General features: G+C 40.0%; 1 long non-coding RNA gene across 1 annotated transcript; it reads right to left on the bottom strand.

The window, feature by feature from the left end:
- Positions 1 to 128,494: 128,494 nt before the first annotated feature.
- Positions 128,495 to 130,728, bottom strand: LOC140526382 (uncharacterized). The gene is made up of 2 exons (XR_011974348.1): positions 130,603 to 130,728; positions 128,495 to 128,732 (listed from the first exon to the last, which is right to left on the bottom strand). It is a non-coding gene; the product is annotated as an uncharacterized lncRNA (long non-coding RNA).
- Between the last annotated feature and the right edge of the window lie 13,451 nt (positions 130,729 to 144,179).

Consider the following 144,179-nt stretch of genomic DNA (forward strand, 5'->3'; position numbering starts at 1 on the left):
TATCTGTATAATCCTAGGCAAGTCATTTCTCTGGGCTCTAGGCCAGAGATATCAAACATGCTGCCTATAGACCACATGCCACCAACACTCTCAAGTACATTCAGAATAAAATTTAAGTATAATTGGGAAATATTTAACAAAAGAGAAATTCAATAAAACATAGATAACATTTGATTTAAAAAACTAAGTCAATATACCGTCTGCCAGGATTCTTACATATGGATTTGTTGTTCAGTCATATCTAACTCTTTGTGACCCCCATGGACTACAGAGTCCATGGGATTTTCTTGGCAAGGCTATCAGAGTGTTTTCCTTCTCCAGTGGATTAAGGCAAAAGGAGGTTAAGTTGTTTGTTTAGGGTCATACAACTAGTAAATGTCTAAGACTGAATTTGAACTCAGGTCTTGACTTTAGGTCCAATACTCTATCCACTGAGTCACTTAACTGCCTCCTAGGCAAAGAGGTTAAGTGACTTGCTTAGGGTCACACAGCTAGGAAGTATTTGAGGCTGGATTTGAACTCAAGTCTTCCTGATTCCAGGCCCAGTGTACTATCCATTGTGCTATCTAGCTGCCTCTTTATGTATGGATTAATGAACCCCGTGTCTATTTGAGTGTGACACCACTATTTTAGGTAACTCTCTTAGAGACTAAAAGTTTCAGAGGTCCTGACAGAAGCAATTTTCTTACCTGGGAGTTGCCTATACCCTTCAAATCACAAGCTGGTTTCTATCCCTATTCCTGGAAGCACAATGCACAGGTTGTATCCTGATGTGGATGTCTGGGTGGTATTTTCATTTACAGTGTCTTTGGGGCAAGGTAGAACTGTCTTTTTCATTTTCAATAGAAAAAGTAAACCAGGGAGGATCTGTGGTTTTCATAGGCTTTCATCAAGTCAATGAGCATTTATCAAGCGCTTACTATGCTGGGGATGCCAGGAAAGGTAAAAGCAGCTGCTCCTCTCAAGGGACAGCCTAACAAGGGAACTAACATGCAAACCACTCTACCCAAGCATGATACACACAGGATAAATTGGAGATAATCACAGAGGGAAGGCATCAGTGTAAGGAGGAATGGAACAGGCTTTTTACAGATGTGAATCTTTAGATGAGACTTGAAGGAAGCCAGGGAAGCTAGGAGGTGTAGATGGGGAGGGAGAACATTCTAGGCATGGGGAATAGCCAGTGAAGACACCTGGAGTTGATCATGTGCTAGTAATAGCAAGGAAGCCGGTGTCACTGGAATGGAGAGAACTTGAAAATGAATAAAGTATAAGAAAAGTGAAAAAAGTTAAGGAGGGACTAGATTTGGCTTTTAAAGTCAAAGAAAGGATTTCATGTTTGATCTTAAAGACGATAGGGAATTTATTGAATAGGGGGGCAGCATGATCAGACCTGATCACTTTGACAACTGAGTGGAGGATGGACTGTGATGGGGAGAGAACTGAGGAGACCGGTCACCAAGCTATTGCAGATAGTCTAGGTAGGAGAGGAAGAGTATCTGCAAAAGGGTGGTGGTAGTGTCAGAGGAGGGAAGGAGGCATATACAAGAAATGTTATGATGGTAGAATAGACAAGACATAGATTGGAAATGAAAATAGAAATTAACTAATCTTACTCTTTAATTTTACCAAAGAGGAAACTGAGACTCACAGAGGAAAAGAGGCCTGGCTGAAGTCACTGAGGTAGTAAATAGTTGTAAAAGGGTATAAGATGCTAGAACTGGACCATTTTTGAATTTTCAGTCCACACTGCTTTTCCAAAGTTGAAAAATGTATTTGAAGAAAGTTATAAAGTTGTAAAATATTTAGAGGTATCAGGTCACAGGAGAATTTTTGAAATCTTTTATGGTTTATTCTGGTTGAAGTGGGTTTGCATTCTCTGAACATTTCTTTGAACTTCAAGCTTGCACCAGGCCAAAGGCTCAGGGGAGCACTTGAATTGACCTGCTGGATTTGACTTGGCTTAGAGAAGTCTTTGCAGGTTGCATCTTAAATATCCTTCAATAAAATCCCAAAATATAGTAACGTACTTGAGTTACACTTCTATGGCGAAGAACTGTTATCTGACACAGAATGCTTCCTTTGTGATCCTAGGGGAAGTTGTGTTCCTTTTCGAGGCCTCAGTTTCCTTCTGTTAGATGAGGTGATTGATCTCTAAGGTCCCTTCCATCCAGACACACTCTAATACTCTTGGTTTTTGTCATTACAAAAAACTTCAATATGGCAACCAAGCAGCTACACTGTCAACACACTTTGAAAGAAAGCCAAGTTACCACTGACTGATCATTTATCTAAGAAAGATTAACCTTGGAGGAAAATTATGATTTTTTTCCCATCTGAAGCTTCGCACAGGTGGAAGGTAGAAGAGTTTCCAAAGTCCATGGGAAATTATAGTTTATTTCATAAATAAAGTTGATTAGAAGTGTAAGGTGAGTCTCAAAAACAGTGAGGCAATGAAAAGGTATTTTAAAGTAATCAGGCTTATGGTGGGAGGGATAGAAATACAAATCAGAGTTTGCCTCAGGATCATTTAGCCACTAGAATAAGCATAGGCTAGGAATGCTATCAACTTCCTTCTCATAGAATCATGGAATCTTAGAAGTCAATTTAATTCAGTTCAACAAACATGAAATGCTTACTTTCTTGTAGAGTCCTGTGTGAGGCAATGGGTGGGACATGTAGATTAGAGAAAAATAATGATAATAACAATAACATATGTCCACATAAGAGAAGGGCATGCTTTACATAGGTACTAAGGTTTACAAATAGTTTGGGACATGTTGTGTTTGAGATGATGAAGAGAAATTCATGAGGAGATATCCAAGCAGTTAATGGAGTTCGAGAGAGATTTGAGTTAGTTGTATAGATCTAAGAGATGGTAATTGAACCCTGGCAATATGAGAAGTTCAAGGAAGGTGTAGAAGAAGAGAATAGAGCGAGTACAGGGCCTTGAAAAATGCAAACAGTTAGGTAGATGAATGATGAACGAACAAAAGAATGACCAGACTAGTGGGAAGAGAAGTGAGAGAGAGAGAGAGAGAGAGAGAGAGAGAGAGAGAGAGAGAGAGAGAGAGAGAGAGAGAGAGAGGGAGAGAAAGAGAGAGAGAAAGGGAGAGACACAGAGACAGAGACAGAGAGAGACAGAGAGAGAATGAAGAAAGCTAAAGGAAAAAAGAGTGTTTAGAAGGAGTATCCAGAATCCTCACAGGGGGCAGTGTGGCTAAGCGGCTAGACTTCTGGACTTAGTAGTTAGAAAGGCCTGGTTTTGAATCCCACCTGACATTTATTGAGGAAGTCACTCAGTCTCTCTCACATTCCTCATGTGTAACATGGGGAAAGAAATAACTGTATTCGTATTAATCTATATCCAGAGTTAATTGTTTTACGGCTCAAAGATGATAATGAATATAGAGCAAACAGTAAAACTCCCTATAAATGTCAACTTTTATCAGTCAACAGTACTGAAAGTCTTAGAGGCCTCAAGAAAGATGGGTTCTGAGAAAAGGCTTTTGAATGTGGTGGTTAAAAGATATTGGTAACCATGGGAAGCACCATTTCAGAGACAAAAGACAATGCTTTCTGGGAATCTGGCATTAAAAGGGGGGAGAGATATAGGGGATGAGAGGGTCAAGTGAATTTTCTAAAGATGGGGAGGATCTGAGATGTTTTAGACAGCAGAGAAGGATCCATGATGTGGGGAGAAATTGAAGATGAAAGAGATGGAAGGAATGATCACTGGAGCAAGCTCCCAGAAGAGATGAGAGGGGAGAGACTCAACAACTAAAGGGGCGAGCTTCAACAGGACTTGTCACCTCTTCTTTGGAGACAAGGAATTGCCAGGGATGAGGGTCTCCTTTGGCATGATCCCTCTAGCACTTATGGCTACCTCATGGCCTCTGGGTTACCAGTCATTTTGATTCAGTAAGGAGGGGAGGGACATAACAAAGTTGGTAAGCAAAAGCACAAGTGTAGGGGACAGAGAGTAATTCAGTGGGCCTGGAGTACAAGCACAAACTAATGCTGGAAAGGTAGTAAGGCACCTCATCAGCAAATGGCCTTAACTGCCAAGCAAAGGATTTTGAATTTTTTTTTTAGGCAACAGAGAGCTGCTGCTGATTTTTGGGCAGAGGAGTGATATGACCAGATTTCTTTATAAAAAAAAAAAGATTATTCTGGCCATGGTATGAAGATTGAACTGGAGGAGAGAAAATGAAAGCAGAAAGGAAGAGAAAGTAGAGACAATGGCAATAATGCAGGATAATAATATTGTGACAAAAATTGAGGATCTGTCGATAGGTACTAGGGCCAATTATACAGATCAACAACTCTGGGACATGGAAAAACCAGCGTATTATTCTCAAAGCATAGATATCACTCTATACAAAAAATAGTGAGCTCTGAGCAGCAGTGGTTTTAAGTACATTAGATAGATTTTGGTTACATAGGCAGGATGGGTACAATGGAATTTTACAAAAAACAGAAGGAGAAGATAATGATTTTCACATCAAAGAACAGTTGTTGGCAGAATGGAAAGATCTGCATTGAGTAAAACAGGAAACTCTCCAGTTGACACCCGGACTATAGCTGACATCTCAAGCTGGAATTTGCAAATAGACAGAGCAAAAACTAACCAGGTAACCCAGGAGCTATATTTAAAGTCTCAGCTTGATTTTGCAGGCTCTAGCTAGCTACGTAACTCTCATCTTAAGTGAAAAGTGGCAATAAAATTGCAACAGAATTCTCTTATCACCGTAATAAGGGCCTATCCTAGAGTGGTGGCAGTGAAGAAATGAGAGATGTGAAAAAATGTTGCACAGATGAGGACTTGGAATGAATGAATTAAAAAGCACTTATTATGTACCTACTGTGTGCCAGGCACTGGGGATAAAAAGTAAGCAAGCAAGATAGCCCTTGTCCTTTAAGAGGTTATGGTTACAAAAAGGGAAGGTAATACATAAAAAGAATCTAGAAAGAGAGGAATGGTTTTATGCTGCGGTGTTATGGTTTGAAAATGGCTGGACAGTGGTGTTGTGACACTGGGCATATAAATGAAGGAGAGGGAAAAGTTCAAGAAAGCGAAGATGGTTTGCATTCACCCCTTTCTATAGTTGTGGCTTCCCTGTGAGACTGCTAGTACATATAGCCTACTTAAAAAATATAATTAAAGTCCTACTCATGTTTCTTTAAGATTAAACTTCCTTGTAAACATGTAACACAATCAGCTGGTGTATGCTGTGTATTTATTACTTTTATTTCATATATTTCCCTTGAAAATCCCCTGTGGGTCTATCAGGGCCTGGATTTCCACTTCTAATCCAGCCAAAAATATTACTAGGACTGTCTCACAAATAGGGAAAAGGGATAGTGACCAGCCAGCTATTTCACAAATAAGAGTGGAGAATAGACAAATATTTATTTAAACTGACTTTTGACTCTCTTGGCTTCCATCTGTCAAATGGGAATAACGAAGCCTTCCTTGGCTCTTGTGAGGATTAAATGAAATAATTTACAAGAACACATTGAAAAGTACAAAGTGAAGAGACATTTTCTGGGAAAAGAGATCTCTTGAGCCAAGGACGGTCACGCACATCTATATTTTTAACCAATTCTAATCCTACACTATGCCATAAGCAGATACTCTGGTATTTCAGAGAAATCCTTTTATACATTCTTATATATGTCCACATACATATTCTATCTATCTATCTATGTGTAGATACACACATACATATAGAATATATATACTAATCACAGTATATACTTATATTCATATGTACAGGTGTTTGTGTGTGTATACACACACACACACACATATGAAAAATGTGTGCAAGTTGTGGAGGTGTGATGTTGTCCCTGAGGCAGGGAGGTCATAGCCTGAGGTGACTGTGACTTTTCTGCCTGGGGGATGATCTCACAGCTCTACAATTTGCATAATGGCTCGAACATAATTCAGTACAATTGTCCAGTCAGATTATTGTTATTAGAAAGATGGCAAGAACATCTTAAGAATGTCCTTTCTTATAAAGAAGGTTTAAAATTGTTGATTAGAGTCTCTCTAGTAAGAGAGGGTTCTTAACATTTCATTTCTCTTTTGAAGTAGCCAATCACTGCCACCTCCAATTGGCCCAGGGGTGATTGAGTCAGCTTTGAAGATGACTTCTGTCTGAAGTGGGCCATCTGTAGCTACTGCTGTGGAGAGGGACCTGATTTTCCAGGACCTGCTCCCTCTTCCTTTTTCCCTAGGAGTGAAGGTATATGGGAGGGCATGTCCAGGAGAGGGATCTAGAATCAGAGCTTTCAGCACAGGGTCTAACACAGACTCTGCTCTGTAAATGTTGCAAATAATATTTGACATCTGTATAGCTTTAAAGTTTGTGAAGTGGTCATAAATATTGAGGAAAGCTTGAATACCAATTCTGCCTCAGAAAATTTCTATCTTTGTGACTCTGGGCAAGTCGCTTCATCTCTGTCAGCCTCAGTTTCCTCATTTGTAAAATGAATGACCTCTAAGATTCCTTCTAACTCTAACTCTTTATTAACGTTGCACGATGAATTAGTGGGGGAGAAAGGAATAGAACTCAGATCCCCTGACTCCTAATCTAATGTTCCTTTCATTATACACACAAAGTTTTCCCTTACCTAGAGGTACCCAACAAACATCTGCTACTTGCTTGATCAAGGGACTGTGATCTGTGATTATGGAACAAGTGCCCACACCAATATAATCATGAATTCTTGAAATATTCATCAAATCCATTCACAGCCCTCAACCCTGCTGGATGTTTCCACAGCACTCTATCAGGTGAGCAGTCACTCTTTGGCAGGAGTCTCACTCTTTGTCTGCATTTCTAACCAAAGCTCAGAGGGAGCCTCACAGGGAACATGCATGAAACCTTACAAAAAGTGATGTTTCAAACATAAAGTGTCATTGGGCCTCAGACCTCTCAGAATCCTGCTGCGGCTTGCTAAGACCCAGGCCCAACTCTGGCTTCTTTAAAAGATTCCATCTCAGTGCCTTCCTCCACTCACTGGACCCCTCTAGTGAGGCCCTCAGGCACTTCTGTAGTTACCAGATAGCTAATGATATGGCTTCTGGTCTCAAGGGGAGCACCAACTGCCCTTCCACTCTATAGCCCCTGAGGTTTGCCCTCAGGTTTGCCAGAAGTTACCATAATTCAGCATGTCACCAGTCTTTCCTCATTTCTTCCTAGCTTTGCCCCAGGAATCATTTTCTTGAATCTTTCCTGGTGCCAAAGTAGCCACATTTCTGACATTTTGTGAACTATCATATGATATGTGTTTTGATCACTCAGTTATAAACCGATAATAATTACTTTCATTTCTAGAACTCTTTATAATATGCCCCACTGTATAAAATGCTCTAGCTCAAATGAGATAATGTTTGTAAAACACTTCACATAATGCTTGGCACGTAACACATGCCTTATAAATACTTGTTTCTGTCCTTCATACCTCCCAAATGCTTCCACTCCTCGAGCTTTGTTTTAATGGAGCTTCAAAACCAGTTCCTTTTCTAGAATATTTTAAAGTAACCATCATTTCTAGAACATCAGTGGGATGTTCTCCTGATGAACCTTGCCACACATGCATATAAAGCTTTCTTTCACAATGTGGTCAAGTGATACAATTTCCCTCTCTTCTTTCTCTCTGCCTCCTTCCTTCCCTTCCTTCCTTCCTTCCTTCCTTCCTTCCTTCCTTCCTTCCTTCCTTCCTTCCTTCCTTCCCTCCTTATTGAAGTGATAGAAGCAGTCAGGACCATGGCCAGCATCAAAGTACTATGGAGAATAAAAGACACGTTCTCTGATTATTGTGTAGCTGCTGTAGATTGGAGGCATTGACCTGTCATTACATCCTTGTGTGGGGTCTGGGAAATAGCATTACTGGGAAATATTTTTAAGTTAAAATTTATTTTTTCTTCATTAACAAGCATGTATTTTCTATCCCTATAACTCCTCTTTCCACATTGAGAAAGAACAAAAGAAAAATAAAAAATAAAACCTTTATAACAAATGATGAATGAATGGGGATGGGTTCAGAGAAACCTGTGCAGACTTGTATGAACTAATGCAGAAGGAAGTGAGAAGAGGTAGGGGTACAACTTACATAACAATATTGTAGAGACAAACAACTTTGAAAGACTTAATTATTGGGGAATATTTAAGGAGGAGAAAGAGAGGCTATCAGTGTTGTTAGATTTAATTAGGCTAGCTGACATTTATATATACCTTTTGGTGTTTTGGATTACTTATAGAGTGAGATTAAAAACTAAATGAGCTTTTGAGGTATAGGAACAGTGCTCCTGAATCCCGGCTCTGTCACTAACTCATTGTATGATCTTGAGCAGGTCTCTTCCCATCTCTGGACTTCAGTTTTATAAAATAAAAGGTTTGGACTATATGATCTCTAAGGTTGCTTCCAGCTTTGATATGCTATGATTCTATGAGTTTCAGGTTTCTTTACTTTTTCTGTCTTGTCTTATTGGGATTCTTGTGCTTCTGGGTGACCAAGTTGTCAGGTTGAGTTCATGAACTTGATGCTGCCTTTGTGAATTTCATGAGTGGACACCAGTTGGTTCTCCTTCATCCCAGATTTTCTATTTGGGAATCCAACCAATCTATTTCTATTCCCACAATAGGGAAATTCACTTAAAGCAATAAAATCGACCTGAAAAATTTATAAAGGGAGAAAGCTTCTATGTATCCCCCACTGAGATCCCCAATAGCAGCATTTCTTGGATCCTGGTGTTTTCAAAGGAAATCTAAGAGCATCTGAACAGAGGCTAAGTGCTTATTGTAGTTTTTGGTTTTTTTCCAATGGGACCTTAGAGGTCATCTAGTTCAACACCCTCATTATAAAAGATGAGGAAACTGAGGCTCAGAAATGGAAGAGACATGCCAAAATCAAATAGCAGGTTAATGGTGACCTAGGAATAGAACCCATATCTTCTAACTCCCACCCCAAGATTCTTGACTCAAGGTCTTTAAGTAGAAAAGGTGGACTCCTTGTTCAGCTCCAGCTTTGTCTCAGGTCAATCTGGACTTAGCTTGACACTGAAAGAATTCCTCAGTTCCTTTGCATGGCCAGACAACTTGAAAAATCCATGTGAGTGATTTCTGCTCTGAGGTGATGGTTTGTTTTGATGAGAATCCATGTCAAATGCATTGTTGAAAATTGTTGGGACTGGAAGCTCAATTCCGTGTGGACAGTCTCGGGCGGGTAAAAGTGGGACTTCTAAATCTTAGAGCTCTCACGAGACCCCCCCAGGAAACGGCAGGGGATCGAGGTGAACTGAGCTAGCTCGGGTATTTCCGCCTCTCCCTGGGAGAAACGTGATGGGAGAGAGACCTCCCCGCCCTCGAGATTGTCCCGGATTGGAGCACACCTAGTTACCTAACAGCACGGTATTGAGATGCAAACTGTGCGGCTGAAGGTTAAGTAGGATTGAGGAAGCCTGAAAGCTCTCTCTTAGCACGTGTGGAGCCAAGAGGACAGTAGGCTCCGCTCCTCTTCTTTCCTCTCTCCCCTCCCCCTCTCTCCCCGCTTGTACTTCTACTTCCAACCCCTTAAGATCTTAGCCTCCTTAGGAAATCTCCCCCTCTTCCTCCTAAGGAAGACCCCTCTGCACTTGTAACTAGACCCTGAAATAAAGCTCAACCCTTGTTCGACTCTGGAACGTCCTTTCTCTCATATGTGCATCTGGTTTTGGCCAACCGAAGACCTCGGAGGTGAGGTAAGAAAGACTCGGGTAGCCCAATACAGGCCTCTAGGCCTGGCAGTTGGCGCCCCAACAGGGATTGGGAGTGCAGATAGTCCTGGGTGCTTTTGGGGTACACCCGGAAGGGGCTGTGAAAGAAGCGAGTCCCGAATCCTAGATTCGGAAGGAGAGAAAGTGGAGAGAAGCTTCCCAAACCCCTGGGAAAAGGGCGGAGATGGGGAATCTATTGCCAGTAATAAAGCCAGAGGAACAGGAGGTCTGGGCTGAGAAACTTCACAGGGAATGCAGGAAGGCGGGGGTCACAATAGAGTTAGATGACCTCCGAGAATTTTGTAAAAGGATTTGGAAAGTTTCTCCTTGGCTCAAGCAGGCAGGAATATCAAGAGAAAAATGGGGAGCGGTCGGAGAGCAAATGACCGCTTATGAGCAACAATACCCTGGGGAGCTGGAGGATTTAGATTTCCTGATATTCGGTGTAATTAAAAGCCTGCTGGAAGGGCCGGAGAGGCCAGGGCGGGATTGGAATGAGAGTGGAAGCAGAGAGAGGGGAGGGGAGAACACGGGAGGGACGGAGAGTCCAGGCAAGCAGAAAGTTAAGCTGAAAGTTAAGGAGCATAAAGAAAAAATAGGTTCGGAGCTCCATCTAGCGGATGGGAAAGGCGAGGCAGGGGAGAATGTACCGTGTTTTCCCTTTGCGCCTCCTTATAGCACGCTCCGTACTGGAGCGGATAGGACCTGCCTTAGTGGTCGCTCAGTACCCCGGCACTGGAAGCTCAAAGAAAGCCAAAGACCAGTGTGGGGAATAGGAGGGTGCCAAAATACCTTAGAGACAATGCACCCAGTAAAGTGGGAGGCAGAGGATCGCCAAGGGACCGTATGGCCGTTGGTGATTCCAGGACTTAGTTTTAACATCTGGGGCAGAGACATTATGAGCCGCCTCGGTATGAGGTTATCAAATTTTTAGTAAGGGCCATTGCTGTTGCTCTGGAGTCCCCACCCTTGAATTGGAAGTCAGACACCCCGATTTGGGTGGAGCAATTGCCCCTGACTCCAGAAAAACTCCAGGCACTACAACTATTGGTTAAGGAGCAATTAGAAAAAGGAAATATAGAACCATCAAAGTCACCCTGGAATGCTCCTGTGTTTGTTATAAAGAAAAAATCCTTAAAATTCAGGTTCCTTACAGATGTTAATCAAGCATTTGTGAGCACCTGGCAGCAGCTATACCAAAACAAACAGCCACTATGCATTCTTATCAATTTTACCTTAAAGGCGATCCTCGCTAAACAAAGAAGGGGAGATAGAGATCGCCTAACACAATCAGAGCTAAGATCAAGAGATCGCCTAATACAATCAGAGCTTGATACAGCTGTCTCAAAAAGCGCACATACTACTCCAGCTATGAGACATTTTAAGATACTAATATGGGGTCCAGGGTATGTTTGTGTCTCCACAGGAAAAGGTGATGCGTGGATTCCCATTAGAAGGATCCGTAAGTGGGAACCGATGTCGGAGACGGCGGAGACGCAGGAGGCGGAGAGCCCGCAGACCCCGGAGAAGGATCATACACCACCTGAGCCTGCTGCTGACAGCTTTAACCTTGCTGCCCAGAGAGGAGGCAGCACTCATCACAACCGCAGACACTGCTGCTGACAGCTTCCCATCTAGGCATCTCTTTCCACCGGCTGAAGGAGGACTTTGATATCACAAACCCAGGACATTGGGTGGGGAGGAGGTGACCAATTTTCCACCTGTATAGATCCATTTGCAAGATTAAGGGGGGTGGTGACGTGTAAGGCGCCTACACCAGCTGCTCCTCTTAAAATATGCTTTGGGATTAGTTGATTGCACTTCCCCTGTTGTAACTCAGCCATTTAGTTTCATCTTTGTTTTATTTGATGCCTCCCTTTGTCAGTTGTGCTAGCTGCAGATTTCTGTGTGAATGAAGTCTTGTTGTAGGGTACTCATATGCTAAAGGCCTTCCTAATCTACTCAGCCTCCAGCCACTGTTTGCTCTAGAGCCAGGTGCGCTCCGCGCATAACAAAGAAGGGGATATGTTGGGATTGGAAGCTCAATTCTGTGTGGACGGTCTTGGGCGGGTAAAAGTGGGACTTCTAAATCTTAGAGCTCTCACGAGACCCCCCCAGGAAACGGCAGGGGATCGAGGTGAACTGAGCTAGCTCGGGTATTTCCGCCTCTCCCCGGGAGAAACGTGATGGGAGAGAGATCTCCCCGCCCTCGAGATTGTCCCGGATTGGAGCACACCTAGTTACCTAACAGCACGGTATTGAGATGCAAACTGTGCGGCTGAAGGTTAAGTAGGATTGAGGAAGCCTGAAAGCTCTCTCTTAGCACGTGTGGAGCCAAGAGGACAGTAGGCTCCGCTCCTCTTCTTTCCTCTCTCCCCTCCCCCTCTCTCCCCGCTTGTACTTCTACTTCCAACCCCTTAAGATCTTAGCCTCCTTAGGAAATCTCCCCCTCTTCCTCCTAAGGAAGACCCCTCTGCACTTGTAACTAGACCCTGAAATAAAGCTCAACCCTTGTTCGACTCTGGAACGTCCTTTCTCTCATATGTGCATCCGGTTTTGGCCAACCGAAGACCTCGGAGGTGAGGTAAGAAAGACTCGGGTAGCCCACACAGGCCTCTAGGCTTGGCAGAAAATCAGATATATCATGAATACACTATATCTAATGATGTTCAAGGACCTTTACTCTTTGACCCTAATCTCTGTTTTTAATCGTATCTTTAACATTGTCTCTCCTCTGTTCCCTACACAGAACTTCAACTCAGCCACATTTTTGGCTCCCTAACACCTGTGCAAACCTTGTACATTAGGGGTTCTTTTTGCTTACTCTATAGCCACCACCTGGAAAGTGTTCTTTTTTCTTCTGTACTTCTCTACATCCTATTCATACTCCAGAGCTCATCTCAAATCCCATCTCATTCATTCAACAAATATTTATAGAACACCTATTATGTACAAAAAGGTAGATAATAGATGTACGGTGGATACAGTACTGGGTCTGAAGTCAAAAAGACTTGAATTCAAGTGTGACCTTGGGCAAGTCACTTACCCTGTTTGCCTCAGTTTTCTCATCTGTAAAATAAACTGGAGAAGTAAATGGTAAATCACTCTAGTATCTTTGCCAGGAAAACCCCAAATCAGGTCCTGAAGAGTGAGACACAACTGAGCAACAACAATGACAAAATTACGTCCAAATCCCTGGACCTGTGCTGAACATTGGAGATATAAAGATAAACAAGACATGGTGTCTTCCCTCAAGTGAATTGTCTAGCTTAGCTGTAGAAAGGGAGGTATGTGTCATAGAATAGTGGGAGGTAATCCTGGTAAGGTAAGTAAAAAATAGATTGTATAGGGTTTCAAGTGGAAGATTAAGGAGTCTCAATATGGGGAACAGTGGGGAGCCATTGAATATTTTTTGGTGGGGAAGTGATACAGCCAGAATTGTAGAGTAAGAAGATTATCTTGGATGTGTGTTCAGGCTGAACTGGAGGAGATGGGTCTGGAGATAAGAAGAGTAGTTAAAATGTTATTAGAATTAGTTTGCTAGAGTCAAAAATAGAGGAAGAGATTCTGGGTTCTCAAAGGCTATGTCAGAAAGGCATAAGTTCTGGCATTTTTTAAGCTGGAGTATTTAAGCTTTGAGTATTATTCTAATGTAGATTATATCTGTTATCTGAGGCCAAATCTAGCTAAATCAAGCATACCTGTCACCAGAATGTTGTCTACCAGAAGATAAGTATTTTTTGGAGGGACCTCAGAAACTCAGCCTTATCTACTCAGGAAGGTATAAAGAAAAGAACCATGGATTTGGAAGTTAAAGGACCTGGGTTTCAATCATGGCCCTACCTCTGTGACCCTGGGAAAATAATTGAACATCTATGGAACTGTTTCCTCATCTGTAAAATGAGGAGTTGAGATGCAATGAAGCCTAGGGTTCTTTTCAACTCTGAAATTTATGATTCCACAGTCATGGTGGGTGGAGGTGAAGCTGACTTGTTAGAATCTACATTGCTGGAGGGAGCATCATACAGATGCAATCAGATAGAATCAGATGGACAGTGCTGCAGTTCCAATGTCTTTCCCCTACCTTCTAATACTAACAAAAAGCCAGAGAAAAATTTAATGAGCAGAAACCTAATGAATGAGATGACAAATTCAGAGGTATAACAAAGTGTCAGGAACACAAGACTTGGAGGTGGTGGGTGTGCCCCAGGACTGTGTGACACAGTCCTTCAGTCATAGGACTATAGCTATTGCCGTTTCATTTTTCTGAGGCTTGATTTCTTCATCCGTACAATGGGGTTCATAATACTTACTCTCCTTGTCTTACAGAGTTGCGGTGAGTGCTCAGCACTATGGAAATTTAGATTATTTATTATTTTAAACGTTGCTTATTTATGAGCTTCCCAAGTTGGCTTGGGCTTCAGCAAACACATTTGATTCCATCTTGCATTGATTCTAGGTCATCTCTAGATTCGTTTAGTCACTTAATCTCAAGCACTATTCTTCTATATTTATTTTGTAGTTGTTTCCAATTTCTGACAATTAGTTTCCTGATCATTAAGCTCCATGTTAGCAGGAATACTTTAGTGCACTTATTTATGTTTTACTCATTACATCAATCTCCCTGTAAGTAAATTCTAGTGCTCAGGAAGAGGTCTACATGCAAGATCCAACTGGCATATCAATTTACTTCCCCCTTGAAGATCAATCCTAAAGCAAAAAGTGCATTTCACTACAAATCTCCTGGCACTTCTAATATCTGTCCTAGTTCCTGATGCTCAAGAACTTAGAATTTAGAATCATAGCCTGAGAGTCTTTCAACCTTGCAGTCATAAGTTCTCAGAGTGCCAAAAGGATTTTGGGGCCATCTAGTTCCACTTCCTACCCCATACAGAAAGCTCCTCTACCGTATTCCCAGGAAGTATTCAGATACTCGGATTGAAAGTCTTCAAGAATGGGAGAGCTCTCTACCTCATAAAATGGACCAGCACATTGTGGGACAGCTTTAGTCTGTTAGCTAATTTTATGATTTAGAAATAACCTGTATACTTTGGTGTGGTGGATTAGACTCTTACCTCTATTAGCTATGTGATTCCATGAACAAGTCTTGGGATCATAGATTTAGAGTTGGAAGGGACCTCAGAAGCCATCCAGTTGCACAGTTTTACAGATGAAGAAACAGAAGACCAGAAAGGTTAGGCTGATTTATCCAAAGTCACACAGCTGGTGATGCAGAGCTGGAATATAAACCTAGAACCTATGACTTCAAAATTCAAGACTATTTCCACTATATTACTGAATCCTCAGTTTCCATATTTGTAAAGTGGAGACAGTAAAGCCTAGAGCAAGTACCTTACAGGGTTATTGTGAGACTCAGATCAAATAATTCATGTAAAGCATTTTGCAAATTTTAAAGGGCTATTTGTATGTTATTATTATCATGCTTGCTAGCTGAGTAGTTTATTCTCAGGTCATTTTCATATTAAAGAGCATTTATAGATTTCCTCAAGGTGATTTCTTTGGTTTCTTATCTTCGTTCTCATCTACTCATCCTCATTGAGCTGTTCTGCATCAGGTTGCTCTGAACCTTTTCAGTCAAGAGATAATTAACTAAGGAAAAGTCATTTTGAGGCACAGAGAGATGTTGTCCACAAATAAAAAAACCAAGGAAGTTTTTTTTAAATTGAGAAATAGGAAATATTCCACTTTCTTTTCCAGGGTGATGACTGAAACTGTATCCCCTTGGTAAACCTGCTCAATGTCCATAGCACTTAGGTTGTTTCTCCTCACAATCCAGCTTATTCCATGCCTGCATATGTCAGTCACACACATGCCTTTTTATAAGAGAAGGCTTTGAAGAATTTTCAGGGTGTGTGTGTGTGTGTGTGTGTGTGTGTGTGTGTGTGTGTGTGTGTGTGTGTACTCAAGTCTGCACCAAATACCATGTGACATCTAAATGAGGTTGTCATGAAGATTCTTGTTACTTTGAAGGTCCATGACTTCAGAGAATCCTTGAACCTCCGAACTGGATGAGACGTTAGAGACTACATCATCCAACTACTAGTGGTGTTGACTGGTCCCTCAGTGGTCCTCCACATCTGGACAGAGTTGGCCAGTCCATGTGCAGATGGGCCTACCTAGTTGAAAATGGGTCAGAGAAACAGTATAGTATAATAGAAAAAATGTTAGACTTAGAGTCAGTAGGGATCTGGATTCATTTCCTGCTTCTGACGCTTATTAATTATGTGGCTATGAGAAAGTTACTGAACTTCTATGAACCTCAGCTTCCTTACCTGCAAAAAGGGAATAATGTGTGTAGTACCTATTTAAAAAAAAAAAAGAGATGAATTTAATTAGAATAAATGTAGTCTTAGCCTTGTGAAATCAGTATTCAGGGCTTCTTAATTTTTTGTTTGTACCATTTCTGTAGTGAAGTTGTACACATGGGCAAGCCCTGCCAGAAACACCTCAGATTCATTACGTGTTTGATTTTGAATTAAATTTTGGTCATTGCCCATTCAGAAACCTTTTACTGTTGCCGAACCCACAGTTTAAGAAGTGCTGATCACAGTTTGGAGGCTGGGGCAAGATCACTAGTTTGTCTGGAAAAAATGGGGGAGAGGTTGGAAAAGGAGTAGTTCGGCCTACAAACTCAATATGAATCACCTGGAGTAGACCACAGGATTTGTGATAAAGATCAAAACCAACAATTCAACAAACATTTATTAAGCACCTCTTATGTGCTAGTTAAAAGGCAGCTGGATGTAGTGGAGAGAATGCTGACTGAGAGGCAGGCAGACATTGATTCGAGTTCCACCCCTGACATACTGGCTGTATGACCAAGGACAAGTCAACCTCTCTGTCCTCCCAGGCAACTCCCTAACGTTCCAAACTACAAAGTAGTTTTAGATTTGCATTCTTAGAGGGAGTTTCCTCAGTGGTAGTTCCCTGTACCGAAGAAATCACAAGTGTTTGTGGTGGTGGTGGTGGGGAATATGTGAGGTGTTTGGGATTAAATCTGAAATAATTCCTGCCCTCAGAGAGCTTATTTTTTATTGGTGAGGGAGTGAGATGAATTCCATAAAGAGCTTTGTAAATCTTAAAGAATGAAGCTAACGACAGCCATTGTTAGGATTCTGTATGACAGGCCCATGACCATCATGGAGATTAGTAGGTTTATAGAGATTGACAGAGCTCTGGAGAAGTTAGAGTAGGTGTGAGGGCTACATTCTGTTTCTAAGTCTCCATCCCACTTTGTTACTTTTTTGGTGCTTATAATTAATTTATGCCCTCTGTAGTGTGTGCCAAAGTTAATTGACATGTTAATATTAAGTTATTGTGACAAGAAGAGTCTCTGCTAAGTAATTTGTTTCAGTCTGAGGAAAGTTGTTAAGTTATGGAAAAATTTCATGAAACATTAAAGTTTGCAGGAGAATATAAATATCATATATGTATTTATATATATGTAGATATATTTGGTTAGACTTGATATTCTACTTAATTCAATAATAGTCAGAAAGCATTTATTAAGTACCTATTGCATGCAGAGCACTGCTCTAAACATTAGGGGAGATTCAAGGTATGGACAAGATACCATCTTGCCCTTATGGAGTTTGTCTAGAAAGGAGATGTGATAGAAATAGAATTGTCCAGTCCCCAATCCCCCCCCCCCCTTTTTTTTTTTACCATACAAAGACAATTTCATTTGGAGAGAAGGTAGTACCAATTTGGGAGGTGAGAATTAGGAAAGGCTTTGTCAGAAGTAATCCTTGAAATGACCCTTGAATTCCAAGGGATGGAGGTGAGGAAGAAGAACATTCTAGGCATGGGGATATAGTCTGTCCAAAGTTATGGAGACAGAAGATAGAATGTCAAGTATGGGGAACCAGCAGATAGGGCCCTGGGCCAAGAGTACTGAGGTGGGAGTCAGGAGACATGGGTTGTAATCCTGACTTTGCCTCTGGCTTGCTTTCCTCTATCTGCACCTGTTTCCTTATCTATCAAATGAGGGATCAGACTAGGTAATCTCTAAGTTCCCTTCGGGTTCTAAAATTCTTCAATCTATGTTTCATTAGCAAGTAAAATAATAACCATGGTTCAAGGAGAAAGAGGGTAAGGTTTGGTGTCAAAAGACCTGGGTTCACTTCCTGGTTTTCTCCCTTCTTAATTTTGAATAAATAAATGTGTGTGTGTGTGTGTGTGTGTGTGTGTGTGTGTGTGTGTTCATCCTTCGTTGCCAAAGAAGACCATGCCATCAGAGAAATGATGACATGACTTGCACTTGACTTTGTTTTGAGTGAGGTAGGGCTGTGCAGGTCACCAGCGTCACTTCTCCTCCAGAGCCATCTGGATCCAGTGACCAGATATTCATCAGGATGACTGGAGATGACCCAGGATGAGGCAATTGGGGTTAAGTGACTTGCCCAAGGTCACACAGCTAGTGAGTGTCAAGTGTCTGAGGTGAGATTTGAACTCAGATCCTCCTGACTCCTGCACTGGTGCTCTATACACTGTGCCACCTAGCTGCCCCATAAATAAATGAATTAATGAATGGAAAACATTTATTAAGCAGTTACCATGTGCCAAGAACCCTGCCTAGTTCTGGAAACGGAAAAGTGATGTAGTCCCAGTTGTTAGGGAGCTAATATGTTAATTGGGAGAATAATTTGTGTAGGAGAATTTGGCTGCAGGATGGATGAGAGGACCTGGTGATTCTAAGGGTATAGCCACATAGAGGATGGCACAAACCAGGGGTCTGTAGAGTAAACTGGTTGGACAGATGGTAAGGCCCAGTGATCCTCCATCTTACTGTACAGTACATAGTAATTGGCTCCCTGCTCAGCCAAGCAATGTGAGTGGCCATGTCATTTCCCTTTTCTGAGCTTCCCTATAAAATGAGAGGATTATAACTCATCATCTCTAAGTTCCCTGACAGCTCTAATACTCTATGAATTCATATTTCTACAGTCCTATAGCATCTAAAATGCTTTTCTTACAGCCTTCTCTCAAACTTCCCCCCTCCAAAAAAACCCCAAACTTGTGGAGTAGGTTGTACAAGTATTGTTATATCTATTTTTACCTAAGTGGAAATTGAGACCAGAGAGGTGAAAGAGCTTGTCTGAGCTCATCCAGCTAGTCAGCACAGTGGTAGGGTTGGGGGCCCAGGCCTTTCAGTTGCAAGTCTGGCTTTCTTTCCCCAACATTGGGAAGAGAGAGTCTGCAGAGAACTGTTGTTGCCTCCTTTGAGACTCTCCGGGGCCTCATCTGCTCAGATGTATGAAGATTTGCATCATCCTGCTTCAAAGGGGGATGAGAATACAGCTCCCCAGGCCTTCAAGGAGGAGGCATGCCTGAGTATTACTGCTTGAGAAAGATCAGCTTTGTGTTTGACTTATACCCCTGCTGGGTTCCCGTCAATACCTGCAGTTAAAGCCATTATTTCTTGGCTTCTAGCTTGATGGGGGATGAGCAATTAGAAATAAGCTGTCTCTGGTAAATCAACATGAGCCTTCAAGAATTATGATTTAAATAAAAATTGAAAGTTGGGGGAGGGGAAGGAAGCAGGAGAAAGCTGTTAGTGATTTCTGAAGGCTGTCAGAACTTGCCAATATGAGAAGGCAATATGTCATAGTGTAAACTTGGAAACAGGAGACCCTGGGATTAGGTACTGATTCTACTACTAACTAGCTTTGGGTTATTAGACAAGACATTTGGCCTCTCTGGGTTTTGGTTGCCTCAACTAGAGAGACAGAGAAGTGCTGAACTAGCAGAGTTGGTCCCTTCTAACTCTTAGAGTCTATGGCATTTATGAATCTAAAAAGCCCACTTCTTTTCTGGTGGTTGGTCCTTCCCAGACCCAATCACAGGTGCTTCTGTCATTGAGTTCAGATCTATAGGAATAATACTGCTCAAAAACTGAAGACTAATGACACAGACTTCTTCTGTCTTGTGCTCTTCTCTTGAACATCTCAACAGGCTAGAATGGATGGGCCAAACTGAGTAAGATGAGATTTCATTGAGACAAATGTCAAGTTAAAAATTTAGGTTAAAAAAATCATCTACATAAGTAGGTGGGGGAGCCTTGACTGGGCAACGACTCCTGTGAAAGGGTCCTGGGATTTGGGAAGGACTTCAATATGTATTAACATACTGAATATTGAGAGGTTCAATATGTATTAACAGTGTGAATAGACAATTGAATATTATTCTCTGCTGCATTAAGAGAGGCCTTATCAATCAAGAAACAAAAATTTATTAAGTGCTTTTGTCCTGAGCATTATGCTATGCAGAGATAAAAGGAAAATAGTCCCTGACCTCAAGGAACTTATATTCTAATGGGGGATGTAGCAGCTACATAAACAGGTAAATAAATACAAGATAAATACTGAGTTGGTACAAGGTAACCTTAGAGGGGAAGGTTGTGTTGTATTCAACCCTAGTGGGATCATGTTTGGGGTACTGTTTTCAGTTCTGAATGCTGCATTTCAGGAAGAACATAGAAAAGACAGAACATACATTTAGGAGGGGTTTGAATATGGTGAGAGGATTGGAGATCATGCTGTATAAGGAACAGCTGGAGGACCTTGAGCTTGGAGAGAAGAAAAGAGGGGACAGGGTAGCATCCTTCAACTATCTGAACGGAAGATGGATTAGTTTTGTTGGACTTGAACCCAGAGGACAAAACTAGGAGCCATGAGTAGAAGTTGTAGGGAGGGAGATTTAGGCTCAATACAAGGAAGGGCTTCCTAACCATTACAGCTCTACTCATTAATAGAACCACCTGCTTCAGGATGCACTGGGTTTCCCTTCACTGGAAGTCTTTAAATAGAGGTTGAGATGACCATTTGTTGGCAGCGTTGTAGAAGGGATTCTAGTTGAAATGCATGTTGTAATAAATTGTCTCTGAAGTCCCTTGCATGTCTGAGTGCCTATGATTTTGTAAAATTGCTAACAAAAAACTCCAGAGCAAAGGATTTTAGAATTATCTCTACTGAAATCCTTTTTTCTAGATCCAGTTCATAAATTCTAGCCTATTAGAGTCTTTTTGGATTCTGATTCTGCCACCCAGAGTGCTGGCATCCCTTCCAGCTCTGTCATTTGCAAATCTGATAAGCATGCTATCTATGCCTTTATCTAACTCATTGATAAAGATGTTACACTAGACCAAGGACAGACCCTTAGGCTATTCCCCTGGAGAAACTGGTGTCCAATTTAACAGTGATACATTTATGAGGAGTCCAGCCATTTGTTCATCCTGAAGGGACTGCTGCCTAGCCCACATTTTTCCACCTTGTCCAAGGAGTAGCAAGCAAGCTAAGCTCTTGGGCTGGAAGATCAAAATCAGATAGCAGAGCAAAGACTTTGTTAAATGTTTGCTGAAATTTAGGTAAAATAACACCTACAACATTCCCCTGATCTAGAGTCTAGAAAACCTGTCCAAAAAGGAAAGAAGTCTCCTTTGCTACTACCCGTTATTAATGAAGACATAGCTCTTTGTAATCATGAGGCTCTTTTCTAGATGTTCACTAATCCCTGTTGTTAATGATATGTTCTAAAATTTGACAGTAATCAAAGTCAAGCTCATTGATCTTTAGTTTGCAGACAGCACTCTCTTTTTCTTTTTTTGAAAATCAGGAAATTTGCCCTTCTGTAGTCTTTCTGTAGCTCTTTTGTTCTCCACAATTTTTCAAAGATCCTTGACAATGACTTAGCAGACACGTACAAAAGATCTTGCAGTATCTTGAGATGTAGTTTAGGACAGGTGACTTGAATTCATTTAGGTCTGCTAGGGCTTCTTTGACAATCTCTTTACTTATCCTGAGTATCAACTTCCTATTACTAACTATTTTTATTCTATTCTGTCAAGTCTAAAGATCTTTCTGTTTGTTGGAGAAAACAGAAATGAAGTAAAAGTTGATTAGTTCTGCCTTCTCTCAATCATTCAGTTCCATTGTTCAACCCAGGGATGAGAGAAGAGGAAGGAATAAACGTTTATATAGCACCCCACTATGTGCCAGGCACTGTGCTAAGTGTTTTTTTCCCAAATATCATCATCTTATCCTCTCTCTGCTCCTCCTTCCTGCCCACACCAATATATCTAAAAATGTCCCATTCACTCTCTGTATAAGAAAGTTGCAGCTGAATGAAAGGATGATTCACAGGTTTTCCCTGGAGAAGCAAATGAAGGAGATACTGGCCTTGGTTTTATCCTGCGTCCAAAGGCAACAAGAAACATAATTTTCTGAGATACTTGTGATTGCAGTGGTTATGATAAACATAAGCAGAAAGACCACCATGAAGATAATTGCAACTTATATACCAACATCTGTTGCAGAGGATGACATAGAGAAATTATATGAAAAACTTGAGAAGACTCAGAATTAAATCAACATATATTTTAGTAATCAGTGACTTCCATGCAAAGGTGGTTATAGGAGAGGAGAGAAAGAAAAAAATTTAACTCAAGGTAAGAAACAAAAGTGACCAAAGGGGTGTAGGCTATATAGCATTCTCAAGCTTCTGTATCATGAATACTTTGTTCCAGGAAGAAGTCAAAAGGTGTTGACTGTGGGGAGCACTTAACAGCATCACAAAAAAAGAAATTTTTGCCAGTGGTGCTCTGCCATTCTCTTGGTCACTGCTAGAGATTGCTATGCTGAGCATGTGGTCCCTAAGCTTCTCTTAGATACAGCTTCAGGATTCAGCTGGAGTCCCCAGCTGAGGTGCTGTCTCTTCTCTATAAAATGGGAAATGTGCTCTACTATTTCTCTTTTAGCTGAGAGTCCAGGGGCCTAAGCTTCAGCTGTTTTAGTGATGGAGGCAAGTCTTCCATGTGTCCAGTCATCTGGCTAGGAAGGGATACTTAGTTGTTTTCTCTCACCAAGAGAGAAATATGGTTTTTTCCAGAATCTTAGGGGTGTGTGTGTGTGTGTGTGTGTGTGTGTGTGTGTGTGTCCACAAGAGTTTGCCTGCAGGGGCCAAGTTATTGTAGACTGGAAAACATCCAATCTATGGGTATTTAATCTGTCTTTGAACCTTGACCTCCTGTACTACTGGGACAATGTCTTCCCCAAGCCTGTATATGATTTAGGAATACATATTCCTTTATGGGGATCCTCTATTGTCAGATTCACTTTGGGGATGGGTGTTCTGCCAATAAAAACACATAAGGATTTTTTTCTGAAGCCTTAGCCTCTGCAGGTGGAAGAAGTAAGATATAAGTCCTCTGCCTCAATCCTTTGTTCCAAAATCCCACCTTTGTAATGTATATGTGACTCATAACAATCCTCCCGGGCTTTGAGCTGTCTTACGCAGAAAGGGAGACACATTCACATGAATTTTCACCATTCCTAAAGAAGCTTAACCAATGACGTGAAACAATTGCCACAAGGTGAGGCTAAAAGAACCTAGAAACTGCTTTGCCAACAAACTTTTGATCTACTTACCAAGGAGAGAGACATGGGAGCCAAGGGCAATGCTGGTTTAGAAGAGGGGTTGGCAAATCACCTGTTTTGGTATGACTCGAGCTAAGAATGATTTTTACATTTTAAAACAAAGTTTTGTTCTTAAAAACCCTTCTTAGCTTAATAGCCATACAAAAGTAGGCAGTGAGATGCATTTGGCTGTCACTGATTTGCAAAATTTTCTGGAGGAATCAGATGGAAGATCATGAGCAGTATTATCTCTTACAAGAATGCAAAGTGGTACAGGAAAATTAATTTCTAGAAAGGTTGGGATGACACCTAGTTCAAGTGTGGCACCCCTCTGGGCTGATTCCTCAACTCCCACTCACATTAGCATACCAGGTCCCCAGCAAAGCTGGCAGTTTCCAGAGTCTTAGGCATACTGCAAGATTTGCCCTGTAAGACAGTTACTTTTCCTTTGTAGGTCTCAATTTGCTCATCTGTAAGGAAAGAAGGAAAGAAAGAAATAAACATCTGTTAAATACCTACTGGGTGCTAGGCACAACGTTGGGAAGTAGATGCTATTATTAAACCCATTTTACATTTGAGGAAACAGAGGCAAACATAGTTCAATTGACTTGCTTGGGGTCACAGAGATAGTAAGTGTTTGAGGCCAGATTTGTTGGAATCTTCCTGATTCTAGGTCCAGTGCTCTATTCGCTGCTCTGCCTAGCTTACAATGAAAGGCTTGGATTAGATGGCCTTTAAGGTCTCTTTCAGCTCTTTATCTATGACTCTATGTATACCTGGAAAGGAACACAGGCAGATCATATAGCAAGAGTGTGGGATAACAGATGGACATCCAGTGTGCTATCCTAATGCCCACCTCATGTTAGAAGACCCCAGCACTCTAGACTTCTGAGGAGAGGATTTATGGGAAGGTATGGATGAGGACTGTATAGTATGAGAAGGTGGGGATGGGTCGCAAGTTGTACCTTTTGGGGAAATATCCACATTGATGAGTTCGTAGACCCATTCATCATTTTGTCCTTTGTCCTTTCTATTCTATGATAAAAATAATCATAGAATTTAGAGTGCAAAGGGACTTCAGAGATTACCTAGTGACCCATTTCCCTTATTTTATAGGGATCTAATTCAGAACCTCCCCCCAAGTGCCTTATCATGACTGCCTTCATTTTTTGAAAGCTATGCTCTTAGAGGGCAAGCTCTGTAGCTTCTACCATAACTGAACCCAGTATGAACCCAGCAAGAAACTGTGGAAAGGATAATTCTTTGTTTGGGATTTTACTCTGATTAATGAAGCAAAATGCAGGAAAAGAGAATTAAAAAGAGTTTTGATTAATATATTGCCTGGGACAATGGCTTCAAAGTGAGACCACTTTTTTTCCTATGAGAGAAAGACAATTCAGATAGGTCAAAGTGAGCAAAAGAGATTGGGCCCTTGTATCTCAGTTCCTCCCCAAGGTGGCAGGTATGTAACAATTTGCAGCTAGGGATACAAACATCATAGGTAGTGGTACGTGACAGAGAGCAGGTAATGAAAAAGCTGCAGACTTGGTGTGCCTTCCCCAACAGAACCTCCCCCACCCATACTGATTGACAATCAGAGCTGGGAATAATGAGTCACTGAGTTAATAATATAGCTTTCTTTTTTTTAAAAATCATATTTTATTTTTCCCAATTACACATAAAACAATTTTTAACATTCATTCATTCATTTAAAAAGTTTTCAGTCCCTAATTCTCTCCCTTTCTCTCTCTCTCCCCCTCTTCCTCCTTGAGATGGTAAGCAATTTGATATAGGTTATATATGTGCAGTCATGCAGAACATATTTCTTTATTAGTTAATATAACTTTCAATGAAGCTATGATAACTTTTCTAGGACCACCTAGCTAAATATGAAGAAGCTCATCATCAATTCTGATTGGCTGCTTGGATGTGAATGATTTTACCATTGTAACTCATGAAACAAAGAAATATACAAAATAGCCTCAGTCCTATGCTAATGGCATGAAGTCTTTGAACACTGTAGAGCCTCCTAATCTATAACTACTCAAGAGTTTGACTTTGGTATTTACACAGGAAAAAGAAAGTGAATAAAAAATGTCTATCATCCAAAAAGTCTCATTGAGATGTATATATAAGTATATATGTACGTATATGTAGGTCATCAATATATGGGTATACATACATACACATCTATCTACATATAATGTAAATGAAAGACAGCAGATGAGCAGTGATATGGGAAGAATAGAACAGGAGGAGGAGGGCAGTGTAGATTACCTTTGGGTAATTGTGTAGCACTTTTATTTGAAATGACTTGGAAAAAAGTCATTGATTTTTAGATCAACCATTTCTGTTTATATTCTTCTTTCTCTTCCCCTCTCTCAGGTGAAACCCCACCTTGTAACAAAGACAAAAAATAATTAAGTACAACCATTGGTAACATCGGTCACATCTTGACAGTATGTGCAAAATCCATTTCTTATGCTTCTTTCCTCTTGAGCTAAGACTGATCATTATAATTATAGAGTAGTTCAGTTTTGTTTTATGCTCTAGTCATTTTGTATATTATTTTTCTATTACAGCTTACTTCATTGTGCATCAATTTGTACTAGTTCTCTCAAGATTCTCTGAATTCCTCATATTCATTTCTTCTTTAGGCACAATAAAGTACAACAACAATATGCCACAATTTATTTAACCATTCACCAACTAATGGACACTTACTTTGTTTACAATTCTTGGAAACCCCCAAAGTTGTTATGCAACATTTTTAATGACCCTAAACTTCTCTCTGGAACAAAGACCAATCTTTTTTTTTTAAACACTAACATTCTTTTGGTAACGCCTGTTAAAATTGATTATCTGAAATGTAAAGGAAACTGAGGACAAAGTTACCCAGTCATCTATGATTTAATTTGCAAACCTGGCGTTTGCATATCAAACCAGATCACTTGACTCCTTAGAAGTTAGAGACAAGGAATGATTTGCAGAGATAGTTTTTAATAACAAAAAAGAGGCATTGGAAAAATTACAGAAACTTGTTTTGAACACGATTCTGTTGGATAAGGCAGGTCACCTGACTAGTTAGCTTGTCCCAAACTTTCTTATCCTATGCCAGAAGTCCTTTTCTATAGGTGGTACCTTTTGTAAGCAGAAAGTGTACTAGGGAAGAAGAACTTGTGGTCAGTGATTAGTAGTCACCCCTTCCCCGTATCTTCCTTAGAAGGGTCCATTACTCAACTCAGACTCTGGCTCAAGAAAAAAATGGATCTTATACACTAAAACTGAAAGATGAACTTAACCTTTGGCTAACCTTTCTCTAGCTGCCCAAAAGGGGGACTTTCTGCTAGAAGGGGAAACCTAACCTTTTACAAGAATAATTCTATGATTATCTGCTGGTAAATGATAAGGGCTTGTCAATCTATTTACTAAATCTATAAGTAATCTAAATTTAAGAGACAATCTATGTTAGTCTGGCTTAGCTATTAGGGCTAGCTTTTCCTAAAGAAGGGAATTTAATCCTATAATCAAACTAAAAATAAATCAAAGTAATCAAAAATAGCTGATTTCTTTTTCATGCCATATGGCTGTGAATCACAAACCACCCCAGTCTATAAAAAATCAATGAGAAGGTGGGTTATCCAGAGGGCAATGGAGAGATATGGTGCATAGAAGGTGTGAACAAGCTGTTTACAAATAAAGAGTTATGCAGGAGGAATTGTATATAAGTTGTCACTGGAGAAATATATAATTGGAAGAAAGAGGGTCTGGTTAGGTAGAAAAATTGAGGGAAAACCAATGGATAGCCTGGGTGCTCCACTGATATTCATATAATGTCAAAGAAGAAAAGGAAGGGCCCCCAATGTGTTGGATGGACTTCATGTGGTGAATTTACCAGAGGGCATAGATAAATATCAGCGTGGAGAGGCATGGAGAGGATATCACCTGCATCACTGGAGAGAGTATTCACATGAATAAGACCACAGAACCACTGGAATATTGGAGCCCTTTCTGTTGTCTTATGATTAGTGATGACCTAGAAGGCACTGTAGGTATTGCCTCATCCAACCCTTCATATTATAGCCCAAGGTCAATTGAGTAGTAACTAGGAGAGATGGAATTTGAATTTCATTCAATGTTCTTGATTCAGCCAGGAAGGCAGAGTAGCCTGCTGCCAGTAAACTTAAGGAAGATATTAGCATTCCTCTCACTCTGTGGCTGCTTAGAGGTAACTTCTAAAGACAGTGAGAGCCAGATGCTCTAACCTGGTGCATCTAACACTGATGCTTGTACTGCGATTGTGGGGTGGAGGACTTTGCAAGGAAGGAAAACGAGAGTATGGAAGCAGCTAAGGGGGATAGTTGATAGAACACTGAGCATGGAGTGAGGAAGACCCATATTTAAATTTTGCCTCAGATAATAGCTGTGTAACCCTGGGCAAGTTATTTAACCCTCTTTGCTTCAGTTTCCTCAACTATAAAATGATGATAATAACACTTACCTTGTAGGATAGTTATGAACATTGAACGGCATAACATTTGTAAAAATCCCTTAGCACAGTGCCTGGTACACAGTAGATACTATATAAATGCTTATTTCCCCCCTTCCTAGAGCAATATAGCTTTGGGGGAGTCTGATCACTTGGATACTTTCCCCTGTGTATCTGATTTTGAGTTCCCTTGTTTTATGGGTGTCCACCATCTACTTGAGGAAAGTAGGATGTAACTGCTGAGGTGTCCACTGGAGAGCTGGCTAGTTATGATTCTGTGCCACAGGAGCAAGGATAGCTGTATCCTTGATAATACTTTCTGAATTCTGTCCTATTCTTTTGGGTGTTACTGGGTCAGAAGTCATAGGATCTTGGAAAGGAGAGGTCATCCTGCTTGGGCTTTGTTTTCCTCCCATCACAATCTTGATCCTGTTGTTAACCACTTTAAGCTTGTGCTGTTCTCTACCACTGAATTCCTTGACCTCTTGTCCCACAGTGCCATTCATCCTGACCTGGCCTCACCATCCACCTTCTCCTGATCTACAAAAGTGCTGTCTGCCATTCTGCTGACTGGTTCCACTACAGCTTTGTTATCTAGTCTTAACCAGTACCTCACTACTACAAGTAAATCCTTTCACTCTCTCCAGATGGAATCTCTGTTGCAATGGTCCATAGCATCTATTCTAAGCCTTTTTCCTTCTTAAACCATCTATATCAGTAGCGTCAAACTCAAGTAGAAAAAGCTCCTAACTATTACATAAGGATCTCTGGGATGGATATTGACTTAAAAAATAGCATCTTAACATTACCTGTGTTCTATTGATTTCTTATTTATTTTGTCATATATTTCGCAGTTCCATTTAATCTGGTTCAGACCTCATCTAAGGACTGCATGCCTGACTCCAACGTCCAGTGGAGAACTTTGCCTCATATTTTACTGAGAAATTTTATCTCAGATCTCCTCAATACTCCCTTCTCCTCCCCCCTTTTCCCTTGCTTTTAGTCTCAAAGAGAGAAATGGTCCTTCTCCTTACCAAAGCCAACCTTTTTATCTGTACCACCTTAGTACCACTCCCTCCTATCTTTTCTAGGAAGTTGCCTCTCCAATCATTCTCTACCCTGTCTTTTTCATTGTTCAGGTATATACCTGTATTTATTTTGCTTCAGCTGGCTTAAATTCCTGTTACAAAACATTATATAAATATAGGCTGCTTCATCAAGTAAAGCAAAAGCAGTCTACCACATGTACTCTTTTTTCACAAATCTATCCAAGTTTTCTCTCTGCTTTAGATTTCCAGATGAATCTTTGAAGACAAACTTAGATCATTTTTATATGATTTTAATGCATTTTCAAATATATCTATTTATCTAGTATATTTTTTATTTTGTTAATTAGCAAATATTAATTTCTCTCTCTCTCATCTCTCCCTATTGAAAAATAAAAACAAATGCATATAGACAAGCAAATCATTTAAAAAACAGTCTTATTTTTAATTGTTATATAGCATGCAGAAAGCCAATGTGTAGAATTTTCATGAAGTTACTCATTACCGTGGGTTGGTAAAATTGATAAAAATAGGAATATTAAACAACGCTGAAACAAATAGTAACCTTGTGGAAGAGCTTAGAATTCTAACAACCACTCAGTAGGGTTGATTAAAATAAAATATGGCCAAAATAAAAGTTAAAACATAGTCTGTGATAGAAGTTAGAAAAGCTTATATTTATTCTGTTGTTTTGATGGCATATCTATCCTTTTTATTTTAAAGAAATTGTGGCCTTAGCACTAGCAAGTTTAGCTTACAAATACAAACGATTTTGAAAAACTATCATAAAAATGAACAAGTAAAAGCAGCAATAGGTCCGCTAGGTGGTGCAGTGGATAGAGTGCCAGGCCTGGAGTCAGGAAGACCTGGATTCAAATCCAGCCTTAGACATTTACTAGCCATGTGACCCTGATCAAGTCACTCAACCTTATTTAGCTCAGTGTCTTCATCTATAAAATGAGCTAGAGGAGGAAATGGCAAACATGCAAGTATTTTTGCCAAGAAAACCCCAAATGGGGTCATGGAGAGTCAGATACAACTAAAACCGCTGAATGGCAGCAACAAAGTAACAAAAATCATGACTTGTTATTCGTTACTTTGGTGCTATTGCTTTTATGCTGTTTTGTATTCATGAATAATTTCTTGTACTTTTTGCTGCATTTTCTCTAATTTTTCAAGAGTCAGAGATTTTAGTGGCAAAAGTTTGAGTTTATAGAGCACCGTGGTGGCTATACCTTCCATAAACAACTGCCCTAGAGTGGGAAGGACTTTCTGGAGCACTAATTTCACTCCTGTTACATCTGAATTGCTATATACAGCATTTTATTTTCCTTTGGGTCCCCTGCTTTGGTCTGGACACCCCTTAGGGGTTGGCAGCTGAGACCCTCTCCCATTTTTTAAACCAGTGTTCCAACTTGCTCACAGAACCCCTTGAGACCATGTCCTGGATGATTTAATACACTCAACTTTGGTCCTGGGCTGTGTTGTCCTGATGGGTGAGTCACCAGTGCAACTTTAAATAATCTACTATATTTAGCTACTTCCTCTGGACCTGGTCATTTTAAGACCATGCCTTGGTGACTAACCTTAATCTTAATTTCCTACCCTCCCACTTTTCCACTTATTGATCAAATCAGTACTGTTATTGCTTCAAGAAAAGAGCAAATCAATTGATTCCTTTATGGTTCCATTCCCCATCTCTGTTCCCAAACCAAAATACTCTTCCCTGACCACCCCTTTCTTATACATATGATCTATTCTTACTAGAATGTAAGGTCCTTGGGGGCAGGGACTGTCTTGTTTTTCTATTTGTACTTTCAGCATTTATTTAGCATAGTGCTAGTTACACAGCTTTTAATATAGACCTTTCAGATAATCATTTATTCATTCATTCTTAATATACACTGACTTCTCGGGAAGCTAGGTGGTGCAGTGGATAGAGCACCAGTGCAGGAGTCAGGAGGATCTTAGTTCAAATCTCACCTCAGACAGTTGATACTCACTGGCTGTGTGACCTTGGGCAAGTCACTTAACCCCCAACTGTCTCATCCTGGATCATCTCCAGTCATCCTGATGAATATCAGGTCACTGGATTCAGATGGCTCTGGAGGAGAAGTGAGGCTGGTGACCTGCACAGCCCTCCCTCCCTCAAAACAAAGCAAGTGCAAGTCCTGTCATTATTTCTCTGATGGCATGGTCTTCTTTGGCAATGAAGGATGAACACACACACACACTGACTTCCTCCCTGCTAGGTATACACATGTTCACATCTTTTCCATCCTTAAAACAAAAACAAAAATTGACTTTACCTAACCATCTTCTGAGTCTATCAGTTTATTTGTCTCCTCCATTTCACAACCAAGCCCTTAGAAAACAGCTATTTACACTCATAGCCTCTACTTCACATTCCACTCACTTCCCTACCCCTTGAGGCCTGACTTCTGCCCCTACCACTTAAATGAAACTATTCTCTCCAAGGTTACCAACGATCTCTTAATTGTGAAATCTATGGTCTTTTCTCTATCCTCTTCTTTATTTATTCAATAAATAATTGCCAATTGATTTCCAAGTAATAAGCACTTAGATTTATTCAGGTTCTTTCTTCTAAAGAATGTTATTTGTAACACTTTTTTTAAAACAAAAAAAGGTTTTCTTTATTTCTTTTACCTTGATGAAACATTGAAAGGCAGTCTTCTAGCTCCTGCTCACTCTCCCCTGAGATTCTAGTCTCCAGTAGTATAGACCATGGTTAGATTCCTTCTTGGCCTTTTTCCAGTGAGTAACACTGTCGACCACATTCTCACCTAGATTTCCTTCCTCCCTATTGATGACACTGCCTTCTCCTAGCTCTCCTCCCACTTATTTGTCTTTTCCTCAGTCTCCTTTGCTGTATTTTCATCCATGACCTGCTCCATCTCTGGAGGTATATCCCATAGCTCTGTCTTGAGCTAACTCTTGGGCTGAACTTTGACATAAAGTGGGGAAAAGCAAAGCATGGAATGTGAGAAATGGCAAAAAAAAGCTAATTTGTCTTGACTGTATAGGGTGTGAAGCAGAGTAATAGAGCTAGAAAGGTAGATTGGGGCCAGGTTGTGAATGGCCTTATGTGTCTAGCAGAGTTGTTTGTATCTGACCCAATAGGGAGCCATTGAAGCTTCTTGAGTAGGAGAATGATGGAGTCAGAATTGTACTTGAGAAACTCGTTTTGGCAATTGTGAGGAGGATACATTAGAGAGGGGAGAGATCTGAGGCCAGAAAACCAATTAGGAGGCTTGTGCAATAGTGCAGGTAAGAGGGAGTGAACTAAGGTATTATGGCATGATTGGAGAGAAGGGGATGGGTTCAAGAGTGGTTGTGGTAGAAACGATAAGACTTGGTTATATGTCTGAGTTGAGGACAAACAAGGAGTTGAGGGTGATTCTGAGGTTGTAAACCTTGTGACTAGGAAAGATGATAGAATTCTCAACAGTAACAGAGAAGTGGGTTGTGTATATGTGTATGGACGGGCAGCATGAGCAGTTCTGTTTTGGATTTGCCGAATTTGACATGTCTATGGGACATTCAGTTTGTATTTTCAATAGACAGTGATGTGGAACTAAAAATAATTATATGTTAGCTGGCATTTATATACATATGTTATCTCATTGAATACTCAGCATGGCCCTGTAAGGTAGTTGCTATTATCATCCCTATTTTATAGATAAGGAAACTGAGGCGGAGGGGTTAGCTGATTTGCTCAGGGTCACACTCATAGTAAGTGATTGAGGTAGGATTGAAACTCAGATTTTTTTTTGTCTCCAAATCTAGCTCTCCATCTACGACTCTAGCTTTTATTTTGAATTCAGGAGAGAGGCTAGGGGCCAGATATATGGTTCTGGAAAATGTTCACACAGAGATGCTATTTAAATATATGAAAAGTGCTTGAGGCTTGAGCATCTTGGAGTCTTTTGAGTTATCTTGATGGAGAAGCTTCTCCAATGCTTGAATTTATTGATAGGTAGAGCCCTTTCTGTCTGTGCCTGGGCCAGGCTATGGTCAAGGCTGCTATTTCCCTAAATTTCAAAACTCACTGGGCTCTGCTGAAAAGTATAAGACTGGGAAGAGGGAAGACACCAAAAATGGACTGAAAACAAATCTTGTGACATCAGAAAAAGGATGCACTCCAGGGGAATTTATCCCAACTCCTGAACCTAATGAAACAGACATTAGAAGGCATCGATGAAAACCAAATTAAAACAACGGAGCTTTGGTTAATGCCCAGGCACAGCTGCCTCATTTTTTTCTGTTCAATTTCAGATGCACATAATTAATTGTTGTCTTTAATCAGCATTCTGCCTCCAGCTGCTGGCAGACTGACCACCTTCTAATGGAACAATAGAAGGGATGGAATTTATATGGGTTCCTGCTCTGTGGTGACAGCCATTCCCCCCAAAGCCTGACCTCTGCCAGGGTTAGTAATTAAGGGGCAATTGAAATGAAATTAATTGCAATAGGGGTGTAATTAGCACAGCCATCGATTAGAAGCATTTGAAATCATCGCCTCTACCTGGAACATTAATGGTCATTCCTTTTTGGTAAATGCTATGGTGAGTCTAATTGGTACCTCCAATTTCCTAGGATCATAAACTTCTCAGTCATCTTGGTCTCCTCTCTCACTCCTCTTGCTCTTCTCATCTCCGCCCTCCCTATCCATTTTAGTTTCCAAGTCCTATTGCTTCTATTGCCTGGATCAATATAGTTCATCTTTCTCTTCTCCACTGTGTTTTGGATTGTTGTAATGGTCTCCCAGCTGGTCTCCCTGCTTCCTATCTCTAGCACAAATATCAGAGTCAGAAGGGACCTTAGTGGCCATAAAATCTAGCTCGTATCTGAAAAGAAATTACCTTTATGACTAAATGTAAAAAACCTACGTTGAATCACTACCCACCTAGATAGCCCATTTCAGTTTGTGGATCATTCTAATCCTTAGGAAAATTTTCCATACTTCCATCCTAAATTTCCTTCTTTGAAACTTTCCCTTATTTCCCTTTGTTCTACTTTCTGAATATAGAACAAACAACCTAATTTTTTGTCTGTATGGAGAGCCTTTCAGATACTTAAAGACAGTTATCACATTTTTCTGTCCCTTTCCCTTTCCCTTTCCATCCCTGGTTCCTGCAAGTAATCCTCATAGGACATGGATTCAAGGTCTTTCACTATCCTTGTTACCATCTTCTGGTTGCTCTTCAGCTTTTTAATGTCCTTCTTATTATATAATCCTTCAAAATGAGCACAAAATTTCAGATGTGGTATGATCAGGACATACTACAACAAGACTTTCATCTCCTTCCTCATGCAAACAATTCCTCTCTTATCATAGTTTAAGACAGATTTCGGGGTTTTTTTTGGCCATCGTATCATACTGTTGATTTATATTGAGCCTGCATTCCTCTAAAACACTGATATCCTTTTTCTGATAAAATGTTATCAAATCATGTCTCTCTTATTTCATACTTGTGAAGATTATTTTTTGAATCCTAGTGTAAGATTTTATATTTATGCCTACTAAATTTCATTCAATTCGATTTAGCCTCATAGTCTAGCCTGCCAAGATCTTTTTGGATCCTGAATCTTTCATTCAGTGTGTTAGCTTTCCTTTCCAGCTCTGTATCATCTGCAAATTTGATAACTATGACATCCATACCTTTACCAAAGATACATTTGTTTAGTTTATCAATGGCTTTAGGAGGTCATTGGTAAAAAAGCCAAATAGCATGGGGCCAAGAATAGATCCCTGAGACACATTCGATTTTGTGCCAAGTTGATATTTAACTATTGTAGTCAACATATACTTTTTGGATACAACTTTTTCACCAGTTCAATCAGTCAATAATAAGCATTTATTAAGCATTTACTGTGTGCTGGGAGCTGCGCTAAGCATTCAGGATACAAAAGAGGCAAAAAGATAGTTCCTACCTTAAAGGAGCTTACAATCTAATGTTCTGAATCCATCTACTTGTATGGCCCAGAACACGCTTAAGAAGAATTTGAACCAGATTTAAAATGTAGTTGGGAAATAATGAAATAAATAAAAATGCAATAAACATAGATAATATTACATTTTAAAACTAAGTCAACATGTCATCTGCAGGGATACTTAGTAAGGATTAGTGTCCTTGAGTTTGACATCACCAATCTAATCCACCTCTTGTCATCTTTTTCCACAAGAATAGTGTGAGATATTTTGTCAAATCCTTTGAAAAAATCTCAGTGAACTATATCTTCAGCATTGTCTTGATCTGTCATTTTAGTAAGCCCATCAAAAAATGAAAACAAAGTTAGTCTAGTATAATCTGTTCTCAATGAAGACATGAGGACTCTAGAGGGAATGCCTCTTTTGTTTGAATTCTATATAGGACCAAATCCATGTCAGTGACCAGTCATCCATATAGAATATATACCTCCCTGTTTCATGCCTCATTTAACATTGATAACTAGAGAATTGTTATTTCTTCAGCTCCATTCATATTTATTAAACACCTACTATGTGTAGACCCTTTCTCAAGGTCACACAGGTAAATGAAGTCAGGATTTGAATCCAGGTCCTGAGAATTATGTATGAAGGATCCAAAGAAGAAAATAACACTTCTAGTTGCAGATGCATTAAAATAATCTACATGCTTGGAATATTTCCCAGTGACTGTGAAGGAGGTTGTCACATAGTTATGGTGAACAGACAAGGATTTATTTTTCATCTGATCATCCCTATTTGGTTTGATTCAGTTCAATAAAAATTTATTAAACACCTACTATGCGGAGGATCCTATACTTCAACTTGGGAATAAAAAAATAGTCCTTGCCCTCAAGATCTTTACAGTGTAATTGTGGGGAGAATATTGACAAAAGGCATGTTACAGGAGATGGTGTGATTAATGCAAAGGAGAGGTCTAAAGAATGAGGGGTAGAGGACGTGAATAAACATTTATATAATCTTTATTTTGTGCCATGCACTGTCCTAAGTGCTTTATGAATATTATCTCATTTGATCATTACAATAAGCCTTGGAGATAAGTGCCCTTGTTATCTCCATTTTATAGTTGAGGAAACTGAGAATTAGAGACATTAGGTGACTTCCCAGGGTCACCCAGCTAGTAAGGGTCAAAGGCTTGCTGAGGAAAGTCATAAAAGGAATTGAGAAAGAAGAGAACACTTTTCATCAGTGGGGTGGGGGATTCAGGGAAATTTTTGTGGAGAAGGACTCTGAGTTAGACATTGAAGGAAGGGAGGGATTTCAATGGATTGACATGAGGAAGAGGAAAGGGGATTCAATCCAAACCTGAGAAATGGTACAAACAGGGTCTCAGAGGTGAGACAAGAATGGGTCAAAGCTAGTCTAGTTTAGCTGGAAGATAGAGTATATGGAAAAGGATAATGTGATAATGGTGGACAGGTACATTGGAATCACAGAAAGCCTTGACAGTCAGAGTCTGGAATTTAAACCAATAGGCAATGGGGAGTTACTGAATGTTTTTGAGTAATATGACCATATAAGTGCCTTAATATAATGTTAATGGAAGGTTAAAGGTGGTAGGGAGAAGAGTTAAAGATTTTCCCTGCCCATTAATAGACCTCAATACCTTTTGTTAATTTCTGCTGAGGCACTGGATCAGAGGGTCGTGCCCTCCGGCTCTGAAAAGTATATAAATACTCTGAGGTGAGGTTTTACTTTGAGGCTTACTCAATGGAAGTGTTCCAGATGTTGGTGCTTCTCTCTCTGGTAACTATGTATGTACATAATGGTCAGACAGTTGGATCTGTCTGTTGACCTGTGATGTTTGTAGTGCTTACGATCAGACAGGTGGAAGCCCTGTCCATTGGTCTTTATTTATCTGCTTGTGTTTTCTCTGTTGGTATATGTATTTGATTAAAGTGATTGTTGACCTTTCAAAAATTGCTTTCCTTTTAGAAAAGCAGATCTGAGAACCTGCACAGAAGGCCCTCCTATGTATGCTGGGGTCCTTGTGTTTACACTTAACAAGATTACTTAGCAGTGTGTACAGAATAAGAGGTAAGGGGAGAGCTGGGGAGAGACATTCTCAACCTTTCCCAGAACTCTGGACTTATTCCATGGGTACATTACCATCTTGCATCACACCTGCCACATTTCATTAAAGCCTGGACTGGTTCTGGAGCTTCTCTTACATTGTGTTCACTAATGATTCTTAAAATTGTCACATCATCAATTTCAGCTCAGTATTTCACTAAGATATTTTATTTTATACCACCCCTTTCCACTAATCCTTATCTATAAATGATCTCCTTGATCTTAAAAAAACAAAAACAGTTGTGTCTTCTGCACATTATTATCAGCTATGACTACAATGATGGTAATCACAGCAATTCCTTTCAATTCAAGAAATATTATTCAACTTCTACAGGCTCTGTGTTCTACAATGATGATACAGAAATAGATATGAAACAGACTGCTTTAAGTAAAGGAGATAACTCTGATAGGAGGGACAGTCCCTAGGAGAGGTCCAGGAAAATGCTCTAAGAAATTTGAAGAGGAAGAGGTCTCTTCTTCCTAGGGAGTGGGAAGGGTGGAGTCATGAATGATGCATTTATAACTTTTTATAGTTACAAAGCTCTGTAAGATACACAGGGCTAGTAGTATTATTATATTCATTTTTAGAAATGATATTTACATTGTTACAGGATGAATAAAGACTAGCCCCTAGCCCTGAGTTTATTTTTGTTAGGTTGGGATTCTTCCTTTATGTTGATACCAAGCAAAACACATTTGCCTACACATAGTTGTAACAAACAGTATTCTTTTGTGCCTCCTTTGGGATTGGGCTGGAATAGCTACTTAAGGTGAAATCTCTGCCTAAGCCGCCAGAGGGCACTGGGTCACTAGCTCCTCCAGCTCCTTCCTTTTGTGTATGTGCAAATGCACAAATAGGACCTAACTGCTCCAACTTCATCTTTTTCAGTTTCTGCACATGCCCAAATGGGACTTGCCTGAGGTCCAGTGCCTCATCCCAAGTTCAGTCTTATCTAGTTTAGGTATGAAAATTCCTGATAAAATTTCATTACATATTTGGGTCATTTTGCCACCATCCCATTTGAGATTTGAATCTCCTTTCTAAATTCATATGACTTGAAATTATTACTCATATTACATATTGGAAAAGTACATTTACTGGATGGAATCAAAAGTGAAAGGTATAGTATTAAAACTTGTGTGTCTAAACCTAGTTGTTCCTAATAAAGATCAAATTCTTAACTCTACCACCAATTTTCTGTATTGGTATAGTAGTGTATCTTTCAAGAATTTTGGTTTCAAAGGTAGAGGGTTCACGGTGATGTTAGCTTGGCTCGCTCCATTTGTCTGCCATATTTTACCTAGACCTGTAAAGATTGCCATTCAAACTCTTTATGGGTTCTTCAATGTCTTTCTAGTTGGCAGCTAGATGAGACCCTTAGGAGGCAGGTACAGGTCTCGACATGATTCTTATATATTCTCTTATGGTATCCTCTGACTTCTGTTCCCCTTTCTATAAAGCATACAGATTCTCTTTCAACTGTTTCCTTATTGGTGTAACATAGAATGACTTGAAGCAACTGATTTTAGGCAAAAATAACTTTAGGCAAACTGACTTTAGCCCCTGAGGCTACTTAGCCCCTTGTTGCCCAATCCTTTGGATGCCTTCAACATGGGAACAATTCATTGGAACATAGAGAAAAAGAAAACCAGGTCAAGAAATGGGTGGATGGTGGTTGTATAAGTTTTACTGAAGTCTTTAGTTTTCCATGCCATGCTCATTTCCTGATAAAACTGATCCTCTCTTTTTCTTCCTCCCGTGTAAAGATTCTTCCTTATTACAAAGGAAAATGTGCAAATATAGTGAGAAGCTTTGAGTTAGGCTGTTTACATTTCCCTTCAGGATTCTAGAATTCCTTGAGAGATTGGTGTGTCTTTTCTCTAAAACCAATAAATTGAGCTCCCACCGGTTGACATCTTCTTCATGATGATACCTTTTGCAAACGGACCTTTGCTTCAAAGATTAAACAAAAACAAACATACAATCATTTCCCTCAGCCCCTCCAGGGCATAATCTTTTTTCATTGGCCTCAGTCTCTGGGGAAGGAGGTTCACAATTTAGCTTGACTCCTTTATAGCCTTGGTCTTGTCAGGTGTGGCATGACTGCTGGGTGAATCCTTCTTCTGGATGGGGGGTTTGAAGGTCATCTCTGAAGACAACTCCTTGGGGCATTGATGCTACACTGGTTATAATGCCTAGCCCAGATTCTGACTCCCAGATTCAGTGGTTTGCTCTCCTGACCTTTGAAACTCCCATTCTTGGAGTCTTCCTTCCCTTCATGCAGAATGAAGGGAAAAGAATGAAGAAGGCATCAGTATCTTGGTCTCAGAGGGAAAGAAGGCTCTAAGACCTTTTAGCAACATGGTCTTCTGCAGAGCACCATCAGCAGAGAACTCACAGAACTCTCCTAGTTGCAAATGGAACAAAGAGGCCAGAGTTGGGGTTGACAGGCCTTTTTAAATGCCTCTCAAGAGAACCAAAGACCCTCCCTTTCAACATGTGGTTAGGCAACTGTAATGTTAATTAGAGAATTAAAGATCTTCCCCATCCATTGATGGGCCTGCCCATTAAGGGAAGCTTGATTAGGGGAGGTCTACACCTTTTGTTAATTTCTAATGAGGCACTGATTCTCAAAGGTTGTGATGCCATCTGCCTCTGAAAAGGGTATAAATACTCTGAGGTGAAGTTTTACTTTGAGGCTTACTCATTGGAAGTGTTTGTTTGGTCAGCCAAGACTCTGGGCAGCCTCTAAGGAGTTCCTAGGCTTTGAAAACACAGATGTTGGTGTTATGGTCAGACAGTCTGTTGATCTGTGATGTATGTATTGCTTACAGTCAGACAGTTAGATCTGTCTGTTGATCTGTGATGTATGTATTCAGATAGCTCTGGAGGAGAAGTGAGGCTGGAGATCAGCACAGCCCTCCCTCACTCAAAACAAAGTCAAGTGCAAGTCATGTCATTATTTCTCTGATGGCATGGTCTTCTTTGGCAACAGACAAACACATACACAAATTGCTTATGGTCAGACATTTGGAAGCCCTGTCTGTTAGTTGATCTTTGTTTCTCTGTATTTTCTCTGAAGTTTAGGGTGCTAACTTTTCTCCCTGAACTAAATAAATGATATATGTGGTTGATTAAAGTGATTGTTGACCCCTCAAAAGTTACTTTCCTTTTAGAAAAGCAAATCTAAGAACCTGTACAGCAGGCCCTCCTGTGTATGTCAGGGTCCTTACTGTTATACCAACTAGAGCAAGTTATAGAATATCTACGTGTGCTATGCACAATCTCACCATAAGCAACTCTCTAGTGTCCTCCACATGGAAAGGATACATCAACCATGGAAGCCAATGGTATGTGTGTGTGCACCAGACCCATTATGTAAGTAAAACCAACCTATGTAGCAACCATATCCAGCAGCATATGTATCATTCTGCACCCACAGTCCTCATCCTTTCCTGAACCTGGAGGAAGGAAGTATTTTTCATGGCTTGCCCTCTGGAATCAAGATTGGCTATTATACTCAGTCTGATTTTACTGTTGCTTTCAGTTTTATCACTGTGGACATTATATGTGCTGTTCTCTTAGTCCTACCTTCTTCACTATGCATTAGTTCATGCCATCCTGCCCACATTTTTCTGAATTCCTCATATCTGTCATTTCTTGAAACATGATAATATTCTATTGCATTCATGTACTATAATTTGTTCAGCCTTTTCTCAAGAGATGAGCACCTATTTTTGTTTCTAGGTTTTTGCTTCACTAAAAAGAGCTACTCTGAATATTTTGGTATATGGGGAGCCTGTCTTACTCTGTGGAGCTGTTGTATTAACCCTTGCCCCTTGTCACTGAAAATGCTCCCAATTCCCCGATTCCCCATTAAGCCCCTTCCCCTTAATTCCAGAAGCATTGAATGTGCTATCACTGATAGTCCCATTGGGCTCTGGGCCACACTTCCTAGGAATGCCTCTGACAATGCTCAGTCCATACCTGTACCCTGGTTCATCTCAGAATATTTCCTTTCGGGAAAGAAAAAAAAAAAGAAACTTATTTTGGCAAAAAGAGTCATTCCGGCTGATTATATAATCCTCTACATTTAGAATGCCTCCTCGGTAACTATGGCAACTCACTGAGGGGAATGTGTTAAGTTCAAACTTTGTTCTAAATTTGCTGATGAGGGTGAAGACTCGGTTTCAGGAACTCATTCCCCCCCCCCCCAAACCCCAAACAATGTCTCTTCTGGCGAATTATTCTTGGCATTTCTAGTTCAGTTACATCTGGACTGATGACATCCTGATCAGAAGAAGGACTATCTTTCTGCATTGAAGCCTTGGCCTTGGGTCCTGGCTCTTTCATTGACTAGCTGTGTGATATTGGGAAAAATCACTTAACCTTTCTGAGCCTCAGTAGCTTTAAGTAGCTTTACCTGTAAAACAGGGCTAATAATACTTGCCCTGATTACCTCATAGAACTGTTGTGAAACTCAAATGAGATAATGTATGTGAAATCATTTTGTAACCTTCCGATGATGAGTTTTTCCAAAATTGTCTAACTTGGTCCTTAGCACAAAAATACACAATTAAAGAGGAAGCAATATGGTGTAGTAGAAAGAAGACTAGACTTAAAGCCAGCAGAGGCCTGGGTTCAAATCTTTCTTCTGCCACTTACTAGTTTGTGAACACAGGTAATTCACAGTCTCAGTTTCTTAAACTGTAAAATTGTTGTTGTCGCCGTTTGTCCTTTGTTCTTGAAAAGGACTGTGACATCAGGGAGGTGATGGCATGACATGCAAGTGAATTGGATTTAAGTGAGGGAGGGCTGTGCAAAGTCACCAGCCTCACTTTCTCCTCCAAAGCCAAATATAAAATTAGTGTGTATTGTACCCACCTCATAAAGTTGTTGTGAAGCTCAAAGGAAGTTACATTAGCAGAATACTTTGCAAACCTTAAAATGCTTTATAAATATCATTCATCATTTTCATCTTATTTTTGATGGAATTCGGATAGAAATGGTTCTAGGACAAGTTGCTATCCAGCTACTCTTCTTTCATGTTTAATATTCAGTAGACTATTCTGTGGGGAGATAAAATGATGACTCTTGGTAACTGGGATGTTAGCTCATTTTCTGTAGTTTCACTGAAAACATTTTTGGGACTGTTCCAGTGTTAACAGGATGATGAAGTTGGTATGTATTTTACTCTAGCCTCACATGGTTGAGATTTTTTCTGCCTTGTCTCTATATTTTGATTTTTCATTCAATGTAGTTTGAAAGTTAGCAGTATTTGTTATGACAATATCTATTAAAAACTATATTCTTCAAATTTTATGGGTCAGTGTTACATCTGTGATGCTGCTCTGATTCTAGTATAGTTTTTTTGTTAAATTCTTCAGGAGGTTTGCATTTGTAGTATAGAGACTTGTCATTTGTTAGCTTATGAAGGGTAGGTAGTGAAATTTTAGGTTATAATTCTGGTCACTTGGTTGAGTCTTTCTAGGTACTCTATAATACTAAATTTTTGCAGCTCACAGTCATATGTTTTTTAGTTTCTACCATTTCTTTGCAAAATCATTAAGTCTCAATTCCTTAAGGTTATCCCATCTGTAATTTCTGGTGGCAACAACCTGTTCTTGTAATGATCATCAACCCCTCCATTTAAAAAAAAATGAATTAATCACTTGCTTGACACTTTTTTTTGGTCAACATATTGTTCATTGTGTTCATGTGGATGTTGCCCATGGATAGCTTTTTGGTTCTTCCCTTAGATCTTAGGCATTTCATAGTCTCAACTCAGAGGTAAACATATCAGTTATACCCCATAATTCCAGAGTGTGTTGTTTATTTTCAGCCTTTTCTATTTTTCTGTGAAGTGGTATCTCTTTGTTCTAGAGATATTTCTATAAATACTTAACCTGATTCTTTTTTAAAAAAATATTTTTAATTTATGGAATAAAACAAACATTTCCATAACATAGTATAATAAAAAAGATGATTACTCATGAAACTGCAAATCTATTATGTACAACTAGCTGTTTCTTTTAAATATGTAGTAAAGTTATCATGTAAATTTCTTTTTTTTCTTCCCCTAACTCCATCCTAGAGATGGCTACCATTAAACACAAATATGTATATATATGTAAAATCATTCTTTATATACTTCTGTTTGTCAGTTCCTTTCTGGATGCAGGTAGTGTCTTCCTTCACATGACCTTTATTGTTAATTTGGGTATTTATAAGTCAGAATGACTTATTTGCTCAAAGTTGTTCTTAAAATAGTATTGATGTTACTGTATATAATGTTTTCTTGGTTCTGTTAATTTCTCTCTTCTTTATTTCATGCAAGTCTATCCATGCTCTTCTAAGATCACTGAGCTCATCTTTTCTTATAGCATAGGGGTATTCCATCACAATCATATACCACCACTTGTTCAGCCATTCCTCAACTGACAGCCATCCCCACAGCTTTCAGTTCTTTGACACCATAAAGAGATGCTATAAATATTTTAGAACATATCAGTTCTTTTCCTTTATCCCTAATCATCTTCGAAAATAGATCTAGTGGTAGTGATGCTGGATCAAAGGGTATAGGCAGTTTAATAACTCTTTGGACATAAATCCAGATTGCTCTCCAAAATGGTTGAATCAAGTCACAATTGTACCTACAATGAATTAGTGTCCCAATTTTTCTACCTCCTCTCCACCATTTATCAGTTTTCTCTTCAGTCATTTTAGTCACTTTAATGGGTGTAGAATGATATCTCAAGTTTATTTTAATTTGCCTTTCTCTAATCAGTAGTGATTTAGAATATTTTTTATATGACAATAAATTGTTTTGATTTCTTTGTCAGAAAACTACCTGTTCATATACTTTAACCATTTATCAACTAGGGAATGACTTGTATCTTATAGATTTGATAGAGCTCTTTATATATTTGAGATATGAGACTTTTATATAAGAATATGTCCATAAAATGTTTTTCTCAATTTTCTGTTTTCCTTCTGATCTTGGCTATATATATTTTGTTTGTATAAACCCTTTTTAATTTAATGTAATAAAAATTATCCGTTTTACTACACCTCACGCTGCCCTCTATCTGTTGTTTATTCATAAATTATTTGCCCATCCACAAATCTGATAAGCAATATGTTCCATGTTTTTCAGATTTTCTTGTAATATCTTTCTTTATACCCAGGTCATATATCCATTTTGGTCTGATCTTGATAAATGGTGTAAGATATTGGTCTATGTCCAGTTTCTGCCATATTGCTTTCCAGTTTTCCTAATAATGAATTATTATCCCCAAATCTTAAATCTTTATAATTGTCAAATACAATGTTCCTATATTTATTCACTGCTGTGAATTGTATGTCAGCTTTGTCCCATTGATCTACCTTTCTATTTCCCAGTCAGTGCTGGATAGTATTGATAATTTCTGCCTTATAATATAGTTTAAGATCTAGTACTGTTACACCTCTTGACATTTTTTCATTTTTTCCTTTGATATACTTGACTTTTTGTTCTTCTAAATAAATTTTGTTATTTTTTTTCTAATTCAGTAAGATATTTTTTGGTAATTTAATTGGAATGGAATTGAATGTACAAATTAGTTTAGATAAAATTGTCATTTTTATTATGTTGGCCCTGCCTACTCATGGACAATTAGTATTTCTCTATTTAAATCTGATTTTATTTGTGTAAAAGTTTTTTTTTGTATAATTTTGTTCTTACAGTTCATGGGTTTCTAAATATGTGTGAGTCTTATTCCTCCTTTTTTGGTGAGAAAGTGTTAATACTGCTACAGTTGCCGTGGAATGATGAACTCTGAAATTTTTTGCTTATTTGTTAATATTGCATAGGCTTTTGTTTGGATAGCTTCTGATCTTTGTCCATTTACTGTGCCAAAAGTATACATGAAGAGTGATATTATATAGGCATTAGTGGCTTCAAATGGGATCTTCCTTTAAACTTTGACTACGGGATGCTAGTCAGTCTCTTTAACAAACAGTGTGCTTAATGTGCCTTACCTGGAGAAGTCCAAAGTATTTGTCACTTCATTCATTGATTCAATTTGATCTCCACATCAAAGTTTTAGTTTCTCTTTTCCCTTGGTGCTCAATACGAATTTTACCTTTGTTTGATCCAGGTGACATTTTGATATGGTGGGAGAAAGTCTCCACAAGATGAAGTAACTGTTTAATGTGCTTTTCAGTGGATCCACAAACCTTGATGCTATCCATGTATATCAAGTAATTAATATAATGTTTTGGTATGATTCTTTCTTTGATTTAAAAGCCATATTCAGTTCTATCCAGGAGAGATGATAATGGATTGAGTACCAGGAAAAATCATAGTGGGCTTCCACTATCTCCCTGGAAGATGATGTTTACATTGATTATTCTTTAAATTTTTGTTGGTGGCATGTTTTAAATAGAGAACTTTTTTTCATATAAACAACAAATACTTAAGCATTTTCACTATGCTTGGATCTCTTTAATATATTTGATTAAAACTATAAGTACAAAACTAAATTAAAGATTTTCGATAATTAATAATGGTGGTATAAATGCAGTGACACTTTTGGGTGGCTTACTCAATAATCACCTAATTGATAATTGATATTTATACTAGGACTTTTTGGCACCTCAGCCAATATATTGGTTTCCCATATTCATAGATTTTTTGAGTGCTACAAGCTGTAAATACTTTATATAAGGTACATAAACATGTAGTTGGCTTACAATTGGAGTGATTACCAGAGTTCTCATTTTTTGGCAATAAGTAGATGAAGCCTTGTGTATAAAAAAATTAGATCAGGTTTTCATCAACTTCTGCTAAGTTCTATATCAGTGGGATCAAACTCCAATAGGAACAGGGGCCACTAAACCATATATAAGGAATCTTATGAACCTCATATAGTTTTAAAATGTAATGTTATCCATGCTTTATTGCATTTTTATTTCTTTTTTTGAATATTTCCAAAATATATTTTAATCTTATTTGGGGTGTGATCTGGAGTGTTGCAAGTTACAGCCCAGGAGCCACACGCTTAATACCTCTGTTCTACATAATAGAGATTTGCAGCTTCATGGCATTCCTTTCCTGATCTACAGTGCATACTAACATGTTAATAAATTGGGAAAACAGAAAAAGACAAATTGATATCATATTCACTGCCAGATCGATAAAGATATATATTGATTTACTAAGTAAATACTTGCTAATGGATATTACCTGTTTCCTAAGAAAAGTACTTTGCTAGTAATTCATGCATCACTGCGAAGCATTTTTATCATGTTATGGATCTTTTCTGTACCTGTTGCTTTCTAGCTTTGCAGAGAACCCAGATTCAGTCACCTTCTTTGTTTTATCATTCATTATATTAATGGTACACAAGTTTTTGGTTTTTTATAATTGCTCCATCATTTTTTGGCCATAGAATTGACCAGAAATTTTCTACACTTTCCTTCTTTGGGTGTTCTCTTTTCTAATTTTTTCACTTAAAAAATTGATGTTGAATTATTGTGTTCTTTGTGCTGCTTTAACTTTTTGTATTACATTAACCTTTTGGTTGCCATTTTTAATTGTTGAATAAGCATATCAAGAATTCTTGATATGTTTCTGTTTTTTTATGATTTCTATTCTTCATATTTCATTGCCTTTGAGTCTGACAATATGGCATTCAAGTTCACCATTGCCTGTGGTAGCTAGATTTTGATGTCATCTTCCTTCTTTTTCTGCAGGTCTTCAGTAGTTTTCTTAGATCACTTCAGCAAGGGTGGTATTGGATGCCTCTTCTTAGAAATATTCCTAGACAGCTCCACCTTTCCTCTAATGATCCTTATCATGGCAATGGCTAGAGGAAGCAAGTAAGCATTTATTAAGTACCTATTATGTGCCAGACACAGTGTTAAGCACACAGTACTTTCTCATTTAATCTTCATGACAATTTTGGGAGGTTATTATCCCCATGTTCAAGTTGAGGAAACTGAGGGAGACAGAGATTAATTGACTTATCCAGGTCCACAAAGCTAATAAATGCCTGAGGCTAGATTTGAACTCAGATCCTCCTGACTGTAGGCCAGATGTTCCCAAACTTATTTGGCCTACTGCCCTCTTTTAAAACAAAATTTACCCAGTACTCCCCCACACCAAATCTACTCTTTTTAGCCCTTTAATTTTTTTTAAAATTGTGCATCAGTTCAAAAAATACAATTTCAAAAAAGACATCTTAAAATTCAATAATTTATTACAAATTTGTTTTGTCTTGCATTAAAATTTTGATGATGTGATATTGTGTCATACAATCTTATAGTATTATATTGTAAACAAGTCATTACATACACATATTCCTTCTGATGCATGCTAGACTTCCCTACAGTGGGTGACATGCTTGCCTGTCAACACTTGTTTGTTAAGACCTGTCAGTGGACTTGACCACTGACTGGTTACAACTTGTATTTTGTGTGTTTATTTGGAAAAATAATGTAATTCACTATGACTTGAACTCTGTTACACAACAGATAAGACATGTACAAATGGTTTTTCAAAATTTTAGTATTTCTCTTCTTTCCTTATGCTTTTACCACTCCCTTATTTTTATTCAACACTCCCCCTCACGCCAGTTGTACCAGAGGCTATTACCTCTCTCCTGAATCATTCTAGCATGTCTCAGGGGACAATATCAACCATTTTGGGAACCTCTGAGTCTAGGCCCTGCACTCTATTATGCCTCATAGCTGTCTATTCTGTTTGTTTTTTTTTAAGACCTTGGAATATTTTAAAATTTACCATGAAATATGGTTATATCAACTTTTGGGGACTGCTCTACTTTAATGTAGTTGATTTATTAGTTGGATTCATGTCATCCATCTCTAACAATGCTCTTCAAAATTCCATTCTAAGTATGCCCATCTCCCTTTGAAAATCGTTCAAGGCATTGGCATTATTTTTGTTGTCCATTCATTATAAGGTAGGAGCTCTGGAGATTGTGTTAGGTGTAGATTTTCAATATTCTTCAGCTTTTCTTTTTTTAGATTAAGTAAGTCCTCAAGTTCTCCTCTTATTTTGTGTAAAAAAGGTTTAGGAAAAAAGTAATTTTTTTTACACTTCCCCTGCATTGATCTTGCAATATACTGTTGTGTAGCAGAGGATGTTGTTGACAAAAAACAGCATGAACCTTAAACTTGATAAGATCTGTTGCCAATTTTGTTATGAGGTAGAACTTGCGCGTAATAAATGCACTCTTTTGATCCATTTCCTGCACATCTGTGTTTTGCTTGCTTTAATGGTTTGCATTCCCAGCATTTCTGATTTGTTCTGATGTAGCTTGCCTTCTAGTGACAGGTCTTGGAATGTCTTGAAACTTTGTGGTAAGAGTTGAAACACAGGCTTCTGTCTCTGTGTTCTCTATAGTAGCTACTGTAGTGGTCACAAGACACACAAAGTCTTTGTTGACACACTACTCTGGTTGGCCTTCTCTTCCACAAATCAGAAATGCTGGAAATGCAAACCATTAAAGCAGTTTAGGAAATTTTGAAGTAGATAATCTCCAAGTCTCCTTTCAGATCCAAAGCTCTATTACTGATAAGAAGTTCTCCTTGACCTGAAATGGCAGACATTACTTGGGAGATGTAGCCAAGGTGTGTTGACTGATGGACAAAACCTTGAAAAAAGTTTTTGGATATTTTATTTTTTTACCAGTTATGTAAAAATGTAAAAACAATTTTAAACACTAAAAAAAATTTGACTTTCTAATTCTCTCTTTCCCTCCTTCCCTTCTCCCTTCCTTGAGATAGTGAGCAATTTGGTATAAGTTATACATGTTCAATCATAGAAACCATATTTCTATATTAGTCATGTTGTGAAAGAAAACACAGATCAAAAAAAAGCTCAAGAAAAAATAAAGTGAAACATAGTATGCTTTCATCTTCCTTCAGACTCCATCAGTTCTTTCTCTGGGGGTGGATAGCATTTTTCGTTATGAACGCTTTGGAATTGTCTTAGATCATTGGATTGCTGACAATAACTAAGTCATTCACAGTTGATCATTGTTCAGTGTTGCTGTTACTGTGTACCATGCTCTTCTGGTTCTACTGACTTCACTCTGCATCAGTTCATGTAAGTCTTTCCAGATTTTTATGAAATCATGGTGGTTGAAACTTGTGATAGATAAATTTATGGAGGTGACATCATATGGACTGCAGAACAGTATTAGAATGGTGGATTATCTTTAAACAACAAAATTATCTGGAAGTACACTTCCAAATTAGACTAATGGCCACCCCACATATTTATCCTGTCCTTACCTATCTCTTATCACCTTTGCTTACACTGTGTTCTGTGCCTGGAGTGGAACATCCCTTTCCATTATTTCTGACTATCTTTAAGCAGTGACTCAGGTTCCCCGTTTTCCATGATGCCTTCCTTGATCTCCCAAGGTGAAAGTGATCTCCCTACCCAATCCCCAATTTCCCATAGTACTATGCTTGGGTCTCTCCTTTGCTCTTATCTCATTGTTCCTTTGTAGTATAGTTTTTTTGTGTGTATGACTCTTCCTTTTCTCCCTCTCCCATTAGTCTTTAAGCTTCTTTCAGTCCCTGAAACTAGGCATAGAGCCTTAGACATAGCAAATGATTGACAAATTTTTATTTGTCATATTGAAAGGAATTAATAAAGTGCTGTATGTGAGCTATAGCTATAGATCCATATCAAGAGCTAAGATAGAATCTTAGGTATAGTAAGTACTTAAATATTTGTTGAATATCTCTCTGGAGATAAAAGTCTTTCCCACACTATTTTAGGGAAAATTTTAGACTCATGAAATTCTAGAACTGGAGGAGAACTTAGAAATGTAATAGATCATAAGCTCCCTTTAAAAAAAATTAGCTTTATTTTTTTAATGAACATAAATCTATTTTCTCTCCATCCACACCTGTCCCCTCATCCTCCTACTGAACAAAAAGCAAAAAACAGAGCCATCATAACAGATATACATAGTCAAACAAAACAAACCTCTGCATTTTGTTGTATTAAAAAAAAAATACGTCCTACTCTGCACACTGAATCTCTCACCTTCTGTCAGGAGGAGGGCAGTATGCTTCATTATGGGTCCTCTGGTATTATGGTTGCAAGATATTGCATTCATTCGAGTTATTCAGTGCTCAAACTCCTTTCAAGTATATTTACCTTTTTATACATGCCCATGCCCCCTCTTCCCCCCATTAAGTGCTGTGCACAGAGCACTTAAATGTTTGTTGAATTGAGTGCAATATCATCAGATTGCTAAGAAGAAAGCTGAGACTCAGAAAAGGGAAGGCATATGTTGAACATCACGTAGCAAATAAGTGAAGGCAGGGTTAGACTCCAAATAGCCTGATTCCTAGTTCAGTTCCATGGTCATCACATACCAAAACAGAATGCTCCTTAAGATAAGAAATTGATAAAAATATCCAATCCAAGTCACTGCATTTGTTAGTGCCTATTATATGCAGCCTATTGTGCCGGGTTTTAGGGATGCCAGGACAAACTGAAAACTGGTTCTTGCCCACAAATGTAAATGTGGAATTGAAATGAATTATATTATTGGAGAAGGAGGTGGAGGGAAGGAGAGAATTTGGAACTGAAAATAAAATAAAAGTGAAAAAAATGAATCAAATTAACTCTAGTCAATGAAAGGGTACGCTATGTAATCATTTAAGTATATACATGATAATTTAAAGAGGGAAAGAACACTTGCTCCTCCCTAGGGGAACAAGAAAGGCTTACAGTATGAGGTAGTAAATGAGCCAAGCTTTGAAACAAGATAGAGATTTTTATAGCAATGTGATGATTAGAAAGGTTCAAGAGACATAGTTTCTGGGTAATTTACTCATTTCATTAATAAGGCCAACAGGTTATTAATAAAAAGATTGTCATTTGGCTGTCTCCCTTAGACTAAAGGTTGTGGTTTTTGCACTTTGTTCTCAAAGACGACCATGACATCAGGAATATGATGCTGTGACTTGCAGTGAATTGGATTTGAGTGAGGGAGGGCTGTGCAAAGTTACCAGCCTCACTTTCTCCTCTGGAGCCATCTGGATCCAGTCGCCAGATATAGATCCGGGCTACTGGAGTTGGCCCCTCTGAGACCAAAGACCAAATGCTCACAGTTTATATATCCTTCCAATAGGGTCTAATGTTATCCCATCATCATGTTACCCTTGGATAAGAAAATATCCCTATATGTGACCATTTCCAGAGTTGAGCTATCTAGACCAAAGGATTTGTCTCCACCTATGCTGGAGTAGAACACAATGAACTTCCCCTCCTTAGATTAAATTCCTTGCAAGGGTAGATGGGGTCTGATCAAGATGGAGGAGAGTTAATACAGTCTTATTACCAGTAATGTCCTTCAAAAAAGCTGAACTTTTAGAAGACTTCAGAAGGGGAAAACTCTGAATCTCTCCCCCCTCCTCAATGATCGGCTATTAATAATAACCTCTCGCAGTACAATATAAGCTACTTGAGAACGAGGACGGCTTCACTTTTTTATTTGTATCCAAATGCCTAGCATATTGCCTGGCACATAGAAGACACTTAATAAATGCTTTTTATTGATTGAGTGGTAGGTATAATGGAGAGGGACTCTGTCTGTACAAAGTCAAAGAGGTGGGAAACAGAATGGTGGTGATTTAGGGAAAAGCAAGTAGATCAGTTTGGTTGGAATGTAGCACTTGTGAAGGAAAGTAATACATGGTCATCCTGACAAGATAAGCTGGTGTCAGATTGTGAAGGGCTCTAAATGTCAAGCTGAAGAGTTTGTATTTGATCCTAGGGGGAATAAGGAGGCAGAGAGAAATGGAGCATGGTAATGTTGAATCATCACTGGATTTGGAATCCAAGAACCTGGACTTAAATCCTGGTTCTGCTATTAATTATTGTAAGCTTTGTTAAAATTCAACTAGGCCTGGGTAACTGCGGTCTTACTCCATGGTACCAAAAGTTAGTGGGCACTGAGTACTTTTTACTGAGTACTTTTTAGCAAGCAGAAATATCTGGACTTAGAGCCTGCTTAGTAAGAATAATCAGTTTAGATAGCACTGTTCCAGAAAGCTGCAGTGCAGGTAAGCCCATCCATGCTTCTTTCTTTCCTGGTAGAAGCTTCACCAGCAGAGGCTTCTCAGTATCATAGGGTGTCCGTCCACTCATAGGAATGTACCAGGGTCTCTTCCCTCATGGAATCTTGTGTTCTGAAGCCCTGAGTTCTCCCTAAAATCTCTCTCCTCTCACTTCCCCTGGGGATGTATTTTGGTACTTGCTTTAGGCGTCAGGATGGTTAGTTACAGTTATTCCTTGTTGCCTGATGGCTGTAGAGTACCTGTGGGACTTAGAAAGTAAGTCATAAAGACAGCTAGGTGCAGTGGATAGAAGTGGACTAGGGAGCAGGAAAACCTGATTTCAAATCTTGCTTCAAATTTACTACTTGTGTGACCTTAGGCAAGTAACTTATCCTCTGCTTCCTCAGTTTGCTCATCTGAAAAAGGAAAGGAATAAGCATTTATCTAACACCTACTGCATGCCAGGAAGTATACCAACCACTTCTCACTTGATTCTACCAACAATCTTATGAGGTAGATGCTGTTATTATCCCTATTTTTACAGTTGAGGAAACAGGCAATTGGAGGTTAAATGACTTGCCCAGGGACACAAAGCTATTAAGTGTCTGAGGTCAGATTTAAACTTGTTTCTTTCTGACTCTACAGATCTTCTGCTGTGCCACCCAATGTAAAAGGGGGAAAATGTCTCCCAGAGTTGTTGTGGGGATCCGACAAGATGATATCTGTAAAGCACTTTGCAAATTTGGAAACTCTATATAGATGCATGCAATTATTAATATTTTCCCTGTCTAGGTCTCTTAAACTCAAAACCCTATGCCTAAAAGGGTCACATAGATTTGCTCAATAAAAAATGAATGTGATGGGAATTTCTGTCTCTCTCCATTATTCCCTCTGTTCTAATCATAGTTACTGAGGTAAGGGATGGGGTAAGATATCATAGGCGCTCAGAACTTTCTTAAAACCTCTTTGTGGTGAAAATGTCCCCAGGGTTTTCTTTGGAGGGGCTGAAGACTAGTAGTGTTTTCAGTCTCCTTTTCTCTTTGCTTCAGGCTCCAGCAGCATATCCGTCAGTCAGTAGGTATTTATTAAGCATTCACTATATGCTAGGTGGCACAGAAGATAGGAGTGCTGGGCCTGGAGTCAGGAAGATCTGGTTTCAAATCTGATCTTAGACACTTCCTAGCCCTTTCTGGGTAAGTCACTTAACCCTGTTTGCCCCACTTTCCTCATCTGTCAAATGAGCTGGAGAAGGCAAACCACTCCAGTGTCTTTGCCAAGAAAACTCCAAATGGGGTCATGAAGAGTAGGACAGACTGTACAATAACAGGAACAACACTGTGCAGAACTGGGTAAAGTCCTGGGCTGGGGTTGGGGTTGGAAGTGGTACAAAAGAAAGGCAAAAACAGCCCCTCTGCTCCAGGAGTTTACATTCCGCTGGAAGACCATATGTAAATAACTAGTTGTGTAGGAGCCACAGTACAAAAGGAAATCTTAGAGGAGAAGTCCTTAGCACCTGAGAGATGCTTAGTTATGCGTCCTTACTGAGGGCAGCATTTATTCGGGAACCTGCAGGCTTCCCAAAAAGTCATTTCAGCTAGAAAATAGGGAACGTTTCTGAGTACCTGCAGCCTCCGTGGCTTCTTTTCCCTTTGATATCCTCCCTGCCACCCTCCTGGGTTATGACCCCCACAGTTCCCTTTCAAAATAGAACTTGCTGCCCATCTGATGAAAAGGGAGGGATATGGTTACTGAATGGATTTCTATTGGAGTCTTAACAGTTTCCTTTGAAAGAGAATAAAAGAAAAAAAAGACAAAGCCATTGCTCTTTCCCTTCAGGAAAACAATTGAAAAATGGTCCAGAGAGTCTGTGAACTGCAGGAGTCAAGAATCTCTATTGAGGTCTTAGCACAGTCATACTGCTTTTGCCAGAGGAAGATGTCAGCCAGGAGTGACTATTAAGTGGATTGACCTGGAAGGATCAGGTACGGATGGACAATAGATGGCAAGTTTAAAGAGATGCAGACTATAGGCTCAGGCAGCCTCACAACCTTGCAGGGACCTTGGAAGGTTGAAGTTCTAAAGGAGGAAGCTTATGATTCATCTTGTCTCCCCAAAGGTTCATTAGATTAGTGGGCCCTACAAGTCTCCTCCTTGGCTTCTGTTGGATTAAAAGGGAAAACTTGAGGTTTCCTAAGTTTTAAAGTTCTATCAGTATATTGTACAGAGGCGGTGAGATATGGTGGAAATAGCAATGTTTTCTCATCTCCCTTCTCACCTCCAACTCAGCAGAATCCTGTGTGTGGTAGTAACAATATTTCCTGAGGCCCTGACATGTTAACTGGGCTAGTGTTTCCTATGGTTGTACTCCATGTAGGCTAGCTTGTTTTTTTTTGGAAAAAATACTGAAACTGTGCTTGAGAGTTGGTCTAGCACATAGCCCTTTGAATCACTGACAAAGTTTTCTAGTGCCTAAGTACAAAAAGCCAGCCTTCTCTCAGACTTCTGACCTGCAGACCAGCACGGCTAACACAAAAGCAAGGAAGCACTCAACTGAAACAATGTTGCATCTGCTGAATATTCCATCCCTCCTTTGAGTTTTTTTCTTTTTTTTCTTAACTGTTAAATGGTCTAAAAGCATTTTATTTAATTCCAGTCCTGAACCTGAAGCATCAGACTGGCCCTGAGCCTATTTCAATAAGATTTTTTTCAGAGCACAGTTTAGGTGCTACCTCCTACATGAAGCCTTTCATGATCTCTCCAGATATTAGTTCTCTCTCCTTTTTGAAATTATTTTGTGCTTTTTAAATGAAACTTTATTGCAATTTTTTTCAATGAACAAAAATCTATTTTATTTCCCCTGAGAAAAGCATATATGCATAGTTGGGGGTTACAAATTCTTGCATTGACCATATTTGAAAGAAAATATATCTTGATTTGTACTCTGAGACTATATCATCTCTCTGTCAGAAGGTGGGTAGTTTGTTTGACCATGCGTCCTCCGGAGTTGTGATTGGTCGTTGTGTCGAGCAGATCTTAAGTCTTTCAAAGTATTTACCTTTACATTATTGTTGTTATTCTAGAAATTGTTCTCCTGTTTATGCTCATTTTACTTTACTCATTTTTACTTATTTACTTAGGCCACTCTGCATCAGTTCAAACACATCTCTCCAGGTTTCTCTGAAACCACCCCACTCACAATTTATTACAGCATAATAATATTCTGTTACTTTCATATGCCATAATTTGTTCAACCCCCTTTGATTGATGGTCATCTTAGATTCCAGTTCTTTACCACCATGAGATATTTGCTATAAATATTTTTGTACATAGGAGTCCTCTTTCTCTTCCTTTGATCTCTTTATAGTATAGAATTAGTGGTAGCACCACTATGGCAAAGGGTATGCACCGTTTAGTAACATTTTAGGCTGCTTTTCAGAATGGTTGGACTAGTTTAGAGCTTTACATTACGTTAACGTATCTGTTTCCCCGAAGCCGCACCAGCATTTGCCATTTTCCATTTCTTGGTCAACGTTACCAATCTGATGGTTGTGAGCAATCAGAATTGCTTTAGTTTGTATTTTTTTATTTATTAGTGACTTGGTACTTTTAAAAAAATATGACTATCAATAACTTGGATTTCTACTACCTATTCATATCCTTTGAACATTTATTATTTGGGAAAATGGCCTATTTTTAAAATTTGAATCAGTTCCCTAAATCTAAAATTACTTTGTGTAAGTTCATATTTGCTTTGAATTTACTTATTTTTGTGTCCCCCATTAGAATGTAAGGTCATTGAGGACAGGGAAGGTTTCATTTTTTTGGTTGTGTATTCTCAATGCCTTGTAGGTAATAGGCACTTCATAAATGTTTGTTGAACTGAAGAATGAAGGACTTTAAGTCAGGAGATACCTGGTTCCGTTTGGAGCTCCATCATGTGTTTTCTCTGTAATCTTAGAAAAGTTACTTGACCTTTCCTTTCCAGTCTCTTCATCTGTAAAAGGGGGTTAATATAACTTGCAATGCTTATCTCATGAAGTTGTTCTAACACAAACACTCTATAAACCTTACTATTTTGTTTTGGGGTTTTCTTGGCAAAGACACTGGAGTGGCTTGACATTGCCTTCACCAGTTCATTTTACAGATGAGGAAACTGAGTCAAACAAAGTTAAGTGACTTGCCCAGAGTTACACATTTAGGAAGTGTCTGTGGCCAGATTTGAACATGAATCTTCATGATTCCAAGTCTAGTGCTCTATCCACTGCACCACCTAGCTGCCAAAACTTACTGTGCTATGTGTAAATATGAAAGATGCTCAGATAAATTGGTGAGCCCTTGAAGAGGATACCAATGGAGCTCATGGGCTTTCCTTTGCTATTTCCTCACTCTCTTAGAATGTTAACTCCTTGAGGACAGGGATTGCTTTCCTCTTGTATGGGCTGTCTTGCATGCCTGGATCCTTCCTCACCTCTATTTTTAGGATCCTTAGCTTCATTCAAGGATCCACTCATGTGCCATTTCCTGCCAGAAACCTTTCCACACTCAGCAGGTTGTTAGTACTTGCTGTCATTCTGCAAATATTCATGCAACTGTTTACCTGGTGTGCCAGCCTCCCTCCCCTGCCACCCCAGTAGAGGTATACTCCTTGAAGACAGGTTCTGACTTTTTTTTCATTTTGTCTTTGTTTCTCCAATGCCTGACACATTTTTGGAGGAGTCGAATTTCACTGTGATCTCACTGGCATGTTGAGTTTGAAATGCCTATGGAACACCCTGGTGGGAATGTCCCCCCAAAAAGTTATTGATGTGAGCTGAGGAGAGAGAATAGGGATCTGGGAGTCATTGGTATGGAGATGATAACTGAATCTATAAAAGATAATTAAAAAAGAAAGTATAGCAAGGTAAGAGAAAAGTGCTGGGATGGAGCCTCATGTAAAGGTGCACAGGATATGGGTGATACAGTGAAGATGAAAGATGGAGAGGGTTAGCATAACCCAGTCTTCTGAGGATGAAGCTAAGCACTGGAGCTGAAGCCACATGCTCAAACTGGAGAGAAATTTCCTAACATCATGCCTAGTACAGCTGTGTAGGGGATCAGTGGAGCATTGTCAAGTACTGACCATGAGAGAGCAGCAGGGGGTAGTGCCCAGCAGAATTTGCATGCCATGTGCACATGCCAGGCATGCACCTAAAGTCCAGCAGATAGGGCACTCCTTGCAGAGACTGCAAGCCATGTGAGAGCAGTAGGGAACAAGTTCAAGGGGAGCTGTACAATGACATAACCTGAAATACCATTTCTCATGTGTTTTCTGGGATTCATGTGTTTTAGGTGGGTCCATTCTTCCTACCATGCTGTATCTATTCATGGGTAATGTGTCCTAGATTTATAGGATTATGTTTCATCACTACTTTTCTTAGTATGCAATTTCATTGAAAGCCTCTGTTTTTAAGCACTACCTTCCACATGAAGCCTTTCCTGATGTGCCCTACCTACTAATGCCCTCCTTACATAGTCTTGAATTTTGAATATACTTGTTTTTATATATGTTCTCTTCCTCAATAAAACATAAGCCTTGAAAGCAGTGATTATTTCATTTTTGTTTTAATATCTTCTGCCTTACACAGGGCTTGGTACGTAGTAGTCCCATAAATACTTGTTGGTTGTTCTAGTTGGTAAACACATTGGTGGGGGCTTGTAAGATGTCATTTTGAGTGAATATGGTTCCTGATGGTACATTGAACTTGGGGTAGCTTACTGTGGGAAACACTGTGGGAGTTGGAACATGTCCCTTTTGTTATACCCTGCTGCTGTGAATGCAAGATTCCATAAAAATTTAAGAGCTATATTTTTAGTAGATTATCTCCATGCTGAATACACATAATCTCTAAACTACATGGAATGAAAAGTGTTCAAAGTATAGAGACCAAATGGTTGAAATGAAAACCGTGTGGGAGTAGATTGAGGTATATATCATCTTTGAGTTCCTCTTGGTTCCCTGGGTTGTCTGAAAGATGCTTCCAGTGAGATGAATTTATATACAATATTCTTATGGAATTACAAAAAGCAATCATTCTGGCCACCCGTACAGTGGTCTGCAGAACATAGGATATACAGGAATGATAAGAGCAGGACAGAGACTTGTCCTTCAGCCATTTTGATCAGACCTTCCCTGACAATAAAAGATGAGGATGAGATAGCTGATAATAGTGACTGTAGCCAGAATGACATCGCGCTTTGAGGTTTGAAAAAACGCTTTATTTACATGATCTCAGTGAACCCTTCTCTAACCTTCCTTTCCAACCTTAATGACATTTCTCTACATTCCAGACAGTCCTTCTTGCTGTTTCTCACAGATGACACTCAGCTTTCCTCGTTCTGTGTCTAGAGTGCACGTCTCCCTCCCCTCTGTCTCATAGGATCTTCAGCTCAAAACTAAACTCACATGTCACCTCCTCCTTGACACCTCCCCAATTGCTAGGGATTTCTCAACCCTGTCCCATTGCCTTGCACTTATATTGTATATATTTTGCACATCTATCTCTCTATCTTATCTATTCATTTTATCTTATTTATCTATCTAGTCATCCATCTCTTATTTATGTGTTTATTTCTTACTTTCTATCTATCTACCTATTGGCAACTGGGTGATACAGTGGACAGAGCGCTGGACCTAGAGTCAGGAAGACTCATCTTCCTGGGTTCAAATCTGGCTTCAGACACTTACTAGCTGTATGACCCTGGGCAAGTCACTTAACCCTGTCTGCCTCAGTTACTTATCTGTAAAATAAACTAGAGGAGGGAATCGCAGGCCACTCCAGTATCTTTGCCAAGAAAACCCCAAATGGGGTTACAAAGAGTTGGACACTACTGAAATGACTAAACAACAACAAAATCAATCTTTCTCTCTCTCTCTGTCTCTCTCTCTCTCCCCCTTTCTCTCCCCCCTTGAGGGAAGGGACTGCTTCATTTTTATTTTTGCATCTGTAGCACCTAGCACAAGGATTTGCATATAGTAGAAACTTAATAAATGTTTGTTGAATGATTAATTCTCATAATATTCCTGTGATGTAGGTACTCTTATTATCTTCATTTTATTAATGAGGAAATTAAAGCCTAGAGAGTTTAAGACTGGAAACGTTCCCTCCGGTTGTAAATCTATGATCCTCTCATCCTAAGCGATGTACTCTCATCACACAGATATAAGTCATACAGCTAGGATCTGAATCCAGGCCCTCAGGCTCCAGTGCTGATCTCTCCTTAGGGTTTCTCCCCTGCACTGGCCAGGTTATAGGTCACATCTGGACACCAATGGTTACATGTAAGCTTCCAGATATACTGAGGAGAAGCCACAGAGAGGAAAGGCAGCCAGAGACTGGCCCACAGTGCACCTTTTCCATGAAGAATGTCTGTGCTCAGCACCATAAATCCCATGTTTATCCATATTTATATCTGCTATTGCTGAGTGAATACCTGATTAAGGGATGCAGCTGCCGAATGAATATGTTTGTTGCTCATCAAACAGCCCCATAAAAGCCTGTGATCATCAGGCCTATTAAAAGCCTTCATTCACTCAGCGGAGAAATCTCCCACATGGACCAGTCTCTCTCAATATCGCATCTAATGAAATGAGTAGCCGATAGACAAAGGAACGTATTCAAGAGTAAATTAACTGTCTCAGGAATATGCACTGGGAAGATTGCAGCCTGCAAGCTATGGAGACAGCACATTTGGCAAATCGGTGTAGCATTTAACTCTTGGTAAGTTGTATGTGCTGATTTGGTTTCTGGGTGCGAGAGGGTAGGAGTCATTCAAACTGCCAGATGTCAACACAGAGTGGCATGGTGGGTGGACCAAGCACTGGGCTAAGATTCAGGGGTCCTGAATTCTAATTCTGACCCCACCACTGACTTACTGGTGACCACTGACTGAACAAGTTACTTACCACCCCCTTCGCCGCTGTGGGTCTTACTTTCTTCATCTGATCAAAGACAAAAACTACATGGGCTTATAACATGGGAAGAGACTAGAGTTTGGTGACCTACAAAGAGTGGGTCTAAGTCAGGAACTTGAAAGGCCCTTGAGATCTGATTGTTAAGTTTTCAGTGTGAGGGTTTACACTTTGGAAATTAGGAAACTATAAATCAGGTCTTGATTTATTGTTTCCTTGATGTGATGAAGAAGACAATAATACAGATTAAACTTAAAAGTTTATTTTTTTTTCAGAAAGCCAGTTGTTAAACATTTACTAGCATACTGTCGAAATCCACACCCTTCTAGTGCTTTTTCTCTCAGAGACCCAGCTTTGCAAAGTTTTTCACCATGTGGCCAACAATTTCAGGTTTCTGTAATCAACAATGAAAGGCAAGGGGAATTAGTTGCAACGTTAGATGTTAGGCATGGGGACTTTGAGCAGGTCCTGGCTAGGTAGATGTGGTCCCTGTGTGGAGTGTTAGTGAGATCCTCCCTTGACTGTTCTCAGACACTCAAATCTCCTTCATGTCTGTCTGAAGTTCTTCCATGGAGATAGCAGCTCCATCCTCCAGTCAGCCACCTTCATGACTTTCCCTCCGCTGTCACCCATTGTTTGCCATCCTGTGGATTCCATTGAGGCTAATGAAGCAGTGGTGTGGGTAGCTGTACAGATGGACAATTTAGAGGGAGAGCTGTCTAGTACTTAAGTCAACCAGTAAGTGTATATTAAGCACCTCCTTTGTTCCAGGCAATGTACTAGGCCAACTCACACAAATACAAAAGTGGGACAGTTCCTGCCTTCAGAGAGCTTATGTTCTGCTATATATGTTCACAGATAAATAAATACCAGATATGTACCCCCCCCAAAATACATAGTGATGAGAGGAATAGTCTTCTAATGGGGAAAGGAAGGGTAAAATCAGGAAAGGTAGATGAAGCAGATGGCATTTGAGCCTCAGAACACTGAAGGATACTAGGGTTTCCAAATGGGCAGCTAGATGGTGCAGTAGACAGAGTGTCAGTCCTGGAGCCAGGAAGACTCTTCTTCCTGAGTTTAAATCTGGCCTCGGACACTTACTAGCTGTGTGACCCTGGGCAAGTCACTTACCCCTGTTTGCCTCAGTTTCCTCATCTGTAAAATGAGTTGGAGAAGGAAATGACAAACCACTCTAATATTTTTGACAAGAAAACCCTAAATGGGGTCACAGAGAGTCAGGTGCAACTCAAAATGACTAAACAACAGGGCTTCCAAGAAGAGGAGAAGAAGGAGAGTCTTCTGGGAGGCCTGGAGCTGAATAGGATAAACTGAGTCCCTTGAATAAGATAAACTAAATTCCTTGCTCTTTGCCTTCTTTGATGCCTTCACTATATTATTGGGCATTCTTCATCTCAGTAATATTCCAGTTTTTCAAGAAGAAGGACAATCTTGTTTTTGCCTTTGTCTTCTCAACAGCTAGCATGTTGCTGGCACATAGTAGGACCATAGTCCTGCCTTGTGTTGCCCAGTTATTTCAGAATATACTATCAATGAATATTTTGGTATAGGGATTCCTTGGGAAGTCTCTCTGAAGGTGTCTGGAATGATTCGAAGATACCCTACCAAGGTAATCCTGTTATATGTTATTACATGTAGGTATTTTTATTACTTAGTATATTCCTTTTTAGGAGGCAGCTAGGTAGTTCAGTGATTAGAATTGGGCCTGGAGTCTGAAAGATCTGAGTTCAAATCCAGCCTCAGACACTTACTAGCTGTGTGACCCTGGGCAAGTCCCCACTGGAGAAGGAAATGGCAAACCAGTTCAGTATCTTTGCCAAGAAAACCCCATGGACAGCATTGGTGAGCTATGGTCCACAGGGTCATGAAGAGTTGGACATGAATGAATGAATAAGGAACAAAAATAACCCTTCTTACATGTGGAGTAAGATTTATTCGTTATTACTGATGCTTAATAACTGCTTACTGACTTGGGTTGGACAGAAGTCTTACTTTCTGAAACCTGGCTGGACTTTGCCCTCTACTAATTCCATTCTCAATCCTTGTTCTGAATTTCTTTTTTGAACTGACTTCTGCTTCCATCACTTGTCCCTGGCTCTTTTTAGCTCACTGATTTGTTCTCTTGGTTGCTGGTACTGTCTTATATTGCTTTCTTGGTCCCCAATAATTCTGGGACTTCAGTGCTCTTTCCCCTGTTCCCTAAGTGCTTCCTTGTAACCTCACTGTGCGCATGCATGCATGCATGCACACACACACACACACACACACACACACACACACAAACACTTCCCCATGGGAATTTTTTTTTTTTTAGTTGTTTGCCCTAGTTCCAACAGTACCACATACCGGGTCAAGCCAGGCTGTTCTCCAATTAGGTGGAGAGCATCATGTGACAATATGCAGGTACTGAGCTTGGAGTCAGAGCTGGATTCAAATCCTGGCTCTTACTTGCTGTGAAATGCCAAACAAGTCACTTCCCCTCAGTTTCCTGATCCATAAAATGGAGATAATGATACTTGCATTACCGATTTCCCAGGATTATTGTCAGGAAAACACCTTGCCACTCCCAATGCTACCTGCCTTCTAGAAAGGTGGAGTGAAGCTGCATCTCAGGGTCTTTTTGTTTCTTAGTGTCTGTTGTCAGGAAGGAAGGAAAATGTTTCAGCTCTGCAGCGTTTGTGGCAAATTTATCCGAGTGGCAAAGCTCCCTGCTGGGTGTGTTTGTATCTGCCAAGCAGGAGAAAAACAACAGCAGAAACCAGAAGAAAACAATTTGGGTTCCCAAAGCCCTGGGTCCTGACTCACCGTTATGGGCCTTTGTGTTTCACTCTGTCCCCATGGCTCTCTCCCTAAGGAGGCCAGAAGATAGCCCCCTTGCTTGCCAGAAATATCCACGGACTGTCAGCAGCGTGCTGCTATTCCACCGTTTTAAAAGACACATATTAACTACCTTCTACTATTTTGAATAGTAAGGCCCCATATTCATGGTTCTATGGTCCACTCTGGGGGCTGTGACACAATCCTAGTTCTTAACACTTGGAAAAATGTTAAACATTCTATTCAAGGAAGTTGAACTAATACTATGGGCAGAAAGAAGTTGTTCTCTGAGTACTGCAGTAATATTGGATGATGTGATGAGCTTCCCAGAAGAGGAGTGTGAGAGCTGCCATTTGACCGTACTTCTGCCTACCAAGGTGTCAGCCATAGTGAATGTGTGTGTGTGTGTGTGTGTGTGTGTGTGTGTAATCAGTTCATTAGTAGTTCAATATGCGAGTTCTCCTTTCCTCCCTCAGAACCACCTCTCAGTGACCCCATTTCTTGGCAGAGATACTGGAGTGTTTTGCCATTTTCTTCTCCAGCTCATTTTAGAGATGAGGAAACCGAGGCAAACAGCATTAAGTGACTTGCCTGAGGTCATACAGTTAGTGAGTGTCTGAGGTCAGATTGGAACTCAGGAAGATGAGTCTTTCTGACTCCACCTCAAGCACCTTTCAAAACTTGTCACCTACTGCAGGCCCTTCCTGACACTCTCAGCTTCTAATGCCCTTCCCTCTTGAAATTACTTTATTTGTCTTTGCAGGTGTTTTGTATTTCTTTGTGTTCATAGTCCCCACACTCCATGCCAACAGAATGTAAATTTCCTGAGGGCAGGGGCTGCTTTGTTTTTTGTCTCTGTATCCCTAATATCTAGTGAACTGCTTGGTATATAGTTGGTGCTTAATAAATGCTTGCTGAATTAGAAGTTGGGGGCAATCCTTTCCTTATTTCTTCTTAATCTGGGATGAGGTTTTTATGAGTGGAATGGGGGTTGGGGGAGGAGCAGGGTGGGTGAAGGGGGGAAAGAGATAGCAAAGGGGAGGAAGTATGTGTTCCATTTGGACACCTATTAGCCCCAAGGTGTTGATGAGAGAGGAGTGAAGGCCCTCAATAAGCTTGTGCCAAAGCACTCACTCATTCCCATCATTCAAATCTAGCCTCTGCTGTTTACTTCCTGTGTTACTTGAGTCATCAATTGCCATCTCTGGGCCTCAGTTTTCTCATTTTTAAATGAGAGATTTGGAGTAGGTGGCCTCTGAAATTCCTCCAAGCCCTAAGACTATGATCTCATGATCCCATCAAAAATAACAGTTATTAATGAGAGCAGTAAATCACCTCTCATTTTACACAGACTGTTACAAGTTACAAAGCAATTTACATCCATCATTTTATTCAATCCTCTTAACAGTCTTGATCTATAGGCAAGGTAGAAATTATTGTTCTCATTTTACAGATGGGGAGATTGAGACCCAGTTAAGAGAAAGTGTCTGACTTAAGGTGATACGGCTAGTAAGCAACAGGAACAATCTAGAGCAGGTTTCTGACTGTCAGGTCAGGCCCTTTTTGCTGTAATTTTAATATTTTAATTCTTTATAGGTCTGTGATTTCATTGGTGAGAGCACCCTTTCTACCAGTCAATCTGTGAATCAATGAGCATTTATTGAATGCCAACTTTACGCCAGGCACCAAAACAAATCACTTCTTCTTCATATCTTAGGATCAGAGACTTTAAGCTGGAATAAACCACAAAGAGATGATCTTTTAGAGATGCCATGGCCAAAAAAATTCATCCTGTGACCATCAGATATTGGGCCTCTTTGAACTTAGCTGATCCCAGTTCTCAGAAAAGAGCTACACTGTGTTTTTAGGCCACATGGACATGACTTTTTAACTTGGTCTTTATTGGCAGAGCCATAGAGATTCAGCATTCAGATCCTGCCTCAGTCGCTCATTAGTTATATGGCCATGGGCAAGTCTCTCAACCTCTCTAAGCCTTAGTTTCCTCATTTGGAAAAAAAAGTAATAACGACATCAATTGGACCTCTCTTTTAGGGCCCTTCAGAGGTTCTGTGGGATAATGTATATAAAATGCTTGGCAAACCTTAGAGTGATATCTATATAGATAAATATACATATATATTCATAGATAGATAGATAGATAGATAGATAGATAGATAGATAGATAGATAGATAGATAGATAGATTGAGGTGTCTTTGGAGTTCTTCCTTCTTCCACCTCCATGACCCAATGGAACATTGCAAGACGATTTCAATAGGGGCGTCCCAGCAATAGCACCTATTTATTGTGCCCCTCCTTTCCTAACTGATTGATTGCTATTAAGCTGTAGGCTTAATATTAAGCTGAGGCAACTAGGAGGTGCAGTAGAGCATTGGGCATGGAGTCAGGAAGACCTAAGTTGAAATCTATCCTTAGATACTAGTTGTGTGACTTTGGGCAAGTCACTTAACCTCTGTCTTCCTCAGTTTCCTCATCTGTAAAATGAGGTTAATAATATCACTTACCTTCCAGGGTTGCTGTGAAGATCAAATGAGATAATATTGGTTTTTCTTTTCTTTCTTTCTTTCTTTCTTTCTTTCTTTCTTTATTTTTTTAATTTATTTTTAGATTTCAACATTCATTTCCACAAAATTTTGAGTTCCAATTTTTCTCCCCATCTCTCCCCTCCCCCCACCCCATAACACCTTGCATTCTGATTACCCCTTCCCTCAATGTGCCCTCCCTTCTATCACACCCCACCCTTCCCTTATCCCCATCTTCTCTCTTTTTTTGTAGGGCAAAATAAATTTCTATACTCCATTACCTGTATTTCTTATTTCCCAGTTATATGCAATAACAATTCTCAACATTCATTTCTAATGCTTTGAATTCCAACTTCTCTCCCTCCCTCTCTCCCTCCTCACCCATCCCCACTGAGCAGGCAAACAATTCAATACAGGCTATTTATGTATCATTTTGCAAAAAGACTTTCATAATAGCCATGTTGTGTAAGACTAACTATATTACCCTCCATCCTGCCCTGTTCCCACTTTTTTCTATTCTCTCATTTGACCTTGTCTCTTTCCAAAAGTGTTTCCTTCTAGTTACTCCCTTCTCCCATTTGCCCTCCCTTCTATCATCCCCCTCACCCCACTTGTCCCCTTCTCCCCTACTTTCCTGTAGTGTGAGATAGATTTTCATACCAAATTTAGTGAGCATGTTATTCCCTCCATAAGCCATATGTGAAGAGAGTAAGCTTCATTTTCCCCCTCTCCCCTCTTTCCCTTTCTCCTCCATTGAGATTTTTCTTATCTCTTTTATGAGTGATAGTCTGTCCCATTCCATTTCTCCCTTTCTCCTCCCAATATTTTCCTCTCTCACCCCTTAATTTAATTTAATTTTTTTTTATGGATATCATCTCTTCTGATTCAACTCAACCTGTACTCTCTGTCTATATATGTATACGTGTGTGTGTGTGTGTGTGTGTGTGTGTGTAATCTCTCCACCTAACCAAATACTGAGAAAAGTCTCAAGAGTTACAAATATTATCTTTCCATGTAGGAATATAAACAGTTCAGCTTTAGAAAGTCCTTTATGATTTCTCTTTTCTGTTTACCTCTTCATGCTTCTCTTGATTCTTGTGTTTGAAAGTCAAATTTTCTATTCAGTTCTGGTCTTTTCATCATGAATGCTTGAAAGTCCTCTATATCATTGAATGACCATTTTTTTCCCTTGAAGTATTATGCTCAGTTTTTCCAGGTAGGTGATTCTTGGTTTTAGTCCCAGTTCCTCCAACTTCTGGAATATTCTATTCCAAGCCCTTAGATCCCTTAATGTATAAGCTGCCAGATCCTGTGTTATCTTGATTGTATTTCCACAATACTCAAATTGTTTCTTTCTAGTTGCTTGCAATATTTTCTCCTTGATTTGGAAACTCTGAAATTTGACCACAATATTCCTAGGAGTCTCTCTTTTTGGGTTACTTTCAGGAGGTGATTAGTGGATTCTTTCAATATTTATTTTGCCCTCTGGTTCTAGAATATCAAGGCAATTTTCCTTGATAATTTCATGAAAGATAATGTCTAAGCTCTTTTTTTGATCATGACTTTCAGGTAGTCCCATAATTTTTAAATTGTCTTTCCTGGATCTGTTTTCCAGGTCAGTTGTTTTTCCAATGAGATGTTTCACATTATCTTCTACTTTTTCAATCTTTTGGTTTTGTTTTGTAACTTCTTGGTTTATTGTATAGTCATTAGTTTCCCTGAACTCTATCCTCAGTTTTAAAGAACTATTTTGTTCAGTGAGCTTTTGAACCTCTTTTTGCATTTGGCTAATTCTGCTTTTTAAAGCCTCCTTCTCCTCATTGGCTTTTTGGACCTCTTTTTCCAATTGAGTTAGCCTATTTTTAAAAGTGTTATTTTTCTCAGCATTTTTTTGGTTCTCCTTTAGCAAACTGCTGACTTGCTTTTCAAGCTCTTCTATGGCCTGAGCTCATTTCATATTCATTTTGGAGGTACTGGAGGCAGAAGTCTTGACTTCCTCTGACAGTATGCATTGTTCTTCCTCACCTGAAAGGATGGAAGGAGATATCTGTCCACCAAGAAAGTAACCTTCTATGGTCTTATTTTTTTCCCTTTTAAGGGCATTTTCCCAGTCAGTTACTTGACTTCTGAATCCTTTGTCAAGAGGAAGGTCCTAGTGCTCCTCCTCCCCCCAAGACCGTGCTTATGGCTAAGGTTCAGATCCCCTGCTCAATTCCCCCAGAGGCTTTAAGCTGAGTGGTTTGGACAATAGACCCAGGCTGCTTGCATAGCCACCATAGCCACCTGCTGCCTACTGCTGCTGCTGCTGCTGAGGCCTCCTCTGCTGCTGCCTGGGGCCAGTGCTGGGGGGACACTGCTTTCCTCTTGCCTAGCTGGGAAAGCCCTCCCACACTGACCTTTGAAACTTTCTTTGTTGGCTGTGGGTTGAGGGATCTGGGACCCTCCCTGGTGGGGATTCTGCCCCAAGGCCTGTTCTAGTCCTGTTCCTCCTCATGTTGCATAACCAGGAGTAGGCTCCGCTCTACTCAGCATCCCGTGGGATAGACATTTCCTGTCGGCCTTCCAGGTTACCTTTGGCTGGAAATTTCTTTCCCTCCGTTGTTCTGTGGCTTCTACTACTCTAGAATTTGTTGAGAGTCATTTTTTACAGGTATTTTGTGGACTGTGGGGGAAGCACTAGAGTATATGCATCTTTCTACTCCACCATCTTGGCTCTGCCCCTGAGATTATATTGTTGAAGTGTTTAGCACAATGCCTGGCATATGGTAGAGGCTGAATAAATGACTATTTCCTTCCTTTTCCAATAAGGAAATCATAGATTCACAGAGTCTCAGAGTTGGAAGTGACCTCAGAGGTCATGAAAGCCAAATCTTACCTAATCAAGAGTCTTTTCTCTAGAATCCCTGAAAATGGTCATTTAGCTTCTACTTTAAGACCTCTAGGTAGTGGGAACCCATTCCCTCTGGGATTGTCCATGCTGTTGTTGGACAGTTTTGATTATAAGGAAGTATTTTTGCTTTTGTTTTCTTTTGACACCTGTCATAGACTGCACAGGTAAAGGCATGTGTCTCTGGTAGGAGTGTCTTAGAGCAACTACTGTATATTTGCAATAATATGATGGGAAGGAAAAGCTAACTGGCCAAGATAAGGCTCAATGGTACTCTCTAGATCTGAGGCAGAACTATATCACATCCTCTACTCCCTGCACCCACAAAGGAACTTTATTCCTGAATTCCAAAGAGAATTTTACCTCTAGATTTCAAATACCTCATGTGTAATCTCTTTCTCTCTCTCTCTTTCTCTGTCTTCCTCTCCCTCCCACCCTCTCTTTCTCCCTCCCTTTCTCTCTTTCTTCTCTCTCTGTCTGTCCCCTTCTCTTTATATATATATATGTATGTATACACACCTATACACATATATATGTATAAAATAATATATTTTCATTTTTCCATCAAGATGAGTCATGCCACCTAAAGGCTAAATAATATATAAATGCTTCTTCTTGTTCCTCTGGTTCTTGTTTTTTTTTTTTTTTGTTCTTGTTCTTCCTTTTATCCCCCTTTCTCTTTTCTCTTGTATCTATATCCCTGTAATATATGGGCCAGACAGCTTGACTGCTACATGTAAATTTATTTAGGTTTCATCATCATTTATATTAGACTAATATGGCTCAACCACGGGCAATGAACCTATCCATTTTTTTGTACACCTTTATTTCTATAAAGAGTGTTGCTTATTTTTTCTTATATAAGTCTCAAGTGTAATTTGGTAGTTTGATTCCCAGATTTTTTTTTTGCATTTTGTTGTTATTTTGAATAAGATTTTTTGTGTAATTTCTCCTTCTTTTTCCTATTGCTATTAGAAATGTTTTTCATTGTATCCTATCACTTCAATAAAAAGTATTAATCTTCTCAATTTCTTTTATTCTCCAGTATTTTTAAAGTAAACTATCACAACATCAGGGATATTTTTGTCTCTTATTTGCCAATAATATTTATGTCTTTAATTTTTCTTTTGCCTTAGTTTTACCATCAATATTTTTAGAACTGTATCAAAATAGCACAGAGATGAAGCATCCCTGCTTTACTCCTGTACTTATTAAGAAAGATTCCAATATTTTTCTGTTGCAAATAATGCTAGCTTTTGTTTACATAAATTATTTATATTTATTGATCATAATTAAAAGCATCTTTACATGCCTTTACTTTTTGGCTTTTAGCACAAATAAGTTTCCCTTTACAAGAATAGGACAAGAACTTTTATATAAATAGGCCTTTTCCTTTCTGAAGCTACATTTTTTTTGCATAAGTATGGCATTTATCTCTCTTGAGTTTCTTCTTATTTGGTTTGGCTTATAATTCTAGATGGTTGAGATTTTTTCTTTTAATCGTGACTTTGTTATTCATTGTATTACCTACACCTCTTACTTTTGCCATAAGCATTCCATCTCTGCTGTCATTAAATGTTAAACCACATAATACCTAACACAAATCCCTGGGCCTCTCACTAAAGACGTTATTCTGAGTTGATATTGAACTATTAATGACTTCTCCTGGAGTCTGGTTGTTTAGTTGGGTTCAGATCCACCTAAACATATTATCATCTGTCCCACATTTCTCTTTTTCATGAGTAGCAAGAATGTCTTTATCAAATGCATTGTTAAAATCTAGGCAAATTATGTTTACCTCATCTTTCTGGTATACTAGCCTAATAATCCTGTTCTTGATGAAATCGAGCTCTTTGCAGTCACTCCGTTCTTTTCTAGATGCTATTTGTTGTTAGTGTTTAGTCATGTCCAACTCTGTGACCACAAACAGAGTTGAGGTCTTCTTGACAGAGATGCTGGAATGGTTTACCATTTCCTTCTTCAGCTCATTTTACAGATGAGGAAACTGAGGCAAGCAGTTTGCCCAGGGTCACACAGCTAGTAAGTGTCTGAGGCCAGAATTGAACTCATGAAGGTTGAGTCTCATTCCAAGCCCACAGTGCTCTATCCACCGTGCCACCTAGGCACCCAGATGCTGAGTGTCTCTCCCTTTAATAACAATCATGCATTTATTATATATTACATATTAATAAACATTATGCATAATAATAAAATAATAATTTAATAATACATTCTGGCATTTTGCCCTTGTTTGGGGCCAAATTGACTTGCCTATACTTTCTCAAATTCATTCTCTTTCTATTCAGTAAAACTGGGACATTTGTCAATCTCTGGTCCTGTAATACCTTTCTCATCCTCCATAATATTTCAAAGTTCCCAGACAATGGTTTATCAGTAGTATCCTGGCATATAATTCATCAGTGCCTAGTGTCTTGAGCTCATCAAAGGCAGCTAAATGCTCTCTGATTTTCTTATTTATCTTAGGTATCAGCTCTCTAATAGGCATCCTTGTCCTGTCCTTTGCAATGCAAAGATTGTTCTCTTTGGCATAGAGTTAAATAAGAGATGGCTGACTTTATTTTTTCTCCCTTGCCTCATCATTTCTTCCATGCAAGCAGTGGGTGCATCCCTTCTTTCTTATTCTACTTTTCCCTAACACAGATAAACCAATACTTTTTTTTGGTCCTTGTCTTTCCATACCAGTCTCAGCTTCCTATTAAGCATTTAAAAATTTTAAACTCCCCACTCCCTTTATGTTTTTTCTTTTAGTATCTTGAGCAGGAAATAAATACTTCTTTCCCAGATTCATCCAACTATTTAAAGATACAGATTTTCCAAATGATTGGCAGATGCTACAGATTCTTTGACCAATTATCTTTTTTCCTTTAAGAACCAAGATTCACAAATCACAGAAACCAGCGCTTCCATGGAGTGACAATATGGTTTCATCCTTCTGATTTACAAGTTTAACTGTTAGGGGTACTGATAGCCACTTACTTGTTTTTTTTTTTTTTTAAGCAATGAGGATCAGAATCCTGAGGATACTCATTACCCTGACAGTATATTCATATCCTATTGGACAGAAATGCCGAATAAGTCAAACTCTCTCTAATTCTCAGAGTCCTTCAGAGAAGACTCACACCTCTGGTGTGAGGGCTTACTGAACTTTTTAAGGGCTGTTCATCCATCTTTAGTGTCCATCTGCCACCCAACTCTCACCTATGGCTCCAAGAAGTTGTAGCATGTATAGTGGCCACACCCTGGTTGCCTATCTCTGCAGACAGGCTAACCTAGGTTGAAGGCAAATGAAAGGCCTCACACCCTCCAATAAGTTAGGGTAAGTCTATCCCAAGCATGTGAAGACATCCCTGGTAGCATGGCTAGATTAGAACAATTTGTTCCAATGTTCATGAAGGCACTGGGGAGTACTTAGAGCTTGGTCAGACATTGAAAACACCATTCTGCATCCTGGGCTATAGCCAGCCATCCTGACTTTTGTCTTGCCAATGGACTTTGACGACTCTGGAAGAGACAGTGAGGCTGAGGACTTCATATAACTCTGCTTCACTTATATCCAATTTAAATGTGAGTCAAGATTTCATCCCCATGATGTCTTTGGTCCTCTTTGAAAATGAAGGTCAAACAATGACAGTTCTCACACCTTATCTTCTCTTTTAAAAAAATTAATTCATTACTTATGTATTTTTAGTTTTCAACATTCAGTTCCATAAGTTTTTGAGTTTTCAATTTTCTCCCCCTCTCTCCTCTCCCACCTCCCAAAAATGCCATGCAATTTGATATAGGTTCTATGTATACATTCATGTTAAATATATTTTCACGTTAGATTGACCCTATCTTCTCCCTCTGAGCTCCACCTCTTTCTATGGGGTAGGGCCAGTGGTCATCAAGAGGTCTGTGGATTTGTGGATTTATCCAGTCAGAATGAACTAGGGGCACTGATCTATTAGCTAAACCACAAACCTTTCTTGTCTCTGGTAGCCAAACTTGGAAGCTATGCAGCATTTACTCTTAGCACAGATCTGAAGTAAGTGGACAGTACATAATAACAAAGTATAAAAAATTAATTACATGTTACTTAATGATAAACAAAATCTAAGAAAAAAATGTTTAATAAGGGTCCAGGAGTCCACAACTTTCCTGGATCTCAGAAGTTCCCCAGATATAGGATCGATTTGGATCCAGGAATCTAGGAAATGAACAGTTTGAGTCTGTTTAGGTCCCTAGGGCTGCATTCTTTGTGAGTAGGCAAAGGAGTGTAAATGATATTGGTTTCATATGAGGTTCTACTCAGTTTTAGCAGAGCTAGTCATCAGATGCTGATGTAGAAACTCTGGAGAGACTTTGTACCTAGAACTCATGGTGTAGGAAAAGAACTCATGAGAAGATAAAAGCTTTTCTCTGTCTTGATTGTCTCATTTTGATAGGAATTTCCAGCCTCTTCTAGTCACACCTAACCCATGCCGTAGTGTGGTTAGTGGTCTTGTGGCTAGCCTTGGCAATGGTAGCTGCTACCATTGCCATGCTGCCCCATTCTGACTGACCTTCAATACTATACTCCTTCCTTGAAGCTGCTTTATGTCACTTTCTGTAACTACCTTCTCTCTTATTATCCACCATGGCATAGGAAGGAAACAAGCATTTATGAAACATCTACTATGTGCCAGACCCCATGCTAAGTATTTTACCAGTACTATCTCATTTGATCCTCACAACAACCCTGGGAAATAGGTGCTAATATGACCCCCATTTTACAGTTGAGGAAACTGAGGCAGGCAGAGGTTAAGTTATTTACCTAGGGTCACATAACTAGTAAATGCCTGAGGATAGATTTGCACTCAGGTCTTCTTGATTCCAGACCCAGTGCTACACTGTGCCACTTAGCTATAGAGAGAGCTATGGAAAGCTTTCCTCCCATTCTGCTTCCATCTTGTTCAGATAGAATTTTATATGTATCCCTGTTGCATTTCTTCTTACTTGGTTTGGTCTATAATTCTAGATGTTTGAGATTTTTTGGATTATTATTTTGTTCAACATAATTTGGATTGAGTTGTCTCTCAAGAACCATCTGTGCCCCACTGTCCCTCACTCTTTTCCTGTCTCTGCCCCCGAGCTCCCCAGCAGATGATGACTAACAGTTCAGTTTCACCAACAAGTCTCTCTGGAGAGTGTTTGTATACTTGATTTTAGGATTCTATGCTTTACATACTGACAAGCCTCTGTCATCACCCTTGAGATGTATGGTTTATCTGGTTTCCCTCTCTGACTACCTTTCACTTGATACCTTCAGATATAATAATAATAATAATATAATTAATACCATATAATATGATAACATAATATAGGTAATAATTATAGTTCACATTTCTATAGCACTTTAAGGTTTCTAGAATGCTTTATTCGCAACCACCCATGTTTGTATTATTACTTTTATTTTATAGATGAGGAAGCTGAAACCAAAAATGATTAAACGATCTACCCAAGGATGGGCAGCTGATCTAGGATTCCAATCTCCTGTCCTGAAGTTCCTGTTCTTTTCTGTGATATTGCCCCTCTAATATCACCTTTGGAGAATGCCCAGCATTTCCTCCCTGATGGCCCATCTCCTGCTGTGTGCTAGAGGGGGCAGGACACACAACCAATGAGGGTCAGAGTGGGTCCTTGTTTCCAGTGAAGTCTCCTGGCTCCAAGTTGGCTCTCCTTCCACTTCGCTGAATCATTCATTGAAATGACCTGTTTGATGCTACAGGGCTCTATGGAAGGACCATGAGATATGAAAACCCAGAGGCCAAAGATACTGAGAATTCAGCACTACTAATCTTTTTTGCCTTTCCTCCTTGGTGAGATAGGTCACCCCTGCCTTCCATCCCACTAAGAGGGTTTCTGGAACAGTGTGAGCCTCAGAAAAGTTCAAAGAAGAACAAAAACATTTTACCTTTACATTTTGATGTATCAATTGTACTTACTTTGGGGTGAGAAGCATTTGAAGCTGTTACCATCCACACACTTAAGCTCTTACCTGAGTAAAATGGATGGAGTTATTAAGTGAACTTTTCCTCCCTCTTTTGAAATTTCTCCAAGGGTTGGAAAGGTCTACCATTTCCCTTGGAAGAGATGTGAGTCCAAGAGATATTAGTCATAACTTGATGAAAATGTCCAGCCCAAAGTGAGGGGGGCACTGATACCTTCAGGGCCTGGCAGGCAGCTGGGCAAACAGCAATGCAGCATCTGAACAGTGCTCCTTGGAAGCTAAAACCTTCATTTGACTCCAGCCCTCCAGGCCGATGTGGGTGGTTGGAAAACAGAGGACTGTGATGGAAATAAGAACTCCATTCTCCATTCTAGAAATCTCCAGACAGAGGCCAGGCATGAGGCCTGACATGGTGACATTAATTTGAGCTGTTGTAGCTGCTTTCTTTGGGAATATTTGGTAATAAGAACTAAGGGAAGGCAACCATTTCTCTACAGAGAACCAGTTGCTGAGCAATCACAGTTTCCAGAGGTTGTCAATAAAACTGGTTTCCCTGTGTCCCCCTGCAAAAATTTTCAGATACCATGTGACTCTGGGAAGACCCCTATATGTAGGGAAATTTTGGCAGGGCTTCTAAAGTCACTAAATGCTTTAGTGGCTGGGCAGAACTTAAAAGAACCATAGACATATGGGGGAATGGCTATGGAGAAGCTTTTCCCCTCTACTTTTAAAAAATAGATTTTTATTGATATCTTTCATTTATTTTTACATCACTCCATTTCCTCCTGTATCATTTACTCCTACTCTGGGAATGAGAAAAGGCTCTCCCAAAGCATCTTCTCTGATAACAAAGCATTTTTTTTAAAGAGATAAAGAGGAAGAAGAGAAAAAAAACAGGAAAAAGCTGTCAATACATTTAACCAAAACCTGTCATTCTATGCAATATTCCACCTTTATCCAATTTTTGATACAGTTTAGATCTTGGGACAAAGTGGTTTTCTTCCTCCTCACTGGTATGTACTGATCCAGGGAAGTCAGTGTCTAAAGGAGGCAGGAAGATACAGGGCAGTTTGTTAGAAGCTGTGGAGTCCTCTAATTGATTTGTGACCCTGACAATATGTTTTTCACTTTCAAAAGTCATGATTGTTTTTCATTGGCTATACTCTTATAATAATAATAATAGTATGATAAAGTAATATTAGTAATAATAATAGCTCACATTTCTGTAGCACTTTAAGATTTCTAGAGTATTTTATTCAAAACCCCCCTTGTTTGCAGTATTATTTTTATTTTATAACTTCATTATGCTCCAAAAACTCCTCAACTTGAAAGAAAGCATCAATCTGAAACACACTTCCTCAGTACCCCTGCTCCTGACTCCCTCCCTCCCACTGACTGGAGAGTGGACATTGGAGAGCTCCTCTGGTGCCCAGGGTAGCCATCTCATCATTTCCCACCTGGATGCTCTCCTCTGGATTTCATCATCCCCCTTTCCCCTAGCTGGGAATACTCCTCACCCTGCCAATTTTCAGGTTCTTTTTAATGTGTTGTCTTTCCTAATTAGATTGTGAGCTCTCTAAAGGCAGGACTGTCTTTTGTCTTTCTTTGTACCCCAGAGCTTAGCATAGTAGGTACTTAATAAATGTGTATTGACTGACTTTCACCATGACTGATATTAATTTCACCATGGGGAAAGTGTACTGGGTCTGAGTCTGAGAAATTGGATTTAGATTATGGTTCTGCTACAAAAACCATCCATGTAACCTTAGGTGAGTCAGTTAACTACTCTTAGCCTCTGTCTCTTCATCTTTCTATGTGGAGACTGGATTAGATGATGTCAAAGTTTCTTTCACCATAAAATTCTAGGATTGCACATGTACTTGAGAGGCAACATGGAGCATGACTTGGATTCAAGTCCAGACTCTGATGCTGATTGGTCGTATGACCCTGGACAAATCACCTTGACTCAGGGCTTTGAGCAACTCACTAACAAGTTTAATTAGGGGAGTTGCTGATCTGCATCAATGTAGGAGTTTTCTTGACATATAAAGGCCCAGCTGTCACTTGTTCCCTGAAACCCTCTCTTTCCCCCATTCCATGGTTCTATTTCCTGTGCACTGAATTCCCACACCTCTGTAAGTAGATATCCCATGAGTAGAAACCAGCTTGTTTGTCAGTAGCTGTGCTTTCGAGTACCAAGAGTAGAACAAAGGAACCCATTTACAGACACTCCTGAAACATTTAGACTTTGAGAGCTTTGCTTTGATAAGTTAGGAAGACTTGTTCTCGCTTAGCCAGGGGGTTGTTTATTCTGCGGATTGTAAACCAGAAACAATTGTCTTCCTGGTTTTTTAATGGTTCTAAATGACTCCAAATGAAAGCGAGGGCTATCACCATTTTGAAGATGAACACGTTTCTCTGCAAATGCACCACTTTGCACATTTGGGCAATATGTCAGCATCACACCCTCATTGCCCGGGGTGGTTGCCTTGGAATCCTTCTTGAGTAGATCTGCAGATACAATGTTTGTGTGTGTGTGTGTGTGTGTGTGTGTGTGTGTGTGTGTGTGTGTGTGTATGTGTGGTTGTTTGTATGTGCAAGTGTGTTTGTGCTGTTTTCCTGACCAGCTCTGCAAGCCCTCTTGAGAGTGGGGATCATGTCAGCAAATGTGTTGTTCATACACAGAATAGGTCTTCACATGTTGACTCAACGAATAGGTCACATCTTTGTCTTTGAAGATGACTCAAAGCAATTTAATTCAACTAACATTTATCAAGCGCCTACTTTTTTTAGGGCCTTATGTTAAGTCCTGGCCTCAAGAATGTAGTAGCTTATGATGGAGGATATGACCTTTATATAAATCAGCATAATACAGAGCTGGACATAAATGAGGTGGAGGAAGGACCCAGATAAAGTGTTCTAGGAAAATTTGAGGGGAGAGAGAACATGTAGCCCAGGCATTCTCAAAATAGGTGATTTAGCTAAAGAAAATATTATTGTGCCCAGATGTGACTTTCAAGCACTATTAGGCTATCTAAAAAAGTCCATCAGACAAATATACTTGAAGATAATCATACTGACCCACAGAAAACTGAGAGGTGATCAGTTGCAGGGCTGCTGTCCCCCTTTGCTGCTCTTTATGAGTAGAGATGGTGTTTTAGTCATATATGGAATCGAAGAAAGAGAGACACAGTTCATACTTTCAGGGGACTTTATTAGTATAATTCATTGGCATTAAAACAACAATTAATAACAGCTGATATTTATATAACGCTTTAAGATTTCCAAGGTGGTTTTTAGCTTGTGAGGATCTCTCTATTTTATAGAAACTAGGTTCAGATAAATTAAGTGGTTTGCTTGTGGTCCCATAGCCAGTAATCATCAGAAGTAATACTCCAACCCAGGTGTCCTCTGGAGGTGGTCGCTGAATCTACTGGGACCAGTTGCAGTGACTGTTGGAGCTATAGTAGCCAATGACAAGGGCAGCTAGGTGACATCATAGTGCACAGACTATCAGATCTAGAGTCAAACTTGGCCTTAGACACTTACTAGCTATGTGACTCTGGGCAAGTCACTTAACTCTGTTTACCTCAGTTTCCTCATCTGTGAAATGAGCTGTAGAAGAAAATGGCCAACTACTCCACTACCTTTGACAAGAAAACCCCAAATAGGGTCACAAAGAGTAGGATGTGACTGAATAACAATAGCCAATGGTAGAGGAAGCACCTATAGATGGGTATAGAAAGACATTTCTTTGAGGATTGTGGCCACATCAGAGATTATGACCCTTACTGACAGGAAAAATGGCCAGCTAAGGACCCTCCAAAGGGACTGAGAGCCAAGAGCTACACTGAAACAGAACTTCAGAAGGACTCCACAACAGCAGAAGAGGACTCCATGGGACCAGGAGCTGTGAGCTACCTCATTGCTCTATGTGTCCTCTACATGCTTTCCATTGAATCTACCATCCCCAGGGAACTGATGTGTGCAAAGGGGAGAGCACACTCCATTACAATTTGTAACTTTTGTTCTGTCTATACCTTCTCAGTAAATATCCTTTTCCAAAAGCTAATTCAAGCTACTGGTTGATAATCAATAGAAATCACACTGGTGGAGGTTTGTGAAGGATAATTCCCTAGGCCCTCAGGATTACCTCCTAGAACTCTGGGAGGGAAAAGTAGCAAGTACTCTCTTTTGACCAAGCCTGCCAATTCAAGTGAAGCTGGGTGATTGAGCCTAGAGGAGGTGCTATGCATAGGGTCAACATTCTGCTCTCATTCTGCATGTCCTTTTCCTTCTATAAACCTTGCTTTATGTACATGTTTTCCCCTCAGTAGAATGTAATCTTGCCCCATTTTTATTTGTGTCTTTGTTTTCCCACATACCTACCAGAGTGCCTGGTACACAGTAGAGAGGTGCTTAATACAGGCTTGTCAAATGCCACCGCTCCCCCCCAAATGCCAAGAATGGATTCCTCTTACGTCCATAGAAAGTACTAAAACCCAAATAAAATTAAATTTGTTTCAATTTAATAAGTATGTTTAAATTGTCTTTTATGTAGTAGACATTTCAATGTGGGGGGGGGGGAAGAAGAGAACAAACATTTATTAAGCACCTACTATGTGCCAGGCACTATGCTAAGTACTTTACAGATTTTATCTCATTTGAAAGAGTGATAAATTAGGAGTCAGAGGACCTGGGTTCAGATTCTGATATGTTACTATGTGACCTTGGTCAAATCCCTTCCCCTCTACCAGCTTCAGAAGGGGTTAGGCTAGATTAAAATACTCACTAGATGACCTTTAAAGTCCCTTCCATTCTAAATCTATGATCTAACGTAATGTTTTCTTTCCTTACTATGATGTAGAGGTGATGCTGGGCTCTTGAAGTCTAGGCCAGCAGATTGTAGGTTCAGGTAGTTCTGAACAGTTTTGAAAGACTTTGAGAACTGGTCCAGGGATGGACTGTGTCTGTCATCTGAAGACCAGCCCAACTAAGGGCTCATCACTAGGAGGTTAGCCACTGGTGATGGATTATTTGTCCAAAGGTACTCATGAAGAAAGAGCTCTTAAGAAAGGGACCTATTTGTACAAAAATATTTATGGCAGCTTTTTTTTCGGTGGTGACACAGAATTGGAATTGAGGGGATGCTTACCAATTAGGGAATGACTGAACAAGTTGTGGCATATGATTATGATGGAATGGAGACAAGGAACAGGAAAAACCTGGAAAGACACATGAACTGATGCAAAATGAAGCAAGGTTGTACACAATAGTAACAATATTGTAACAATTACCAATTGGGAAAGACTTAGCTATTCTGATCAAGGCAGTGATGGAAGGTCCCAGGATGAAAAATGCTGTCCACTTCCAGAGAGAGCACTGATGAACTCTGAGTGCAGATTGAAACATTTTTTTCTTCACTTTCATGATTTTTTTTTTTGCTTTTTTGCAACATGGTTAATATGGAAATATATTTTGCATGAATTCACATGTATAATCAATATCATATTGCTTGCTTTATCAAGGAGGGAAAGAAAGAATTAGGAACTCATAATTTTAAAAAGTAAACATTAAAATTTTTTTATGTGTAATTGGGAAATATTGAATAAAATAATTTTATTTTATTTTATTTTTGTTACAAAAGAAGGGTTCCTAAGAGTCACAGAGTAAGTACATACAAGAGAGGATATTGTACTTAGCCCTTCAGATGCAAATGTAGTTGTGCCTCTTGGTTTACTCTTCCAATTGCCATTAGTACTGGCAGGTTGGGTTCCCAGAATGTATCTAATTATTTCTCTTCTCTCAGGTTTCTAGGGGTAACCATGAAGAATTAGGTGTGGTTCTCTAATAATTTTCCTCAAAAAGGAAGGGAATAAGCATTTGTTAAGCTCCTACCATAATATCAGGCCTTATGCTAAGTGGTTTAATTTACCTTCTCATTTGATCCTCACAACTACCCTGGGAGGTAGGAGCTAATTATTATCTTCATCAGGGTTACCCAGCTAGTAAGTGTCTGTGGTCAGATTTGAACATATGTCTTCCTGATTACAGGCCTAGTGCTCCATCCACTATGACTCCTAGCTGCCTCACAAACTCTCATTTAGTGTGTTTCTCAATATCATTTTACATTTAATATTTCCCCAATATCAATTAACCAATTCATATCAATTGGCTTCTGCAAAGGGATATTTTACTGAGTGAACAGCTAGATAGTGCAGTGGATAAGAGTGATGGACTTGGAGTCAGGGAGACCTGAGTTCAAATCTAGCTTCAGACACTTACTAGCTATGTGACCCTGGGCAAGACATTGAATTTTGTTTGCTTCAGTTTCCCAACCCAAGTTTCCTTACCCATAAAATGAGCTGGAGAAGGAAATGGCAAACCACTCCAGTATCTTTGCCAAGAAAACTCTAAATGGGGTCATGAAGCGTTGGACGCAACTGAAACGACTGAATAACAACAAAGTTATTGAGGATCTTGTTAGTCACATTTGTTAGTTACGAACTTCACACACAAAAGGGTATCAAGAAGTTCAGAGAAGGGAGGGCCCTCTATGTTCATGCCCTTGAATGAATGGGTAGTTTCCAAGGCGGCTACAGGAAGACTACAACATGTTCAGAATAATGGAAGCTTCTTATAGTGTTCCAAATTTTGGACTCACTGTTCCACCATCCCCTGGCCATGTGGCTTCATGTTCTCCTCTCTGATAGACTTTCCTTCAAACAGCTTATTAAGCCTGCACACAAGTTTCTGACCTTTACCTTACTGTGCTAGGTCATAACTCTGTGGAAACAGAACTTCCTTATTTCCCACACATTAATTTGGATGGGAATGAATGGTTTGTTCTTTGAGAAGCCTAGGTCTTTTGCTTTTGATTGGAGTGGGGTAAACTCCCCCCCATTCCCCTATCCTACCTTAAACAAAGGTGGATTCTGGCACAGATCTGGAAGGAAGAAAGGAAATTAGCACTTCTTAAGTGCCCACTATGTGCTAAGCACTTTACAAATATCTTATTTGATCCTCACAAGATAGGGAGGTGGGTGCTATTATTATCTTCATTTTGAAGTTAAGGAAACTGTCTGAAGCAGACAGAGATTAAATGACTTGCTCAGGGCCACACAGCTAGTAAGTAAAACTTGAGTTGGGTCTTCTTGAATCTAGGCCCAGGGCTTGATCTATTCTGACATTTAGCTGCCTCATTTGCCCCCTGGCCCTTGGGCAGTCAACTTCTCTACTCTTTTCTGACTCTACCTTTTAGAAGGTTAATACCCTGCTTGAAAAGCATAACCTCTGAGGAATCTCCAGTTCTCTTTAAGGCTTCTCAGTCATTGTCCCTCAGTCATCCCAGATTACTTTGTATTTCCCTTGTATATATTTTATATTTGGTTATCAATGCACAGGTTGCTTCCTCCCTGTAAAATGTAAACTCCTTTTAAGTAGGGGCGGTTTCCTTTCTGTCTGTATCCCCAGTGCCTGACATGTAGTAGGAATTTAATAAATGCCCATTGAATTTAATCAACTTGCTCTATCCCTGCTTTAAATGACTCACAGACATAAAGTAACTTAATTATCTTGTTTCATATTAATATAAAACTATTGGATCCTGATTCGTTTATATGCAGTAGAAGGGTTATTGGTATCATAAAAACAGCTCTCAATCAGGAGTATGGAGAGGTAAGTTATAGGCTGATTTTACTTCTGGGGCTTCAGGCAAGTCCCTTCTATCTGGGCCTGTTTCCTCATCTGAAAAATCAAACTGAATGGCCTCAGAGATCCCTTCCAGGACTGAAATTGTGTTTATCTGCCCCTATTCCTCTAATTTTGCAGCTCCTCTCACTCTTTACCAATTTGTTTCCTCATCACCTAAAAGGATGTTGTAACAGATGTCTCGGCCTCAATGTCCTGGAGACAGAGGTGTTTCCAGCAGTTTGCCCTTTCTTCTTTTAACCAGAGAATAGCCACCCCTTTCCTGCCTGGAAAACTAAGTCCACCAGACTAGGAGGTGGTAGAGGAAGAAGAGATAGATACAAAACAGATTGCCAGAGAACAACTTTGAATATACACTGACACCCTGGTCTCTCCAAAGATGCTGGCCCCTTAAATAACAGTTTTCTCTCCAGCTATCGTTCTTGACTTGTTCCTGACAGTTTTACTGCATATAAACAGGCACATTATGAAGAGAGAAGTAAATAGGTCTGTGAAATCAGCCCCTTGATTCATTCTTGGGGAGAGGAAGCAAGTGGGGGGTTCTCCATGTCTGGAAGGGAGCTGGTTTGCTAGTTCTCTCTCCCACTTTTTGGCCAGCCCCCCTCCCTCCATCCTGAAACAGGCTGGCTTTGTTTGGCTTGTATAATTAGGCATCAGCAGCTGATGGGGCTTGAATCAGCTGCTTTATATCTTCCAGAAGCTGCCTCAATTGATGGACAAGGAGGGTGGGAGATGACAGCCTATTTATCCATGGGAGCTATAAAATAGTCTGCTTAGGAAAAGCACAGCAAAAAGTACATTAGTCGGGGCTCTGTTTTTTTAATATATGTAATTCTTTGTGAGTAGATACATGATGAAGGCACTTGTACTCTATTATCACATCAAGCTTCTGTTATTTTCTCTTCTCCTTGAGACAAAAGAAAAAAGGAATGACTCTTATGGTCTCTGAAATGCGGGCCTTCCTAGAAAAGAAACATACCCATTACCCAAAGCATATGGCAGAGAGGCAGCCATAGCATAGTGTGCCTTGGGCTTGGAGTCAAAAAGTATGTTTTTTTTTAAGTACATGTTTTATTGATTCATTTATCAATGACACTTGTCATCAAATAGAACCTTCCCTTATAACGGAGGTGCAGTTAAACAAACCCAATAAACCCACTGGTTGTGTCTGGAACTGTATGCCTCTTTCCACACCTAGAGTCCACCATGTCTACTGAGGGCCTCCTGACCCTTAAATACCCCTCTGCTATGTTGGACAGTGTCTCCCATTTATGAATTTCTTCTAAGGGGCCCAATTTTGGGAATAGAACCAGGTCAGACATGCTTCATTTTATTCTAAGCTGTTTTTCTCGTTATATAGACTTTGCCACCACAAAATCAGCTGCCTGTCATCCTGGAACTTCCTTAAGTGCCTACCCTGGACCATCCCTCTGCTGTGCTGGCTCCCTTCTTCCATTGGTGAATAGTTCATGGAGGAGCGAGGTCTCCATTTTGGAGATAGTAGGTCACGCTTCATTCCTTTAAATCCTGACTGTGTTCCTACTATATGGACTTTGCTGCCATGACTGTTTGCCCTCCTCCTCTTCCCCTACTTCAGGTCCCATTAAGTGTCTTCCTCCATTAGAAGATGAGCTCCTTGAAGGTAGGGATTTTTTGCTTTCTTTTTGCTTACATTTGTATCCCCAGTGGCTGGAACATAGGAAACACAACAAATGCTTGTTGCCTTCATTGTGTTACCATCAGCCCTCTGAGAATGTCCAGAGTGCTGAAGTGTTTTAAGGTTTTTTCAGACTTTTCTCCTGGTTTTGCTTACCTCACTTTGCATCAGATCATACAGGTCTTCCTACATTTCTCCAGATTCTTCATATTTGTCATATCTTATGTGTAGTAATAACAATAAATAGCACATATGTAGCACTTTAAGATTTACAAAGAATTTTAATTCAAGTCAATAAACATTTATCAAGTGCCTACTATATACCAGGAGCTGTTCAAAGCATAAGGGATACGAATAAGCAGAATGAAGTCCCTGTTCTCCAGGAGCTCATAGTTAAACTGGGGAAGATGCACAAAAGGAACCTGCTTACAAATTTTATCTCATTTTATTCCAATAACAACTCTGGGAGGGAGGCACTGTTATCATTCCCATTTTACAGGCAGGGAAACTGAGGCAGAAAGCAATTAAGTGACTTGCCCAGGGTCACAGAACTAGTAGGGATCTCAGTCTGATTTTGAACTCTAGTCTTCTGGAGCTCCACGTCCACCACTATATCCACCACACCACTCTAGCTGCCGTTCTTCAATTAACCAGCACTTAAACTTTGTTTTTAGTCCTTTGCTAAATAGTGGAAATCTTTGATTTCCTTGGGGTTAAATGCCTAGCAGTGGTATTGCTGGGTCAAGGATTGTATGCAGTTTGACGGGTTTTCTAGTATGGTTCCAAATAGCTTTATTCCAGAAGAGCTGACTCTATTGACATTGTGTTGATGAGCCCCTCTTTCCATACTCTCTCCAACATTTGCCATTTTAACCTTTCGTGATCTGTGCCAATCTAATGGATGTGAGGTGAAACCTCAGGATTGTTTTAATTTGCTTTTTTTCTTCCTATTAGTGATATTGAATAATGAGAAAGTTGTTGAATAGTTCATATCTGACATTTCTTGCTCTTCTTGGCAGAGAGCCAGAGGATTACTAAGGTAGAATGTTGCATACACTGTCAAATGTGTTGGCTATTTTACTTGATATTTTTCTGTGGGTTCCAGAAGTGACTGTGATATAAAAACCAAAAGTAGCAGGAAAATTTCTTTTTGGTAAGAGCTGGAATTTGAGTTCCTTCTCTATTGTATGACCTTGGACAAGTTAATTCCTCTCTTGGACTCTCAAAGCCATAATTAGCACAGGGCTACTGGGGTTTTGCATTAGAGTATGCTAACAGTACTTTTACCTCTTTGGCAGTATAAACAGGGAAGTTCAGGACCAGTTAGCAAGAATAATTAGGGGAAGTTACCAGATGGCATTCCTCTCCATCCCACCTCTGTGGCCTCCTCAGTATAATCCTATTGTTGTCTTGGAGTTCTCCAGTCTTAGGGTCTTGTTTTCTCAATTTCTCTCTGCCACAGAATGATGTTTTAGGGTTCTCTCCCTCCTACCGCCACACTCTACTGAATTGCCCTGGTTGTCAAATGTCCTATTTACAGTTCTGGTCAGTTTCTTTATCTGTAAAATAGGCATAAAAATACTTGTATTATGTGTGGAACATGGTGGTTTGATCAAATGAAATAGTGAACATGAAGTTGTATATGTGTGACCCAATGACCATCAATGAAAGGGAAAATTCTAGAGAGGTTTAATATGGAGGAAATTGAACAGGATTGTGAACCAAGGCCATGGGCTCTAGTCTCAGCCTCTCCACTTCTCTTTTATGTGACTTTGGTCAAGTCGACCTCTTTGGGTCTTAGTTTTCTAATTTGTAAAATGATAGATGACTTCTAAGGACCCTTTGAGTTCTATCATTTTGGGTCATGCTTGAATATCTCTAGTGGTGGACAGCTTACTGTCTCATATTAACTGTCCTTCATACTTGTATATTGCTTTAAAATTTACAAAGAGTTTCCATATCCATTGTCTCATTTGATCCTCACAACAATGGTTTTTAGCTAGAGCAAAGATAATAATATCTATTTTACTTGTAAGAAAATTGAGGCTCTGTGGAATGAAGTGATTCTTTCAAGGTCACATTGCTAATAGTGGTAGAATGGAAACTCTAACCCAAGTCTTTTGACTCCATTGCCACACTGTTGTCCCAAAACTCTATACTCTAATGTGATCTTATTATCATAGTGAGTAATTCATGGATCAATCAAAATCTCACAGGTAACAAGAAACTCATTGATGGTAATGGATTCTTTGTTGACATCACTCTGGTCTTTCTGAGTCATTCCCTTGAGTGCCTAAAGTCTGAGCAACACAGGTCAGGTAGAAAGGCAGATTTATTTGAGTTGCATAGATGAGCATGATGCTTATTAGTTGTATGACTTTGGACAAGTCATTTATCCTCTTTGGGACTCAGTTTTGTCTCCTTGAAAATGAGGGAGTTGGCTTCAATGATCTCTGAGGTCTCTTTGAGTTTACTGCCATCTCTCCCTTCCCTATCCCTCTTGCCAGTTTTTCCTTCATACTGCTATATAATAATTTTTCTTGCACATACACTTGGCCATACTATTTGTTTAATGATATTTGGTGGCTTCCTATCCCATTAAGTAAAGTTTGAACTCCCTTGATTAGCATTTAAGGGAATCCACAATCTGGCAACATCCAACCTTTTCAGATTGATCTCATGCTATTTCTTGCCATCCACTTGGTATCTGTAGCCAAATTGGACTACTCTCCGCTCCTTGAGCTAAACTGACCTCCATGTCTGAACTCACACTATTTCCTATGATTAGGATGTTATCCTTGCACCTCTTCCCTCATTTAATACCTAGCTGTTCTTTATATGGGTAGCGTGCCAGGTCTAGAGTCAGGAAAACCTGAGATGAAATCCAGCCTCAGACACCTACTAGCTGTGTGACCCTAAGCAGGATGGTTAGATGGTTCAGTGGATAGAGTGCCAATCATGGACTCAGGAGCAACTGAGTTCTAATCTGGTCTGATACACTTACTAGCTGTGTGACCCTGAGCAAGTCACTTAACCCTATTTGCCTCAGTTTCCTCATCATTAAAATAAGCCTGAGAAGAACATGACAAACCATTCCAGCATCTTTGCCAAGAAAACCCCAAATGGAGTCATGAAGAGTCAGACATCACTGAACAACATTAATTCTTTATGTCCTGACTCAATTAGCATCTTTTTTACGGTGCTTTCCTTGATTCTCACTTTGTTTGGTGACCTTCTTCCTCATAGTGAACAAAATAATACTTCATACGTTTCTGGTGGACTTACTGAGTATCGTGAATTAGAGTTACAGGTGCTATGTGTCTCCTCCCCCACTAAACTGAGAGTTCTTTACGCAGATGGATGGTATTTTCCCTAAATTTTACATCTCACCCTGCATGAGGCCTTGCACACAGCAGGGACTTAGTTAATGACTTATACTTCCAAGCTTCCTTTCTCCTCATTACCATTTCCCAGAAGCATTTATTGGGGACCTAGGGGTAAGGTCCTATGCTGGTCTCCTAATATGCATAGGTAGAAGACATAATCCCTGTCCTTAAGAAGAACAAGATTTAAGCTCCGTCTGAATCTCCTAGCATCATTTGATGCTAGGACATCTAATCGCTGTTGAGAATCTCTAATATTGGAGAGTACACTACCTCAGAAGGTAGTTCATCCCATTTTTGGACTGCTCTGATTATTAGCAAATGAGAGCCTAGACCAAAGCTTGTAGTCTAGTTGGGGAATAACATCATGCTTACAGAGATAAAAAGGGATACTGGGTCATTTTGGAAAAAGGTTGCCTCCTGACTCCACTTTCTCTCCTTGGTGAGTCCTACCCAAACTTCCATTTTGGGGAGGGACCCAGACCATCCATCCCTCATGCTATGGACTTGACCACCATGATCCCCCACCATGGATACCTCCTTTTCCCTCCCTCCTCTTTTAAGCTCCCCTTCTATATGTCGAATTCCCTCATTAAAATATAAGTTCCTTCTATGTTCAAAGGGCTATGAAACTGTGTACACATTTTGACCTTGTAACACCACTACTAGGTCTATATCCCAAAGAGATTTTTAAAAAAGGAGGGGCAGGAGAGGACCTATTTGTACAAAAACATTTATAGCGACTCTTTTTGTGATGGCAAAGAATTGGAAATTGAGGGGATGCCCATGGGTTGGGCAATGGCTGGACAAGTTGTGGTGCATGACTATAATGGAATATAATTGTGTTCTAAGAAATGATTAGCAGGATGCTTTCAGAAAAGCCTGGAAAGACTAATATGAACTGATGCAGAGTGAAGCGAGCAGAAGCAGGAGAACATGGTACACACTAACAGCAATATTGTATGAGGATCAACTGTAAATGACTCAGCTATTCTCAGTAATCTAATGATCCAAGGCAATTCCAAAAGATTCATGATGAAAATTACTATCCATCTCCACAGAAAGAACTTATGGAGTCTGAATGCATATGAAAGCATACTATTTTTCACTTTATGTATTTTTTCAAGTTTTTTCTTTCCTTTGGGTCTGTGTCTTCTTTTACAACATGACTAATATGATAATATATTTTGCATGATTGAACATGTATAACCTATAACAAATTGCTTGTTTTCTCAGGGAGGGGGAAGGTGAGGGACATAGAAAGAAAATTTGAAACTCAAAAAATTTTTAAAGTGAATATTAAAAATTTTCTTTAAATGTAACTGAGGAAAAATAGAGTATTATTATTTAATTTAAATGTTAGATATTTAACTAATTAGTTGATTAAATATTAATTTAAATAATATTTAAATTATTTGAATGCTATTTTTTTAAAAAAGAATATAAGTTCCTTGAAGGCAGGGATTATTTTTGTTTTTGCTCGCTTTTGTATCTCTATTGCCTAATACATAGTAAACACTTAAAAGCTTGTTGACTGAATGAGTAAGTGAGTGATTTAACTGGCTGACTAAGAGATCTGGGCATAGAGTAGACAAGAAGCATAGATGCTCTCTACTTTGAGTCAGGAAGAGCTGGGTTCAAATACTGCCTTAATTGCTATCTAGTTTTGAGACCCTAAGCAAATCATTTAAGCTTTCTGAATTTTCTCCCCATGAGATGGAGAGGAATAATAACACTTACCTCCCAGGTGTCTTTTGTGCTGTTTGAGTGAGGGCCAGAATTCAGAAGTGTAGTACAAGAAAGCACAAAGCTCAGCGGAGAAAATAAAAGCAAACCAGTTTTATTAAGGGAAATACTCAAAATAAGAGGGGGAAGTCAGGAATCAGGTCCAAGGGGGCCCTAAGTTTCAGTTCTCCTATCTCTAATAACACCTGCTTCCCAGGATTCTTGTGATGGCATTCAAATAGAGAATATATTTAATAATATATTTAAAACATTTAATAATATATTTAAAGCACTTTCCAAGTCTTAAAGTGATTCATAAGTGTGAGTTATTATTTAGTACTGTCATTAATGAAAGGCTGCAGTTCATTAATGCAGCTGTTGGTTTTGTGGGTCTCCCTGAGATCTGAAGCCCCACTTCCTTTTGCCTGAATTATGTAATGAAAATACGAACATTAGCAGAAAGCTGCCATGGCCCACCTAGCTGCCTCACCCCTCCTCATCATTCTGGGTAGTTACAAAAAATAAATTATTTTTCCCATGGTTATGTACGTTGTTTTGCCCTCAATTTTCTTGGCTATTATCTCCAGCTGTGAGCCTGCATATGAAATCCTGGTAGAACAGTGAATGCAAACCCTGCTCCCCAAAACTCATTAGTGAAGGTGGTCAATAGCATCGCCCCCAAGAGCAGGCCAGCTTGGCAGAGAGGTTCATCATCAGCTTGGATTCTGCCCTTTTTCATCAGGGTGCCACCAAGCTGCTCATGCAAGCATCGCTTCAGGTCCCTTCCCCCGTTCTCCACCATGGTTTCCAGCTGTGGAACAAGCTGTCTTAAATCAGCAACCCCAGTTGCCATTCGCTCTTAGAAAAGGACCAGGAAGAAATCAAATCCACATCAATCAAGATGTTTTTCAGGGGCTGTTAGAGAAACATAACTTTGCCTTTGGTTGCTAGCAAGTAGCATATGGGGCTCCTGGGCATCAGTTAGGGAGGTTGCTGATCCTGGGATTGAATTGTACGGTAAGTCAGAGACCTGTGCTTTAATCTCAGCTGTGGTCTTGACTGACAGAATGTTATTGGACTCTAGGTTTGAGGGGGAAAAATCCTCAGTTTAAGGCTGGAAGGGATCTTATGGGTCATCTGGCTTAGAGACATCTAATCCGCATGGAGATTTGAATCCTGTCCTTGGAGTTACAAGACCTGAGTACACATTCTGCCTCAGACACTTACTAGTTGCATGATCCCAGGCAAGTCAGTTAATTTCTCTCAGTCTTGATTTCCTCATCTGTAAAATGGAGATAATAACTAGCATCTATTTCATGGGGTTGTTGTGAGGATCAAATGATTTAACAGAGTGATGTTACTGTTATTTTGTCACATTCTTGGCCGAGATACTGGAATGGTTTACCGTTTCCTTGCCCAGCTCATTTTAGAGATAAGGAAACTAAGGCAAACAGGGTTAAGTGACTTGCCCAGGGTCACACAGCTAGGAAGTGCCTAAGGCTGGATTTCAATCCAGGAAGAAGAGTCTTCCTGACTCCAGACCTGGTGCTCTATCCACTGTGCCACTCAGCTGCCTTATGAACAGAGGTGAAGCACTATGCAAACCTTCAAGTGCTATCCAAATATCTCATTTATTATATTATTTGAATGTTATATTACCGTTAATTAGCCCATCTTACCTCATTTTTAAGATGAGTAAACTGAGCCTTTGGTAATTGGTGGCAATGTTGAGATTTGAACCGAGTTCTTCTAACACTAAATCCAGTGCTTTCCTCCCTGAATTTAAAACCACAGAGCAGACCTGTGTAGACCTGTGCTGGTGCTGATACAGGTGCAGCTGTATCAGGTGCAGCTGAGGGGATGTGGCTAGCATGCCATGAGCATAAAAGGGTGATGCTTTAGATAGACCCTTCATGTTCCTCTAGCACCTTTTACTTCTGCCATCCTGTTACTGACCTAGTCTGTGCTGATGTCCCCAGTTTTTCCATTTAGGGCTTTTGCTTAACCCTCTGGGGCTGATTATTTGCCCCTAATCACTGACAAGAGTCAGCTCCATCCCCACAGGGGACAAGAGACCAATAAGCAGGGGCTAGGCCCTGGGGAGGCAAGTGGGGGGGGGGAGTTTCTGCAGGAGTAGGTATAGTGATATTCCACTTCCGGCTCTGCTCTGTTCTGCTCTGGAATAATGAGCAGATTATTCTCGTCAATACACAATACTTGATGATTGAGTGCATCTCAATAATGAGTTGCATTAGCGGCTCTTTAAGGATCAGAAGCCTAATGAAACATACACTAGAACTGGGGTTTAATCTTTTTCTCATAAAACCTTCACAACAAGGCAATAAACTTCAGACACCAAATTCATTTTGACAAGCCTGTCTGAATTGTATACAGTGAAGAATCCTGGATAATTGCCGGCGGCCCATCACTGGGATGCTAGGAAGATTTGCAAAAAAACCAAAAAAATCCAGCTTTTCATATGCCAGGGGCAATTCTGGGTGAGTAGGGCTGTACCCAGTACCCCCACTGCAAATGGGCATCAGGAATGTGGTAAGAGTGTTTGGTTGCCATGAGGTATCCTCCTATAGGCATTAGAAACTAGCAATTTCAAGTCTCCCTTCTCCCTCGATAGGTTCCTTCCTGTTTTCAAACATGTTTATAGGATCTTACAACTACAAAGGACCACTGGAGATACTACATCAATCTCCCACTTCATGCAGGATCCTCTCTACAGTATTGATTGTGAGGGGGGCATCCAGTTCTCCAGTTGAAGGCCTTCACTATCCCATAAGGCAATATATTCCATTTTTGTACCATTCTGATCGTTGTGATTAAATAGTAGCAGCAATGAGCTTCTTAGAAAGGTTGATGGTTTTACCCTCCTTAGAGGTCTGCAAGTAGAGGCCAGATGACTACTTATGAGAGATCTGATGCTGAGGGGTTCCTTTTGGGTATGGGTTGGACTAGGTGGGTGGTACACACTTAAATCCAACCTTTGAAACTCAGTGATTCTCCTCCTCTTCTTCCTCCTCCTCCTTCTTCTTCCTCTTTCTCCTCCTTCTCCTTTTCCTCTTCTTTCTCCTCCTCCTCCTCTTCCTTTTCCTTCTTCCTTTTAGATATTGGAGGAAGGCTATCATGCATGCACCAAATGTTCTCATAGAACAGGAGCCCTGTAGCAGGTGCAGAGTTGCTCTTCTTGCTTCAGGCCAGCTTGGAAGGACTCAGTTGCTTTGGTAATGACAATGGAATCCTTTTATTGTCTCTTGTAAGAAGAAGTTCAGGGGCCAGTGAAGGGATGGAGCCATCATCCCCCAAACTATTGAGCCCTTCAGTCTGTCTAGAAGCAGGAAGTCCAGCTCTGCATAAATTCCAGGACTTCAGTTACACTTAGGTATTCCCAGTTCTTAAAAACAAAACACTTTGGGCTGCTAGGTGGCACAGTGTATAGAGTGCCAGGCTTGGTGTCAGGAATACCTGAGTTAAAATTTGACCCCAGACACTAGCTGTGTGACCCTGGGCAAGTCACTTAACCCTGCCTGCCTCAGTTTCCTTATCTGTAAAATGAACTGGAGAAGGAATGGCAAATCAGTCCAGTATCTGTGCCAAGAAAACTAAATAGGGTCACAAAGAGTCAGACACAATTGAATAACAACAATAAAATAATGGTAACAAACCCCATCTTCACATGACTGTAGTATGCCTTTGAACTATTGTCATTTTTCTATCCTTTTCTATGCTGCCAACTTCCTCAAAAGTGAATCTAAGTTCACTACCTGCCTTTGTCAGCTCAGTCACAGAGTAGGCAGGTAGTAATAAATATCTGTTGTATTTGTAGTTGTATTCATACATATGTGAAATATTCATTGCATACCTGCTATGTACAGAGCACCTTGAGACTGACAAAGAATAGTCATAGTTCCTCTTTATTGACTTATCTCCTTAATCTTCCCTTTCACTTAGCTTGTCCTTCTATCTTTCTTATCTCTGTCAAGGCTGCCACTCTTCCTCCCATCCTCAAGGCTTGAAATCTTTCAGTAAAAAAAGATCATTCCTCCATAAATGGTCAAAGTTTATCAGACAATCAATGACCATTTACTAAGTGCCTTCCATGTGGCAGCCGCTGTGCTAAACACAGGATAGGCGTGAGCAGTTCTCAAAAGAAGAATTGAAAATCATCAACAGCTATATGAAAGACTGTTTCAAATGATCAGTACCAGAACAAATGAGGTGCTTCACTTCATACCCAGCAAAATAGTAAAGACGACAAAAGATGGGACTAGTCAATGTTGGAAGAGCTGTGGGAAGACAGGCACAATGATATTATGTTGGCGGAGCTGTAAATTGGTCTGTTCATTCCAGAAAGAAATAGAGAATTATGCCTAGAAAGTCACTGTACCCTTTGATCCATTGTTAAGCTGTATATAATTCAAGGAAGTCAAAGACATATGGAAAGGTTCTATGTAAATATATACCAAAATATTCAAAGTATAAATCTTTATTGTAGCAAAGAACTAGAAACAAAATAGATGCCTATTGATTAAAGAAAAGCTAAATAAATTATAATATGGTATGTAACAGAGTATTATTGCACCATGAAAATGATGAATATGAAGAATTCAGAGAAGCATGGGAAAATATTTTATATGAACTCATACAAAATGAGGTAAGCAGCACCAAGAAAACAACATATGCAGTGATCACTATAGAAATGGAGTGGAAAGAACAAAAATGCCAAAATTGAATGCTATGTAATTATAATTAGTATTGTTTCTGAAGAAAAGGTGATAAAATGCACCAACCTCCCTTCTTTGTAAGGGCTGTTGTGTGTATATTGTGTCTGTGGACCTTTGCACATATTCATCAGACTCAGTTGATGTGTGGGTTAATTTTGTTGAACTGTTTTATGCTGCCTTTCTTTTGTAATTCCTTGTTACAAAGTGTGGCTTCCTGGTAAGGGGCAAGGGAGGGCTATAGTCAGAAATGAATATGATTTAATAACAAATGCAGCAATAAAATTTTTTAAAAGGCTCCTTCTCTTTCTCCAATCCCTAGACTCAGTCTGTCACTAAATTCTTTCAATTTTTCCATCAAAAGTCTCCCCTTTTATGCTCCCTTTCCTCTTCATTCCTACCCCAAATAAAGAGGACAGGATGTGGGAAGATGCATATGGAAAGAAAGCAGGTCACTTGAAAGACTTGTGGGATGAAGTGGCCTTCAAGGTCAATTTGAATCTGGGGGTCTAGTGAACTACAAGCTCATTATGTTTAGTTGAGGTATTTCTGTTGTGTCCAACTCTTTGTGATCCCATTTGGGGCTTTTTTGGCAAAGATACTGGAGTGGTTTGTCATTTCCTTCTCCGGATCATTTTATAGATGAGGAAACTGAGGCAAACAGGGTTAAGTTACTTGCCTAGGGTCACACAGCTAGTAAGTGTCTGAAGCTAGATTTTAGCTTGTAAATATAAGTCTTCCTGATTCCAGGCCCAATGTTCTATCTGCTGAGCCACCCAACTGCCCCAAGCTCATTATGAGTCAATAGTGAACCATGTAGCCAATATTAACCAAACTAATATGACTTTAGCTTTCATTAAGAGAAGCCCAGCATTAGGACTAGGGAAATGATGGTTCTATTGTCCCATTACACTAGATAGATCATATCTGGAGCATCATGTTGAGGCCTGGGTACCACATTTTAGTGTAATGTATTGTACCTTTCTTATGTGGACATTTTATGTGTTGAAAGGAGCAAAAAAGGGCATTTTGTGTCAAATACAGAAAAGTTCAGCTTAAAGAAAAACAAATGGTGTCAAAAGAACCTGAGAGAAGGCAGCTCCTCATATAAAAATTCTAAGAGAACTTAAGTAAAAACAGTTCCTCATCGGGAAAGGTGATGAATGACAGTACAGGTAACCACAATGCATTGTTTTCTAGAACCGAATTTGAATATGACCCTCTCTAGGACTTTGAAGTTTTTTGTTGGGACATTCAGAAACAAAGAACTGTTTGGGGCCTATGGAACTTTGGAATGTTCTAATTACATCCTGTCTGAGAGAGATATAGATTAAAAATATTTTAACCTACATTAAAAGTGGGTCTCCACTTTCGAGGAAGACTTGATTCGAGACTCAAAAGCCAGAGATCACAAGCCAGATCAGGAGTCAGCTACTGAAGGAGCTGAGTGCAGAAGAAGAGCTGCTTCTAGAAGCCAAGACATCAGAAATCAGAACCAAGATGCCTACAGAGGCTAAGAGGAGCTGAATACAACTGACAGAGAAGTGTTGCTGTTGATATGGGGAGCTGATCTGATTGGAGGAAAGAAGAGCCCTCTGCTGTATGTGAAGCACTGGCTGGGGGAAAGGCTACCTTGCTTTCTACTTCCACCATTAGCTTGAGAGGACTCCTTCAAGAGTTACAATACCATTTAATACTTTCTCTGACTCAAAAGGGGAAATCGCTCAAAGTCTATAGAAAGCAAGATTTGAATAGGGTTATAAATCACAAGATTAAAGGGAACTACCTCAGCACCTAGTCATGGGAGCAGATTTGTAGAGCTTCTCATACACCAGACTTGAGGTTGCTCCTAGGTAAAAGAATTTGACGTTGTATCAGTAGCCTGAGAATATCAGAGAAGCAACTTCATCCAGTAAAACATTGGGCAGGGTCAGAGAAGAGTGAAAGTGACACAGAGGGAATACTTTCTCTAAAAAGCTCATGGCCATTTAGGTCTATAGTTCAGGCTTGTGAGTTGACCCAGGTACATGGTTTCCTTGCTAGGTTTCTCTAAGTTTGTGCCTACTCTATCACCTATAGACATTATAGGTATGGGTACCCAAGTCTACAGGTAGAGTGTTATGTTTTGATTATTCCTGCTTTTGACTTCTTATTTAAGTAAATGTTTCCTGTTTATGAGATAATGGTGTCAGGCCACTTATCTGTAAAAATGGGAAGCACACTGGTGTGGACTTGGGAGCTATAGTTAAGTATATGTAAGTATTTCCCTCTCAATAGTATCATCTCTCCCTAGGACCTTGCAAGTCACTTGTAGCTGAATGGCCTCCCATGATTTAGATTTTAAAAATAAAGGGGCAGAAGATGGAAGCAAGGCCAGGTAACAGAAGATGAATCTAAGAGTGACACAGTCTTATAAAAATTGGGTGAGGAATTCCAAAATTTAGAACGAATTGAGACTGGCAAGAGATGCTAAAGACTACAAAAAAGTCTTTTTTTTTTTTGTCTTCTTGTTGTCATTTAGCTAAATAAGGAGAAAAAGCAGGACCAAAGAAAAGAAGAACTTTTCTTGGTGTGGATAAGATGATGATAAATAACCACAGAGAAAAGCAGAGATGCTCATCTTTTATTTTGTTTCTGTTTTTTGTGCAAAGGAGGCTGAACTTTTCATTGGAAATGGCAGAACAAAAATGATTAGCAGAGTTAGGAGAACACAGAAGGAGACAGTATGAGAACATTTAGCTGCCCTTGGTAGGTCAGCTGGATTCACGTCACCTGGACCAGATGTACTGCCTTCTTTGTCCCTGAAAGAACTGGCAGATGTGACTGCTGAACTGTTGTTAATGATGTTGGAATGATCATGGAAGATGGGAGAGCTGCACTAGGCTGGAGAAAAGCAAATGTTCCACTGATTTTCAAAAAAGGAAAGAGAAATGGTCTCCAAAACATAAATTGGTTAGCTTGCCTTCCATTCCTGGTTAAATTTTAGAATGAATCATATGAAAGGAAGCTGGCAAAAGACCAGACAGAGAAGTGTTAATTAACAAGAGATATAATGGCTTCATCGAGAACAGGTCGTCCAAAGCTAACATCATTTCCTCTTTGACAGGATTATTGAGCAAGTAAATATAAAGAATGCTATGAATATAGTTTTCCTAGATTTTAGCAAAGCGTTTGGTAAAGCGTCTCATACAATTTCTGTGGAGAAGATAGAGAGAGGAAGATTAGACAATAATATAATTAGATAAATCAGAACTGTTTGGATGACTCAATTCAAAGAGTCCAATTAATGGTTCAGTGTTAATTGTTGATGTCATTAATGGTTAATGGTTCAATGTCGTTGTGGCAGGAGTTCGCCAGTGGGCTACCGCAGGAATATATGCTTGGCCCTGTGCTATTTAATGTTTTTATCAATGACTTGGATAGTTGTTCACTCATTTTTAGTCACATCTAGTTCTTAATGATCCCATTTGGGGTTTTCTTGACAGATGCTGGAGTGTTTTGACATTTTCTTCTCCAGTTCATTTTACAGATGAGGAAACTGAGGCAAAGAGGGTTAAGTGACTTGCTCAAGGTCACACAGTCAGTGTCTGAGTCCAGATTTGAACTCAGGTCTTCCTGACTCTAAACCTGTCCCTCTATCCTCTATGCCACCTAGCTGTCCCAAACTTGCATAGAGGCTCATTCTGTTTGCAGATGACTCCAGGCTGGGAAGGATATCTAGTACACTAAGTGATAGGATCCAAAGAATCTTGATCAGCTTGAATTGGGTTGAATCTAATTGAATGAAATTTGTTAGGGGTAAATATACATATTATACTTCACAAATATAAGATGAGGGAAATGTTCTGAAAAAGATCTGGGGATATTAGTGGACTGCAAGCTGTGTTTGAGTCAGCAGCATGACGTGGCAGCCAAACCCCACCCCCCAAAAAAAACTAATGTGAACATGGAAATGATAAAGAGGGGTGTAACTTCCAGGAACAGGGAGGTGATAGTCCCAAGGTACTCTGACCTCACCAGAGTTCATTTATTGTATTGTATTTAGTTCTGATTGCCATAGTTTAAGAAGCATATTGATATGCTTCTTGAGGGAGCATATCTAGGACAAGGGAGGGGAACCTGCAGCCTTGAGGCCACCGATGGCGCTCTAGATCCTCAAGTGCAGTCCTTTGACTGAATTCAAACTTCACGGAACAAATCTGCTTCCTAACAGAATCTCTTCTGTAAAACTTGGACTCAGTAAAAAGGCTGCACCCAAGGACCTAGAGGTAAGAGAATAAGCATTTATATAGTTCCTACTCTGTTGCCAGGATCTGTGCAAACTGCTTTACAAAAGTTATTTCATATGATCCTCTTAGCAACCCTCATAGGTAGGTGCTATTATTATCTCAGTTTTACACATGTGGAAACTGAGGCTAATAGAGGTTAAATGACTTGCCCAGGTCACCCAGCTAGTAAACGTCTGAGGCTCAGGTCTTCCTGATTCCAGGCCCAGTGCTCTCCATTCTGCTACTGAGGCAGAGGAGGTACTTACCTTTTTCTGTTTGGTTCCAGAGGGCAGAGTCAAGAGCAGGAGGTGAAGTTGCAGAAAGACCAAGTGAGGCTCAATGTTAGGAAACACTAACAATCAGAGATGTCCAGAAGTATAGTGGACTGTGTAGGGTGGGGATGGGTTTCTCCTTTTTGGAGGTCTCAAGGCAGAGGCTAGATAATGATGATAATTGTGATGATAACTAACTTTTTTTAATGTCAAGAATTGTTTTTGCACTTAATAGTATTTTATTTTTTTAAAAGTATTTGTAAAGATAGTTTTCAGTATTCATTTTTCTAAGATTTTGAGTTGCAGATTTTTCTTCCTCCTTCTCCTTCTTCCTCCCCAAGACAGCAAGTAATCTGATACTGGTTATACATTTGCAATCATGTTAAACCTATTTCCACATTAGTCATACAACTAACATTTATGTAGTGCTTACTATGTGCCAGGCATGGGGTTAAGTGCTTTACAAATATTATCTCATTATTATTACAAGGCAGCGAGATAGCATAGTGGATTGACAGGGCCTGGAGTCAGGAAGACCTGAGTTCAAATCTAACCTCAGACGTTTCCTAGCTCTGGGACCTTAAGCAAGTCACTTAACCTCTGTTTGCCTCAGTTTTCTCATCTGTAAGATGGGGATAATATATCTATGTCTATCTTCATGGACAAGATCTGTTGTTTGTCAATCTAACTGCAAATCTCAGTTTGGAAAAAGAGAATTCTCCATCCATTTGTTTTTCTCTATGTGGATGGTTTGCCAAACTCTTTTTGAGTGAATGTGGATTTATGTCTTGAGCTTGATGCAATCAGCACAATGGCAGCCACAAATGGGAGCATCTGGAGGCTTCATCATCTACAAGAAATCCATCTCTAATTTGGACTTTGCACCATTTCTCCTACATTATGGCAGCAAAAGCTTTTGCTTCCCCTTATCTTATCCTTTGTTTAATATTAATGATTGGAGGATTTGTGAGCAAGGTTATTGCTATCATTATGTTTTTCAAGGAACCTTGTATCATTTGGATGTGCATGTGGGAGGTGCTGTGCTGAAGGAGAGTTTTTAGCTGGCATTTTGTTCTACTGAATCAAATGTTCTTTTGGCCAGTAGAACAGTATTATATGTGCAACAGACTAATTGGACATGGTTTAGATGATTCCAATTTTGTTGGCAATAACCAAACATCATAGTCCATGGCAAATTGGATATGGGTCATCTCTTCCCTGGGCGAGATCAATGTGCTCTGTAGCTAGATGACACAGTGGATAGAGTGATGTCAGGAAGACCTGAGTTCAAATCTGGCCTCAGATACTTACTAGCTGTGTGACTCTGGGCAAGTCATTTAACCCTGTTTGCCTCAGTTTCCTCATCTGTAAAATGAGCTGGAGAAGGAAATTGCAAACAACTCCAGTATCTTTGCCAAGAAAACCCAAGAAAAGGGGTCAAAAGAGTTTGACTCGATTGAAATGAACAAAACAACAACCACAAAATAAGTGTCTTTATAGCCTGATCGATCTGGAGCTTGTTGGCTTTGACACTCACAGTGACTAACAGGGTGCTGCTATTCTCACTCTTCTTCATAGTTGACTTGGTGCTTGGGGGAACTTGTGTTTGGCTTAGTGATCAAGTCTTTTCTTCCTAAAGGTCCCGTAGGGTACTTGGTCTGCTTACAAAGCTGAGGTGTTTTGGGTGGGGAATTGTTGAATTTCTGTTTTTGTGTGACTGTGGACACCCTTCAATGCTATCTTGTCGGCCTTCAGGGACCTCAGCTTGTCCTTTGTCACAGCGAGAGTAATTTCCTTTGTTAACCTTCTGTGGCATCTTAGAAAAAATCCAAATGCTTTAAAAGAAAGCTGTCAAACAATAAACACTATGTAGTGTATTTTCTATTACTTTAAATCAGTTTTCTGGTGGTAAAGACATAGTCTACTGAGAAATATTACTTACAGAAACTTTATCAAGGATGCCCTCAATGATCTCTCTTAGGGAAAGACATGGGGTAGCACATGCCAGACCGGTCAGATCACCATCACCACTTCCCCTCAGATTCCAGTGGCAACAACCCAGGATCCTGAGCCCAAGAGCCTTAGGAATACTACATACATACTACAGACAGACTGCTGGCTCTTGTTCTAAACCTGTCCCAGAAGCCAGGGGAGCAAACCTTGTAGCGAAGGGGTCAACTATTCCTGACTCTACCATCACCAGCCACCTTCCAGATGCCACTGAGGCAGGCAGGTGAATTAGTACCCCCAGACCACCAGCTTGTTGCTAGCCTGGCTCCTCCAGCCATCATGCAAGGGAGCAACCCTTATGGAGATGAAATATGACAACTATTTCTGTAGGTAATGCAACCTCTGCTTCCTGAGCAGCAACAGCTATGGGGATAAAAGGGAAAAAAATTCTTGCCACCAAAGTCATCGGCATCTACAAATGCCGTAGCTTTAGAAACAGACATTTTAGCAATAGAAATGCCCTGAAAGAAGATGTGTTGCTATTATACTCTAATGACCATTGGGTCTTTCCATCTGACTTGCAGCTGAAATCTTCCATATGTGTTGTTCCCCTGTTAGAGTGGGAGCTTTTTGAGAGAAGGGATTATCTCTACTTTCTATTTATATTCCTACTTGGGGCTTATCATAGTATTTCACATAGTGAACTTTTAGTCTTTCATTATCAGTCACAAAATTGATGTAGTTGGGAAAATAGGTAAATAATAAATCAAGTAGCTGATAATTATTGATATTCTCTTGGTTGCTTTTTTTTTTTGGCAATAACAAGGAATAAACTTTCCCCCATGAGTTAACCATCATCTTCTCCAGATAGCTTGGGAGCTGATCCCACAAGGATGACCTAAAAATTGTGTCCCCTCCAGTATGAGTCTACCTTGTGTCTGCTCCATCTCAGAAGAGAAGCCAGCTGCTTTTTTCGTCTTTGTTTTTCTCAGTGACATTTCCATGTCCTTTAGGAGCAGGTATGAGATTTTGACATTAGAGAAAGGGGAAGGGAATAAGTATTTATATCGCATCTACTGTGTCACTGTGGTGCCACCTATCTGCCAAGTGTGATGGTCCCACTCTCCCTATTGGTGAAAAGAGTTCATAATAAAAATCTCTGCAGATTTTTTCCATCTTTTATCTTTTTATTATCTTCCCTCCAGAAGACTTGGCTTAGATGTCCTTCCTGGATAATGTGGCACCTGCTTGCCATAGGTGAAAAAAATTCCTGACTTTATTTCTGCAAAGATCTTTTAAAGGAATTGGGGATGTACTTACTGAAGGGAGACATGCCATTGTTATTGTTATTAAACATCTAAAGAGTGGAGTGGAAGCCCTTGAAGGTCAGGGTATGTCTCATTCTTTGTTATATTTTTATCACCAGCACCTAACATAGTGAATGGTTGGCCTCTAATAAAATACTTGTTGACCGATTTGGGAAACAGAGAGCTTTGTTCTGCCAGGTGCCAGAGGGAGACAGCTAGGACCAAGAGAGGGAAGTGGCATGGAAAGATGGGCATCTACCCAATGCTTTCATTCAATTCAATAAACATTTAATCCAACATCTATGATACACCAGACCCTGCGCTACTGTAGGAGCTAGAGAGACAAATAAAAAATGAAGTTGTCCCTCTCTGCCTTTAATGAGCCTGTTTTCTTTTTGTAGGGGCTGAGAATTAATAGAGGAGAGGCAATGTAGTATAGTGGATAGACAGTTGACCTCAGAATCTGGAAGAGATGTGGGTTGAAATCCTTCCTCTATCACATATTAGCTGTGTGATCCTGGGAAGGTCAGCTAACTTTTTAGTGCCTCCAGACAACTCTGGTCTAGAACTATAAGTTGCAGAGCAGATACTGAGCTGTACTGGTCAAAGGAGTCCTTCTCTGAAGTTCTCTGCATCAGTGAAATTACAGATCTGATACACACACACACATATACACACATATTTGTTGATATATATTTATGTGTGTGTATGTATGTTTATGCAGAGAAGTATAGTGCAAGGTAGAATGTGATAGGGCAAAGGAGAGATGAGACAAATGGTCCCAGGAAAATGTGAGGTGGGACAAGAATACTTTTAGCCAAGAGGATCAATGGAGGCTTCATGGAGGTGGTATCACCTAAGCTGATCCTTGAAGAGAGAGAAGGATTCTGAAGGTTAGAGATGAGGACAGGTTGGGACTGGGGGGTGTTGCAGGCAGGAGACTTGGCCTGATCAAATGTTCAGATTAAGTATAAGTAGCCATTAAAAAAACGAACTCCTTTGGAGGAATATTGGCATTTCTGCCTAATGCCAGGAGACTGTCACATCACAGGGATGTTGTCATCGACTTATTGGTTTCAGGAGCTCTGCTGTCCCATCACAAACCTCCCTAGACTGGAGCTGTCTCTGTGAAATCACTTTGCTAGCCAAGATCCATCAGCTGGTCTGGCAGGAGAACCCAGGGATCCTGAGTCCTGATCAAAATAAGATGAAAGCTTTTGTGGAACCCTGAAGTACTTAGCTTTACGTGATGCGTCCCTTAGGAAATAATGATTGCCCTAAAAGACATAAACTGGCTAAAATCAAGTCATCTCTTCCTAAGACCAGACAGGGAGGCACTTCCTTCCAAGTGCACAGCTATATGTACCTTAGGCCAGAGGAAGCAGAGAATAAAGCCAAATGGACTGTCCCTTCAGCCTCTTGTCTGGCTTCTCTTTGTGCTTTGTACAGGTATTATCCTGTTTAGAGGAATACTAGATACGAATACTAGATACAAAACAAATAGCCATTTTTTAACTGCTTACTATGTACAGAGCTCTATGCTGGGCTCTAGGGTAGGCACCAGATGTAGATATGATGCAATCTTTGCCTTCACAGAACTCAAAAGTCCAGTAGGGCAATAAGACACAAATATGGGTATCTCTCTATAGGAGAACAATGTATTGGCTGTGGAGATTCTTTATTCTATGCCCTATTCCCTAAAATGGAAAGCACAATGGAAGCTCCAATTTATTCCATTTTTATTAATGGACAAAGCACCAAACCTTCTCTTGCAAACTGAATTTATTAACTTGGTGTAAAATACCCTGAGAGAACTAGTCACCTCTCCTGTTGTTTGGTCTCCATGTCCTCTCTGGCCTATTGGATCAGTTCAATTTAATTCGAGTGCAAGGTTCTATGATATTTGCTGAGTATGTAGAGATACAAATGAAATAGTCTCTAGTAGGCTCCTTAAAGGTAAGGGTATGCTAGTAAACGTTTGACAACTGGACTTCCAAAAAATGCACTCAGGTTACACTGTTAAATTAATCTGCATTATAAATATTTTCTCCATCACTTTCTTAAGTCAAGATAATCAATGAAACAATTCATCAAGTTCTATTTTGTAGCATCTGCTAATTTCTGAGGTGTAAGTGCTCACGCTGAAAATTTAATGATCAGCTTCAGAGCTGGTTCGAGTTCGCTCCAACTCACCCCTGTGAACTAAGGTGGGAAGTGGGGGAATGTGGAGGATAATACATTCGTAAATAAGTGTAAGAGAGCACTGAAAATTGGGGAGGGGGAATCATGGAAGACTCCAAGAAAGATGTGATATCTTAGATGAGCACTGAAGGAAGACAAGGATTCTGAAAGGCGGAGAAGAGGAAGAGGTAAATTCCAGGCACAAGGAGTGGTTTCCTACAGAGTGAAAGACAGTCTATTGAGTACAACATGTTGAGTAAAGTGTGGTTTGATCAGATTGTAGAGGGAAGGGAAATAGTGTGAAACAATTCAATTGTATAAGCATAATAAGGCTGGAAAGGTATATTTGTGTGGATCTCTTGCTTTTCTGATTTGTTGTCCCCTTTCAGTAGAAATTTGGTACAACTGGCATCTGGCACTCTCTCAAAGGTATCCACCAGTTTCTCTTACAAGCCCTTGGCTTCACAAGGCTCATAGAATTTATTACAAATGAAAGCTTTAATTACAAATGAAAGAAAACAAAATATTTGCAATTGAGTTCTAAGAGAGTTAAGACCTCTACAGTGAAGCCCACCTCACTGAGACACGTACAGTCTCCATGACTGAAAGCACTGCCCTGTTTGAGGCTCCAGCAGCTAGGGATGTTGGGATTTTCTCCTCCAGGATGATGTGTGCTTGAGGCTCCTTTTCCTTCTCTCGGTTCCTTTTTTCTTGATAACTCCCTCAAGGTGTCACTGGTCCTTGTCATTTTTTAATTTTTCACCTCCTATACCTCTCCTTAGCTCCCAACAATTGATGGAGATCCTTGCAAGCCTGACCTCTTGATCACTAGAGCTTCATCTACCATAACATGGCTCCTGGCTTTGCTTCCTTTGGTGCTCTACCTACTCTAAATTAACTCAGTGTCATTGACTTTCATAGTTGTGTTTCTCTTTAGAAGATGGTACTCATCATATCCAGGGGGCCAGCTTACCAGCGTCTGGGGTATGATCTCTCTCCTTCCACCCCCTAGCCAGCTGCTAGCAAAGAGATTCTCTGCTTCCCTGAATGTGTCTATGGCATAGGAACATCCTTCTGAACCAGAATGCCTCAGTCATTTTTAATACTGGGACTGCACGATACCTTTCCCCCCCTCCCAGGCTCTCTTAGAGTGCCTTGGATCTCTTCAGGAGTGTTTCTTTCTTGGACAGATTGAACTAGTTTCCATCTTCTACTCCTGACCAGCTTGCGATGAGTCAGTGCCATCTGCCTCCTCTTCCCCCCAGCATCAGAGCCATTTGCCTCCTGCGTGCCTCAGTACCTCCCACAGGGTGTTGGACTTTGGAAGAGTATGTCTGCTTTCTTCCTGCTTGTCTTTTCCCCCCCATATTTCTCCAGGGAAGCTGAACTAGGTTATTTGAATTACTCTGGGTCTATTTTCTGAGGAAAAAAAATATTTCTATAGGGCAGAATCAGCTCCTTCGGGTAGAGGCTCATTTGCCTAGGGAGAAGGGTCTATGCCAAGAAAGAGAGAGATGTTTGATAGCCTTGCTACAATTAAATTTGAGCCAGATTATAGAGGTTTAAAATACCAGGCAAAGATGTTTGCATTTTATCCTTTAAGTCAAAAGGAGCTGCTGAAGTTTTTGAGAATGGGCAGACCTGTGTCTTATGAAGATTATTGTATAGTTGGGTGGAGGATGGAGCAGAGAGACTGGAGGCAGGGATCCCAATTAGGAGGTGGTGACAGTAGTCCAAATGAGCTAGGGTTGTGGCAGAGCAGGAGGCAGATACTGGAGATGTTGTGACAGGATTGGCAGGACTTGACAGATGTTTGGAGGTGGGGAATAGGGTATGAGAGAGGAAAGAAGAAAGGATTAACCAGGGTGATTGGGAAGATGGTGGTGCCCTCAACAGAAATAGGACCATTGAGAAGAGGGACACCTTTAGAGTTCAATTGTAGAGGTTCTGATCTTGAGATATTGATGAAACTTTCAATTGGGTTTTTGTAAATTAGAAGAGTTTAGGGACACTAAAGATGGTTGTATAGATTTGGGAGTCATTAATATAGAGATGACAATTGGAACCTTGGGAGCAAATAAGATCACCAAGATAAAGAACATAGAGAGAAGGAAGGAATTTGAACTCCAGGCTCAAAACTCTATCCACTATGCCGCCTAGACTACCCCTGAAGAGAACAGGGCCCAGGGTAGAACTTTAGGGGATCCTCAAGACTATGGAATGGGATAGATGATGATTCAGCAAAGGAAAGTGAGGAGGACTGATCTGACATGGTAGAAGGAGATCCAAGAGAGAGCAGTGTCATGGAAATCAGGAGAGTATTCAGGAGGAAGGAGTGGTCAACGCACCAAAAGCTGCAGAAACTTTGAGGAAGATGAGCACTGAAAAAAGACTATATGACTTAGCAATTAAAAGGTTGTTGGTAACCTTTGAGAGGGCAGTTCCCTCTCAAGGGCGGTAGCATGGTTTGGTCAGAATGCAAGGTTCTAAGAGGTGAATGGTAGGGGAGAAAATGGAAGCACTGAATGTTAGAACTCTTTTCAGGAGGTTGACTATGAAGGGACATGACATTTAGGACAGGAGTTGAGGACACAGCCGGTTCAAGTCAAGGTTGTGTTTTTTTGGGGGGAGTGGGAAACATTGGGGTATGTTTATAGGTAGCAGGGAATTAACAATTACATGTCAGGTCCTATGCTCACTTCTGGGGACATAAACACAAAAATTAGACAGTCCCTGCCCTCAAGTAGTTTAACATGTACACAAATATATGATACCTACAAAATAAGCACTAAGTGATTTTCTTAGAGGACATTAATAACTAGGGGAATTGGGAAATGTCTCTTGTAGTAAGAACTTGACATGGACTTTATAGGGAATTAGGGATTTCAAGAGGCAGAGGTGAGGAGGCAGAGCACTCAAGGCATGGGGACAAAAGGACAGAGCCAGGAGAGGGGATCATCTTTCACAGGGGACCAGCAAATAGACCAGTTTAGTTGGAGTATAGAATGGAGCTTTTAAGGGGGGGAGTAATGTATAATCAAGCTGGAAAACCAGGAGAGCAGGAGCACAGCTTTGGTGTCAATGTTCTTCCTGCAGGAGGCTGTAGTACATGTGTGGGGGCGCTTCTCATAAATTATTTCTGACTCATGCTCTCAATTAGGGAAACCCAGGCAACTTCACTATGTAGTTAATTTTACTCTTCTCCAAGGGTCCTCAGCTCCTCAGTAAGCACTAAAACTTATACAGCGTTGAACATAGAAAGTTGGATTTACACAAGAAGCCAGAATGGACTTATATTCAGTCTGGTAGCTAGGTGGTGCAGTGGATAGAGTGCCAAGACTGGAGTTAGGAAGACCTGGGTTCAAATCTGACCTTAGACACTTAATAGCTACGTGACCCTGGGCAAATAGCTTAACCCTGATTATCTCAGTTTCCTCATCAGTAAAATGAGCTGGAGAAGGAAATAACAAACCACTCCAGTAGCTTTGCCAAGAAAACCCCAAATGGGGTCACAGCTGAAACAACTGAAAAGTAACAAATATAATTGACAAAAATTTGTACTCAAGCTCATAGGGACAATAGAAAGGATGTGAACACAAGCACAGGCAGGAAAACGCTCTCTTTTCCAATAAGGAGCAATTTAGTCCATTAAAGTTATGGTGCTGCTCTGGGTTACTCAGTCAACCTTGGTTCCTCTGGGGACCTTCACAGTTCTCATGACTCACAGTGTCAGTGAAGGACAATGTCCTGCTTTTCCATGTTAGTCTCATTCATTGTCCCCCTGTCTTCCGTCCTCAGGTGTGCACTTTCTACCAGCTGGTTCTTCCTTTCTCTACACTATGGGGTGCTCTATTGTTTCACTGCTGGCTCAGCATCCCCATCTCGATACTGATATACTGGATACTGGATACTCAGTGCCTTTCTCTGGGGGACATGTGGATGAAGGAGCCTTTGACATTCGGGAGTACTCTCCAGATCTACGTACCTCTTAGTCTCATTTTACCTGCTGCCACTTCCAGATCCATATGATGTCCTCCTAGGTGGTATAAGTCTAGAGTTCAAATCTGGTCTCAGACACTTACTAGCTGTGTAACCCTGAGCAGGTCACTTAACCTCTGTTTGCCTTAGTTTCCTCAAATGTATAATGAATATAGTAATACAACTTACCTTGCAGGCTTGTTGTGAAGATCAAATGACATAATTATAAAGCACTTAGCACAAGCTCTAGCATGTAGTTGGTACTCTATAGATACCACGTGCCTTCCTTCCTTCTTTCCTTCCCCGGGTTCTCATTTCCAAAAACAATTCTCTTCTGCTGATGCATTGTGTGACTCTTTCCTGGACAAGAGAGGGGCTTATCTGGATCCCTCTTGAATGCTTGCTAAAGAAGATAGAAACTTGCTGGCCAAAGGACAAGGGAAATACCAAGAGGAGAATTGAGACTTCAAGGCTGGTGAGGAGGAGTCTCTGAAAAGTGTCTCCCAGTAGAGGGTCCCCCTTCCCCCAACCTCCTTCGAGTGCAGTGGAGGAGGGGAAGGCCCAAGCCTGTGGTATGTGTGATAAACAAAGCCTCTACTCTGAGGCAGCCCATGGCAAAACCTTTCCCCTTCCATTGCAGTAATGATGGGCTGGAAAAGGTTGGAAGCAGTGGAGGTTGGTCTTGATGCTTCCTCCTTCTACCTATAACCCTTCTTTACCACTCCTTACCTCACAGGATTGTTGGCAGAAAGTGCTTTACATGGGGCAGTGGCAATGTGTGATTTATTTATGTGGGGAAAGCACTACACAAAACTCTAGGGAAAAGCCACTGTGACTCTGCCCTCTTCTAATTTATCTGTACCTTTCCTGAGACTGTTTATATTGTCAGACTGTAACACCTTTTAGAGTAATGAGTCCCGCAGGTCTGCTTGCTGCTGTATAATTAATGTAGGACTTCATTTTATTCTCCTAAAAACAATGTCTTTTGAGCCACAAAAGTGAATGGGAACTTGGTATCCAGGCTACGGTGAAGGAGTCTCTGTTCTCCACATCCACCTTCTTCATGATTCTGAGGTCTTTGATCCTGTCTTCTCTCTCAACCCTTTGGCTCTCCATACTGATGGACTCAGATATTTCAGTCTGTTCTCTCTCCCACAGCAACTTCCTTACCTACCTGATCATCTGAACTGTTCTTGTTTTCTGTGCTTTTTAATAAAATGATGTGAAGGAGTTTTGAAAAGGAAAGAGTAAAGTATAGATCTGGCCACCTCCAAAGACTTTCCTCCTTTCCAATCTATCTAAGCCATTCAAATGCAATATATGAAGTGCTCATGTTGGTGGCATCTTACAGTTTCATGTGGACATTGGGATACCTGATTATCATAGGGTTAGAGCTAGAAAAAAAACCTTAGAGATCACCAAGTTCAAACCTCATTTAATAGATGAGAAAAACTGAGTCTCAGGACATTGAAGTGAATTGCATGAGATTATACCCAAGGTAGGTGGAAGAGCTGGCATTTGAATCCAGGAATTCTGACTCCAAATATATCAACAGTCTTTCACCTTTACTGTACTGATTCCTCCACCTCAACTCCTTTGTGTATTTTCTTATGTTCATGATTCCCATGTTTTTGGTGGAAGAATGCAATGCACATGATTAATAACACTATTCAGAGAGAGGGAGGTGATATACTCCCTTTTCTCTGCTACAGTCCCACTCCAGCTGAAGGATCATGCCTAGTTCTGAATTCATGAGAGGCTAGAGAGGCAGACATCAATAGAGCAGCACGTGAGCCCAGAGCATTAGTCCACCCCCAAGCAATATCTAACTTGTGCTTTCTTCAAACACAAATTAAAAACTCCCCACAACACATTTCATTTTAATTTCCATTGACAAGTGCAGGTCTTCAAATATATAAGCAAGAACATAAAATAAAAATAAGAAAAATGAGCATTCAATAAGAACATAACCACAAGAGATTGAAATGGATTGTGCGTGTGTCTCTAAACTTCCGTTATTTTCCTATAGTTACCGCTGGCCCCAAAGAAGTGTTTATTGGCTTCAACCTCATAGTACCAACATTATCCTCATTTTTGACCTTCTTGACTGCACGTATAATAATGCGCATTTGTTTCTGTCATTGTCTACGGAGTGTAGTCAATGTAGACATTGTTCTTTCGGATTTGCTTTCTTTACCTTCATGACCTCATATATCTCCCCATTTTTATTTGAATTCTTCAAATTCATTGCTTCATATAGTGCAATAATATTCTATTACTTCCAAAGTCCACAATTTGTTTAGCCATTCCTCAAATCAATGGGCACCTGGTTTATTTCCAGGTTACAAACAGGGCTGCTAGGAATATTTTTGTACATGTCATTCAGGGCCATGCTCTGGTGAGTTTGATGAGGAGGTTTTGAGAAACGCATTTCCCTATGTGTAAGTAATCCACTCATTGAGGGGATTAAGAATATCTCCTTGGCTCTGATGCCTTTGGGGCCCCAGGTTTATTTCATTTTTAATTTTTGTTAAGATCTTTTGTTTTTGCATCACTTTCATTTCTTTTCTCCCCTGACCCAAAGAGCTATCTCTTATAACAAAGAATTTATACAAATAGGAAAAAAGGCAGCTCAGAAAAACCAACCAATATATTAACTCAGTCTGACAGTACGTGACAATACTTCAAAGCCATAGTTCCCGCTTCGGCCAAGAAGGAAGGGACGTACATTTTCTCTTCTCCTCCTTGAGGTCAAGTTGGGTTATTATAATGATGCAGTGTTCAGTTTTTGTTGTGCTTTCCATTAACATTGTTGTAGTCACTGTTTGTGTTGTTTTCTTTGTTCTTTTTCCTTTATTTGCTTCAAATTCTGTAAGTCTTCTTATACTTTTCTCTGTATTCTTCATAGCCATCAATTACATTCCTTAATATACCACATCTTTTTAGCCATTTCTATGCAGGTAATCTATTTTGTTTCCAGTTCTTTGCTTATGACAGAATGTTAACGTAAATATTTTTTATGTTTAGGACTCCCCCCCACCATCGTTGACCTTCTTGGGATAAAATGTTTGGTAGTGGGATCTCTGGGTCAAAGATTATAGATATTTGGATCATTTTTTTTTAAAAAAGCATAAATCTTGCTTTCTAAAATGATTGGATCAATTCATAGCTCTACCAATGCCATAGCTCTACAGTGCATTAGTGTGACTGTCCTTCCACAACCTTTTCAACAGTGAATATTTCCATGGTTGTCAATTTTGTGAGTGTAAGATAAAGTCTCAAAGTTGTTTTTATATTTGTATTTTTATTAATAATCTGGAGCACTTTTCATGTAGTTATATATGAACGTAGGCATATACACAGAGGTGTGTATGTATACATGTGTGCATATACATACACACACGCATATACATATACATACATATATATATATATATATATATATATATATATATATATATATATATATAGAGAGAGAGAGAGAGAGAGAGAGAGAGAGAGGGAGAGAGAGAGAGAGAGGGAGAGAGAGAGAGAGAGAAAAGTAATTTTTTTCGTCCCATAACCTTTGACCACTTATCCAGTGGGAAATGGTTCTTGGTCTTATATATTTTTGTCAGTTCCATATGTATCTTGGGTATTGGGACCTTAGAAGAGATATTTAATAAAAATGTTTTTTTCTCACCATTCAACAGCTTCCTTTTCCTAGTTGTCTTGATTTTGTTCATATAAAACTTTTCCATTTGACATAATTGGAATTACATATTTTATTTTATTTGTGATTGCCTCTGTTCTTTGGTTAAGAAAATCCAAAACACTGGTTAAATCATTTGCCCCTTTGTGCTGGGCCTGTTAAAATGATCTTTCACTGCAGAATTGACCCTCAGTGAGATCCTGAGAGGGCTGAACATAGACCAGAGAATCATACAGATAAGAACAACCAGGGCTTGGGATGAGGAAAGCCTGTGCTTGTGTACACCCTCACTCTAAGGAGTCACTAATGGCTATGAAAGGCAGTGGTAAAACTCTGTACCACATGGCCTTTGGAGAACATAGGAAGCTTAGCTTTCTGGAGAGGGTAAAAGAGCAGTTCATGGACAATGTCAAGTTCCTAGAAGTTTTGAGGGCCCCACCTTTTACAAAGAGAAAGGTAAATTCCTAGGCAGCATCTGCCTCTTAGAGAGACCAAGACATTATGGGTAGCCCTACTAAGGCTGGAAGAATAACAAGGGACTGATCTATGATATAAGGGAGAAAAAATCCTAGACTAAGTTTGATGAGAAAGGAGTTGCCTCTCCAAGTCTTTAGGGTAGTACAGTAAGACTAGGGACCTGTATGGGTCCTTGGAAGTGAAAGTGATACTCATCAGAAAATGAAAAAGATTGTATTGACTGTTCTTGTTAGCTCTTTGTTTTTGTTTTCTGTGGGGGTGAAATGAAGGCTATGTTGTATCTAATATGGATTGAGTGGTTGTGCAGAAAATAAGAGACTAACGTACCCACATCTGTAGAGACCTGTGTATGGGAAGAAGAAATTAGATAGGGACAAAAATGCCAAATAAGACCAAGTGTGGTCTTGGAGAGTAACCTTCAGATTAAACCTGGTCCATGTAAATCCAGAATTTTGGGGTGCTGCACCATTGGTTACATATAGATAACTCTTTCCCCCTCATACCCTCCTCCCGAGTTAAAATTTTCCTTGGAGGTATAGTTGTAGCAATGAGACCACTGAATCAAAAGGTCTACTCATTTTTCTAATTTTTCTGGTATAATAACAAGTTCCTTCCCAGAAGGGTTGAACCAACTCACAACTCCACCAGCAGCACACACTGATTTTTGCCAATACCTTCTGTTGCAGTAATTTTATTTCTGTTGTATAAACTTATTGATGTGCATGTAAGAATAACTAAAAATGGAAGTGTTGAATTTAGCTTAAATGTAGCCCAGCCCTCAATATTAAAAGACTATGTTTCCTTTAATAATCAGAAGACAAAGACCAGGGAATGATACAATCATAAAAACTGAAATTTAATATAATCATTTATATCAAATAAGAAGTTAAAATACAAGATCAGGGGACCATATAACAAACAATTGAAAGCTCATTTCTTAAATGACCCACTAGAGCCAACATATCCAAAGACGTAATGTTGAAGTATTCAAAGCTAACCTCATGGGAGGCTATACACTCATTTCTGTAAGGCAGGCTTCACTCAGAACACATCCGGACCCTCCTAATGTCATTACCTAAAAGACTGATAGCTTTGTGAGAAACCATGTTTTACTTAAACTTCTTATGCCTTCCAACAACAACAATATATAGAATGATTTAAGGTTGGCAATGCAGTTTACGTAGCATGTCCTTTGATCAAGTACAGAGCTTGGCTCACAGTAGGCATGTATAAATGCTTGTTGAATACTTCAGAGCCAATTAGGAATTGAACAAGAAAACCGGTGCCATCACTTGAGTTCCTCAGTTCATTTCCAGTCCCCACCCCTACTTCAAGGGTATTACTAACTAGCCGAGTGGTGTCAAACTCAAAGAGAACCACATAATAATGTTATTTATTTATTGATTGTAGTTTTATTTTGTTAAATATTTCACAATTACATTTTATTATGGTGCCTAATGTACTTAGGTTTGTTTTGAGTGTTTGACACCTCAAGCCTAGCCAGATACCCTATCCAACAATAAAACTCCAGGCAAGTAGGGGTTGTTTTATTGTACTTGTACTCCTAGCACCTAGCAACATGCCTTTTTTCTTGTAGACATAATTAATAAACGCTTGCTGATTAACTGATCACTTGTCTTATTCACTAGACTTGACTCTCCAAAAATCAAATCTACCCCTAGAGAATGAAAATTTGCTGTAACTGAGCACCATCTTAGGTAAGTCCGTTTCCTTCTGATAGGCCTCAGTCTCTCCATCTTCTCTGTAAAACAAAGGGATTGAATTAGTTAATCTCTAGGCCCTCTTCCAGCTTTCGTTCTTGTCATGTCTGATTCCGTTTGGGGTTTTCTTGGCAAAGATACTGGAGTGGTTTGTCATTTCCTTCTTCTAGTTTTTAAAACAATTATAAAATGGCAGCTTCATTGGAGTAAGCTTCCACTGTGACTGCTTTGAGGAAGGCAATACTCATTTGCAAGAATAAGAACTGGTAGGTCATTGAAAAAAAAACAAACTACCATACATTTTATTCATATTTTGAAGTCCTCCTCACATGCCTCTGTGTAGTGTGGAGGTCATCCTAGACTCTCAGTGACTATGCCAATAAAAGGTAAATTTGGGAAGGTCCCACCAAGCTGGCAAGGCTTCAAGGACAGGCCAGGAGTGGCAGCTATATGGATATGTTCTTTACACCAGTGAAGAAGAGACATCTGAAATCTTTCATGCTCTGTGTACTATCAGCACCCAGCTGGTTACATCTCCTCCTCAGCATTATAGGAGTTTCCTGGGGAGCAGTGAGGTTCTTGGAATACTGTTGGCTCAAGCCCTCATTCTAGTGTATTCTCTCTGCTATCAATTGCCAGTGCCAGTAAGTATCTCCTCAGCATCAGAGACATCGGCAATTAGTGCCCCTATCAGTTTAATCAGTTAATGTCACCTCAGTATCATTGATAATTATTTAACATTAATTAACTTTTACAAAGGAATACTAACTGAGAATATACAGCAAGAACAGAATGCATTGCCCCCAAACCAGGGTACATTTTCCTGTCTACAACTTGTTATCTGAAGAAAATAGACTCAAAAGAGAGTTGCTATGAAGCATTCACCCCACCAAATTCACTTCTAAATTTGGTATAGCTAATGGGGGAAACTGCTGGAGGTGGCTAGGTGGCTCAGTGGATAAAGCACTGGGACCGGAGTCAGGAAGACCCAAGTTCAAATCCAGCCTCAGATACTCACTAGCTGTGTGACCCTGGGCAAGTCACTAAACCTCTCTTTGACTTAATCTACTGGAAAAGGAAATTGCAAACTACTCCACTAACTCTGGCAATATGGTGGTCCACAAGGTCATGAAGAGTCAGACATGATTGAATAACTAAACAACAATGGGTAAAGTTGTGCCCTAAGTTGGAGAAAGCAGCATCTCGTTGGCTAGTTTCATAAATTTCTGGGCTGGATGGATCCCTCAGGTTGATCCTTAGGACTCTGCTCCCAACCAGACTTGACTGAGAGCAAACTCTTCTACAAGTTCTAGTTATCTGGTGACTCCTCAGACCTTTGGAAGCTCACAAAGGCATAACCTAGTCTGTTACATCTCTAACTCATTCACCTAATAGCAAGAAAGAACAAAATGTAGCAGGGACAGAAAATAGCAGCATGCTGCATGTATTCATGGCATCATGAATCATAGCTCTACCTGGAATGGGTGGTGTGCATGTGCATGTGCACTGGTTCTCCCTCCCTCCCCCTTTCCCTCCTTCCTTTTTTCTCTACCTCCCTTTCTCTTCTGTCTCTTTATATTTCTCTCCCTTCTCCCTCTCCCTCTCTGTCTTTCTCTGCCCTTCTCTCTCATTTCCCTCTCTTTCTTTTTTCCCTCTCTTTCCCCCTCTCTTTCTCCTTTCTTTCTTTCCCTCCTCTTTGTCTCTGTCTCCCTTTCTCTGTTTCTTTCGATCTCTCGATCTCTCTGTCTTTTTCTCTATGTCTGTCTGTCTCTACTTGTATGTTTACAGCATTTCTTACATCGATTACCCTCAGTAATGAAAGAGTTTGATCTGGCAAGTCAGTGCCTTTCATATACACATTCAGCTCTAGCTCAGCAGCCAACTAAAAGGTTTTTCTTCACCATGAAGCAGGAGACAGGGAAAGGGGACAAACCTTCCCATGCTCTGAAGTAGAGGACTGGGCCCCCATTCTGCATCATCACTTATAGAATCAGACTCCCTCAACCCCATCCAGTGGTTTAACACAGGGCACAGTTTTCTGTTCATGCCCCCAGGACTGGGACCTTGAAGACCAGTCCCTTTCCCCATCTACACTTGGGATAGAACACCAGTGCAGGAGTCAGGAGGACCTGAGTTCAAATCTCACTTCAGACACTTGACACTCACTAGCTGTGTGACCTTGGGCAAGTCACTTAACCCCAATTGTCTCATCCTGGGTCATCTCCAGTCATCCTGATGAATATCTGGTTGCTGGATTCAGATGGTTCTGGAGGAGAAGTGAGGCTGGTGACCTGCACAGCCCTCCCTCACTCAAAACAAAGTCAAGTGCAGGTCATGTCATTATTTCTCTGATGGCATGGTCTTCTTCGGCCACAAAGGACAAACACACTCACACCTGCATGCAATTTACAATCTCAGTTAGCCTTCTTCTCCTTTCAGCTGGCCAAGCTCTGAATTGATTGTATGGATCACAGAATCTAGGAATGGAAAGAACTTCAGAGGTTGTCTCATCTAATTGATTCATGTACGGTTTCCCGATGGGAAAACTGAGGCCCAGAGAGGAGAGTTGACATAGCAAGTCAGGAGCTGAGATGATATTAGAAGCCAAGTCTCTTTCCTAATTGAAGATTTTTTTTTTAAAAACTATTCCTGTATCCTTTTAGGAAGCTGAGAGAGTCAAGGCAGATGTTTTTATAATCCAGGGAGAAAATTACCTTTTTCTTTTAAAATATTTTTTTCCTGGGAAAAAAAGTGATGTGTAAATGAACATATAGTATGTGTGTGTATGTATATGTATATGAAGGTTGGTGTAGAGGGTAAAATGAGAGAGTGGTGGAATCTCTTCCTGAATTATTGTTGAATCTTAGAATCAGTCAAAGAATCACAGAATCTAAGGCAGTCTAAACAGTAACTGAGCAAGAATTTCTTCTACTACATCTCTAACAAGTGGGCATCCAATATTCCCTTGAAGATCTTCAGTGACAGGAAGCTCACTACCTCTGAAGGAAACCATTTTTGGACAGTTCTAATTATTAGGAAATTCTTTCTTATATCAGAATGCCTCTCTGCAACTTCCACCCATTACTCCTAGGTCTTACCTCTGGAGTCAAGTAGTACCAGTTTAATCTCTCTTCTATACAGTAGCTCTTTGACATGCAAATAAAACAACTGTATGTCTCACAAACATCAGGTTGGCTAAAATGATAGAGAAGGAAAAGGACAAAAATACTGGAGTGAAAGTGGAAAAATAGGTACATTGATATATTATTGGTAGAGAGGTAAACTGGTCCAACCATTGAGGAGAACAATTTGGAACTATGTCTAAAGGGCTATAAAACTGTACATACCCTTTGACCCAGCAATATGGATGCTATTCAATTCAGCTAAATTAATCACACTATTAATACTACCACCACCACCACCTCTGCTACTCCTACTCCTACTTCTACTAAGCTATTGGCCTGTATCCTAAAGAGAATAAAGAAAAAGAAAAATGACACTTATGTACAGAAATATTTATAGCAGTTCTTTTCATGGTGGTAAAAAATTGGAGACTGAGATGTCCGTCAATAAGGGAATGACTAAACAAGATGTGGATTATGATTATGATGGAATACTATTGCGTTGTAAGAAATGATGAAAGGGATGGTTTCAGAATAACCTGGGTAGACTTATATGAACTGATGCAAAGTGAAGTGAGCAGAACCAGGAGAACATTGTACACAGTAACACCAATATTATAATGATTGGCTGTGAAAGATTTTGCTACTCTGATCATGACAGTGATTCCAGATAGTTCCAATGGATCCATGTTGAAAAATGCTATCTACCTCCAGAGAGAGAACTGATGAACTCTGAATGCAGATTGAAGTATATTTTTTCACTTTATTTTTCTTGTTTCCTCACCCCTACATGGCTAATATGGAAATATGTTTTGCAGGATTTCATATGTACAATGAGCATTATATTTCTTGCTTTCTCAATGGGTGGATGGAAGGGATGGAGGGAGGGAGAGAATTTGGAACTGAAAATAAAATTTTAAAAATTATACAACAGCTCTTTAAAATAGAGAAGGCTGCCATCCTGTTCCCTCTACATTGTCTGTTTTTTAAGCTAAATGTTTTCATTTCCTGCAGTTGATCTCAGTACGCCACTCCAGCTCTTTCATTATCATAGGCATCCTCTTCTGGATGCAGTCCAGTCTGGACCTTTCTGAAATATGACTCCTTGAACTGAACATAGAACTGCAGTTATGTTAGATTAGAGCAGAGTATAACAGATCTATTCCCTTCCTTGTTCTGGGCACAATGTCTCTCTTAAGTAAGCTTAGGATAGCATTCGGATTTTTTTGTGTTGCTGTCTTCTTATCATCATTGACTCATTTAGTCTGCAGGCCACTTAAACCCCCAGTTCACAGGAACTGTTGTCTAGCCACACCTCACCTCCCCCCATTTCTGTACTTGTGAAGCTACTTTTTAAAACCAAAGTTTAGAGCTTGACATTTATCCCTACTGGAACCAATATCATCATGCTGGGGATGGAAGCTCAATTCCATGTGGACAGTCTTGGGCGGGTAAAGGTGGGAACTTCTAAATCTTAGAGTTCTCACGAGGCCCCCCATAAACACCAGGGAATCGAGGAGTGAGACCGAGCAATCTCGTGTATTTCCACCTCTTCCCGTGAGAAACGTGATGGGAGGAGCATCCCCCTCGAGACTGTCCCGGGTCTGGGCACACCTATTGTTATCTAACAGGCACGGTATTCAGATGCAAACTACGCGGCCAGAGAGCTTAATTGGGATCAGGAAAGCCTGAAAGCGCTCTTAGGCGGGAGGGGCGCGGAGCGGACAGGACAGAAGGCTCCGTTTTTCCTCTCTCCGCTCTCCCCTCCCCCTCTCTCCCCACTTACACTTCTGCTTCCAATCTCTTATTATAAGATCTTTGCCTCCTTGGGAGATTCCTCGCTCCCTCCTAAGGAAGAATTCCCCCTGCACTTGTAACCAGAACCCTGAATAAAAGCATAACCCTTGTTCGACTCTGGGAGGTCTCTTCTCTCATACGATTATCCAGTTTGGCCAGCCGAAGACCTGCGAGAGGTAAGGTAAGAAGACTCGGGTAGCCCTCAGGCCTCTAGGCCTGGCATCATCAGACTATGGAACTATCCTCTCAAGATCTTTTTGGATCCTGACTCTGTCATCCAGTCACTGAGCTATCCTTCACAGCTTTGTGTCCTTTGAAATTTAGTAATTGTTCCTTTCACGGATTTATCTAAGTCAGGGGTTCAGAGCCATTTTTGTGTTGTGAACTCTTTGGAAGTCTGGCAAAATCTATGGATCCCTTCTCCAAGGCACAAGATAAAATATGTAAAATTATAAAGGAAGTCAATTCTATTAAAATATAGTCATCCAAATATTGAAGGGAAGGTAAAAAGGAAGTGACAGACACTGTTTTAAGTGCTAGATACATAAAGACAAAAAGTAGTCCCCTCTGTCAAGGGATTCACAGTCAGGAAATGATATGCAAACAACTGTGTACAAACAAGACATTCAGGTGAAATCTGAGCTATCTTCAGAGCAAAGGCACTGAGATTAAGGAGGAGTAGGAAAGGCTTCTTGAAGAAGATAGGATTTTGTCTGGGTAGCCAAGGAAACCAGGAGGAGGAGATGAGGAGGGAGAGAATTCCAGGCCTGGGGGGGCAGCCAGTGAAAAGTCTCAAAGTCAGGAGGTGGAGGGCCATATTAAAGAAATAGTCAGGAGGCCAGAGTCAGTGGATTGCAGAGTACCTGGAGGGAAGTAAGGTACAAGAAGGCCAGAAAGGTGGGAAAGAGCCAAGCCTTAAAAAGCCATTCCTCCAAGAGGAATGATAAAAGTGAGATCTTAGACATGAGTCTAGGAAGAGAGTGGCCAGACTCCTTCCTAAATATGTCTGCTTTTATTTCAGAAGGCCAGGCTTCCTGGATGCCCATATACATCTTCTCAAATCTAAGTCATTTTTTTTGAGTAAACTGCTTCCTCACCACCTGGAATTCGTACCAGGGCTTCCTCATTCAACCATTCTGGGTCTGGTGGGATAGCTATGTGTGACCCCATCCTCTACTCTCATGTGGTTCTGCTACCTCTTCCTCAGTGTCTTGGGGATCTTCCTGTTGGCTTACAATGGAAAGAGTCCCCATAAGCCTGAAAAGCCAAGCTATGGTGTCCCATTGCTAAGGTGGAAGACTTACCCACAATTACTGGCTCCATTATCACTGATGAGCTGCACAGCCTAGGACAAATAACATCCCCTCTCTGAGCCTGAGTCCTCCCCTTTAAACTGGGATAGGAATCTTCCCAATGTCTCCTAAGGCTATTGAGGGTGATCAAATTAGATAATAAGTTGTAAAGGCTTTGTATTTGGAAAGGGCCCTGTAGAGAGGTGAGTCGATTTGTTATTTTCTTGGTTTATCAGGAATGGGGATCCCGTGGCTACAAGGCTACTTATGGCCTTCTAGTTCTTCAGGTGTGGCCTTTGACTGAGCCCAAGTTTTACAGAACAAATTCTTTTATTAAGAGGATTTGTTGTGTGAAGTTTGGATTCACTCAAAAGGCCACACTTGAGGACCTAGAGAGCCATATGTGGCCTTGAGGCCACAGGTTCCCCACCCCTGGGACTGACTCTAGCTTGAGTTTTTTTGTTTTTTTTTTTTGAGACAATTATAGATTTAAGGGACTTGTCCAAGGTTAGTAAATTTCTGAGGTCAAATTTGAACTCAGGTCCTCCTGACTCCAGGGAAAATACTCTACTGCACCATCTAGTTGCTCGCTAGCTTGAGATTTTATGAGTGTGAGGAGCTCCCTCAATCGGTGGAGGTCAGCAACTCACTAGCAATTGACAGTCTTAGACAGTTGCCTGGTGACACTGAGGGATTAAGTGACTTTGCTGAAAGTTACACTGTCAGTGGGTGTCAGAGATAGAACTTGAATCCAAGTCTAACTGATTCCAAGGCTGGTCTTCCATCCATCACACCTTACTGTTGTTATTTTTCTATTATTATCTTCTGTATTGTTTCACTGGGCAAATATATTAGCAAGAAACAAAGCACTTGGTTCAGGTTTTTCTCTAGGAGAGGGCATCAAACTGCACTGGGCGTGTGCACCACAGCAGATGCCATAAATCCTCAGCTGGAACCTGGTAATTATTTTTGTGCATCTATAGTTCTTGTTGTTGTTTTTTTAATTTCTGTGGCTTCACAGATTTCAAAGTAAAGCCAGACCCAGTTTCTGACAGCCCCTGTAATTACCTTTCAGTGATTCAAGCTGGGTGTTTGTCTTTTTTTCCGCTTGATGCTGGGGTGCAAGTTGTCACAAACAGGCTTCTGAAGTTAACACCTAATTATGATAAATGGAAGCAGGTCAGAGCTAGTCCCAATCCTGGCTCAGTAGGACTCCTGCTTCAATCAGAAGGCAGTGAAGAGGTTTGGAGATGATGTTCCCATTGTAATCAACAAGACCGATGACTATATTATTGGTAATAAACAAATGAAAGTCTGGGCACCGATGACCTGTAATTCAACGGAGCAAGCAAAGCCCTCTCTGGTAAGATTTTTGCCTGCAAGAGTTCTCTGTGTACTGATGTCATGTATCAATGTGCTGGCTTTGCTTAGTGAATAACCCTGGCAAGTATTACGACTACATCTGGGCTGGGTATATAGGTGTGCTATAATAGAACTATTTCTGGTATTAGCTAAGTGGTCAAAAGAAATGGTATCACCTTGAAATAAGGTTTATGAAGAACCTTTCATTCTTGGCTAACTGAGGCAGTTTTTCAGATCATTTTAGCCACTGTAGGGTTTGTGAACCTGGGATGTTGTCTGGTTTGACTTAATCATTTTTACAGTGTCTCTTTTTATTTCTTACTTAACTCCCTACTCTCCAGCCATCTTCTTGCCAGCTATCTTGCCAGATGGACCAAAGATTGTGCCCTGGAGGTCTTCACCTTTTACTCTTTGGAACTCTCACTTGGGCTCTGCCTGCCTAACCTTTGCCCATCCCCTTATCCTGATTGGTGAGCATTTTATCTGATCCATAGCCATGCATCATTTTATTCCTTTCTCATTTTCTCTACAGTCACCTTGTTTGAATATTGAATATTACCCCCAGTGTTCCCTCATCCATTCAGGAGTCATAATCAAATCAGCTCTGCCATTGCTCCTTGAATGGGCATGTCAGTCTATCTATCCTTCCATGGACCTACTCACTAACCTTATAACTTTCTGGATCAGTTTTGTTGTTGTTCAGTCCTTTTCAGTCACATCCTGGCATTGGTGGCCCCATTTGGTGTTTTCTTGGCAGAGATCCTAGAATGGTTTGCCATTGCCTTCTCCAGCTCATTCTACAGAGGAAGAAACTGAGGCAAACAGGGTCAAGTGACTTGCCCAGGGTCACACAGTTAGTAGGTATCTGAGGCCAGATTTGAACTCAAGAAGGTGAGTCTTCCTGACTCCATGCCAGGCAGTCTCTGCACTATGGCACCACCTAGCTGCCCCTTCTGGACCAGAGAGTCCTTCTAATAGCCACCATTCTTCTTTGGGTGATGCATCTCCCTACGTAAGTTCCTTGGGGGTAGGGACTTTTTTTTTGTCATTGTCAAGATCTAATAGTACCTTGCTACAGCAGTTTGGTGTAATGGAAATAATACTGGTCTTGGAGTCAGGAAGACTTGGTTTAGAATACTATCTCCAGAACTTATTAGCTGTGGAACCATTAAGCCTCCATTTCCTTATTTGTATAAAACATAATTGCCTCAGTGAGATTTCAGCCAAAACTGATGGTCTAGAGAGCCTCAAAGACAGATTAATTGAATTGTAAAGAGGATGACTTTCAGATATAAAATAGATATTCCTCATCTTAGAATGAGTCTAAAACTTGAATAGATCAATTGTGGGTGAACAGGCCATTTAGACAATGAAATTGCCCCTAGGGCACAGACTACATTTATAACCTTTGGCCCTAGCAACTCATCTGCATAAAATCCCAAAAGGAGTATGCACTCTTTCACAGGCCAGCAAGATTATGCTTAGGATTTTTCAGGCTAGACTTCAACAGTATGTGAACCGAGAATTACTAGAAGAGCAGGCTGATTTTTGAAGAGGTAGAAGAACTAAAGACCAAATTGCCAACATTCACTGGATTATGGAGAAAGCAAAGGAGTTCCAAAAAACACCCATCTACTTCTGTTTCATTGACTATACTAAATCCTTTGACTGTGTAGATTACAACAAAATGTGGCAAGTCCTCAAAGAGATAGAAGTATCAGATCATCTTACTTGTCTCCTGAGGAACCTGTACGTGGGCCAAGAAGCGACAGTTAAAACTGAACATGGAACAACTGATTGGTTAAAGATTGGAAAAGGAGCACAACAAGGCTGTATTTTGTCACCATATTTAACTTCTATGCAAAGTACATCATGAGAAATGCCAGGCTGGTTGAATCAAAAGCCAGAATTAAGGTTGCTGGGAGAAATATCAACAATCTCAGATATGCAGATGATAACACTGTGATGGCAGAAAGTGAAGAGGAATTTAGAAGCCTGTTGATGAGGAGAGTGTGAAAGCTGGCTTGAAGCTTGAAGCTTACAGAAAAAAACCCCTCAAAATCTTGGCAACTGGTTTCATCATTTTCTAACAAACAGAGTGAGAAGAAATGGAAGCAGTGTCAGATTTTATATTCTTGGGCTCAAAGATCACTGCAGACAGTGACTGCAGCAATGAATTAAAAGATGCCTGCTCTTTAAAAGTAAAGCTAAGGTTAATCTGGACAGCACACTAAAAAGCAGAGACATCACCCTGCCAACAAAGCTCCTTATAGTCAAAGCTATGGTTTATCCAGTAGCAATATATGGCTATCAGAGTTGGACTAAAAGAAAAGTTCAACACTGCAGAATTGATACTTTATAATTATAGGGCTAGAGAAGACTTCTGAGAATCTGTTGGATAGTAAGGAGATCAAATCAGTTAATACTTAAAGAAATTAATTCGGGCTATTCACTGGAAGGTCAAATGTTGAAGTTAAAGCTTAAATATTTTGGCCAGATAATGAGAAGATGGAACTCATTGGAAAAGACCCCGATGTTGGGAAAGATTGAAGGCAAATGGAAAAGAGGATGACAGCGGATGAGATGGAGAGATGGTATCATAGAAGCAATGAACATGGACTTAGATGGACTTTGAGAGATAGTGGAGGATAGAAGGTTCTGACATGTTACCGTCCACGAGGTCACAAAGAGTCAGACATGACTGAATGACTGAACAACAACTGACTACTTTGGATCACTCTGACATAATTTGGAATGTCTTACTCTGAGGAAAAGACTTTTGAATCAGGAAGAGAGGCTAGACCTAAGCCACAACTTTTGTGGAAGTAACATATCTTAGAGCTCTGAAGGAGTAAAAAGGGAGAGGTTTGTTGTCCAAGCTGGAAGGGTACCATAGTGTTTTAGGTAAAGAGAGCAGAGTACCACTTAGCCATAGTCAATGGCTGAATGTAGAAGCAGACTGCAGCAACCCATTGGGGAATAAACCTAGGGAGTCTAATGTATGATCCCATCTAGAAGAGATATTAAGCCCTAAGATGAGCCCAGTACCTAACCAACCAGACCAGTCTTGCAGCAGGCCAACAACTGAGTGAATAGTCCTCACCTAGAACCATCCTTGTACAACAAGTGTGCAATCCGCCTAGTCCACACCAGCTAAAGCCAGTCCCACTAAGCCAAGAGACCCATTTGACCTCTCTCCATCTAATGGAGATGCCATATCTTTTGAAAAAACAACCCATTTGAACATCAGAGGGACTCATTTGTCACTAGTATGATGCCCTTTGGCAAACTTCATGAAGACCCTCCAGAGAAAGAAAGCACATCAATTACTGCAGTTTTGGAGTTGTTCATTGCCTGACTATACTTTCATGTATACCTTCATGTTTCCCCTCGTAAAATCTGTGTTAGCATTTGTGAGAGGACAACACCTCTGGTTTTAGGGGAATTGCCTTGTGACTATTCTTCTTAAAACATTTGAATAAATGCCTTTGACAAAGAATCAGTTGAATCCACTGGCTTGTGGTTAAGGGGCTCATGAGCTAGTATTAGGAAGATGACCACCTCTAGGGCTATCACTAGAACCCTGGAGGTAGTAGTAGTTACTCTTTGGGGAACTCAGCCTTTCAGCATGCTTGTAATTGGTAGAGTACCTAGAAGGTCTGTTAGGGCTCATCTGGGATATTTGGGGGTGTTCTTTGTATTTTCTGGGACCCACTGGAAAGGTTATTCACCTGGGACTCTCCTTTTTTGATGCCCTAGTTTTGTAGGGCTTCAGTAAAGTATTTTCTTGTGTGTCTGTGTGTGTGCGTGTGTGTGTGTGTGTGTGTGTGTGTGTGTGTGTGTGTGTGTGTATGCTTACACAGTATTTATATCTTTTGTTCTAGACAGTAAATGACCAGTCTATTTTCTGGTATGTTTCCTTTATGGGTCAGACCAGTTCCTTTGAGATAATTTTTACGTAGTTGAATATTTAAGTACTGAAAGCTGTTGTGTTACCCTGTGTATTACATGAAGGCAGATAGAAGTGATTTGGATATTGAGTGCTAGAACATCAGTGCCTAGCAAGCCAGCTAGAGCAGAGGTATCAAAAAATAGCACTACCAGTTACATGTAACACTCCCTCTCACTACTGAAAAGTAGATTAAATTGTAATTGGGAAATAGAGCATAGACATTGTTAATATGTGGTTTTCTAAGTCAAGATATGGCCTTCAGAGATCTTTATGTACAGTTAAGTGGCCTGTGGTATATATCCATGGATCTAGAGTAAGACAAAACAAAAATTCTGGTTAAAGTTATGACACAGGATTTAAAAGACAGAGCTATCAAAAGCTTTTTGAGAGATGCTGCTGAAACTTCTGGAAAGTATCAGGTGATCACTAAGTGATATCAGGAAGAAGATAAAATGTTGTTTGTATGTTGTATGAGGATGTGGGTTCTTCTAAAATTCCTGAGAGAATAGGAATCTTAGAATATACTTGGAAACTGTATTAATCAATGACAAAGCATCTAGGGACATTATAACCCCCTGAGAAAGCCTTCTGAAGTACCATCTGAAGCTCCAGCAATGGAGTTGCAAATGCAATTAGGTCTCTACTATCCACTGTGCTGTGTAGAATCACACTGGAATCCCAGCTGTAGGACTTTTCTCAGACCTCATGGAGAAGAGATATGGAATGTATTGGTCAGAAACTTGAGTACTGTTGGCAGGCATCTGAGGTTGAAAAAAGAAGTTGATTAGATTGCTAGAAAATTTAACTTAGTTTTTGGAATTGCTCAGAGTCTTCAATGTGAAGTTGTATGGGAAGGATTCTTGAGGAGACTAGTAAAATAATACGGTAGTGGTGGAGTAACAGGAGAAACATGTGACAAATTCATTCTGCAAAATGAGGAAAGCCCTCTTAGGTACAGTGGAGAGTCAATTGCAGATGCTGAGAGGAGGGGTTATAAAAGTCCCAGGAAGCAAATGAGGTTAGATTGAATCAAGGGTGTTGGGGTAGGGTATTCCTAATTATAGCATTCCTAATTGATCGTAAGAATAAGTGAACCTTAGCTCCCATATTTCCAGAGTTCAGGCAACTTGGACTTCTTTGCTTGGAAAGTCATGTGCTTTCCAACCCTGTCCGTTCAGGGTGGTTATTTTTAACTCACTCAAAATAAAGGAATATGGATCCTACTAGTCCTAATTCTGCTCGCCTTTTCTTGCCTTTCAAAGTCATCAAAGCAAAGGCTTCAAAGCCTTAGACTCTTCCCAGTACTTTCTAATGTGCGTCTTGCTCAGCTCTGCTGATCAGCAGCTGAGAGATCTTGATCAAGATCTAATAACCCCGCCTTTTTTTCAAATGGTATAAGAAGAATAGTCACAAGGCCATTCCCCTAAAACCAGAGGTTTTGGTTTGAATGACCCCTAAGTGGGTGCTGGGCTCTGTATAAAGCCCACCTTCACTTAGCAACTCCCCTAGAAGGGACCCAGAGGAAAGTCAATGATCTTTCTTGGAGGGAGTTGATACAATTGGTGAAGTATCATTAGGGCTCTGTGAGCTAAATATGTTCTCTTGGGGAAAGGCCGTACTGCATTTAGGTAAATCAAGGGACACTAATCATCAGTTAGTCTCAAGTGCACTAGTGGCACAGTGGATAGAATGCCAAGTCAAGAAAACCCCAAATCGGGTCGTGAAGACTTGGACATGACTGAAAACAGTAACAACACAAGGTTACTTATGACACAGATGGGTATGCTGGGGAGTAGATGACAGCAAGGTGAGTCTGGTACAAATGTAGCCTAGGACAGATATGCCTTAGAATGGACACTCCCTGAGACAGTCCTGGACTGAGATGATGGTAAGACCAGCCCACTTGTGGACTGGGGAACTAATTCTCAGAAACTCAGAAAACCAACATCTTGACCATACAAAATGTCCTTGGTCAAAGAATGAAGATAGGCACTTTTGGGCTGCCCTTCAAGCACACTTATCATGCCAAATTTCAGAGTCAAAGAGCCAGGTCAGTAGCAGATATATTAGAGGAAGAAGACAATGTTGAACTTGCCACTGGCACCAGGTGAGGGAGCCAGGGTACTTGGCATAAAGTTTCCAGAACTTGAAGAGTTGCTGTGCTAATTGTCCTTGCCCCAAGTCCTACCTGCCCAAGTTTGAAAGGATCTGTCAGGATGTAAATGTATCTTGTAGAAAGGGGGAAAAGTGTCAGAGGATGACTTAGGAAGGTGATAATCCTGCTGGTCTCTGGTCACCCAACTGATCAAACAGCAGCTGAATTCTTGTGATCAGTTCTGGGCATCTTATTCCAGAAGGGTCATTGGTAAACCAGAGCATGTTGGCCTCAAAGAAGAGATGAAAAGAGGGAGAGCAGGGATGGAATATTGCCTATAAAGTCAGACTGTTTTTGACAGGCTACTTAGTTTTGCCGAGTATCTTTTCCTCTTTTTTTTCCTGTTTTTGAGAGGTCATGTGGTACATAAAGATAAGCTGATGTTGAAGCCAGGGAGACCTGGGTTCACATCTGACCACTGACAAATACTGCGTGACCCTGGGTAAATTACTTAACCTGTCAGTGCTCTAAGCAACTCTTTAAGACTAAGAGTTTTAGAGAAAATGCTGATCTGCATTGATATTCACCATTGGAACTTATCCTCAAGTTACTTATTGCATTGAAAGCATAGGTCTAGACTTTCACCTATTCTTCATTATAAAGGGTGGCTCTTTGGGAGTGAAGGAGATTACACAGGGAAATGAGAATAGTAATAACACCTGCTTTACAGGATTGTTGTGGAGATCAAATGTAACACATAGAAAGCACTTGGCAAATCTTAAAGCACTATATATAAATGCTAGCTATTGTTTTTCCCTCCAGCATTTTGAGTGGACCTCTCATGGTAATCAATCAATTTTATTAATTATATTAATATTAATGTAATATAATTAATATTAATTAATATTTTAATGTTTTGATTGATGTCTTTTGTTTTTTATATCACCATAATTTTCTCTAGTATTCTTTTCTTCCATCTTTCCCTCCCCAAAAGTTAACCAATATAACAGAATGTTTAAAGACAGAAGAAAAACAAGAGGAAAAAATAAGCACAATCAGTGAATACATTGGAAAAGTCTGAAAGCAAATGCAAGGTGCAAACTCTGGGGACCTCGTCCCTGCCCCTCTTTGAAGATGTGAGTTGGAAACACCCTCATATAGTTTCTTTTGAGTTATACTTGGTCTTTATAATTTTATTATTCACTTTTGATTGGTGTGAGTTGTTCTTTCCATTTGTCTTATAGTTACCGTGTATATTGTTTTCTTGGTTCTGCTTTCTTCACTCTGCAACAGTTCATGCAGATTTTTCCATGCTTCTCTAAATTTATCACACTCATCTTTTCATAGCGCAATAATATTCCATTATACCAATGTTCCATTATATATGGCAATCCCATTATATTAATATTAAACAATTTGTTTAGTCATTTCCTGAAGGATGGGCATAATTTTGTTCAATATTTTGTTATTATAAACATATGAGAACTTCTTAGCAATGGCCTTTTTGGGGTATGTAATCTTTGGGTCAAAAGAAACAGGCATTTTCATCACTTTATCTGCATAATTTCAAATTTCCTTTCAAAGTGGTTGCACCAATTCACAGCTTCACCAATAATGTACCACTGTTCCTTTCTTCCTAACCTTTTCAACATTTACAAATGCCATCATTTGTCATCTTTGACAATTTGTACAGTGTAAAGTGAAACCTCAGTGTTGTTTTGATTTGCATTTCTTTTATTATTAGTGATTTGGAGCATTCTGTGTTTTTTTTTAACACAGCAGTTCCTCTTTTGAAACCACCACCACCACCACCACCACCACCATCATCATCATCATCATCATCATCATCATCATCATCATCATCATCATCATCATCATCATCATCTTCGTTGTTGTCGTCGTCATCTTCTTCATCATCATCATCTCCTCCTGGTTGTCATCATCATTGCTGGGCCTGGAGGGTAGAATTGGTAGTGGCATTATGGGTACATTTCAGGGAAGGCACATTTCAAATCAATATATGAAATTTATAAGAATTAGAGCCAAGAGCTCCCTATGATTGGAGGTATTCAAGCAGAGGCTCAGGGATGGTGGAGAGGATTCCTATTCAGATGGAGTTGAACTATATGCTGTCTGAGGACCTTTCCAACTCAGAAGCTCTTTCCTGATCATGAAATAGGATCTAGACGGCTACCCTAGAGTTTGCTCTAAATGAGAATGAATTTCATATGAGCTTTTGGTCATTGTTAGCACATTTTTACATATGATTATGTAGTTAGGGGCAGCTAAATTGCATAGTGGATAGAGTGCCAGGCCTGAGAGTTCAAATCTGACCTCAGATACTCACTAGCTGTGTAACCCTGGGCAAGTCACTTCACCTGTTTGCCTCTGTTTCCTCATCTGTAAAATGATCTGGAGAAGGAAATGGCAAACCACTCCAGTACCTTTGCCAAAAAACCCCAAAACCCTGACGAAGAGTCAGACATGACTGAAAAATTACTTAACACACACTAAACATATTATGTAGTTAATGGGGAGCTGCTGAAGGTTTCTGAGAGGGAATAATATTTTAGAAAGCAATATTTTAGGAAAATGAGTCTGGAAATCTATTTTGGAAGGATTAGAAATGGGGAAAACTGGAAGCAGAGACACTAGTATAACCAAAATATATGAAGTTTTTGTTTTGATCCAGGGGTGGTAGCTTGAGAACTTGAACTGAGACGATGATAATGGGAGTGGAGCCTAAATTTTCTCAGTGCTTTTGTTCTAATCCCTTCATCTTTCTGTACCCTAGTTTCCTCTTCTATCAGATGAGAGGGTTGAACTAGATAATTCCTAAGGGTCATTCTAGCTCCGGTGCTCAATCATCTATCAAAATCAAGGTCAGGTAGTAAAATTACAGTTCCAGATTTGGATTCAGAGATCTTGAGTTCTCGTCTCTACCACTTATTACTTCTGTGATATCGGACAAGGCACTTACCTCTTTGGGTCTCAGTTTTCTCTCCTGTAAAATGAGGGAATTGGGTCAGATAATCATGAGTTTTTCATTTCTAACTCCAGTGATCCTTTTATCCACAAGTCTCTCCAGTGTCTGGCACTATACATTTGCTGGACAATTGAACTGGTCCTTAGTGGCAGGTTGCCAGGGACCAAAGTGAGAATGAGGTGAGAGACTGGATGGTGTGACAGACTAAGGATGGTATCAGGAATCAGGAGATTTGTACTCAAATCCTAGTTCTTCAAGTCATACTATAAGATGTTGCTTTACAAAAAGATAACATTCCCTTTCCTTTTCTACTGCATAGCACTGATGTAAAGATCAAATGAGTTGATGAATGGGAAAGTGTTTTGAAACAGAGTACATATAACACCTATAGCACTCCCTTTTCTATGTGGGGTCTCTAACACAAGCAACTCTCTACATCCTCTCAAAATGATAACTTTCAAGCCTCCACTGGTATGTCTACTTTTTGCAGTCATCTAGAGGACATAATTAGCTCAAAGCAAAGGCATTTTATGATATAACGTAGTAAGCAGATTTGCAATAAAACATTCTCCAACAAACACAGGGCATATTCTCCTAGATACATTTACAGCATCAGTGCGGAGAGTGATCATGATTAAGGATCATGCATGAAGGAGCTTGAGGGTCCCTGTAATACCAATGTGACATCCATAGCAACTGCTATGAATATACATATATATTTCCAGGGGTGGTTCACAAAATAAAATAAATTCTCTTCATCCAAGACCAAACCAAAATATCTATTTGAAACATCACTATGGGGATACCAAAAGGCAAGATTTAGCAAAGTACTCATTACCAATCCAGGGATCGCCTGACATCTCGAGTTCTTTCCATCAAGCTCCCCTGAAAGCAAGTTTCCTAAGTAAGTTCCTTCCTCAGCCTCTCTCTGTCTGTGCCTCTCCCTCCAAGCAATACAATATATAGGGTTCCCAAACAAGGAACTTGATTGGCTTAGTGCCAGGACCCTTGGAAATCTACTTAATTGGAAAGACATGGAAATCCCCATGGCCTGATTGGCTCTAGGTCAGGCCTCCATGTGAGGCCTATTAATGGATGGGGAAGATCTCATATTCCATTAACCCTAAAGTCTCACATACCAGGATCATGAAAGGCAACTCACATCATCCCCACTAAAGGATAATATCTTCTGGTAGCATTTTCATGTAGCCCTCAGGAGGCCTACTCCTCAATAAGGGTGGTATCTCTCCTGGGTGTGTTGCTCCCCTAGGCTTGCTGGGTCTTTTTTTCCAGGTGCAATGTGTTCTCTAATGGAGTAGTTCCTCCCTGGGTGTGTGGTTTCTGCCTTTATAGGCCTTCATCCTATTAGGGCATGTTGGTCAAAACCTGCCTTAATATCACTAAAGACTAATCGCTGGTTATGTGACCTTGGATAACTCACTTAGTCTCTCGATGCCCCAGGCAACTTCCAGTTCTACAAGTTACCGAGATGGTAACAGTCTTTAGTGATAAGTCTTTAGTGATAACCATCTTACCCAGCTAACAAGAGCCAGGCAGAGTATCCCTAGGGTAAGCTTAGGTCTGTCATTTTTGACTCCTATATCAGGGAACCGCTGTTATGGAAATTTCCTCTACCAATGCAGATTAGCAAGTGAATTACAATGTATAATGTTAAAGACTTGCCTGGGACACTAGAAAGTGAAGTGACTTGCCCAGGATCACATCTTCGCCCTGAGTCAGATTCCAGGCTTGAATTTACTTGGATTTGGATGCTCAGGATTTGGGTTGAGTTCAGGCTCACCTGCTTATTATCTATAAGTCACTGGGCAATTCCATTCCATTTCATTCAATCTAGCAAATATTTATTATATACAAATTACAAGTGTAAGAGAGGGAGTCAATTGAATCGGATCAAGTAATTACCCCATCCCACTTAAAGTACCCAATGATGTTATATGCCTGAATACCTGTTTGGTGAAAAGTTTTTTTTTTTTTTGAATCAATCAAAGGCATTGAACTAGATGCAAATAGTTTTTACTTTGGAAAGTGTGAAAGTTATTGGATGAATACAGAGTCAGAATGTTAGGATCAACCAAAGAGTTTTAGACTCACCCTATGGGGCTTAGATAGAACAGCAAGATTTCTTTCCTACTTCTTATAAGATCCTGAAGCCTCCTTTTCTCAGCATGCCTAATTTATCTTCAGCCCCCAATGCTTTAGTTGATATCATCTATTACTCCTCCTGGGATCCTGCTAGGACTTCAATGGAAAGACCCAGATCTTCCTGCCTTTTGAAGAAAACCTTCCTCTGGTCTAGTTGGCAAACTGATATCAACTGATAATGGGGAAGCAAATCAGTGGGGGCTCTTGAGCGATAGCATTAGAAAGACATCCCTCACTGCCTCAGGCTATTCCTTTGAAGACATAGAGCAGGAAAATTGGTCAGGTCCAATAGCATTTCTACCCATAAGCCTTCCTTGTATTCAGTACTGGTATAGACCTATCATCATCTGAGCTTACAGCTTTGTATACTCATTATTCACTAAATATATTTTCATTTGCATTATGTTTCTCTGTGTTCACATCTCACGTCTCTTACATCTGGACCACTTAATGGAGAGAGTGCTGGCCTCAGACAGGAATCTCTGAGTTCAAGTCTTGCTTCTGACGTACGCTGGCTGTACAATCCTGGTCACTTAAATGCTTTGTGCTCCAAGAGACTGACTCTAAGCTGTAGGTCTGCATTGATGGAGGGAGCCTCTGACAAGCAGCTCCCTACACAGATGACATTACAGGTCTGGACCAAAAAGAGGACATGTTTCACCGGCTCTTTGAGCATTTCTAAATGCAAGGCCTGTTCTTTCTGTACCTGTCCCAAGGTAAAGCACTTAGTGAATAACAAATCTTTGATGAGTAAATCCCTGACTAAATGAACATATCAATGAAAACTGTTTTAGTGCAATATCAGCTTGGTGTTGTGATGAATGAAAAACCCAAGAGACGGAGTTTCTAGGCAATTAATAATCAATTTATCAATTAGTCTAACTAGTAATAAATTGATGGCCAATGATTTTTCTTAGTAAACCAAAGACATCTAATGGAGACACTGAATGTCTTAAGTATTTTTTTGAAAGAAGACGCTAATGAAAGAAGAAATCAACCTTGACTGGTGGACATTTAAATGAGGAGGTGGGCTAAAAGTCTTCAGCTCCTTCTACTGAGAACATGATGATGAGATTCAGCTGCCTCCAGCAATTTAGAAAGAGGAATCAATCCATCTCCACCCAGATTAATCTTCTCCTTTGTGAGCTAGGTCACCCTAAACTCAAATGGAGGGGAATAAGGATTTGGGCTTATTCCCTAAGGGTAAGAATTCACCTAGACTGAATTCTGTTTATACTCTAAATAGAAGTAAGGTCTATTGGGTGGAGGTGGTGGGGGTTGTGTGGGGTCCTGCCCAAGATCAAGGAGCATATTCCCTGAGGATTAGGACAATTCCATCTATAAACCATGTCCTTCACAAATTGGCTGACTGAACTACAGGGGTTGGCCCCTAAATAAAAGACCTGGATCCTAATTAATAATGGGTTGTTAATAGAATAGAAAACAACCATTTCTCTCAGTATCTCAATCAGGCAGTGTCCCCCCTTCTTCCAGTCCTAGCTCATTACATTTCACTAGGTGCGTGTGTCCAGACCTGTGGTTTCCTTCCTCATTGCCAGTAAGGAAACTCCCTCTGCTAGTGCAGACCATCACAGTCTCTGTAACTTGTAGAATTGGATAGTTGGTTGGGGCATTGAGAGACTAAATGAGTTGTCCAAGGTCACACAGTCAGTATGCATCTGGCTGGCCTGGGCTTATCCCCTTTAGATACCTACCTCAACTCTTTATGTCAATGCCACATTGCCTCTTGCTTCTCTTTATGTTAGCTTAATTTGCTAGACAGCTTTTCTCACCCATCTCCAATTTGCCCACAAACCTAGCTACTTATTCATTTAGCTTTATCTCTGCCTTATGCCTTTATTCTGCACTTGCCCATGAACATCTGTTTGATGTGTGCCTTAATTGGCACAAAGTCTTCTTTACATTCATGATACCACATAAATAACAACAAGTAGAGGCTGGCTGTTGTCAGAACCTGGAGAGATGCTTGGAGCCATGTTTTGCTTCCTTGTCTATCTCTTCCATTTGACAGATTCTTGGTTGATGCTTAATAAATACCCTGGGATTAATTTACTCCATAAAATCCCACTAACTGTGCTGATAGAAGCAGGGTTATTGAAAGCTCTTAGGTTTGGGGAGTCAGTGCCTAAGAACCTATTCACACCAGGAGCATGACTGGCTCTCTATAGATCCTCCTTGGTGGGTAAGGGTATTCATGGGATTGCATAATGAAATCTGAACAGAGCATTGGACTGGGAGGAAGAAATCCTAGCTGGTTTCTAGTCCCAGTTTTGAAACTAACTGAATATATAAGCTTGGACAAGTCCCTTTCTCCATTCTTGTCTCAGTTTCCCTTTTGGTAAAATGATGGAATCGGACCAGTTGGTCTCCAAGACCCCCTCAACTCTAACACACTATCAAGTCAATCAGGGACTGAACTTCCACTCAGACTCTACCCCAGATCCTGTATGTGATCTTGGGCAAATTGCTCTTCTTCTCTGTCTTCAGTGGTCTCATCTGTGAACTGGGGGTTATCTAGTCCCAATATCTCACTGGACTAATTGGTAGTGAAAAATAATAGTGGAGCAGAAATTTAGGTTTATAGAGTTGTATAAATGTGAGAAGATGAAGGGGATGAAAGAGGAGGGTGTTATTACTAAGCAAAAGAGTTGTTTTCTGCACATATTCAAAGGATGTGGGCACATACTTGAACCTGTGATGTAATAATAAGGTTATAAAAATAACCGGAGAAGCAGCACTTCCATTATTCATTGGGTTCAAAGACCATTTCTGTTTCCCCAACATTAAGTTAATGCATTTAAACTGACAAACCGCAGATAACAGCGATAATTTCTATAAGTTTCACGGAGATCACCTCTTTAATCCTAACAGCTACAATTGTATTTCTCATTATCTTGTCCACTGCTGCTCTATCGAGTGTCAGAGCCTTGGAAAATTGCAAGAAACTGTCATATCTTTCATGAAGAGACTGAGAAAGAAATAAAAGAAAGAAATAAAAAGTGATTTTCTTTCCTCCTTTCTGTATGACATGGTTATATGCACTTTTCCAGCTAAAACTAAGTTAATCTTTGGGACAGATAGTGTAACTCATTAGAAAGAGCATTGGACCCCACATTTTAGAATTTAGAGTCTTTAGGGAGGTTCTAGCCCATCCATCTCATTTTATGGAAGATGAACTGAGACCAGAGAAGGGAAGAGTTGCCCATGACCATGCCCATTTGACCTAGGTAGTCAGTAGCAGAGCCAAGTTATAAATCCGGGTCCAAATTTTCCCCCTTTATACCATGATGTCCAAGTCCAAACTCTGCTATTTATATCTGTTTCATTATGTGTAAATAACTCCTCTGAGTCTTAGTTTTCTCATCAATAATGGAGGTCTCCAAGGGGATCCTCCTTCCCTGCCTCCCACCCCCATCTCCTGGACTAAGACATGTCCCTGGAGTTGAGTATGTACCCTGGCTCCTTCTGGTGGATAGGACTCTTGCTAAAGAATATTTGAACAACTACAGGCTTTGGTCCCTAAATGCTGTCTCTTCTCCCGCTGGTGTTAAATTGGGTTGGCCACTGATCCTAGAAGAACAGCTCATTAGCAGATTTTAAAAGGAGTGGCTCTACCCTCTCAGAGTCTCTACTCACCTGTCAAGAGTATGGGACTCTCCTTCAGATTCCCAGCAAAGTGGTGGAGAATGAGATTTCTTCTTCTTCTAAACCCCTACTACCTAAGATGAATACTTGAACATGATATTGAAGACATGTGTCTAGGTGAGCTTGACACTGGACCCCAAGTCTCTGACAGCCTCTTCTGCTTTGTGTTTCTTTCTCTCAGCTAAATCATAATCCTGAGAGAGGGTTTTTTTTTTTGGCTATCTGAGGAGTTTAGGAATTCTCTAGTTTTAAGTTGGTACCAGGAGATGACCTCTGAAAAACTTTCTCTGGGGAAAATATGACCACCACCAAGATACTTCAGGTGAAAAGATTCAAGTCAACTCATGACTTGTCAGGATTGGGACTTCAGAGGTGTACAAACAGCACAGAGCTTAATAGAAGTGATTCTTCTCTTTGGACCTGAATACCGCATGCATTTCTAGATTAATTTATGTGCTACTGTAAGTCCTTTGTGATGGCATGTTTCTAAGTATATGACAGTGCAAGATTATGTGACATTTGCATTTTAAGCGTTTCTTTTGTGGTGGAAGAAATAAGTAGTTATCCTACCGCTGATATAATTTATACCTTTCTAGAAGAGAAGCTGGGGCAGCTAGGTGGCACAGTGGATAAAGTGCCAGGTCTGAAGTCAGGAAACTCATCTAGCTGTGTGACCCTGAGCAAGTCATTTAACCCTGTTTACTTCAGTTTCCTCATGTGTAAAATGATCTGGAGAAGGAAATGGCAAACCACTCCAATATCTTTGCCAAGAAAGCCTCAAATGGGACCATGAAGAGTTGGATACAACTCAGCAACAACAATGGAAGAGATTCTATTAATCCCTTTTGGATGGCCCATAGTCATGAGACAATCCTAAGCTAAAGTCTTTGTTCCAAGAGTTGTACTCTGGGGTGGGGGACATAAATGAGACAGAGATCATTAGAAAAAGTGTGACCATTCTCTTTAGAAGCTAGGATCTACTAAGTTTCAAAGCTGTCTGTGTGAGGCCAGATCTGGGACTCTTCAGTGGAAGAGGGTATTCTAGCCTTTTCTAAAGCTGACTCTTAGTGTTCACTAGTGCCCCTTCTATTGTAAATGGTCTTAAACTATCCTGGAAATGCTTTGTCTTAGAATTTTACCATGAATCATAGTTTAACTCACCAGTCCCATCTGTGGACTAAAGGCTCATGAAAATCTAATAGAATATCTTCCAGACCTGCAGCATTTCTCCCATTCTCTGTGGTTTTTCAAGGGGCACTAAGAGAAACTCATCAGTCATGTCCACCAATTCTTTCAGCACTCTAGGATGTAGTTTGTACAGGACTCATGAAATTAATTCATTGAGAGCAGTTAAGGTGCTCTTTTACCATTTTTTCATTTATCTTGGGTTTCAACTATTAACTATTTCTATTCTATATGTCTCAATTCAAATGTCATTCTTCTTGATAAAGAAAATAGAAACAAAAAGAGAGTTCAGGAGATCTACCCTCTGGCCAATGCCCCTTATCTTCATCTCATCCACCCTGAACAGCTATGTTATCCCTTATTTAATCTTCTTGCCCCCAACAAAGTTTTCTAAAATATACCAGCCACCTGGATCACAATGTACCTTTGGATCCTGATACAGACAGCCCAGAATCCTCCACTTAAGAGTTTTTGGAATACCAATGTTTCCAACCCAGGGCCCTCAGCCATCCTTCTGGGAAGGAAACCCTATGGTGAGGCAGCCTGGCAACTGCTCCTGCAGGGGCTGTAGTCACAACGACTAGAGACCAAGAAAAGAAAGATCTTGTCATCAAAGTCCTTGGCACTGTCTGATAGCTCAACATCTTAAGTTGATATGATTTTATTAGTGGAAATGACATGAAAGGAAAGGCATTATCACCTGCTTTACTGCTGCCCCCTATGAATCATGGGGCCTTTCCCACTGACTTGTAACTGAAACCTTACATGTGTGTTGTCTTCCCCATTAGAATGTAAACCCCTTGAGATGAGGGACTGTCTTTTGTCTTTGTTTCCCCAGTGCTCTGTACATAGTAAGTGATTAATAAATGCACAAAGATTGATCATTCATTCATTCATAAAAAGAGCAATTTTGTGGTCCTCAGTACTTATTGCCAACCTTAGCTCATTCTGAGCTTCAGCATTTTTTTCTTACTTGACTATTTCAAACTTCTACTTCCATCCTACCTCTGTTTCTATCTTCTCTGCATATCTTATAAAGCTCTAAGTTGGTCAGTGAGTTCTTAGTGAATCCACATTGGTTCTTTTAGACAACACTCTCTATTCTTCCTCATCAAACATTGTTTACATAGAGTTTCATTTCTGAGATTTTCCCAACCCTCTTGAGTTTACCTTTACATCCCAATGCAGGACTTTACCCCTGCATAGAATGAACAGAATCTGCTTTTGTTTTTTCTAGAATAGTGCTTTCTATGCAGTAGAAACAGCCTTCAGTCTGGAGTCAAAGGAACTGAGGTTCAAACCCCAGCTCTTCCATTTGCAACCTTAGTCACAGAACCTTGATCAAATCCCTTCCCCTCTCTGGATTTCAATTTCTTCCTCTGTAGAATGAGAAAATGGCGTTGTATGATCTCTAAGTTCCCTTCTGGCCCAACATCAATCAATCCTGATTGTGTGAATTAATGACTCTCTTTTTTGTAAAGGATCCCTCCCTTTCCATTAGGGCAGACTGTCTTCCCTGCACCACCACCCCAGGTGAGGTAATTCTTTCCCAACCTTACATTACTCCTCCCTCTGCAGAAATGACCCCCAAGTTTGGGGGGGGGGGTACATATTAGGAAGGATATTAATGAGTTGGAGGAAATATGAGGAGGGTAATGAGCAGCATGGTGGGAGGACTGGAAAACAAGGTTTGTGAGGCTCCATTGAAGAAACTAGGCATGATTAGTCTGGAGAAAAGATTTAGGGGGATATGATCTCTGTCTTTAGGTCTCTGGAGGGCATACATGGGAAAGAGGCTTTGGATTTCTTTTGCTTGACTTCACAAGACAGAACTAGGAACAATAAGTGGAAGTTGTGAAGAGGTAGATTTTAGCTTGAAATAAAGGAAAAAAACCCCACCTTCCCAACAATCATTGCTGTTATTGTTGTTCAGTCATTTTTCAGTCATATCCGATTTTTCATGACCCCATTGTATCTGACTTTTTGTGACTCCATTTGAGGTTTTCTTGACAATGATACTGGAGTGTTTGCCATTTCCTTCTCTAGCTCATTTTACAGATAAGGAAACTGAGGTAAATAGGGTTAAGTGACTTGCCCAAGATCACACAGCTAGGAAAGTCAGATTTGAACTCAAGAAGATGGGTCTTTCTGACTTCACATCTGGCACTCTATCCACTATGCCACCTACCCATTCCAACAATTAGAGATGTCCAAAAGTGGACCAGGATGCTTTGAAAGATAGTGAGCCCCACATTCCTGGAGGTTTTCAAGTAAATAGATAACCATTTGTCAGAAAAGTTATATCAAAAAGAAAGAGAAAAAGAGAGGCCAGAATTGTCAGGAGAGTTTTGCTATGGAAAAATTCATTCATTCATTCAAAACTTATTTGTCAAGTGGCTCCTCTGTATAGTCCCTTGCTAAATAGTACATTGGGTAGAATATTGTACCTTAGTCAGGAAGAATCAAGTTTAAATCTTTCCTCAGACACTTAACAACTGTGTGACCCTGAGTAAGTCACTTAATCTCTGTCTCAGTTTCCTTTTCTGTGAAGTGGAGGTCATAATAGCATCTACCTTTCAGACTTGTTGTGAGGATAAAGTGAGATAATATTTGTAAAGTGACTTGTAAACCTTACAGCTTTATGTAAACGCTTATGATGATGTGTGTGGGTAATGGGTTTTTTTGAGAGATAGTGACTGTCCTCATGGATAAGTGCTTAGGGATCAGGCAGAGTTTTATAGACGGAGTAGTTTTTGAATTGCTGTCCAACACAAATGCCACAGGTGACCGAACCGGAAACTTTGGGGGCTATTTCTTGACTGATTTTTGTGTCTTGATCTATTTAATTAAATCAAGCTCAGTCCCCAAAGGTAATTGCATGAGAACCACGTTATTATAAGGACCCTGAAAAGAAATCCCAGTATACAGACACCTAGGGAAAGTGTGCAAAGAGAAAGCACGATAAACCTGGAATGTCCTTCAGATATGAAGTATTGGTTGAATGTTTGTGGTACTTCTGACAAAAAGGGCATCATTGGAGTTATTTCTCCAATAGAGAAATGGGTTATGTTGAGCCACCCAGCCCTTTTGTAAATGACCAGTGGCATAGGGGAAACATCTAGGACTGAGGAATAAAGCCAAGCAGCTAATCAACCCAGCTGAGAAATGAAAGCCGTTTAGTCCAAGGAAAAGGGACTGATTCTAGAATCAGAGGAATGGAGTTCATGTTCCATTTCTGCCATGTACTACCTGTGTGATCTTCGATAAGTCATTTAACTTCTGCAATATTCTCATCTGTAAAGTAAGGGGTTTGGATTAGATGACCTCCGACATCACCTCTAGCTTTAGACCTATGAACCTTTTGAACTTTTGCTTTGTCTTTATTACAGTCCTAGTTTAGACTGGAGTGGGTAGCTAGGTGGAACAGTGGATAGAGTCAGGCTTAGAGTCAGGAATACTCATCTTCCTGAGCTTAAATCTGACCTCAGACACTTACTAGCTGTGTGACCTTAAGCAAGTCTCTTAACCCTGTCTGCCTCAGTTTTCTCATCTGTTAAATGAGCCAGAGAAGGAAATGGCAAACCACTCCTGTATCTTTGCTAACAAAACTCCAAATGAGGTCATGAAGAGTGAAACATGACTAAAATGACCGAACAACAAAATAGATTGAAGGATGTTAGGCAGGGAATCAGGAAATATACAGGCTTCAGTTCTTCTACTAACTCACTGTGAGGTCTTGGACAAGTTACTTCCTCTCTTTGGGTCTCAGTTTCCTTATTTGTAAAATGAGGGACTTGGACTAGATGATCTCTAAACTTTTATCAGCAATCATATTTTACAAATATTTACTACATGCCTACTTCTTACTGAGCTGACTCTGGATGAGATCTGGGATTTAGATAAGCTATGGTCCCAACTCTGAAAGAATTTCCAGTCTAGTGGGGCCACAATACACATACATAGTTAACTAAGTTTAAAAAGGTATGAAAGAAAAAGCTATAGGAAATCTTGCAGGAATAGGTAATTATAGACAAGGAAAATGAGAGAAAGTTTCATTGGTGTCCAAAGGATGGGTAGGTGTTGAACAGAAGATGAGAGAAAGGGAGGGTATTCAAGGCATCAATATGGGAGAGTGCTCTGTGTTCAGGGCACAGAGACTTATCCATGTTGGCTGGAACAGAGAGGGTGTGAGGAGAGAAATGATGTGAGAAAATACTGGAAAAGAGGGGATACCAGGTTATAGAAGGCCTTGAATGTCAGACAAAGAAGTATGAGTTTTTCTCAGTAGGGAGCCACTAAAGATTTTGGAGGCAAGGAGTGACACCACCAGCTCTATGTATGAGGAAGCTGAATCTGTTAGTATGTGAAGGACAGATTGGAGGGGGAAAGTCTTCTCTTAAGTCAAAGGGTAAAGGTGAATATGATCTCTCACCAATATACAGAACTGGCACTGAGTATTCACCTGTTTCTGGGCATGAATTAAAATATGACCTCAATGCTTTAACATATCAAAATTTTATATGTACCTTTTACCACAGAAACTTCATCTTAGCCTCCCCACACCCCTGAGAAGAGTATTAATATATTCTCCATCATTTACAACTCCATGAGGCTGGCAAGGACAGGGTTATTATTTCTTCTTTATAGGTAAAGGATATATTTATCCCTCCATTACTGACAGTGCCACCGTTGCTGAGCACCATGCCCTATTTTCCAGAGGAGAAACCACTTAGGGTCAGTAGAGGACTGATCCCTTTGTCCCAGCCTTGTACAATCCATGTAACTATTGTCTCAGTCAATTGAAAAATCTGCTTTTGCTCCTCCATATCATGGCTCGATTCCTTGCTGCTTCCCAGCTCCAGTCTGCTTAATATAGGAACTTGTCATTATCCTGAAACTCCTCCTCTGTGTCCAAGAGGATACAGTTGTTCCTGGGGTACAATTCACTTGTCCAGAACGACTCTGAATGGTACACTGTGAAATGGAAAGAGCCTTTAATGTGTAATCAGAAGATTTAGGTACAAGTCCTAGATCTGTGACCTTGGGCAAGTCACTTCCTTGAATCTCAGTTTCTTAATCTATAAGATGGGAATAATATCACTCTCCATTCCCTAACTCATAGGATTATTGGGAAGATTCAATGAGATAATGGCGACAAAGTACTATATAAACGTGGACTAATATTATATCAAGGGGAGAAAACATTTATACATAGTAAACTTTCAAATATCTACATGCTTTAAAATCAAACCTTTTTATTAGTAAAGATAAATGACAGATAAGATGGACAAAGCATTTATTTAACACTTTCCATTTGCCAGACACTATCCCAAGCACTGGGAATATAAAAACAAGGAAACAAGCAGTTCCCTACTCTCGAGGGGCTTATGGGGGAAGACATTACATAAAGGGGGAGAATACAGCATGGGGGTGGGGCAAGGTAGCTGGTGTTGGAGTGGAGAGAAGTGAGCAGTACGGATGGGATTTCCAGTGTTATGATGGTTCCTGACAAGATCTCACCAATAGTTGTGAACAAGGAATAGGCTTCCCGGTGATGAGAAAGTTTTTCTAAAGCAGCCACAAAGATTTCCCAGGAGCTGGCTATAGTCCCAAGAAACAATGGGAGGAGGAGCTGTGTAGCTGACTGCTGGTGGTGTGAACTGTTCAAGGTGCTGAATTGAGTGTTGACAGTAGTGAAACATTTGGGGAGATCTTAATTCACCAGTTGGAATAATAATGGTATTTAAATGAGTCTAAGTCCTCCTTCCCTTCACAGCTCCCTCTTTCCCCCCTCCAGCAATAGGATTGTTCCCCCACTCAGGAAAGTGCCCATTACACCTGGCACAGTCCCCAAGTCCAAGGAGAAATTTTGTTAAGGACATAAATGTGAACACTGTGGGAGAACCAGGCATTGAGGATTTTCCTAGGCAATTGTTCTTACTTGTCTTATTGGACAGGCGAGGGCACAGATGAGGGCAGGAGGGATTGATTGTAGTTATTTAAGACACACTTAATTTCAGGCTTTGGCATAGCTCTTCATTCCCTTTAAGAAAAGGATAAGGAATTTGCTTAGACCATGCTGGAATGGCTTCCAGAGTCCAGAGTCACCATCACAGCTTGATAAAGTCTTTAGAGGGGGGGATGGCAGTGAGGTTCAGTACCTCTCAGATATGTGAGGGTATAATCATAGAAATAAGAATACTTTACAGTTGTATATGTCTCTAGAAGTTCCAAATTTTTGCATACCTGCCATCTTATCAGTTTTTAAGACAACAATGGTAAGTAAACAGGGTAGATATTATTTTCATTTTATTGATAAAGAAACTGAGGTACAGAAAGAAGTGACTTGGATAGTCTCATAGACTTAAAACTGGAAGGAGCCTTAGACATAGACATTGTCCTAGATATAGGACAATGCAGCTAGAGTTGGAAGGCATCTTGATGCCATTTTATCTAACCCTTTCATTTTACAGATGAGGAAACAGGTTCAAAAAAAGTAGATGAGTTGTTCAAGGTCACAGGACTAGGAAGTTGAAGAGTCGGGATTTGAACGTGGATCCTCTGCCTCTAAATCCAGCATTCTTTTTTTCCAAACAATTTTATTCTAAATGTAACAAACACCACACAAAATGGGCATCTCCATACATGTACATGCATATATATATATATATATATATACACATACAGATATATTATATATATATGTATGTATGTATACACACACAGACATATACATGAAACACCAGGGCTGCATTGTATACAATAGTGGTATTAACCTAAACTAAAAATAGATCACTGTGGACCCCATACCGACTTCGAAAATCACAAATTAACATTACCTTTGTTGTATTATAGTTTGAATTATTTGTTAAATTTTTCCCAATTACATCTGAATCTGCTTTTCTCATAGGAGTTTTGAGCCACTTATAGTCATTGGGCCTCAAGATTATCACCTCTGATCCAGCTTGCTTTTCTTTTTAAGTATAAAATAAATTCACCCTGTATCTTTCAGAGCTGTCCTGCTGATCTGTTCTTGTTTTTTTCGGATCTTTGTTCATTTCTCTTTGTATTTTTGAAAAGATGCCTCAATGACTCTTTTTTTTTCCTTTCCTTTCTTCATTCTGGCATTCTTGCTAGCAATCATATAGCATTCTGTGCTACCCCAGGTCAGACAGTGTGAGTCCTATAGATCCCAAACCAGAACCCAGGTCTACTGAGGACTGGTCCAGGCATCCTTGCCCTCTATGCACCAGTGCTAATGTAAACACTTCAATTCTGTTAGCAAGTTTAGAATCTCCAGGGCACAGATTTTTCATGGGGAATATAGAACTGAAGCCTGAAAAATGAAAGGAGGAAAATTAAAACAATTTTCAACTGCAAATGGGTTTCAGGTCAGCTTGT

The sequence above is a fragment of the Notamacropus eugenii genome, chromosome 1 (genome assembly GCF_028372415.1).
Source record: "Notamacropus eugenii isolate mMacEug1 chromosome 1, mMacEug1.pri_v2, whole genome shotgun sequence".
Taxonomy (NCBI): Eukaryota; Metazoa; Chordata; class Mammalia; order Diprotodontia; family Macropodidae; genus Notamacropus; species Notamacropus eugenii.